The sequence below is a fragment of the Carassius carassius genome, chromosome 44 (genome assembly GCF_963082965.1).
Source record: "Carassius carassius chromosome 44, fCarCar2.1, whole genome shotgun sequence".
In the NCBI taxonomy this organism is placed as follows: domain Eukaryota; kingdom Metazoa; phylum Chordata; class Actinopteri; order Cypriniformes; family Cyprinidae; genus Carassius; species Carassius carassius.
Window position 1 is genome coordinate 10,688,738 of NC_081798.1, and position 121,896 is coordinate 10,810,633.

Sequence of the window (121,896 nt, forward strand, 5' to 3'; positions counted from 1 at the left end):
ATTTCGCATGAAGAGACTAAGAAAAATCGAGTGTGATAAAGATGAAAAAGACTGGAAAGAAAAGGAAAACATGCTGCTGCGTAATTCTGGCGTTAATGTTAAAATCGACGGCGATCGTATTAGTACTAAACATTTTAAAACAAAGAAAGAAATATAATTTCTGTCAAAAGACTGTAACGTGACACAACTTTACCACTGACTAGAAGTGTCTCACTTTACAGTTAAATATATTTTGCATTAGCCTATTTGTGACATTTTAGTATGAATTGGAATGCTATGCATAAAATAAACAAAACTGAAATATGTAAACATTTTGATCTAATGCCCTTGCGTAAAAGTATCACCTTAGATTGAAAAAAATGTGATTATAACACTTGAATTACCATGTTAAAAAAATGAACTAAAATTCAAAACAATTTCCTGACGATGGTGAATAACCTATAAATGAATAAACCTATAAATCACTACTGTTTTGTCATCGAATTATACCATGGCAAAATAACACGTCAAGAAACGTTTCTTATTTTTCAATTTCCACATCACAAGTAAAATTGGAAACGATGTGCGAAGTGCTATGCAATTAAAAGGCCAGTTAAAAGTTGTTGAACTACATAATTTCTATAGCCACATATATTGTATCAGCAATATTTATGATATTTTTACTTTCCTCCAATTTTTGCAGGACATTTTTGCGTACGTTTTTTAAGGGCCCCAGCCTCTTAAGATTAAATTTTAAATAAAACTGAATAGGTATATCTATAAATAACCATGATTAATAAACTAACTGATGAAGGTGATGTGCCATTCTGTGATAAGCTCATATCTTTATTTCGGACGTATTCAGATTTATTTTGGCAAGACTTTCGTTTATTTTCTATAAGTTTAAATTTAATAAAGTCCCTCTAATGTAATTTAATAATGGGCCTAGAACCTATTTCTTTGTTAAGCTGATATACTGTAGACAAAAACGTCGTTGAAACGTATAGGCTATGCAATTAATGGGTCAGTAACAAATGAAGTTCGAGACTATTAAAAACAAATCTTGTAGAAAAAAAAGAAAAAAAAAATGTAGACCTATATGGACAAGACCTACAAAACATTTTAGTTCAGAAATGGAAACATCATTAGCCTATAGAATAAGTGTATCTATTCAAATCACTTTAGTATGAATGGCTTTTTAAAATGTATTTTAGAATGATAAGTTGTCCGTCCAAACAGCATCTCTGACCCGTTTTAAAATGAAACTTTTTCAAATGACCGAAGACGTTTGAAAACTAGTCGCACCACAAGTGAAATGTTTTGACTATTTGTTTTCCCTTTATTTACAAAGGGTGCCCAAGCATGCTGAGGAGGAGGTGTGGCGTTGTGCTAGACCTCCTTAAACTCAGATGTCTATGTTCCTGATTCAGAGCTCAGTTGGTGCCGTAAGAACAGAAACAGGCTGCCCTTACTGGGCGGATCAGACTTCTCACTCCAGCTGCGTGGACGGGACCACACATTTCGGAACTCGCCGACAGAAAAGCAAATTCACTCATGTTTTGAGCGTTTAAAGATCGAGCGTCAATTAGAGACTTCTTGACGTATTTCAAAGGTTCTCCACAACCGTAAGGATGTTTTTTTTTTTTTTAAATGATCGCATCTAAAAATCTGAATGGACGACTCGGTGCTTTACAAGGACATCTGAATCCTCAATGTGACCTCAAGGTTTCTACAGGCTTCCAGGAGGTTCGGAGAACATCTGCTACATTTAAACTATAATAATGCAACATCCTTTGGAGATTGGGGCGCACTACTACCCCCCGGATGCCCATCCAGACCAAAGGTCTCACAGGTACAGGAGTTTCATGATTGAAGAGATTCTTACAGACCATCCGGACCACAAGGTATCAAATCCCACTGGAGACCTTCTTAAATTTGGAGTACATGCCCTTTTGTCCGCCAGACCTTACCACAACCACTTAGGTAAGTACCATGACCTTTCAGTCAGACGATACTTTGAGATCCGGCATGGGCAATCCCTTAACCTTCTCTTAATACAGGGACATTCAAATTGCACAACCTCTCGATTTGCCTACTCACAGGGAAAATATACCACATTGTCTCTGCGGACCAAATAAAAAACAAATCAGATATCTCCGATCGAAATGTATTCAATGCATTGGACCGAGCAAGCTTGCAAAAATTGCAAATGCACGCCATTTCAGGCCCTACTGCATGCATTTCATGCTATTTTATTTATACTCTGGGCCCGTGCATGAAAAAAATAAGTACAATTAAAAAATTCTTTAAAATAAAAAAGTGTTTCATTTACCGTCTTAACAGCAAAATAAAATAATAGTGGTGCAAAAGTAACAAACTGCATTGATACATTTACTGCACTTTTTCAACAGCTTTGAATTTAAGATGAAGAGAATTCAGATGAAACTGCAAAAATCGAGCCGAAAAAACTGTTAATGTGTTAAAAGTTAATGTGACAAACTGAACGTTTGGAAATAAAGATGTTGTAATGAAAAAAGAAATTACCCCGAGGAAAGATTATGCAGCTTTCAGTTAACGCTGAATTATTCCAGTATGAAAAATAAGACTGTCCATTTTTAAACGACACCACCCGTTATGGATGGAAATATGTATGCCAAAAATAATCCAAGACATGTACTTTAAATACTCATTAGTCTATTTTGTTGTTCAAGATTTTTTGTATCTTTCGTAAAACTCCTTATAGATTCCAAATTCAGTTATAGCTAATAGACTGATCATTGTTATATTATTTTATAAGCCTATAGAAATTTGCACATAAAAAATCAGTTTTCACTATGATGATCCATCCGAACTTTTTTTAACTGACATGAAGATGCCACTATCAGCAAGTTGCAGTTCCGACTACATCGTAATGATTAAAGCACACACAATTGTTTTACTTCTAGTCCTGAAAGCAGACCAGACCAGTATCCTGAAGTTTCCAGTGTCTCCTCTGTCCTGCTCGCTCGGGGCGCCGTTGGGCTCTGCGCTTCTGTCCGGCGCCGCGGGTCTGCAGGTGCCCTCTTCATCCCATCATCTCCCGCTGGACCTCCATCTTCGAGGAAAGCTCGACCCTGGAGCTGATGCAGTGAGCAAGACTAAGAAAGGAAGAAGGAGTAGAACTGTGTTTACCGAGCTACAGCTGATGGGCTTGGAAAAGCGATTTGAGAAACAGAAGTATCTCTCAACTCCTGACAGGTAAACACGCTTTTTAATTTCAGTTAGGCTAGTAGCCTTTTTTAAAAAGACTTGTATTATTTTGTTATGAGCATAATTATGGAACCACAGCTTATGCAAAGAACAGATTGATGTTGTCTAAGAAATGGTTTAGTCGACATCTTTCTCTTTTTACAGAATAGACCTAGCAGAGTCTCTAGGCCTGAGTCAGCTTCAAGTCAAAACATGGTATCAAAACAGAAGAATGAAATGGAAAAAAATCGTAAGTTATAGACCTAATTGGCATAAAAATGACGATTCAACTGTCATAGGCCTACCTGTGAAAATCTAAACTGATTTTTATCGTTGTTGTTTCGAAGGTGTTGCAAGGAGGAGGACTAGAGTCTCCGACCAAACCCAAGGGCCGTCCGAAAAAGAACTCCATCCCCAGCAGCGAGCAGCTGTCGGAGCAGGAGAGGACACGAGACGCGGACCGCTTATCCGACGGCGGTGCTTCTTCACTTTCTGATGCAAACCAAGAGGAATAAACGAGAACATCCGTGCGAACATGTTTGTCTCCAGGACGCGAACGGGCCTATAGTTGGCCTCTTTGGATCAATGTGCACCGATGCCTTTATGTTGGCACTTACAGACCTAACCACTCTGATTTTATACTACCTATGTTTTGTCTGTTTGTTTGATTAGCCCAACTTTTGCGGGCCTTGAAAAGTCATAGTGAACTTTTTCCAGGGACCAGAGCGCTGGTTAGTAGGCTAGTGACTGTTTTTTTCTCAGCAATGAAAGCTGTGGTATCATGAACTTTTTATCGGCATATATTGTGCTTTTTTACGCTTATCATTGGTATTTCAAAAATATGAAAAAAAATTAAAATGTCAATTTTTCGAAGACAGTTTTACGTTGTGGCAATGTGACCTTTTTATTCTTGTAAAATATGACACCACAAGACACAAATGACAACAGGAAAGTCATCCACAATAGGTTAACAATAATAATAATAATAATAAAAGGCTTATAATAACAATAATAACCATAAATAATGTGAAATCCCTCGTTGCTGGTTTTCGTTTCATATTGTGTCCGATTCATGCTCCTTATCTCTGAGGCTCATCGAATGCGGGCTGCATGTGTCATTTTATGCGGAACTGAGCGCCATCAAACCGCGCATTAGACTTATTTTGGCGTGTTTACGCAATAAAGGTAAATATGTGGTAACACAATATTTTCGAATTTGAGATTATTTATTTTAACAGAAAGATCCTTTTAATCAAAGACACCGGTTATGATGTCAAGAAGAAGTGTCTGAAGTAAGCGATTTGCAGTTTGATGATTATGTAGGCCTGTTCAATTTGCACCACAGTATTTATTTGCAAAATGCTAAAATGACCTTTTTCTGCTGATCACTTTGGAATTGGGCTATTTAGAAAATACGTCTCTTTTCTCGATTTTCTTTAAGAAGCCTAACATATTTAACGCCCAGGATCCTTGCCTCGTGATGCAAGAAAATACTAGATTTTGAAATAAACAGTAGGCTAACATTTTATAAATAGCCTTATTGTATGAAGAAAAATGACGAATAGTAGGCTAGCTATATTAGACTTACAGTATAAGGCAGTTAATGCATATAAAAAAGTTGTAGACCTACATTCAAATCGTTCTATTAGCCAAACCTTTCATATATCTTCACACGGACTACATTTTTAAATAGGTGAGGCAGCCGCTACTTTGCTTTGCATTTACTAGATGTAAAGTGTTTTGATGATGTGGCCTTGTTAAAGTTACTGTAGCTAAAAAGTAATAATGCACTCTAGTAAAACAAAGTCGCGTATTTTGCAATTTCTGGACAAAATATTGATATCTCCCATCAGCATCATACAAGCATTATGTTGTTATAGGCTGTATAACAACATAATCCGGTTACATTAAATGACATATAATAATATATATAATATCAAATATGTAAACCCTTACGGACTTAGACTAGCGTGCTATAACTTATGTAGCTCTTCTAGCACACACAGGCCTATTTTAATATAATTTTATTGTAACGGAATCACGAACAAGTCATATCTTTTTTATTTATTATTATTATTATTTTGTTTAATATAAATCCAGTTCATCAGATCCATTCTATATTTGGCTATACATACATCAAAATATTGAGCTGGGATATTTGTGGCATTTTCATTAAGTCAGTGTTCAGTTTAATACAAAAATAAGAACACAAATATCGTAGCTGTCAAAGAGCTCATCGGACAACTATCGAAGAGTGAAGGAAATAATTATGAGACATTTTTAATACCAAGTCTCTTTAATGTATAGGACTGATAGTTAAGTCTGGGTGGACGAAATGATACTCTGCCTGGAATACAGACAATATAGTGATTTGGTACAATTAATTTCACATGTTCTTGGTTTCGTTTTACCAATGTGAACTCCAGACAAGGCTATTAATCAAAATCATACATTAATGAAGGATTAATGATGCGCTGCAGTGCTCAATTATCTTGGTAAATCAGTTTCTAATATAGGTTCTCTTGGTCCTGTATAAATTCTGGAGGCTGGAGTTATAATGCTCGGACAGGATCATCATTCAAGAACACACATGAAACGCCGGCACTCATCAATAGCCCATATGTGGTTGCGTACAATAACAGTAAAAGCATTAATTAGGCTGTATTTAGCCGCGTGGCAATGCACCATTCTTCTTCTTCTTTTTTTCTTTTTTTTCTAATTCTGAAAATAAGCAGCCACAAGCCAGCCCAAAGTCTCCATCCTATATATATATTTTAGGGATATTTGAGCTCGTCTATTTGTGACATTATCAAGCTCACACACATTTGCACTTCTTGTTGCGCCTGGAACTTCACCAGTAAATCTAATTACATGTTTTAAAATATTTAAGTGCAAAGTGAATGAACTCCTTTATGTGAAGGCCATGGAAACAAGTGACAAAGTATATTACAGGCCTATATACATTTACAGATAATGTGGTCACGTTCTCTTTTACGACAGATATGAGTATAGCTTATTATTGAGAATCGAGTTTTATATAATTGAGGGGTTTAAAAGTATACTTTCCAATTAAATAAATGAGGCCATTATAAACATTAGATTGTGTGTGTGTGTGTTATAGCACGTTTAAATCTTACGTGACGTGAGTTCGTCAAAACAGCACGTTCGTCACTGTAGCTGTCAGATCCAGATGTGTTGAATTAAGGCCAAAGATTTTGCCTCAAGCGCGGGAACATGAAAATTATTTACGTTACTTTGTCGAGAAGATTAAAGTTACTGAACCTTAATGAGTATAGTTAAAAAAAGACACGGTTTCAAGATTTTAGTTTTAATATTTTTTATATTAAAACTTTAAATAATCTCAACATGAATTAATAAAACAAAAACATAGTTGCAGTTTTAAAACCTCTTTTTAAAAATCTAAATTTTGCATGCAGTAAGCTTATGTGACATTAATAACTCTGATATTCTGAAGAAACACAACATTTATGAAACTAACATGTAAACACACAATTCTTTGAAATAAAATCCTTGCTATAATATTAGTTTAATAATGGCAGTCACCAAGATATATAGGGCTACAAACAAGACCTGCCTTTGGAGAAAGAAGAGGATGGTGATGAGGAAGAGTGGAATGCTCTCATTTGAAATCTCCTTTGTAAAGGAAACATGTTTATCTCTGAACTGTGATAGTTATTGCCATTGATAATTATTGCCATACATATCTTAAGAGAAAATTCAGTTTTAGTTGCAAATAATGGATTACAATTTAGAAAAAAAAAAAAAAAAAAACAAACAAACCTGAGTAACTAATACACTGGACACTTAAAGTGACTTTTCCTTCCTTACATAAAGACCAAATACGAAAATGACATATTTATCACGAAACTGTCAAAATATCATTACATGACAAAGTAGCTTTATAACAAACAAGCTGCCCTGAACTCAACAGTCTACCCCCTGAATATCCTCTTTGCTGTATTAAGGGTAGCCTACTTGCCCAATATACAGGTCTTTCCACACCATATAATAATCAACTATTATTTCCTTTTGGTGTTTTTGACACTAGTTTAACTGGATTACAAGGAAACAAATGCTGGTGACAGAATCATTATAGTGAGATGATTCAAAGGATGCCATGGTCTACTGTTACAGACAGATGTTTACTGCTTTATTTACACATTTGTAGCAGTTAAAGAAACTAAAATGTCATGAAAACACAATTACCGTCACTCTGGTGGTGCGGAGACTTTAGGAGACTTAACCACAGGATGGTCATTTTAGTTTAAGCTTTTGTTCACGGCCCTTAATACTGTTATGTGCACAAAGACAATAGTACAGGTTTTAGGAAATAAACCCTGCACAATCCCATAGAACTCTTCCTTCCTAATGGGACATTTAATGTTATTTGCAGTCTTCCAGTGTCATTAGTGTGGATTTCATCTGAACAGAAGAGATGAGTTTACAATGCAGGTGCTGAAATTTCACTCAGAAGTATTTTGCTCAACAGCTTGTGGAAAATAAATGCACGCATTGTCGTCTGGATTGAAGGGAATCCATTGCGGATGAAGTCATGGGCAGGAATGCCTAATGCACTCAAGTGAACAAACCTCATCCCAGAAACAGACTCTCAGCCTGGACTTGATAAACCCCAGATCTCTTCAATCAAGATCAAGATTTTAAAATGATTGTGTAAAGCTGAAAATATATTTAGCTCCGTTGTGTGATCCACTTAAAAATGCTTAAAAACACAAAATTCCAAACTCTCCATCAGTGTGCATTATCTTCACTAGTGTTTTTGATTTAAACATATCGGCAGGCCCCACAACTCCCTATGTCGCGGTTAAATGGTTTATCCATTTGTCAGTATTCACCCATGTCATAATTAGGTCTTGCTGCAATCATTATGCAGATTAAGAACAGGTGCATATGCACTTCTAGCAACAGCATAAAAGGGCCAGCAGTGATGACCATGGCAACTTTCATTACCCGTAATCATGAGTTGTGAAAGGTTGTGTGTTTACAGACTGCGTGATGCCAACTCCAGACGTTCAGCATACGGCTAAATGCTCCACATGTCTTCTCTTTCCTGTCTGGACCTTGTGAAGGTCGAGCGTTGGACGGCAATGACTTCCGACATAAATTACAATCAGCAGGAAGAGTCAGCTACGAGGAATCTGGTGATTTGGGACTTCCACGTGAGATGCAATTTAATCATTAAGTGGACCCCGTTGTGGTGGCATGTTCGTGCGCTGATGCAAGAAGCAAGCTAGGGTTGGTGGGTGTGGGGTGGAAGACCCCCAGTTTCTGAGATGAGTATTTGTGGAGTCAAAAGGTGCGCACTTAAACAGAACTCAACTTAGGGGCCCACATGTTGAGCGTCTGCCCAGCCACACACAGGAGAATTCTTCACGATTAAAGCTCCTCTGATTAATCTAACTTATGTGCCAAAACTGCACATGCTGCGTATGATCCCAATTACACTGAAACTCGATTCAGCATGGAGCACTTCTACGGTCACCCTGCCTCCCGTCTGTTTTCCCTGGACTATGTTTAACGGCATGCTTTAATGTGACACTGTTCAAATTTTAAGTGATAACATCAAATGTGTGTTTTCACACTTTGAACTACCTTTTCATTTATTTAAACCAAACATTGTTTAACCAAACTGGGCACTCCAAACTGATATGACTTAGTTTTTTTAAAACACACACAAATTATGAATTGTCCAAATAATGAAAGTCAATGGGTCCAAAAAATTCCAAGCTACAAAAAGACATTCAAATAGCACTTTCTGACTACATAAAATCAATCAGACTGATTAAACAGTATATAGCCTGAACCTAGAGAACACTCCTTTGGCAGAAAAACTGTCACAGGACAGAGGTAAACTGGCTCTGTATATTTACTGTCATGCGAATTAAAGGGATAGTTCACCCAAAAATGAATTAATTACTCACCCGAGAGCTTTCTGACCCTCCATAGACAGCAACTCAAATGAAATGTTCCCAGGTCCAGAAACAAAGCAAGGACATTAGTAAAATTGTCCAAGTGACATCATTCAACCGTAATTTTATGACAATATGCTTTTACGCACAAAGAAAACAAAAATAACTATATTATTCAACATTGTTTAAATGTTGTTTCATTTAGAGAAAGCACGTGCATCATGATACTGTCCACAATGGTGGCATGCCAATGCAGACGGGATGAGGAGAAGAATTGTTGAATAAAGTCTTTCTTTTGTTTCCTTTGTGCACAAAAATTATTCTTGTAACTTTATAAAATTACGATTGAACCGCTGATGTCACATGGACTATTTTACCAATGTGCTTGCTAAGTTTCTGGACCTGGGAACATTTCAGTTGTGCTGCGATTTATGCAGGGTCAGAAAGCTCTTGGATTTCATGAAAAATATCTATAATACTTGTGGTCCGATGATGAACAAAGGTCTTACACATTTCCAATAAGGCGCCATGAACCTCACATGCAAATTAACATCAAACCTCACAGGTTCTCACACAAGGTTTGTATCTGCATGCTAAAGGTGGTCATGTCACACTTTTTGTTCCTTTGTCTTACAGTCATGCAAATGCCAATATCAGAAACAAGAAACACAAGCTAATGTGAATTTCAATGCAGTCCATACATCAAGCTCGGTAAACTCTGACCTGTCATATATATATTGTGTTTTACATAAGAAAGTGAGCCATTTGAGTTCAAAATGACATGAGGGTGGGTAAATTATGTCAGAAGTTGTATTCTGAGTAAACTTTTCTTTTAACTAATACGTTTAATGAGTTAACACATTCTCTGGGAATCGATCCCAGGACCTTGGCATTACTAGAGCCATGCTTTACTAGAATGCTAAGGACACTATTGTTGCTTTTGGTTGTTTCCATGGCAAAATGCACTATTCCCACTGGCAGCATGCTAAATTATAAAAGTCCTATTCACCAAAAATACATTGTGAAACATTTGCAAAATGTCTAAATAACTGCCTATTGCTATGGCACATTTATCAAAGCACATACTAAAACACCATTTCAGAAGAATGGCGAGGTGATGACATTTTTACGAGAGAGGAAAATTCAAATATAGAGTGTATATGGTTTAACGGTCTCTATGCCTCATTACTATACATGCACATTATGACCTATTCATTGAGTTGAACGCTCTGAGCTCCTGGGCGGTGATGTTCAGATCTCACTTACTGAGCTCAGTGAGCGAGGTGTGAATAAGGTCTCCACTGTTTCTGTTCTTACATGACCACGCCAGCAAGAGGGCACTCTCTCAGAGCCCAGCTTTAAAATAAACACAATTTGTATGTGTCTCAAAGCTTAACAGCCGTAGTTCATAATTCCTAATGACCGAAATGTGCACGCTACTCACAGTAATGCTCAAAAGCAGGCTTTATTGCATCATTGTACAAACAGTACCAAAACCTGTGTTGTCTTCGCCTCGTCCACTTTCGACTGGTCACATTTTATGCAGTCCTGACCTATTCCGTCCACCACAGCAGTTTCCCTGCTGCAAGTCAACAGAAAATATGTTCTGACATAGCATGAGTGAGGAGGAATCATTCCGGAAAATGAAAAAAGAAGGAGATCTAAAATTCATTCAAGAAAAAGTACTTTATTTCCCAGTCTTAATGAAACTCTATCAAAAGAAATATTTCTCCATGTAAGTGCTGAGACTTTCCTAAAGTGCAGCAAATGACTTCTCAAAGACATCGGACTAATGGGAGAAGGCATTAGAGCACATAAACAAGGCCATCATTCCAGCTGTTCGGCTGCCAATTTGATGTTCCTTTTTTAGCCGTGACCTCCTTCCTCCCATCCCCAACCCGCCCATTTATCCTATGAGCACAGTTTGCAGGAAATGTCAGCCCCCTGTGATTGATCTGAGATGGGCGATTCCCTGGTTTCATGGTAGTATAAAGCAAGACAGCTGTTGGAAGAAATCAAATTCCAGCAGGAGCTGGAAAGACTTATTTTTTTCCATCTTTTTAACGGAGCTATTGGCTCTGACCAGACGAGTAAATAAAAATAAAAAAACACGGCCACAATGTGGCAGGAGGTGAGCGAAACGCTCATTATATAGCAATTATTGTACAAAAAATCTTTCCTCTCAAAATCTAACTTGAAAGTCAATCCTACATTTTAAAGACTTTTGAGAAGACATGACAAGCAGTGAGGATATGTTTTCTCTGGACCCACTCGTCTAGATTTTCTGTACCAAGTTCAAGACGTGCACACAGTATATAGCAGAAGGATCTGACCCAGGGTTCTTTCGCGGGGATCCTATAATGCTGTTGTTTTACAGTCTGGCTTCAGAAGCATCTTGTACTATGGGGCATTTTCAAATAATGTGTCATGTATTCAAAATCAATATACAAATACAGAAAGATAATGACTTCGTAAATACTACAAAAGTGCTAAACAAATTGGGGAAAAAAACAGAGTGTTTCACAACTTGTCACTTTCAAAAACATACAACAATAAAAAGGAAAAACGGTTTATTTGACTGATTTTAATTGAAATTTGATTATATCGGCTGAAATGACTTCCATTGTTGATCTAAGACTAATTAGAATATACATACAAAGTATTTTTTCAGAGCATTTAAATATAGATTTTCTCATTTCTTATTTGGAAACTGATCTGTGATGACTGTAACAATGGATGTTGCCATTGCAATTGCAAGCTGGGCATTACAGAGCTGAGCAATCACACCACTGCTCTATTATATACAAATATTAATCATATAAAATAATTTTTGGACATAATTTTGAGCAGACATGGATAATGGATAATATCTGTGGTTAGTAGTCAACTGTAAAGGTCAGTCAAGTGTATTCACTAAAAGTCTGGGCCACACTGCATCTTATATTTTGTAAGTATGAGCTATATAGGTTTAAATTTAGCTTTTAATTTTGAAAAGAAAAAAAAAGAATCTTAATTTGACCTGATATTAAATAACTATCATTCAAATCTACAATCGTGTAAAGTAGAAAACAGATACAATGGCAGAATACAAAATTTCTTAGCCTAAATTCATTTAACAATTGTAGGCTCACTATATAATATCAAAAATAGATCTTAACATAAATTGTATGTCTATGACTAACTCTCTTTTTTATTAAACTGACAACAGAACTTTCACAACTATAGCAAAGTATGAAGAAACAAAATACCTGTGTGCCATGAGTAAAAAAAAAAAAAAAAAAAAAAAAAGAGCAATCAAAAGTAGTTTCCTCAATTATCAGCTTTTTAATATGTCTGGGGGAAAAAGACATGAAGCTAATGGTTTGATTCAACCATTTTGTTTCCAGTCAGGCATATTAAAAACCCAATGTGCTCTTCTTTCCGGAAGTTGCATAAACCCAGCCAAACAGAAAGGAACTGTTAAGTTCACTCAACCCTTTTTGTATGCAGTATGCATTATATGATCAGTGGATGGACTGGACATCCATGGGAATGTGGTCTGAAGCTAAGTGGAGTGTAACTGCTACAGGCTATATTAAGGGCTTTCAAATCAATCAATCACAGCCATATAATGACAGACGGACTCCGTACAAACACTCGTAACAATACAGTTCCACATAAGAGCCTCCAAACCATGCTGCTCAGCACGCACACCACACTTCTTTTCACTTTCATCAATTTATAGCCTGAATATTAGCTATGATTTATGTCTTTTCCTGCCTTTAAATGTCTGGATCTCATAATATATTACTTAGCTTGCTATGTTCCTGGTTCATCAAACCACATAAACATTTAGCAGTAAGAAATGGTCATTGAGCAAAGTGTTATTTTAGTTTTTAGCATTCTAAATAAAGTAGTCAGGGAGGCCGGGCAGCTGGATGAGAGCATGCTGTGGGGCAATATGTAACTCTGTGGTTGCGGTCGACAGAACGCCAGTCATTAAGAGGCTGAAATAATGCAATATTGTTTCTCCCTATTCTGCAGTTTCTTGTCAGAGATGTTATCGCATGTCTTTGAATGACTTCAGGACTTCCGGTCATTTTCATTTAGTGAATGCTACGTAATCGTAATGGTCTGGAAAATAGTAGCGAGCCGGTCACACTCGGTTGTTCTTTGTCACTGTTTATGCGGTAAGATGACGGATAGTTTAAGTTGGGAATAGAAAGCCTTTAACACTGTAATCACTTCTTTCTTTCTCTGCAGTATGTGTACACAACAATCAGTGGATAAAAATGTGGGTTACAAGTCCATTGTTGTAGACATAAGAAAGAAAAAATATATATATTTTTTTAGCATCCACATGGGCTGCATTTGTACAGAATACAATGGGGACATTGCAACATTGACAATTGAAGTGTACATTGAAGTGTAGTCTTTGAATGTAATTGACACACTAAAAAAATTATATTACATAATATGAGATCAAATAGTGTGAGTAAAGTCGCGAGAGGAGATAGTGTTGCAAAAGCAATTTATTGTTATTTATTTATTTATGCTAAAAATATTCGTATTGTGAAATATTACAATTTAAAAATAACTGCTCACTTTTTTAATGTATTTGTATAACAAGATTTTCAGAAGCCATTCTAATGTCCGCTAATTTGCTGCTCAAGAAACATTCTCCGTTGTCAATATTAAAAACAGCTGTGCTGCTTAATATATATATATATATTTTTTTGTGGAAACTATGATACATTTTTCATAGAATATTTGATTAATAGAGATGCATTTGAAATACAATAATATATGTTCATACTGTCACTTTTTATCAATTTAATGTATTTTTGCTGAATTAAAGTATTAAATTTATTGCTGGTCATACTGTTTTTTTCCTTTTCTTTTTTAGATGATGGATAGTTCAAAATTGAAAGTCTTCTACATTGTAATCAGTCTTTTTCCCCCCATAATGTATACACAGTAATCAGTGGATAAAATAGGTTATTTCATTGTGGTAGATGTGGAAAGAAATAGTCTATTATAAATAATATAATAATAGGCCTATAGAAATACAATATACAGAGCACATTGACAGAATAAACCGAACAAACTGGATTTTACTAGCATCAGAAAGAATGTTAGCCTTAAATATGATTTAAATAATAAAAAGTCTTTTTTTTTATTATTATTACAGCCTGATTAACAAGAAGTAATAGCTGATGCTAAGCATAATGTGGTCAATCCTTCTTATTGAGTCACATTCAGACAGCTGTGAGATCCTGCTAATGTTAGCCAAGCCAACAGCTGACTAATCCTGTGAAATTAAATAACATTCCAATTAATTTATGTAATTTGCAAAGGCGTATTAATGTTTATGGAATTATCAATGCAGCCAAATATTCCAGATTGAAAATGCTAATGGATATTAAAACCCTTCTCTCTCTCTCACACATACACACACCCACACACACATTCAGTTGTGACTGATGAATATTACTCCTTCAAGCAGAATGTAACAACGCCAAGAGGCTGAGCCAATCGATCTGTCGGTTAGAATGATCAAGGCTGTTTATATGATGCTGCAATGGACAAATACAGCCAGTTAGACACAGTTTACACCCATAAACAGCTGTTTTGCATTAGGTACGTGGTTTAGTCAGCCGTTAAGGGCGGCTTAAATGACCCCAATCAGGGAATGACAGAATATTTGCCAAAAAAAAAAGCTTTCAGTTATTGAAACCTCAATTTTAAACTGCTACGTTTTCCGTGAAACTTTACAGTGCACGGCGTGTTTTGCAGGAAGGATGAATGAGAACGATTCCAACGAAAATACCAAACAAGCTTTCAAGTGTGAGCCAAAAATGGAAAAAAAGTTGTAGAGACAGCAAAGGCGATTTTAAAAAAAAAAAACTCATTCAGTGATGGCTAATTGGGTATTAATGTGCCAAAAAAATCTAAACGAAATAACACGGGATTTGCCAAGAAAATCTAAGAGGAACACGTCTCACGATTCAGCACTGAGTGCCGCACTGGAGCTGGCAAGAGATTTATGACATGTTAACGTGGTCGACGACAGGGCAGTCCACGCCAAGGCTTCCCACTGCACATGCATTAAGGAGCTGGGTCCCCTAAACATGCTGATCAAAATATTAACACTAAGAGTAAACATGGGCCCTTTATCTGACACTGATTTACATTTCAAAGACGTTGAATCCAAGAGCGAGCCAGAGGTTCCCTCATTAGCCACAACCTTTACCTCACACTTCTCTGCGATGCACACAGGTGGATGCACAACTCTGGGCGACTCTTGTGTTTATGTTATCTTTTCATAAGCTCTACTTGAAATTTGTCAAACTGCATCATTGTTTAAGTATGTGCCAGTCAAACGCATGCGTGCCAGATGGTTGTCTCTCCCCTAACCTTGCCCTTGGCAGTTTCAGTCATACCGAATTTCAAGAGTGAAGTCAGGTCCATTGACTTGCTTTTTCACACCCTTTTTTCATTTGCTTCTGCCAGTGGAAAGGTGTAACGCCATTCACCGAAGCTGACAGGACGACTAATATAAAATGGACAGATGGAAAAAAGCCCTCTCAAGTAGATGCACATAAGTTATGACTGTTAAAAAAGTATAATTGCTGAATTGTTTAACATAGTATTTTCTCATAGGGGTCAAAGTTATGGAAACTGTTAATGACATACTGCACTGAAACCAAGACGATGGAAAGTCAGAGAAATTTGTCACCATTTCATTAAGAGACATAGAGGACCTACCGCAGATGTGCGTGCTTTCAGAAGGGTTGTGATATGTTCCACAAAACGGTGTTAACATATTGCAGCTATATGTTCTAAAAGTTCTTCATTGGCTTTTACACAAAGAGCATTTAACATCCATGGAACATTTCCATTACACAAAAGTTTCTTCAGATTATTAAAATGTCCTTCACACCAAGAAAAATTGTTCTTTGTAAGAAGTGTTCACTGAAAGATTTTTCAGAATGGTTCTTCCATGGCATCACTATGACAAGCCTTAATTTTTAAGAGTCTAGGAACAAATTTAGAGCATAAAAGTAGGAATGAAATGCAATTGATAAAAAATCAACAACTAAAAAAACACTTTTACTGAAGGCGTTTTACCACATGAGAGTAGGAGTCAAGAATGTGTTAATGTTTTTTAGACAATCAACTGAAGATTAAGCCTGATAGCAATTGCCTTTTCTTTTTCTTTTTTTTTGAGTGGGTCTTTCACCTTGTGCTAGTCAAAAAGTAACAAATGAGGTTTTGGCTGATCCATTTTCTGAGTGGGCTTGCCGTGAACACGGACTGTGGCTGCATGTCATGAGTGAAGGTCCAGATGGTCCTATCAGTGTCTCTGCTTCAAATCTAAACAGGTTGACATTTTGCAGGTGCTGGAAAACACTTGGATCAAGCGCAACTTCCTCCATGGAGACAAAGGTCAAGGCCTCCCAGCACTATGTCTGATCAGTCCCATCATTCTCTGTAAGTTCTCAGAGACTGGCATGATACTGAGGACCCGGTACTTGATAATGTGCAGTTGCAGCTAGAGACTCTGATTGATCGCTGACTTAAAAGAACTTTTGTGTATAATTCAACTCCCACTTCAACATGGCTGGGTATTTTTTTTTCGCCCTAAGAAGGTGGTTCCTACAAAAACATAATCATCAGTACCAAAACAAACCAATAAAAGAAACACTCCATTACATTACATATACAAAAATATATAAATGTGTTTAAATATAAAAAACTAAAATACATATATATATATATGAAGATAAACAGATAATAATAGTATGTTGCCTGTTGATAAGTCTTTTAACCATAAATCATCTTCACATCAAATGGAATCAGAGCATGAATCTTAACGAAACCCAAACACAGAGAGATGACTCCTCTGTGTCCTCCTCAACGTGCCCCACACTGCAGTGACGCAGCCCCTCCTTTCAGAGATACAGAGGTGAAGTAACAGCAATTGCATGCGCTGGAGTGCTGAAAGGCTCAACCTTTGCGCCCTTCTTCTGTCACGCTGAAATTAATAACCGTTGATTTGTATTTAATGCTCAATTTCCTCTCTATTATTACAGTCAGTGTAGCGATGGGCTTGCTTTGAGACAGAGTTCACATGACAGCCTTTCTCTTTCCCTCTCTCTTTTCTTTCACCCACTCTGGCTCTTTTTCTGCAACATGCCAAATGGCTTGCACAAATGTTGCATGCATGTCAAACAACATCTCATTATAGAGTCACTTTTGGGGCTGTTAGTGCGTGCATGGAAAAATGGGCGAGTGTGTTTTGGGTTTAGTGTTCAGACTTTAAAACAGGAATGAAATATGCCCCTTACACTGCTCAAAATGACGTTCAGTTGAGAGAAGTGTGAACATTTTTGATGATATCTTGGGCTTTGTGCCCACGGCGGAATGGAAGTCATATGCATTGTGTCTCAGGCCAACAAAACAAAGACAATCACTACAAGAGTCATTTCAAAAGCTGTCTGAAATACAAAGTGATGTTGTTTTATGGACATATTTTTCTTTGTATGTTCACAGAGTTAATGTTTATTCAAATTGAGTGAAACATCACACCTCAGACTATTAAAGGGCCATTCAAGTTTCGTTCTGCATCATGTACTTTAGTTGGATTTTCATGGTGTCATTTGTCAAACTTCGTACCTTTCAGTAACACATTTGTCAAAATTTATCAAAGTCAAAATAAAAAAAAGATTTCAAACACATGCAGTCGTATTACCCGCGCTAAAGAAAACAGGGGAAAATGACACACTGTTTAATCAGGCATAACGTATTAGAGTGATGTTGACTGTGATACAGCATTACAAAAAATCACAGAGAATTTGGAAAACCCTGTTAGTAATCTTTTAGCCATTATGTAAATTCAAAAGTGTTTATTTTTATTTAGATACATTTAAATAGTCAAGTAGGTAACCACACTTGAATATCAGAGATCATCTTTGATAATTGTCTTGTCTTACTAATGGTTTAACAGATAGCATTCAGAAGACTTTTCACAAGTTCATTCTATTCTCTTTGACCTCTGAGTAATCAGTGACTTAGGCCTTTTAAAAACAAGCAGAGCATGAGAAACCAGTCATGACTTATTTGTATTCACAATTTTAAACCACAGAAGGGTTAAGTCATGAGCTACCATCATTTGCCTTTGTGTAAGGCACTTAACATGAGGTTGCTTCTACAGTAGACTGTCCCTGCAGTGCAAGGCTTCTTTCTACATAAGTTGTACATCAAGGGTAATCTTGAAAACTTACAAAATATTGTTAGCGCTTTCGAGAATGTTGTTCATATAGACCTGTAGTTCTTTAAGTTTGCAGTTTAACACATATACTGTATTTTTCTCCATGTTCTCATTGCAAAAATGTGTCAAATATTTATTTTCTAGTGTGAATTAGCCGACATCATACATGTTTACCATATGGACACCTCTAATAACAAATTAACCTGTAAACTGTAAACTTCAAATTTCTTTACAGCTCCTTTGAAAAGTGCTAGACAAATAAATGTGAAGTGAATTACACCAGTTTTATTGGATATTTAAAATAAATGAGCCACATCATGACTACTTGCTCTTCAAACAACATATTTTCACACTTACTGTAAATCATGCCCTACATTTTAAGCAATTGTAAATAATCTACAAGTCTGAAAAGACATACTTTACGCCTCAGTCATCTTTTTGTAGCACACTGCAAGCACTGGTAAACATTATGAATAGCATGAACTGATGTGGCAAATGATATTAGAGTTGCCATTCAAAGGCCTCTAAAAGCTATATGCCCTCTTCCTCAACTCCTGCCCTGACTTTAACAGCCTAATTAAATCCTCTCAAGTGCATTCCTATTCTTTATTCCCTGTACCTGTTAACACCTGACACATTACGGCAATTCCCAACTGTCACTATTATACTCTCATCTTGTAGCCTTGCTGTTTTAATTACTCCACAAACAAATGCTTTGTTTGTCTTTCATTAACATCAGATCAGTCATCCGGCCATGATTAGCCCGTAAACCGTAGCACTAAAGCATGTTCCATCTTATCCTTTCCTGTTTGAGAAAATTTCTTTGCGGCATTCCAGAGTGACAGGCCCTGAGATGCAGATGGGGACTTTTCATTATTCCTCTTGTCAGGTTCCCCACCTGTGGCAGTCACAACACAGTCTCTATCCTCCCTCCATCTCCCTGACGAAACGCTCCCTTTTGTTTTGACAGATGATCCTCAAAACAGCTGCTGCGAGCGAATGAGTTAACATCAGTGAGGAAGAAAAACAGACAAGCGAAAGCCATCTCATAAAGACTGTTGAAAAACTGAATGGCACAGTTATAGCATAATCCATTAAGAGCTCCAAAATAAAAGGTGATGCAAGCCAGTTTGTCAACGAGTGTCTAAATGGCTTGTGGTGAACAGTGATGTAATTGTAAAAGCTGCAGAGTATGTGTGAGTGATAGACCTGTGCCTTGACTTGTAGTTCTGGAAAAGTGGTTTGCATTGAGAAATGCATAAATCATTGCATACAAAAAAAAAAAACAAAAAAACAATGAAGATATACAGAAAATACTGTGGGGTGGCGGTGGTGTTGGGGGAACTGTTTTTAAACAGTAGTTTGTTAAACTACAAGCTAATGAAATAATGTCATTTACAGTCAAATAGCATTATTATTGGTAACTAAACTATTTTTAGGTAAATAAAGCTAAAAAAAAAATGCAACTAAAATAATTTTAAGATGTGAACTACTAAAACTACTACTAAAATTAAAATAAAAAGAATATAAAGTTATGAAAATAAAATGACAACAGCAAAAACTATATTTACACAGTAAAATTTACATTAAAACTGAAAATAGAAAAAAGCTAGTTCAGAATCTTAATATTTACTATTATTGTATATTAATAATATTAGACACTTAAAGGGATAGTTCACCCAAAAATGAAATGTTTGATGTTTATCTGATTACCCCCAGGGCATCCAAGATGTAGGTGATTTTGTTTCTTCAGTAGAACACAAACTGAGATTTTTAACTCAAACCGTTGCAGTCTGTCAGTCTTATAATGGAACTGGATGGGAATCATGGCTAAACATATAATAAAACTAAATAAAACCATACACAAACAAAACCAAATTAAACCCTGCAGCTTATGACGATACATTGATGTACAAGACACAAAACGATCAGTCTGTGCAAGAAACTGAACAGCATTTATATTGTTTTGTTTTTTTTATACCTCTGACAGACTGCAACGGTTTGTGTTAAAAATGTTGTTTTGTGTTCTACTGAAGAAACAAAGTCACCTAAATCTTGGATGCCTTGGGGGTAAGCAGAAAAAAACGTACTCGGTTACTAAACGTAACCTCGGTTCTCTCTAGAAGAGCGAACGAGTACTGCGTCTTAGCTAAGACGCTACGGGAAAAGTCTCTTTTCACGAAATACTGAAGCAAAAAATTATCCTTAATTTTGTATTTTTGTAAAGCGCATTTGCAGCAGTACACAGCCATAGGCGAGACGGCTCGTTCGCTCATTGGCTTGTTCTGCGGCAACTGCACAGCCTATCGAGCGCGGGCTGATGCAACATCAGACCAATAAGGGCGCTTCGCGCCCTTCTTGCCACTTCCCGCCGAAACGGGTGTGGCCCAACCTATAAAAGGAGCTCGAAAAGGCTGACTCACCTGATTTATTTCATCGCCGAAGCGAACCAGAGTGAATCGTACGCACGGCAGAGAACGCAGTACTCGTTCGCTCTTCTAGAGAGAACCGAGGTTACGTTTAGTAACCGAGTACGTTCTCTTACGAGAGCTCTCTCGTACTGCGTCTTAGCTAAGACGCTACGGGAACCCGATGTAAAACGCCGTGCGCGCAGGGATCACACACCGATAAACCTGAAGCAACGCCCAGGATTTACAGTGCACAGTCACCTGAGGGACTCACAGAGAGTCCGGGACAGAAAAAAGGGGGAAAAACCCTCCGTCCCATATCTAGCAGCATCCGTAGATGCGGCAATATGACATCACACAGCCGAGGCAAGGCCTGACCAATGTGGCAATGCGGGTCTTACGCAATACTGCCCATATAACAGTCGGCAGCGCCTAGCGCTCATGAATTCAGAATTCCCCTCAGGGCCCTGATTCTTCTATACCGACAGCAGCCTTGCTTGCAAGGCGGGAACCTCCAGGTTATAGAACCTGATAAATGTAGACGGCGAGGCCCAACCCGCCGCCATACATATATCCTGCAAGGAGATCCCAGTAGACCACGCCCACGACGAGGCGACGCCTCTTGTGGAGTGTGCTCTGACGCCCAACGGGCACTGAAGGCCCCTGGAAGCGTAAGCTAACGCTATGGCGTCAACTATCCATCTGGATAGAGTCTGTCTCGAAACAGCCATTCCTTTGGAACGTCCACCGAACGAGACAAATAGCTGCTCCGTCTGCCGAGAGGCAGCAGAGCGAGACACATAAGCTCTTAAAACCCTGACAGGGCAAAGAAGACTCGAGTCTCCATCCTCCCCTGACACCGGCAGGGCAGACAGGGCAATAACCTGAGCCCGAAACGGTGTGTTGAGGGATTTCGGCACATAACCGTGCCTAGGTTTGAGTATGACCCTTGAGTCATTGGGCCCAAACTCCAAGCACGACTGGCTCACCGAGAGCGCGTGCAAATCACCCACACGCTTCACAGAAGCGAGAGCCAACAAGAATACTGTCTTGAACGACAGATGCTGAAGGCTAACCGATTGGATAGGCTCAAAAGGGGGACCCTTCAAGGCCTCCAAAACCGCCGCGAGGTCCCACATAGGGACTGACGGATGTCTGGGAGGATTCAGCCTCCTAGCTCCTCTGAGGAACCGGATGACTAAATCGTTCCTTCCTATTGACTGACCGGACGCCGTTTCAGAAAACGCCGCGATGGCCGCCACATAAACTTTGAGCGTGGATGGGGCTCTGCCCTTATCCAACAGCTCCTGTAGGAAGGAGAGGACCTCCGTCACCTCACAACTAAGGGGTGAATAACCTCGAGCTGTGCACCAGCTGGAGAACACCGACCACTTCGAGGCATACAGACGTCGTGTCGACGGAGCTCTAGCCTGAGTGATGGTATTTAGCACTCCCCCTGCGAGATCAGCGGGTAACCGTTGAGTGCCCATACATGGAGGGACCACAACTCCGGTCGAGGGTGCCAAATCGAGCCCCTGGCCTGCGAGAGGAGATCTCTCCTCAACGGTACCGGCCATGGGGCGACATCTGCTAATTGCATCAAATCTGGGAACCATGGATGGTTCTTCCAAAGAGGTGCCACAAGCAGTATTGAACATCTCGTTTCTCTCACCCGTTCTATCACCTGCGGAAGGAGGGAGACGGGAGGGAACGCATAAAGCGGGCAGCACGGCCATTTCCGTGACAGCGCGCTTTCGTTCTTGGAAAAGAATGTGGGGCAGTGAGCGTTTCCGTGGGACGCAAAGAGGTCCACCTCCGCCATGCCAAATCTCTCCCACAACAGCCGAACTGTTTGCGGGTGTAGAGACCATTCTCCCGTAGGGACATTGCCTCTGGACAGCCTGTCTGGACCCAGATTCTGCAGTCCAGGCACATGCACCGCTCTCAGCGAGCGCACGTTGCGTTGAGCCCAAATCAGGAGGCGTTCCGTCAGCCTGTACAGGTTTCGGGACCCGAGACCGCCCTGGCGATTTATGTAGGACACCACGGACATGTTGTCCGAACGGACTACGACGTGGTGATCCTTGATATGGGGACAAAAGCGCGTCAGCGCATTCTCCACTGCCAGCATTTCCAGGCAGTTGATATGATGGAGCTTTTCCCGTTCTGACCATAGGCCAAAGGACGGTCTGCCTTCGAGCAGCGCTCCCCATCCCGAAGTGGAGGCGTCCGTCGACACCATTTTCACACTCGGGGAAGTCCCCAGGCTTACACCTGATCGGTACCAGCCGTTCGCTGTCCAAGGTGCTAGAGCCGCAACACAGCTCTGATCGACCTTGAAATGCAGCCGGCCAGACGCCCACGCTCTGCGCGGCACCCGAGCCTTCAGCCAGAACTGCAGGGGGCGCATGCGGAGCAGGCCCAGCCGCAGAACCGGAGATGCTGAGGCCATGAAACCCAGCATCTTTTGACAGTGTTTGAGCGACACAGTCGCGCCACAGCGGAAAGAACTCGCTGCACGCTGAATGCCCATCGCGCGCTGTGGTGACAGCCGCGCCGTCATGGAACACGAGTTCAGAACTATACCCAGAAACAGGATCGTCTGACTGGGGTTCAGCGAACTCTTCACCCAATTGACACTGAGGCCGAGCTTCTCGAGGTGATCGAGTAAAACGGCTCTGTGGTCCATGAGCTCCGCTCATGACCGGGCCAGAACCAGCCAGTCGTCCAAATAATTCAGCACTCGTGTGCCTCTGAGTCTAAGAGGAGCGAGCGCTGCATCCATGCACCTCGTAAGCGTACGAGGAGCTACGGACAAGCCGAATGGCAGGACTGCAAACTGGTATGCCTGGCCCTCGAAGGCGAATCTCAAATATCGCCTGTGGTTTGACGCTATCTGTATTTGAAAATACGCGTCCTTCAGATCTATTGACATGAACCAGTCCCCTCTTCGAATCTGCGTGAGGAGCTTCCTGGTCGTGAACATTTTGAAACTGTGTTTCATCAATGCCCGTTCAGCTGTCTTAGATCCAGTATGGGCCGGAGACCCCCGTCTCTCTTGGGCACCAGAAAGTATCTGCTGTACAGCCCCCCCTCGCTTTGAGACACAGGCTCTACAGCCCCTTTGCTCAACAGTTTTGATATTTCGGCCCGAAGTATGTGTGCTACTTCTGTTTTGACCGTAGTTTCGACGCGCGCTGAAAAGCACGGTGGGCGTCGAGAAAACTGTAGCGAGTAGCCTCTCTTTATAATGCCTAGCACCCAATCCGAAACCCCTGGAAGCACTGACCATGCATCTGCATGAATGGCTAAGGGCTGGATGCGAAACGCGCTCTGTTGACTGGGCAACGGCGGCGCTCGAGTGTGCTGCGCATCTGAGGCGGGGAGCGCGCTGATCACAGCGGGCAGATCGCTCTTCCTCGACCCCGTTCCGGCGCTTAACCGACTGGAGGGAGGCTGAGCGGGTCCCGTGGGACTCGATATATCTGCGAGTAACCGTGGGCTGCATGTGTGCACTTTTACCACTTTCAACTCGCTGTCTGCCTGTGCAGAATGTACGTGCACGGGTCTCATTTTTACAGAAGCCCCGCGCCGTATGTGACATAGTGTATGTGGGCACTGGGAAGTGGGCACGTTTACTATGCGGCGCGCTCGACCGATCTGTGTCGATCTTATGTGCGCTAGCCCTGTGTGCAGGGCTGTGCTTACATGTGGAGATGGGCACTGGGTAGTGGGCATCGTCACTGCATTTATAGCACCATCGGCCGTGGCCGGACGAGCATGCACGGGTTTCGTTTTTACAGAAACCACATGACGTGTGTGACATAGTAATTGTGGGCACTGAGGGGTGGGCACGTTTACTATGCAGTGTGCGCGACCGACTTGAGTCGACATTATGGGCGCAGGCCCTGTGTGCAGGGCTATGCTTACATGTGGAGATGGGCACTGAGGAGTGGGCATCGTCACTACATTTATAGCACCATCGGCCGTGGCCGGACGAACGTGCACGGGTTTCGTTTTTACAGAAACCACATGACGCGTGTGACATAGTGATTGTGGGCACTGAGGAGTGGGCACGTCTACTATGTAGTGCGCGTGATCGACTTGAGTCGCTTTTATAGGCGCGAGCCCTGTGTGAAGGGCTGTGCTTATATGCGGAGATGGGCACTGAGCAGTGGGCATCGTCACTACATTTATAGCACCATCGGCCGTGGCCGGGACACCAGAAATTACACCTTTTTCGGGAAATATCTGGGTAGCCGTGATAACGGTTTTCGTGTGCAGGCAAGCGGGCAACCGTACAGGCTTGCGCATTGCAAACAACGCTGAAACAGTCACAATCTCTGGAAACTGAAACAGCGGCGCGCTTCGGTGACAGCCCGGCCGCAGCGGAACTCGTACACCGGCGCTTCGATGAAGCAGCCATCGTGTGTAGTGCCGACGCAGCGTCATGCAGCATGCGTAGATGGCTTTCCCAGGATGGCTTCGGGGCTCCCGGCCTCACCGTAATCCTCTGCCGCGGTCCCCGCGGCGCGGGGCGACGGCCAGTAGAGCGAGAACGGGGGTCTCGAGCTGCGTTGCTGAAGCTGTTGTGATAACGGCTTTTGTGTGCAGGCAAGCGGGCAACTGTGCAGGCTTGCGCATTGCAGAAAACGCTGAGACAGTCACAATTCCTGGAACTGAAACAGCGGCGCGCTTGGGTGAGAGCTCGGCCACAGCGGAACTCGTACACCTGCGCTTCGATGAAGCAGCCATCGTTAGTAGTGCCGACGCAGCGTCACACAGGAGGCTTTAGATGGCAACACCGCTTTTGCCGCCGTCCAGCAGAGGGCGGACAAAGGTGCGTCGCTATCGCCTGTTCCACCGGCGGAAGTGAGTGGTAGTTCCTGTTTTTAGCATCATCAGTGTGGAGAATGCTAGTGAGACAGACGAACGAGTTCGTGCTGAATATGGAGCGTTCCAAGCCTTCGCCACCTCTTCGTGAAGCTCAGGAAGAAATGAGGCGGGCTTTGAGAAGTACGCTCATCCGAAAGGGAAATACCATCCAGCCGGGAACGAGAGGGGGGGGCGCTGGTGCAACCACTCGCGGCCGAGACACATCGCGGCCAACACGAGCATTCGCCCCGGCTCCTTCTCGATGTCAGCTCGTCTGCTGGGCTTCTGAGCAGAAGGCGCGAGATCCTCGGAGCTCGCCCAGCCATCACTGCCCGAAGCCAGCAGAGAGCGCGTGTCCTCTTCCCCCGACGCGGCCCTGAGATCGACTTCCTCGGACGACGCGCCGGCAAACAGCGGGCGCTGCCCACCGGGAAGCGATGCAGGGGGGGGCCGGTGAAGCAGGGCGAACCGGCGAGCTCGGTTGAGCTGAAGACGGTTCCGGAATCCGCTGGAAGCGATGCTTTTACGGCGCCTCAGCGCAGCGGAGAATGCAGGCTCAGAGAAAAAGGCCAGGCGAGTCCTCAGAGTCACCATGGCAACAGCTCGCAGTGGGGGCATCCGCCGTCAGCGAGCGAGCGCTGCATGATCTTCACCCAGGCAGGAGACACAGATGACGTACCGGTCTCCCTCGCTGAGTGGGGCTCTGACGAGCCGCAGGAAGGCATCTTAAAAAAGACGCGAGCTCTTTTACGAGTGTGTGTCGCAGGGCGAACACACACACACACATAAAGAACAGCTTGTATATAACAGGATTGAAAGGATATAGGCGCCGGATAGCGCAGCAGGAACGGCAATGGAAGGCGGCGATGCCAGCAGCTTCAGAATGGCTCGTCCTGCTGATGTGCTTTCTCAGACGGCGCTTGCTTCCTCCGTGATCCAGCGATGCGTGAGCTTCGCTGAAGAGATGAAAAATCAGGTGAGTCAGCCTTTTCGAGCTCCTTTTATAGGTTGGGCCACACCCGTTTCGGCGGGAAGTGGCAAGAAGGGCGCGAAGCGCCCTTATTGGTCTGATGTTGCATCAGCCCGCGCTCGATAGGCTGTGCAGTTGCCGCAGAACAAGCCAATGAGCGAACGAGCCGTCTGGCCTATGGCTGTGTACTGCTGCAAATGCGCTTTACAAAAATACAAAATTAAGGATAATTTTTTGCTTCAGTATTTCGTGAAAAGAGACTTTTCCCGTAGCGTCTTAGCTAAGACGCAGTACGAGAGAGCTCTCGTAAGAGAACAGCAAATTTTCATTTTTGGGTGAACTATCCCTTTAAGCTAGCTGACTGAAAAGGTATATATAAGGAGTGGCTATTTAAAAAAAAAAAACTCAAATGATTATTTATTGTTTTTGCAATTAAAATCAAATCAAAGCACTAATTACTGGCACAAAACAATTTGGGAAATGAGGGTTGCACCATTAGACAGCAATAAAAAAAAGAAAAGAAAACAAAAAGAAACTAAAAACTCTGTGATAAACAGTAATTTAACAAAAAGGGGGGAGGGGGACTTGATGAATAACTTGTTTATTTAAATCTTTCCAATCTAGACTTAAATAACTCTCTGAACGAACCAATAAATTTAACTTCCCAAAGCTATATATGAGAGAGAGTAAGTACACATTTTGGGAGAGCATCTTTGATTATTACCTCAGTTTGCTCTGGTTGCAAATCAGTGCATGAAATACAATAACAAATACAGCAATGTAGCATTTATGATACACCACCAGTCATTGGAAAGAGCAGCTTGTTACTAGAAAAGCTATGCTATTTTTAAAAGAACTTAGCTACTCTCAAACTACTGAAAAAAAGGAGCTAGCAGCATTGCTTTTAGTTAGTTACTCGCCGAGGCTGGCGATGTGTGCATTGTGAACTGTATGATGACTTTAATTGCAGGGATGTTGCAATATTACAAGACATCTGGAAAGGGCATTATGCAACAATCTGCTTCCTGCCCAAGAGGACAGGAGCTTTTCTAAATTGAAGCATATACTTGACAGGATATCATGCGGCAAATGACAGTACTTTCCTAAATGATGTGTTCCATTACACAGTGATGGGGCTAAATGCCTCTTGGCAAATGAGAGTGTCGTGTGAGAGTAATTTTAGAAACTGCACTAATAGCTGTTCTTGCCTTTGATAGCTGTTAGGCAAATGCCAATGTCATTCCAAATCCCTCGAGTTTCTAAAATTTGATGATTAGTTTCCTTTTACACAACCCAAGTCATAACCTGCTTGTATCAGATTAAGGTTAAATGGAATAAATATTACAGAGTGCTTTCTGTTAGAGGTGCTCTCTTATAATCTCGGAGTTGTTACATCTTTTATATAAGTAATTACTTATTGACCATTAAAAATATATGTTCTATGTAGTATGAATGTAAAACAGTGTTAGATTCACACCTTGCCGGAAATAATAAGTCAACTGGGGACATTTTGCCTACTGTTTTATGAATACTGTGAATTTAGACATAGTAGTTTGTTCACATAGTGTTTTATATAGTGGAGAAGTATGCCATTTCAGATGTGGTCTAAATGTACTTTAATACATTTATAAAAATAATTGCATGGATAACTTAAAACAGTAGCTTTAGCACAATGCTGCATTCATGTCGCTATGCATGTCATCAGCCTAAATGATTACCACATTGACTACTGCAACATAAACAAAGCATTAATGAGTGCACGCTTAAAAATAATAATAATAAAAAAGTTAAATGTAATGTAGTCCAAAAACATTTCAATCTATTCTCACTCCGTCTTTCAAATCTAAGAATCTCTTAAGTCCTTAAAGCTCTGAAGAGCCACTTCATGTTTGTTTAGTCGCACAGTCACAATGTAGAGATTCGTCGGGGCTCACAGAGAGGGTGGACTGCCGAGCCACGGAGAGCAACAACTGAAGGCCATCAGTCACATGCAAAAGTCCATCTAAGAGGAAGTTACTAAGTGCAAAAAACATGAAAGTAGTACGCCAAACCAAAAGGGACTCTCAAGTCAAACCATGTCAGCAATTGCAGTCTTAATTCATGCAATATTCAAACCATGGGCATGTTTTAGGAGGGTTCTCAGTTGAGATGAGCTTAGCTATCAAAACACGTGTAACCACTCCTTTATTAGGTGAGGTCTCTGGCATAGTGTTGTTTGAGCAGAGTAGTTACGAGGGTACATTGAGCTTTGTTGCTGGAGTGACATGACCTTTTGTTGGCCCTCTCTCACAGAGGATACCATGATTAAGTAATCACCTGTGTACACAACCTTTCCTCACCTTTCCTTCCAGGAACTCTGTCAGAGCTGAAGGGATGACACACAGCCTGCTTTCACACACCCCCTCGGCCTTCTCCATAGGAAGCGGATTAACGCTGCCGACGAATGCTGATGGCAAAAATGTCTTTAGTGCTTTCAGGCAGAGTACAAGACTAATAATTTCACAACTGTGCGTGCAGGAAATGGTGAAGAGTTAAGCTTTTAATGCACCACGGTACATCATTCCAATTAAAATGAATGCCTTATTGTACTTTAGCGCTCCTCTGTATGCCTTGCACACTATTGGTATGCCTTGCACACTATTGGTAATGAAATACAGCCTGCTTTCTGCATGACAAGTATTTAGCTAGTTTGTGTGTGTTTAGAAGGCTAGACAGAAGGAAATATTTACTGACGGTGCCAAAATTCTGTAAAAGTTATTACATTTTACACTTTCAGTCAGAAGTAAACACAGATGGTTCTTTAAAGGTTCTTTACATGTAGTAACAGTTCTATTTAGAACCATAGCATCCTGAAGAAACCTTTTATGCTGAACTGGTTCTTTGTGTTAGAGTTTAGGTTCTTTATTCCCGCCCCTTTTGTTTTTTAAATCTGTAACAAAGCTCCTTATTACTGAGTTTCTGGAGCTCAGTGATCCAACTACACAGACTGTCAACACACTCTCAACAGGTAAAGATTTCTTTCTTTAATTTAAATACAAATTTAACTTTCAAATTGTAACTGGTTTCCGAACAAACATGTTTTCTTCTCGTTTTAGTTTTTTGGTCAGATGTAAGTGTGAGCAGCTCTGTTCAGCAGATACTTCTCTCCTCTTCTACACAAAGTAACAGAGACATTGAATTTATAATACATATTGTTAGAATTGTTTTTATTTATTTAACACTAGCTCTATCTATTCTATTTATTTTATATCTACTTTTTATTTATTTATTATAAAAAATTAATTAATAAAAAAACCTTGCTATGTGTACTGCGTCAGACTAACCGAGACTTCTCACAACACGTATATATTGTTGCTCTTTTTTATTTTGATTGCTTCTATTACCCCATTTGTAAGTCGCTTTGGATAAAAGTGTCTGCTAAATTATTTAATGTAATGTAATTATTACTTGGGTTAACGCAAAAAAATATTAAAGCTATCCCGTGACTTTATATCTATTGTTTCTTTTAACATTGTGTACGGCTGAAGGATTGTGAATCTATTCAACTGGAATTTAGTCTTCAAACCTATTTTTGGTTTTTATTTTTTATTATGCATTTATTCATGTTCAATGTCAACTGTCAACTGTTGTTAAGAGCACTGACATTTTTGCTTAGGTTTATGAATATACATAACATTGTGAAGAGCTCACATACTAATTTTAGCCTTCATAAACATAATTGTTTTTACATAAACCATTGAAAGGAGGCACATTGTAACTCTAAACTCAATTGTGTATTTCAGATGCTGTCACATCCTGCAACCTCATCATCTGCAGAGAGAAACTGCCGAGTTCAAAATACACATAATGATGGACTTGAAAATACTGTATTTCACTGGAACTTGATCTTCATTTGTTTCATTTTCTGTTTCTATCTTTGTTTTACTTCTTTAAATATTTATTTACAGTCAGTGTCAGTTGTATTCTGCTAATAACAGTTGTTAGATCACTGTCATATTTCCAACAATTTCACATGTCATTAAAATAAAATAAAAATGCTTAATTGACATGCTGTTGTTGTTGTTTTTATGGAAACCTAAGTATACGCTATAAGATATTATAAAACCAGGCAGATAAAGGGGTAAAAAAACAATAGTAACAAATCATTTATTTAAATAGTATTAATATACTAATATTAATGAAAATAAACTGTCTTAAAAAAGGTTATTTATAGCACCTTTAAGGTATATATAGCACTTTCAAAGCATGGTTCTTTATGGAACCCTAAAAGGGATCTTGTTTAGCACCAGAAAGGGTTCTACTATTGTTACAAGCTGAAGAACCCTTTTCTGGTACTGTTTAGAACCATTTTTCTTAACACATACTTTTTATCATTACTATTTCCCACAGTTTAGAATAAAGTCAACAAAATTATTAAATATCACAAAATAAAATTATGGGAAATATGTACTCAACCAAACCAAGCAAAAAAAAAAAAATCTTAAATTTTAGCAACTTTGAAGTCGCCAATCTGAACAACCTTAATGTTTATTCCTGAACACTTGTTGGATGTTTTTCTTTCACTTTCTAGGTCAGTTTATTTACCTGTATCTCTATATTTGAATGTGTTTGAAAGTCTCTTGTGAAAATATTACTACAATTCAAAATACCCCTTTTTTCATTTGAATATATTTTAAAATGTAAGTTATTCCTGTAATGGCAATGGTGAATTTTTAGCAGTCATTACTTTACTCTGTCACATGATCCTTCAGTAATCTAATATCCTGATTTTCTGCTCAAAAAATAAACTTATTTTTGTTATTTGAAAACAGCTGTGCTGTTCAATATTTTTTGTGAAAACATTTAGGCTATACATTTATTTAGGGATTTTTTTTATTATTAATATTAAAAGTTCAAAAGAACATAATTTATTTGAGGGAAAAAAAGAAAGAAATTATTTGATATTTTAACATTATACTTTCAGTTTTGATCAATTTAATGCACCTTTGATAAAAAGAGAGAGAGAGAGAGAGAGAGAAAGAAAGTATGAATAAAAATAACTCTTCACAGCCCCGAACTTTTGAATAGCAGAGTGCATATTCAGTATATACAGAAATCATTTAAAACATTTAAGCCTGAAACATAATTTCTGTCAAGTGTGTCCAATTGTTTGACTGTTAATGTACATATACTGTAGGTATGTCATTTAATTATTATTTGTTTATTTTTTTGGTGACTACAAAAATCTTGTGAACAAAATTCACAGAACGTACTGAACATTGCATTAGAAAAAGGGATACTTTCCTTTGGGAAAAATGGTACTGAGGACATATTTTCCACTTATTAGGTAATTTACTGTGCCCAGCTTATTTTTTTTACTCTGTGTCCGTTTGGCAGTAAAAACAGTCATAAGGCCAACAGCAAATGACGTGTCCTTGTCGAGGTTACACACATTATTTGAACTGCGGTGTCTAGGGAGGTCATTACAGTCATGCTCATTTAATTGTGGGCTCTGTATGTCACTTTTTGCACACTGTAAATCCAACATTACCAGCTTTCTCAAACTCGCTCTGTTACATCAAATTTAAAACCATTTAAGTCAGTTTTTCAATATGCCACGTGCAATTAGAATATTCGACAGATCCAACTGTGTGATTGGCTTCGTCTACCATACGTTTTTATGAACTTTTTTTTGTACCAAAATTTAGGCCTAATAAAAGTCCAGCTGTAACTCCCGTGTATTGGACCGTGACTCTTTTCATTTCAACAAGCGTTGTGATGGATGCTAGTTTAAATTTCTTTAACGCTGGAAATGAGCTTTCGTTCTTGTTGCATCAGTCGCAAAGTCACTATTGTGTCGTCTCTGGCCCAAAAGAAAACATTATCACAATGCGCTTGCTGGTTCACCTTTACTGCACCTCTACCTCGCCACCTCCCAACGAGCTGCCAAACTAATACAAAGAGTGCAGCGGTTTGACAGGTCTGCCTCTGTAGCCTGATACGGCACAGGCTTGTCCGAGCTCTCCCAATTGATTCAGTGGCACGCTCCTTGTTTAAAAATGAGCATGATGCTGGGGGGGTAAGAAGACTTTTAGTTCATTCATTAATCACAGAAGTAAACAGCCCATCCAGTGACACCTGGTGAGGTTAATGCTCGGGACCCTGGAGTAATCACCACCTCCCCCACGCACCGACTCACAGAGCCACTCACATGAAAGCTTGTGATTATAGAGGAAATGGGAATTAGCAGAAACATTTCGGAAAGGCGGTCTCCAGTCCGTTTGGTAGCGAGGGATGGATCGGCGGGAAAAACAGAGAGGCTGTGGGCTGATTGGAGAGTTCCCTTGAGAGGAGAGGCAGGGGGCCAAAGGTCGAGCCTACACCAAATTAGTAGTGTCTTTTATTCGAAACCAAAATAAAGCAGGAGCAGAAGTAAGCGATTTCCCCCCTCCAATGCTGGAGTGCTTTCTGGGCTCTTTCTTGAAAATTACCAAGAGGCCACATCGCAATTAGTGGTTTGTTTCTTTTAGACTGAAATATGGCCATAATTCATAGCTTTCAAATCATTTCATTGGAAAGATGTATTGGCTTGCTGGGCTGAAGAAGTAATTGTAACACATGATATGGCAATTTGTTACCCAGGCAGCAAGTACACAAGGTATTTGCATAGCGTCGCATAAAATGTGGGAGAGCATATAATTTGTTTCCAGTATGGTGTGTAACAAAAAACGGCCTGCAAAAGTTATTACACCCCTTTCATTAAAGAAGTATGAGGCACTAAACTTTGCTATACAGCTCGGCTTGTAATGGCTCCAGTTAGTGTCTCAAGTGTCAAAATATGCTTGGACTTACAGTACATTTCCAGGTTTTTCCTGTACCTAACCAAACGTGACCACCGGCCAACTGAAAGCCAAGGTTGCCCGATATTTTGCTAGAATATACAAACACGATCTGCTGTTTAGAGCCTGTTTGGGACATCGACCATGAAAAATTACGCTCACGTGTGAGTGATTAATGTTGAAATACACAGCGTGCCAGGGCTTTGTTTAACTGAGATTTTAAGGGCTAATCCTTTTGACATGAATCATTAAGTTCTCGATGCAATAAATACAGTGTCCACGTAACATTCAAAAAGTGTGTTTCGATTCACAACAGCCTTGCCATTTGCCATTGAGAATCAAGAGCATCCGCTTTTCCAAAGCTTGAATAAGGATTCCCTCCAATGTTGCCTGTTCTTCATTATGGGTTGTAGTGTAACATAGGAATAAAATATAGAGCATGTTTCCATCTCTATTACTTATTAATTTTCACTTTGAGAGCAATCAATCCATTAATTAACAATTTCAAATTTGATTGCAAATGAAGAGGTGTAACCAAAGACTTGTTTCCGGGCAGCTCATATGATGCCATTATACTCTACAGCAACAGTCACTAATCATTCTAGTTCACTAAAGCCTAAAACCCAGACTTGGAGTGGAGGAAACTCACCAAATAAATTAATATGTCAACATTAAATACTGATTTAAGCTGAATTTTTACCTGTATAATCTTCATTAAGAAAAACAAACCTTCTATTAATGAGACGAACATTACAACATTACAGTCATTTTTATGCTGAAATCCTCTGATGTGATCTTCACTTCAATTAATAACTATAATAAAAGCTGCGTCTGTATCAAAGATGTTTTTTGTTTGTTTGTTTTGATGATGATGATTTTTTTTATGATAGCTTTTAAAAAAGACCTACTGTGAGCTACAAGGTTGTTAATCAATGGTATATGGTTTTGTTGACACTAGCATCAGTCTATTTGTTTTGAAATAAATTTATTTAATTCAGCAGAATTTCTGGTGAAAAACTACATTACCCATGATTCTGAAAAAAGAAAAAATCCAGCAATCAAAGAATCAAAACAAGCAAATTAAAACCAAATGTCACCTTAATTAACAACCACCCTCTCATTTACTAGTCTTCCAACTACATATAAATGTATATTGCAATAAACAAACTATATTGGTCATATAAATAAAGTCAGTAGATTTATATAATTCATAATGCTTCATGGGAATGCAGTACATTCCCTCAATAAAGCTGTATAAAGTACACAATCTTGTACTTTTGCGTTTTTGCCCAATTTCAATTTTTGTTTTCTGTAAATCAAAATGTATAATGTTGTAATTCACTTTGTAGTGGATTGGTATGGTTTACGGCTTATAACTCATTAAAGAAAACACTTTAAAACTAAAAACTAAAAAGTAAAAAATGGGAAGGAACTGTTGCACTCCGTTAGGACATGTTAGGCCGCTGGATGGCATTAATCAATCAGGATCCAAAGAGCCCTGTAAGCAATGAAATCATGTCTTTGAAAGATTTGGCAGCGTTGCCTAAACTGCACATCTGCCTGGCTGCATCCTGAGCAGTGATAAATAGCAAACTTCACTTAACGTACACAACAGAAATTCACTGAGAGTTTTTATGTGAAAGTTTACAAGTGCTCGGCAATAAATGAACCCGCAGGAGCTCAGCAATACAGCGGTGGAATGAGGGCTGCTCACTCATCTAACACAGTCATTTTGGTATGGCTGGATCTGGCCTAGTCAATGAAGACTACACATTCATAAGAGTTGCATTACAGGAATTACATTACCGGCATGTCATAGAAACCAATTTACACTTTAAACCTGCGCTGTGTCTGGCAGCTGTAAGATGTTTGAAGAAGGAATGTTGTGCCAAGAGCTCCTGGCAAAAATGACTGTACTCCGGAATCATTTTAAAATATTTAACAGTACAGAAAATCCAGGCTGTAAATAAACCTGAGGGTTGGTGTGAATGAATACAGCTCAATTAAGACAAAAAGAAAACATTTAAAGTGGTAACACATAACACATTACGTATCATGACAACGGGCAGCAATTCTTTACAGCATTCATTAATCTAGGTGAATATGAAAATGTTGTTGATTCGGGTTTCTTCATAATACATAAAAATAATACATAAAAAATTATTAGTGTACGGATAAATTAACATTCTGCTAGTTTGTTTAAATAGTTTTCTGTCTAAATAATTCATTTCAAACCTAGAAAAACAGAAATTACGAAAAAAACTAGGGCTAGGCTGACATAATTCTTCAGGAATAATCTAATGATTTTTGTCATCTTTTTTTAAAAAGCTGAAACCAAATTAAATATCATGCTTAAGATTTGCTGATATGTGTAGATTTGAGTCGTATGACCTGTGGGAGATATTTCATACTAGCTGAGCCTCGATGCTAATTAAATTCCACAACACCAAGACTGCAAATGACTCTTGTTAAACGTCCCATCTGGATTTAATTTATAGATAAATTTGCCATTGGGTCTCTCTCAGCGAATGTTTCTCAAAGACTGTCCTCTGAACTGTCAAAACTTGTAATTAGAGAAGCTCATATGTCTTTTAAAAGACAGATGAAGCTACTCGGTGAGCCTGTTTATCGCCCACAGTATTAACAGTTTTAATCAAAAGTGAATCACTGTGATAATTATGCCTTAAATAAAATGAATTATAGTACTTAGTGATACTATGAGAATGGAAATAATCTCTTATGGGTGTTGAAAGGAAATAATACGAAAAATCTTGTGAAGCACTGCTGTAGAGGAACTGAATTTACTGACAGAACCACAACAGCAAGTACAATGTCACTCACACTTGCTTTATCCACCCTCAAGAACAAGAAACAGCTCTAAAAAGGTGTTGAGATGAGGAATCGCAGGTACCACGATAAGTTATGTGCTAAAAAACAAAGCCAAATATATTGCAGGCCAATCATTTTCTACAGCACTGTTAATCCAAATTCATTGTCATTGTTTATTCCATTCCTTAACATGGAACAGATTTCATAACAGGTGATTTATTTCATCTAAAAAGCATGCTAAAGCTGTTTTTCACTTTCTCGATGAGAATGCTGTTAAGGTATATTTGCTATATTCACATGGGGAAAATATCTGAATCGATGAGAATGTAATTTTGCTTGACTCTTTGTCCTTTTGTGACTCTGAAGGCCGTAACCTCTCCTTGTCCTCCAGTATTTCTCTCTATTCGAGAAAATCACTGATGGCATCGCTACTCACAGATGAGGTTAAAACATTTAGCCAGCTATCTGCCTGGCTCATTGAAGAAAGCATACTAACCTTGTACGCTGAATTAGCAAAGGGTTTCTGCATCGATAATCATCAATCTTCCATGGCAGCGGGTGCCTTCGGTACAGGTCAGAGGCTGCCATGTGCAATCAAGAATGAGCTGGAAGTCTTTGGGGTGCTTGGAGAGACTCTTACCAATCCCAGATGAGAGCTTTACTTTGCCTCGAATTAGCCTGTGAGTGTGTTTCCAGCGCACGGCACGCACCTGCAGGGATAAAGGATAGACCGCAAGTGCGTTTCAAAGCTTTATTAGGAAACAGAGCAGAACTCGTTGATCAGAAAGCAACTATTTTACACAAAGCCTTTTTCAAACACATTTTCTCAACACCATGAAGGTGACACGATGCTTAATCACCAGCACCACTGACACGTTCTTGTCTAAACTCAGAGTTAAAGATAAAGTACAAGCCATTGAGCTTCAAAAGGCTGTACAGTGAGGTAATTATTTAGAAAGTATACAATGTAAGTAATGAGGCAGTTAAAAAGGTAAAAAAAAGAAAAAAAAAAACATTGCACCTCACCTTTTGAAAATCAAAGCTGCTTTTCGTACCATACCTTAAATGGTCTAAAAATGCCATGGAAAGGTTGTAGAAACTTCAGTCATGGTAAATTAAGCATTCTGACAATCACAAAAGACTTCATGTCTGACTTTAAACATCTGCATGCTCCTCAGCTCAAGTTTTCTCATGTGTGTGAAAATATAAATAAGTTAGAACATGTTAGATGTTAAGGAAAAGTGAACCAAGAAAATAAACTAAATATGTTGTTGTCATACCTTCGGCACAGCAGATAATATGTCGTTGTCTAGGCCTAATTGGTTATTTTTTTATGTTATCAGTGTAGTCTGTCAGTAAGCCTTGATTAGATTTTGTTTTGTCAGTTAAATATGTTCCAGACCACAGTGTGTTAATCTGATATAGTAGTTGCATTTTCCGCTTAACTTTTAATTTTTTTTTTTAATATAAAAATAATATATATATTTTTTTTTTTTATAAAACCAATATAATTTTTACATTTTAATAATACTATCATAAATTATGTTTAATCACGTTACTACTATTTCACCTAGCTCATACTTTTTAAGGAAATTTACAGAAAATTAAAAAAAAAGAAAAAATTCACAAGCCTTTCTGCCAGCTGTCTTTGTTTTCTTGTGTTTTATCACCCTCTTTTTGAGTAATTTACCTGCAGAACTGAACAGTTTTGAAAGTTCTGTGTCTACAAGTCAAGAGCAACAGAAATAGATCTGTGACCCCCTAACCTCAATAACATTGTACAATAAAGTCATTTTGGTAGGAAATATGTAGCTGAAATGCAATTAGATCCTTATTCATCATCTCCAGAGTAGGTTTATCTAAGGGGAGGACAGGGCTTTTGAAACTGCACTCTTGCTGTGGAAATGTCTTCCAAGGGCTGACACCGTGCAGTCAAATAAAGAAAGATGGTGCTTGTGTGGAGCAAATGGCCCATGACCAAACTTAAACACCAACTGTGGCATAAAACGAGCTGATAAATGTATCATAAATCTCTCCGACAGAAGACCCAGTGATTTTTCATTCATATTTCACACTTTTCTTCAATCTCGAACACCAAATAGCTGGTTGTTAGCCGACCTGTGCGCCAATTAAAGCAGTTATTGAACATGTTTACTAAAGCCTTTGTGTGCAGCGGCTCCTTCAGAAAGAGTAATTACTCCAGTTCAAGTGTGATCTGGAAAGCATTTGATTAACAAGCTCTATCCCATCCACTGGAATGAGAGTTACCTTCTGATGCCATGTTCTCCTCGTCGTTCAAAAGCTTTTCTATGGGCTAACCCAAAGGGAATGAAATGCAAACATGCAATTAGAGGGGCAGCGAAGGAATGAGCAACGGCGAATAAAACAACCCACATTAAAAAAAGAAAAAAGAAATGATTGTTGTACGCAGCAATGCCAGAGGTTATGGTTTTCCCAGGCAATACATCATGCTATTTTGATAAACAGTTGACACTGATTTTCAGGGGAAGGGTTTTTGTTGTGGTTTCATACAAGGTTTTATCAGGACTACTATGGACTGTGCTGAATTAATCAACTAGATCAGAGCGCTGGCGATGCCAACAAAAAGGAAAACGCTTCATTATCAAGTGAGGTTGCGCTTCTCATAAAAGTCCAATCACATTCACAGAAACTTCAACTGAGTCACAGCATACAGACTTGCCAAGTCGGACTTTCTCAGTGGGTGGTCCTTCCTTTGCTTGATGTGGAAACTGAATTAGCACAAAGCCAGCTTTGCCCTCGATCTGGAAACATTTTCTACCTTCCAGAACGCGCTTAATATAGAGACGTAATAAAACACCTTCGGCCTCTGGCGTGTTGTTTTACCAAATAACATCTAACTGGCCATTACTCCCCATTAAGGCTAATGGTTAGACTAATTATGATAATTCCATAAAAGGTGCTGTGTTTAGCCCAAACTGTGGACGAACATTAACTTAATGACTACGGCTGACCTCTCTCGAATGCTGCTGGAGTGCATGTCTCTGATAGGCTATTAGTCACTAGCATTTTGCATTATTCTGTTTATGTAAAACCCCCCTAAGAGCTATACAGTCATAATCATCTAGAGGGTTATCAGATTGTTGCCAATATCTGTTTCAAAATACAAATGAGGTGGATTTGCCCTCTGAGCTGCAGATCTAGTGATTTCGAGTGATGCTTGAAGAAAAAAAGAAAGGAATATTTACCATGTGTCAACTTGTGTCGTTGTAAATGGCAGACTAAATAGGTGTTAGATAAGACGTTCCAACTTACCTCTTTCACTGGAGATTACGGCGGAAATCCCCTCCACACCCTCAGAGTGGAATCAATACTGGAATGTCAAACACTAAGACGGCCTAGTCATGGATACCTTCATGTGAAAATGACTTGTCTTCCCAATGAGACAACCGTCGGATTCTGCAGGGTATGTTTTGTCTTATTGCCCAGGCAATGGACACACCACAGCTCATGAAAGAATGCATTAGGGCTGCTTAAATATTTTTCTTTGCCACTTTCCCTCCAAATTCTTTGAGATCCTTTCAGCAATCAAGAAGATTTCTGTAAAAATGCTGTCATTCTGCTTCGGCTAAACGCTGGAGTCGTGGCACTCTGCGGTATTCTGTTTTCATAAGAGCCGCAATATCGGCTGTTAAAAGTCAGGGCATAATATTAATTGTATATACGAGCCGCTGGCAGGCATGCATTGCTGCTGATTAACACTGTGTCTGGAACCAAAGCTGTTGTCCCAGGTGCGCTGTGTTTAGAAAGGGACTGTGTCCAAAATGAAATACTTTGCAGAGGAAGTCCATAACAGCCCGTGCACTGGCAAGCCAGACCACATTTAACCACTTTTGGTGTGCTTCCGCTTCCTCAATTGCATTGTTAAAAGAAGATTTTTGGGAGAACGAGCAAGGCCAAAAGAAGATTAAGCCAGATATTCAACTAGGGGTTTTCCTGCCCTGATATAATCGTATTGTACAGCCCAAAACACTCAGAATGGCTTTATGAATATATAAGAATTATAAACGAGTTAGTTTCAGTCTTCTAATCTGATATGTTCAGTTAGTACAACAACCCCAGGATGATTCACTGTTTGTATCACTTCGATTGCATCTAGACCTGACTATATGAGCAGTGCAGTGTGATTTGGTTGTTATCTCTCATTGCTTTCAGCTGCATGTAAAGAATAGGAAATTTAAGGGAAAAAAATTATCACACTATTTTTTCCCAGATTTGTTCTTGTTTTAAGCATTAACAAGTTAAAAATACAGTGGGAAAAAATTACGTTCAGTAAGATCAAATATACAGTAGTTGTTTTAAAACAAATCTTAATATCTTTTATTTAGATTTCTAACCAGACAAAGGGCCTGCAATGCTTAATGCTTTGGTTTCCTTTGGAACCATTTTCATTTTAAGAAAAAAATGAAATGTCTAAAATGCAAGGTAATCAATGTTAACTCATTTGAATGTTGTTTAAAGTCAATTTTTCATGCCTAATCATGTTGTTTTTCTGAGTATTCAGTACCTCAGCACACTTGCTTGTGTGAAATTGCTTCTTTAATATACATCTCAGCTTGGCCCCTTGGTTAATTCAAGGATACATAAAACTTTTAACATAGCTGGCGACCAACCAGGAACTCTAACATAATAAGCATTATTGCTAATGACTGTCTAAGACTTGGGGGCCGCGCCACTGCTCGGTTGCACCATGTGCTGCCTCTGCCTTCAGCAGAGCTGCCAAGATCATGGTAAATGGTGTTGATTAGAACAACGCTGGTACTCTGAGCCAAAGCAGCTGCTTTGATTCTGACTGATTGCTGGACGTAGGGAATTATATGAAGTATTCACTTGTCAGGGATTGTTTGTCTGACTACATATGTACTAAATTATTACTTTTTTTTAAGTTCACATCATATCCTTACAGATGTCTAAAGTAATTTTGGCTGTCCAAGTCCAACGTGTGGGAGTCCCGATGTTGCTCACTTTCTTGATAAGCACTATACTTCGCTGACAACCATAAAGCTAGACCATTCGACAGCTGTCTGGTTGGTTTGGGAAATATATATATATATATATATATATATATATATATATATATATATATATATATAAATATATATATATATATATTTATCTATAAATAAATACATAATTTTAAATGATTTCTTAATATGATATTAAATCTGTATTCAACCTCAGAATGATCTAAAAGTAAAAGGCAGTGCTAATGTCTTGTGGTGGCTGTGCTTTAAAATTAAATTGTTTTAATCTTAATTCAAGTAATGAAGGGTTTTGAAAGTCTGACAGTAATCAGTGTTGAGTACTTTTGTTCTCCCTGCCTGGTTTAAATGTTTCAAAATGATTAACAGTTGAAAACATTCATTAGAAATAAAGAAAAGTAATCAAAAACTAATTAAAAAGTAATCAAATGTAATCAGTTACATTACTTTAATAAAGTCATTGAAATAGTTATACTACGTAATCTGTAATCTATTACATATCCAAAGTAACCTTCCCAACAACACTATATATATATTTACACACACACACACACACAGGGGCGTCATGCATTCATGATTTTTGAGGGGGCACATTTGGGGGGGGGGGGGGTTGGAGTATAAGTCATTCTACGAAAGCACTGTATAACTGATATAGGCTTATTTTTTTTATTATTTTTTTTTTTCCTTTTTATTCAAAACAATTCCAAACATGCTTAATATATCAGGAAATATCTCGTTTCTCAAATATGTGTAGGTAAACGCGTTTTGCACCTTTATAGATTGTTATTTGATCAATATATGGAAATGTAGTGTAATCTATTAACTACACATAAAAACCTGACTTTTTAAGTGCCATATCATGCCATAAAATATTTTTAATACGACAGAATTTGCATCTAATGTAAATTTTAATAACAATATTGTAAGATACTTATTTTAACACTTTCATTTTACATAGAGTAAAGAACATTTACATTATCAAAAAACATTTTCATTCAGTCTAGCCAGAGTTCAGGCACTCTCAAAAACTCCCATTAAAATCACTGAAGCACTTTACATTATGAAACGAATATCTTACTTACATTCGTACGCACATCTGCACTTTTTGTTGTTTCTGATGAGAGAATTCGCTAAATAATTTAGTCAGCGAGCAAGTGAACAAAACACCGCGTTTCAGTGATGACTCTTCTGGACGTCTCTCATTGGCCATTGCATCCATAAGCGCAACAGAATAGTTTCTGATTGGTTATCATGAAGCGTTGTACGAACGCGTCTGTCTCTGGCTCAGCGCTAGCCAGCGAACGCAGATTTGAATTTAGCAGCTGATGCTGTGCACTGAATGATCTTACCGATGTGATTGTATCAAATATATAAAAAATATTATTCTGCAATTTTTTTTTTTTCGTTTGGAAGCTGCATTTAAAATCCACTTGGCTCAGAAATCTGAGGGGGCACGTGCCCCCTCACTTTGAATGGGCACGACGCCTCTGCACACACACACACACACACACACACACAGTATTAACCCAATTACTTTTCTCTCGGATGGAAAAGGAGTACAATATTTGGACATGTGGCACTGAAAAGTCCAACTTGGATTCCAACCGTGAGAAGGTTTTGTTTTAATTTTCCTCTATTTTTTTTTTTTGTTCAATTTTTATATTCTCGTTCATTTTCTCACATTGGTGGCATCTCATATTTAACCTCTCCTCACAGTCCTAGGTTTAAATTAAAGTTTGAACTGGTTTGAGGGCACAGGACCGTGACAACCACAACTTGCGGTTAATGAATCTACATGCTTATATCTGACTTCATTAGTCCTTAAAGAGGGCATCTGCAGCTCTTTCCAATCAAATGGACTGTATATTTAGTGTCAGGTTGCTTGATGAAGTGGCTTGTAGCTCTGGCTGTCAGTCTAGGAATTGTAACACATTATTACTTCAGCAGTACCAGCACATAGAATAATTAATGTCCATACATGCTCCCGTTTCCTCCTGTCTCCTGGCCCCACGCTCCACTGCTGAAACATGAATGGCTCTCTAAGGGGTCACAGAGCGTGTTTTTACAAACTACCCTTCCTCTCTTGGTACAGTTTCATTTACATATCTACATATCTGCAGAGATGGACACCACCAACACTAAGAATGTCCATTTATATAAGAGGTCTTGATGAGCCAGTAACAATTACATTTGAACATAAAGTTTATACAAGAGAAAACTGAGCAAAGTGTAATTACATGTGTATGCACACACAAGAGTACAATAATCAGGTTATTTAACAGGAATATAAAGTCTACTTTTTATTTACATGCCCAGACCATTTTGAAATTAAGCCAAACCTCTTTAAAATAATTGCAGTCGTTACTGTGTCATAAAAACGTATAACTTAATAACAAATTAAGCTAATTACACAGAGGCCACTGTTACACTCAAAATGCCTAAGCAGAAACAGAAAAATGCTCTAAAATAAAACTGTAAACAGGTGAAAATGTATAATATAAATTCACATTTTATGTACATATTGTTAATCAATACAAAACATCCTCAAACACTAGGCATGTGATATCAGATCATTAAAGGTGAGCCTAGTGTCATCCAACAATATTAATCTTTCAGTATTTGTAAAAAATATTTATTTAAAGTAAAATGCAATTAATTGATTAAAATCTACCCTCATCCAAACTTTAATATTCACAATCCTGGCAAATAGACTCTGGATTGCTCTAAGTGCCTTTTGAATAGATTAAGTAATTGATTACAATAAAACTTAAAAATGACAGAAGAACAATTCTACTGCTCACAACAGTGTATATATATATATATATATATATATATATATATATATATATATATATATATATATATATATATATATATATATATATATATATATATATATATATATATACACACACAACCCGAATTCCGGAAAAGTTGGGACGTTTTTTAAATTTTAATAAAATGAAAACTAAAAGACTTTCAAATCACATGAGCCAATATTTTATTCACAATAGAACATAGATAACATAGCAAATGTTTAAACTGAGAAAGTTTACAATTTTATGCACAAAATGAGCTCATTTCAATTTTGATTTCTGCTACAGGTCTCAAAATAGTTGGGACGGGGCATGTTTACCATGGTGTAGCATCTCCTTTTCTTTTCAAAACAGTTTGAAGACGTCTGGGCATTGAGGCTATGAGTTGCTGGAGTTTTGCTGTTGGAATTTGGTCCCATTCTTGCCGTCTTTGACGTATTTTTCGTTTAATGATGCGCCAAATGTTCTCTATAGGTGAAAGATCTGGACTGCAGGCAGGCCAGGTTAGCACCCGGACTCTTCTACGATGAAGCCATGCTGTTGTTATAGCTGCAGTATGTGGTTTTGCATTGTCCTGCTGAAATAAACATGGCCTTCCCTGAAATAGACGTTGTTTGGAGGGAAGCATATGTTGCTCTAAAACCTTTATATACCTTTCAGCATTCACAGAGCCTTCCAAAACATGCAAGCTGCCCATACCGTATGCACTTATGCACCCCCATACCATCAGAGATGCTGGCTTTTGAACTGAAAGCAGATAACATGCTGGAAGGTCTCCCTCCTCTTTAGCCCGGAGGACACGGCGTCCGTGATTTCCAACAAGAATGTCAAATTTGGACTCATCTGACCATAAAACACTATTCCACTTTGAAATAGTCCATTTTAAATGAGCCTTGGCCCACAGGACACGACGGCGCTTCTGGACCATGTTCACATATGGCTTCCTTTTTGCATGATAGAGCTTTAGTTGGCATCTGCTGATGGCACGGCGGATTGTGTTTACCGACAGTGGTTTCTGAAAGTATTCCTGGGCCCATTTAGTAATGTCATTGACACAGTCATGCCGATGAGTGATGCAGTGTCGGCTGAGAGCCCGAAGACCACGGGCATCCAATAAAGGTCTCCGGCCTTGTCCCTTACGCACAGAGATTTCTCCAGTTTCTCTGAATCTTTTGATGATGTTATGCACTGTAGATGATGAGATTTGCAAAGCCTTTGCAATTTGACGTTGAGGAACATTGTTTTTAAAGTTTTCCACAATTTTTTTACGCAGTCTTTCACAGATTGGAGAGCCTCTGCCCATCTTTACTTCTGAGAGACTCTGCTTCTCTAAGACAAAGCTTTTATAGCTAATCATGTTACAGACCTGATATCAATTAACTTAATTAATCACTAGATGTTCTCCCAGCTGAATCTTTTCAAAACTGCTTGCTTTATTAGCCATTTGTTGCCCCTGTGCCAACTTTTTTGAGACCTGTAGCAGGCATTAAATTTTAAATGAGCTAATTAAGTGGATAAAAGTGTAAAATCTCTCAGTTTAAACATTTGCTACGTTATCTATGTTCTATTGTGGATAAAATCTTGGCTCATGTGATTTGAAATTCCTTTAGTTTTCATTTTATTAAAATTTAAAAAACGTCCCAACTTTTCCGGAATTCGGGTTGTATATATGCACATTTAAATTGTCATGTATCGACACTGAAAATGTAATTTTGGGAGGAGGTAGAGGATTGAATTTAGTTAAATATACATTTAATAGATTTAGCTTAATCTCGTTTACATGATGTGCTACAATATGTTGTATAGAAAGTCTGTAGGCTACAGTAAAAAAGTTATTGTATCCTGTTATGACTTAAAATTACAAGAAACTATGTTCAGTACATGTTCTAGATGAGTTCCATGTATCATTGTCAACAAATGTGATTTCCCTGCAAAGAGCAAAGTGAAGCTTTTCCTGAAGGGTCAGAGTAGGCTGAGGTTTTAAGAAACAGGGTGCCGTGTGCGGTAACCTGAGCATAGATGTGTATTGCATGCGTGTGTGGGTGTACGCTGAGGGGGAAGGAGCACATCTGAGAGCAATCCTCTCATGTGACAAAATGCAGACATAACAGTCTGCATCGACACTTGTTACCAGCACATAAACACTTGCCTTAGAGAGATTGGGTCGAGAGAGGGCCTGCAGCAGCTGAATGGGGCTAGAGCAGATCTGCTATTTATCAACCCCTAATTAACTGTTAATTTGCCAACCTTTAGGTTCAAGCATGTGACCAATTTATCACACCCAACAAACAGACTCTCCAACTCTCCCAAGGGGTGGTCGACAAGACCCTAGATCCAAGTCTATTAGGTCTTCCTATATATAACGAAAGATGAAAAATGCAGAGAGTTGCTGAATTGCTGAAAGCCACCACCACTGCCAATAAATAAATAACTTAAAATAAAAAATAATAGATTTGATACAAACTTAAGCACAGAGTATTGTGTATATTAAATGTGCACTGTCCAAAAATAAATAAATAAATAAATAAATAAAGATACTTCATACACCTATATACACTACTGTATATACCAAGTCTTCTAATAAAGATAAATTTAAGCTGTTATGATAATCAATTACATTTAATATAATATTTCTTTCAAACAAAACCTGCCTCTACAATGTAAAAAAACAACAACAAAAAAGTGATTTAACAAGAGGTTAAACAGTTTTCCCACTTTTACAAAAAAAAGTGCTTCACAATGCCATCGAAGAACCTTTTTGTCTAAATGGTTCCATATATAACCTTTAGCATCTGAAGAACCTTTCTCTTTCTGTTTCATAAAAGGTTATTTGTGGCGACAGAAGGTTCTTCAGATTATAAAAATGTAAGAAAGAGATGGTTCTTTAAAGAACCTTTGACTGAAAGGTGCTTTGTGGAACCAAAAAATGGTTCTTCTATGGCATCGCTTAACCTTTTGAAGCATCTTTATTTTTAAGAGTGTAGCAACAACGAGACACCTTTCTGATTTTAGAGACACAAACAAAACAAATCCATTCTCTAGATGTGAATGCAGGTTAGGCACAAGGGTGAGTAAATAATAACAGCATTATATTTGTGGCTGAACATTAAAATGGCATCTGATTGTTTACAAGCGAGATGACTGACAGCAAAATATTTACGCTATTATTGGGCTATAGAACACATTCACCATTGTGCCTATTAAAATATTACTATATCACATTACGGTTAGTGTAATTATCATAAAAATGCTAATTTGAAGATACAAAAGATCTTCATCTATTCCATTTGCAGCAGTACATGCTGCCAACTTTTAGATTCAATTTGTCACACCCAACAAATGCGCTCTCTGCCTTTCCATGGGGACAGTGGAGGTGACTAAAGAAGTGTTAAAGAAGACATCACAGACAGTACACAAGCATATGGAGTTCTTTATAACACACTGGTGACAGCAGCTGTCAATGGAAAGGTGGAAGTGCACACAAAAAACATCTTTGTTGAGAGATGTGTTATTCTATCCTTGAGTTTAGTGGGTCGTGTCTATTGAGGCAGACATCACTAACACCTAACAGACAAATCACGCTATTAGCGTGTTGCATCGAGTGGAATTACTGTTGAAAAACACTGATGGGAATTAATCTGGGACGAGCCATGAATGAAATGAAACTGAGTTTTCATCAAGCAGTGTTTGTGCACATAAACCATTCTGGCAAGGCTAATGAAGGAGAACACGTTCTGGGACAGCTCAAATGTGATGTGAAGACAAAAGAAAGTTTGTTTAGACTGTATGTTCCAGCACATGTTACAGATCTAATCAAATAACTGTAAGACATCTCCCCAATTCCACTTGACATTACTGTTTTTTTATGATTCTTTTAATTCATTTTATTTAAAGCACTTTAAATTACCATTGTGTATGAGATGTGATATATAAATAAACTTGGCTTGCCTTTATCTATGTATCTACCTACACACACAGACACATACTCGCATTAATAAACGTGCATTTCAAATATCTTTATTATTCATGATAATTCAACATAATTTTGTAATCTGAATTATAGTCATTGTTACTTTATCATGATATCCCTTTCCTGTTTAAACAAGTGTAACAGATGTATTTCACTGGCTGATTAATGGTTATTAAAGCCTATTCAGCCTGATTGAACCAAATTTAATCAAAGTTTTGGTTAGAATATTTGATTTTAGAGACTTCAATAATTATTATCGTATTAAATAATAATGTAATGTATTTTAAGTGTGTATATTTTTTTGCACTATTACATTTTGATTTTTTTGCATTTATTTATTTTTTTAGAAACACACCCAAACAGCATCTTGCAAAAATGGTTCAACCTGTACATTTCTACAGGTTAATCATGTCAACAACAACAAAAAAACGACCATAAAATGTGATTTAGTGTTTGCCTGCAGTTGTTGGCAGTACTGGAGGAGGGTGTGACTACAGATAAAGAAACAATAAATGCACAGTCCCACAGCAATTAGGATCACTCAAGCATCCAGCTAGAAGCTCAAGGCCAAATTGGGTAGTTCTGCTGCAATTGCACTTCCTAGAGCAATCATCATAGCCACTTTTGAGAAAGGACAGACTGTTTACAAACAGTCAAGGCTTAGTTTGTGGGGTACATCGGTATTCCGCATTCACACACACACACACACACACACTCAGTCTTATCAGAGGATGTCAGATTGTTGGGTTTGGCTATTTAAGTCAAGTAATGACATGTCAGAAGCTGATGCGTGCTTCCAGAATAAAAATGGGACTCATGTTATTAAGCCAGTGACAACTGTCCTCTGTGTAAGTGAATTTGACTGCAGTCGTCCTAAACAGCAATTAACAGAAAACATGTAAACACAAATATACTACTGGCCACTCGTTCTCGGTGTGGCTCGCATACGGTGGGATTAAAGGCGAATATTTAAGGTTGATGAAATACTGCTGCAGTGTGTTCTCCGGGCAGCTGCGTTTTCCCCAGGCTGCTCTCGGTCAGTCTAATGCGCTCTGATGGTCCCACCAGAGTATTTCCTTACACACTCGCCTGGCCGGCCAGCTCTTGATCAGAAGCAGAGCTCGGGGTGGTCAGTCATGTACCCCCCAGCCCGGCGCACGTGCGTCCGTGTGTGGGGCTCCGCGCGTGAGAGCTTAGTGTAATGACATCCCGCTGAGAAGAAACCTGCGGCTGAAGCGGATCACCGCGTGCAATCAAGCGCTCGAGACCGTGTCATTGCTCTGCTCAGACTGTTTGGAAATGACATTTTTTACAGTTCTTCCCAACTTAGGCTGAGCCAGAGTTGTTGCTCGCTCACAACAGAGCGCAGTTAGTGGCGCTGTAATATTACGCAGTTTAAGTTACAACTAGTTGCTGTAGCTATTTGATGAGGAATTATTTACTGTTAATTAACAAATGCTGTTGGCGTTTTATGTGGCGTATGTGTTGAATGCAAGGCACCACAAAAAGGAGTGAACATCTTTATTTTCTGTGAACCCCAGTTGAGGTCATGTCAGTTGAAAATATGGCGGATGCAGCATCATAATTCATTTAATTTAACTAGCTAAGTGAAATGTAGAAAAACATTGCACAACTATGATTGAACCAAGGACGATCCACCTTATTTTTTCGTAAGAGTGGTAAATTTTAGTAAATTTTATGGCTTCCGGTGTCATTGCTTCCTGCTATTTTTAGCATATCAACCGTTGTGCCACTTGATAATGCAAACTGGTGTGTCATACCATATTTTTTTAATGTAGCCTATAATTATGAACACACAGGTTTGTAGTGCAAAGTTAATTCACTTTGTTGTTCTTGTTATTTCCCTACAGCGTCTAAGGAACCGGAAGTCTCACACATTCAAAGAAAACAGCTTACTTCCGTGTTGAAAAATAAGGTGGAAAATTATGACAAAAGCAAAAACACACCCATTAAAAAAAATTATTAAAAAAAAAGTTCGTCAACTTAAGTTGCACTAAGTAATAACTTAAATATTTACATTCAATTGAAAATACAAAGCAACTTTACAGAAAATTACGTATCTACAATATTTAGTAGAAGCTTATAAGTGGTGACTGTCAGTTTGTGCACGTATGACAGGATTTTTTTTTAGAAAAATTAATACAATACGTAGTCAGCCAGACAATGAGCATTATTAACAGCAATTATTATATGATGCAGTCACACTTGTAGCAATATTTGTTAGTACTGTTTGTTGATTCAGGGTTAGCATCATCTGGGGTCCTCTGAGGGTCAGCATCATCTCTTCTCAGGTGTTTATTTTATAAATATTATATATATATATATATATATATATATATATATATATATATATATATATATATTCTCTAAAATTTACCCTGTATAGTTAAAGCTAACAAACATGGTCTAAATGCCACAAAAAGGAAACTTTGCTGAAACCTGAGCCTGTATGATGATTTTTCATTTGAATGAGTTGAAACATAAGCTAGACCTTATCAGAGATATCTAGTGTTTTGTCACAAATACACAATTTAAACTCAAATAGTTTGACACATCATTGGGATTTCAAAAAGACCAACAGGCCTACTGTCACGACAAAAGCTAGAACTCAAATGGTTTGTGCCAGATGCAGGAAAAACACTATTCAATCAAAGCACTTTAAATTGAATGATTCTGGTTTCCTCTACAGTCTGGAACACACGCTTTGAAACCAAAGAAAAACAGAACATAAACATGCTTCCCAGGTAGAAAAACATGGCACTAAGTTTTCTCTCTTTGTCTTCCTGACACCGCACCCACTCGCACACACAAACATGTACACATGCACACTAAAGCTTGTGTGCTCTGCGAGGTGTTGTGTTATGAGCCAGAACACTGGGCTGTGTGAGCGTAACATGGTTCTGGGTACTAGTCTGGACAATGTGCAGGCTCTAGACTGGTCGCTATTATCACAGCTGCAAGTTGCCAGGGAAATTTGTATGCAATTCACCTGAATTAGAATCACTCAGGAGGCTTGCAGCACTAGTTCCCCTCAGAACCCAGCCTAATGGTTTGTTTATTTTAAAGGTTTTGCTTCTAGCAAATCATTCCTTATCTGTCATTGCCTTATTGTCCCACTGGGTCACCCAAAGGAAGAGAGCAAAAGAGGTCGGGTGTGAGATGGAGAGATAGGCAGATACCTGTTGCTTCACTTTAAGTAAGCTTCACTTTGATCAATACTTTCTTGGTTACAAAAATATATAAACTCATAAAGGCGTTTCTAAAGAATGTATTGAGATTTTCCTTCTTATAAATCTTTTGTAGTGAACTCAAACAGGCTTTATGACAAATAGAATACAATAAAGGTAAATGTCCATTAACAAAACTATGATCCCTGCCTAAGATATTTCATTTTGAAACGATTTACATTTCCCTCATAATGAGACATCTGATATTTCCAGTGTCATGGCATTTCCATAAACAATGCAATACAGTTAAACAATGTGGGTATTTACATAAGACACAATGATTTAGTGATTACAGTGGGCTACAAAATAGTATATTTTGAAAGTGACTAGTCTATATAACAGCATAGCAAATGGTCCCTGACATCATAATTGTCGGGCGTAATGGCCTCTGCAGATGTCTGTCAACTCATTCTCTGGTGTAAAATGGTAAGGAATTTGAGTGGAGTGGCTGTTTTGTTCTCTGCCGATGTTTCTAAGAGGCATGACCACGCTAAAAGAGCAGAAAGTCCACTCTGAATCTGCCTGTCACGGCCGACTACTTCTGTGTCCTATCTGCTACCACTTACTCAAACATGTAACAAATTTGCTTTTAATTGCAGGGATTCTGCTCTGCTTGTAAATACTTTTGCTGTGACAGTTCATTTATTCTGTGTGATTGCTGCCATCTATTTATAGTTTTAATTCAGGGGGAATGCATTGCATATGAATTCCTTGTGTCATCTATGCCCTGCTCAAAGACAAAAACGCATGAATTATTATTGCCTGGTGGGAAATGTTTATTTATTCATAGACCCCAAAATTGTGCTTCATCCACGCTTGGCAAAACAGATGGCATTTCCTACTCCACGTATTTAACAATGAAATGGTGGAGTGTATTTAATGTGAATTATTCCATATCCCAGACTCTCTTCCAGAACTCCTAATTATGCATTCTGTTTGGGTTTTATTAAATAAAGCACCCCCTTAAAAAAAAAAAAAAATATATATATATATATATATATATATATATATATATATATTTTTTTTTTTTTTTTTTTTGAGTATTTTAAATTAGACATAAAAGTATAATTTCAGCAACACATTAGAAACAATAAAAACATTCAAATATATAAAATAGAAATAACAAAAATTAAAATAAATAAATTGAACACACACAGCTGATTAAATAGGCCTACTATATTTAATCAACTAGGCTACATCAACTATCCTATATATTTAATGCATTCGCATTGCCTTTTACATTTTAGCTGCTTCATAAATTGTTTGATAAAGTATTGCTGGAAAATTCTGAATATTAATAGTAGCCTAATTTCTACTGTGACAAATCGCCCCCAATAATACAAGTGTCCGTTAAAGCAGATATCATGTTTTTTTAGACGGTGGAAATGTTCAATAGCTTTTTGCAGTCAAGATTCTAAAGAACGTATCTGTACATAAACTATTAAAAAATAAACCTACCTTTATATTCATTGGAGTAAAAAGGGACAGTCCCCGTGTCCCCATAATGTTAACAGTTGTTTGTGAGAGCGCATTGGCCGCCACAGAATTGCCGTAACAGTATCTTATTTTCTGGGCACTAGAGGGCAGATGTTCCGCGGTGTTCCTACAGGTGTTGTTGTCATTCAGTGTTTGTCCACCGCAGACGGTAATTAGCTTAGCGGCTCAGCCCTTCACGCTCAGCGCGATAGCATCAATTGGTGACGATGCGCCCTTATCCATTTTCCCGCCATCAGCTGTCACGGTCCATTTCCGCTGCACAAACGCCCGCGGATGTTTTCCTGATTAAAGCGGCAGATAGAGCGCGTGTGGGTGGGATGAGCCGAGTCAAGTGCAGCCTGTCACTAAGGATGCGGGGTAAGCGTTGAAATGATATTTACACTGCAAAACAGAATGGATTTGTATCCAGTTTAATAGAGCCGAATACTTTACTGAAATAAATACATAAATAAATAATGCTGACGACATCATATTGAAGTATTAGAAAGTGATTTCGCCTCAGGGTGATGTATTAAATTAAGACACATTGATGTGTTTACGTGTTTTCTTACGTTTTATGTTTCAGATTTTCAAAACTTTTAATAATTCTATATTTGTCTTATTAAATAGTCGTTTAGATATGTGTTACTTAGCCTACATAAACTATGTAAATGATTGTAAAAGAATGCTGTTGTTACACTCTAACGTTACCTCATTACAAAATTCGGTTGTAACAGAAACACTTGTGCATGTGGTAATCAAATGTATTTGTTCATTTAGTCCATCCTCCATTACCTCAACTAGTTTTATTATTTTTCAGTATAGTATACATGGCACACATTATTAAAAAAAAAAAAAAAAATCTAATGCAGCTAAAAATAAATGCAAAAATACATACAACATAGCTACTCTTATAAATTGTTATTAGATGAGATATCCTTTTAAACAAGATAACCTTCTCATACAGCCATTTAACATCCGTAAACATGACCAGATCATAATTCACATACAAATTTTATTTAGATTTTATTCAAATTTAGATGTCATATCCCCATATCAGCTTAATTTACCAAGTGTTTATCTAAACATGGTTGAATTACAGTGTACTGGACTGGTGACATATTATTCTCACCACAGAATCAGCCATTTAAAAGCACCTTTTTTAATATATATATATAAATAAATAATATATATATATATATATATATATATATATATATATATATATATATATATATATATATATATATATATATATACATACATATATATACATATATACATACATATATATACATATATATATATATATATATATACATATATATATATATATATACGTATACATATATATATATATACATATATATATATATATATATATATATATACATACATATATATATACATATATATACATATATATATATGTATATACATATATGCCACTGCTGCACATCGTCACGAAAGCTTATCTTTTTCACGTGTTTTTAAGCCTTACCGCTTGTCGATTTAAACATTAAAGCATCCAAACACAAGACACGGAAAAGCTGAACAGAGTAGCTTGTTACTCGCGCGCTGTGTTCGGTGCGCACGAGAGAGATCGAGAGCCGCGTATCACGGACAGCGACACTGAACCGAGCTCTCTTCTGCGAAGTTCTCCTCGAAGTCCCTCCTGCACCTGAACGAACAAAAACAAATCGCAGTTTGAACAAACAAAAAGATGTAAAAGAGCCCAATTTAGTACCACGGTGTTCTGGTGTTCAGGCTCACGCAGAGAAAGGCGTCTCAAAACACTTGAACATCGATTTTTTTTATTTTTGCTCGTGCCGACAAATACATACAAAATATGTCAAAATATCCACCTTGGAAATGCTCGAAAAAACTGTCAGTTATTTCTTAAGTGAAAGTAAACAGTTGAGGAAAAAAATGGGATGTGTATTATATTGGATGCGTTCATCGTCTCTTAAAGTGACTGCGCCTAATTTAGCTACTGGCTGCTGTAATGTTAATGCAAGAAAATGAAAATGAAAATCACTCACTGCTCTTGACTGAATTACTTTGTAGTTTTAACAGTCAAACCAAAAATTATCCAGACACCAGATATAATTTTTGATATATATATAGCAAAACTGTAATAATGTGAGAAATGTTGAAAGTGTCTGAATACCGTATTTTCCGGACTACAAGTCGCACTTTTTTTCATAGTTTGGCTGGTGCTGCGACTTATAGTCAGGTGCGACTTATTTATCAAAATTAATTTGACATGAACCAGGAGAAATGAACCAAGAGAAAACATTACCGTCTACAGCCGCGAGAGGGCGCTCTATGCTGCTCAGTGCTCCTGTAGTCTACACTGAAGACATCTCAGCGCGCCCTCTCGCGGCTGTAGACGGTAATGTTTTCTCTTGGTTCTAAATAAATGCGACTTATAGTCCAGTGCAACTTATATATGTTTTTTTCCTCATCATGACGTATTTTTGGACTGATGCGACTTATACTCAGGTGCGACTTATAGTCCGGAAAATACGGTAAATGTATGTTTGATTGTATATTTCATTTTTACATTGAAGACTATCCAGTGCTATTTTACATTTAATTATTTGGTTTCTGTACCTTGACACCTACAAATTTGAAAAAAACATTGTGTAAATAGCACAAATAAATAAAAATAAACGAACATACAAATTAAACAATTTCAAACAGGGCCCACAGGTACAACCTTCACCGGGGCCCCGCTGACCCCAGCTACGGCCCTGCTCACGCCTGTTTCACACATACTCCGTCTGCAGTGCCAATGCAGTCCGTGTGCGTTACGTATGTGGTGCAGCACGGACTCGATGTGCTTTCACACAGGAAGCATTTGCAGTTCGCTACTCGGTACGTAAACGATCGCTGCACTGCTGCAGACGCAACACTCCCGAAACGCAACTGGAATATGTTAACATGGGTGCGTAAAAAAATATGCAATGCATACACACTGCAGACGGAGTATGTGTGAAACAGGCCTAAGGTTGTTTGCACCTTGTGCAATGTGGAATTAGTTTACAGCTTTTTCAAGCACTTTGTGATGCATTTTGGAAACAGGAGATGAGCCCCTTTTCTAATGCAACACCTGGCTTGATAAACCCCTTCTCAAAGACTTACTGTTTGTCAATTTTATTTGGGTAACACACATATTCTGAATGCCTTCGGCAGGATTCGAATGAGCCATTTAATTTCAAGATCATAGTGAGATTAATCTAGATTAAAAAATTAATCTATGCCCACCACTAATATATATATATATATATATATATATATATATATATATATATATATATATATATATATATATATATATATAAAACAATTTACTTATCATCATATTTAAATGTTTGTGCAATATATATATATATATATATATATATATATTGCACAAACATTTAAATATGATGATAAGTAAATTGTTCTATCAAATCTAATCAAGCAGTTCAAATACATTTTAAGTCTCTCTGGATATTGCCTCTATTGAATGTAAAATCTGTAACGAATAAGATGTGTAATGTTGGCTTTGTGTTACTTTGTGAAAGCACTCGAACCAGACACAAGATGCTAAACCAGCTGCTGTTTCCGCTAAATCTCAATTTTGTTTAAAGAAAAAACTCCGCAATTATTTACACTTCAGAAAGCCAAAGGTCAGGCAAGAGAGTTTGGAAAATGAACACCTTGCATGTGCTGCGTGCGTGCTCAAAGGTGGAGAATGTGACATGAGTGATTTTTTCCATACACCCTTTTGGTTGTTAATTGAGATCTGACCTGGGCAAGGGTTCACTATTAGCTGCAAAATCAGATATGCAACACACACAGACCTTGGTTGTTCAGATTAGCAACATTTCTGTTTTATATTAATAACTTTTGAGGCTTTTTTGTTGTTGTTGTTGTTGTCATCCAGCATTAGTGCAATTGCAGTAAAATACCACTGATAAATAAAAATCAGATCTCTCAGAATCAAATTCCTCTAAAACAGATGCCTGTCTTCTTGTAAGAACTTCAAAACTCATCTGAAACAGAACGCCTGTCAGAGCTCTGATAATTATTTAGATATGCTGCATACTTGTGGTAAGCAGGCTGAAATGCTCCCTTTTAAACACTTCACTTTAAACTGACCAAAATTGAGCAAAGAATAATCCCTGTCAGTTGTAGTGGTCTGCCTCACATCAGCTTGGAAAAGCTTTAATATGACCGTGCCACATTTATTCCTGTAACGTAAACGAACTCGATTCATTCTCCCATAGCCTGAAAGTGCAACTTCACCAAATTTAACTGAGGCATTACAGCCGGCGGGCATGAGACCACATAATTTCTCCCTAAAATGCCCCACACTTCCGCTCTGTGTTATCATTATGCCTCTCAATGAGACACGTGAAAGCCTCGGCCGTTCTGAGGCCAGAGCGCTGAACTCTGGAGCTGTTTGCACTGATTGGGCTTTTTTCAAATGAGGCCATGGTCTATATCAGGCCTGTTTGATGACTTAAACAAGCCTCTTAATATTCGAAGGAAATGCTGGGGGTCACAGAGCTCACAGCCGTTTGACCTTCAGGGTTCAGAGGGCAGAGAACCAAGGGGTGGCACATGGCAGAAAGAGTACCCTAATGATTTCAGATATCTGTTACACACTCAGCAGAAAGCCAATCTCCTCTTATTAACTGTCTGCCCTGAGAGAGTTGAGTCTCTGTCCACTAAATAATAAACCAACTTTGTGGAGAGCGGGGCCAATTTAAAAAAAGTGCATCTGAATCGGCATCACCTAAATAACGGATAATGAAAGACTGTAGACCACCATTGGTGTGTGGTACTATGAAGATTCATATTCGTTCTCTTTTAAGACCTATAGTTGGTATACAGTAGGTGGTGGAGGGAATGTCAAATATTATGGAAGATTATAGGACACGTTTGTTTATTTGCCTTGCGCTCAAAGCACTCTTGCACTTCAGAGTTAAGGAGGGTGCTCAGCCTTTGTGGCTTCTGACAGTGAGGGCTGTCATAGAAGCTCTCTGTTCAGCTGGATTATGTGAGCATTTGCTAAAGTTTGTCTTAAAGCAGGCCATCTTACTTGGCAATGCATGGAGTGGTGCTCAGTTTCATCTAAAAAATTTTGTTCACATGAGTAGAAAACCGTGTCCTTGGAAAACACTTTCAAAAGCAATTTCCGTCTTTATACTACTGCATGTAAACAGAGTAATTGTATTTGGGGAAACTCCCAGCACCAGCTGAACGCAATCCTTGCACATTTTTTTTTTTTTTTGCGGGGGCAGAATGGGATTACAGTTTTAATTTCATGTATGATTATGATGTAGATAAGCAGAATATGCGTTTTATTACATCTTGGGACAGACTGTGAAGTATCATCATTGCGTCGAAAATATAAATATGATGCTATGGACTTTTTTGATAAGTGAAAATGTACGATCCACTTAATACTAGCTCTTTAAATTAACTCAAGGGTCAAACCGTTGTTATTTGGGGATGCTGACTCTACTCTTAAGTTACAGCCCAAGTGTTTCCTTATGGTCATTGGGGTTGCTTACATAGAAAATGGCTGGTTTCATATGTATGGTAAAAGACCAGATGTTTGTATTTGCAAGCCTCAACCCTAAATTTGTTGCATCTGGCGCTGGGCTTCTCTGTTTATGCCGAACTGAAAGGTTGCGATTATAGATGTTTATTCACGTCACAAGGATTTGATCACACTACAGTGTGAAACACTTCACAACCGCTCATGTGAATGGGGGTCACAGAGAGTTTAAAGACCTGATGGGAAAAGCTTATTGGCTAATGGAGGCGTAGATATGCCCATTCATAAAGTTCTGGCACAAAGTCTGCAACATTTTCCATTTTCTTTTCAAGTATCTTTTGCAGGTGGAATATTCCACTCTGTGTGACCCACTTATTTAATCAGTTCTGGTACCCACACTTATGAGCTCATAGCTAGTCCAACAGCTTTAAAACATCTCAGTATGTCAGCTCATTTAGTTTTGTGTCATCAGTGGTTATTGTACAGCAAGGGTCTTTAACCTTTTTCAAGCCAAAGTTTCTTAGTCACTTGTTGGATACAGAGACAGAGCAAGGAATACCTTTATGTATTTCATAAAAGTTGCAGTTGAATCGTGACCTAAAAAAACACACATATAATCACACACACACACACACACACACACATATGTAGTTCAAAAGGTTTTTTTTTTTTTTTAATGCTAACATGGTCATGAAGGTAGCATTATTAAACGGCAACATTGTGAAACATATTGCAATTTAATATAAATATTTAAAAATATAACTTATTCCTGAGATGGCACAGCTGAAAGGAAACATGGTGTTAGCTTTCACTGTTATGCTGATGATACTCAGCTCTATATTTCTTCGCAGCCCGGTGAAACACACCAATTTGAAAAACTAATGGATTGCATAGTCGATATAAAAAACTGGATGACGAGTAATTTCTTAGTGCTAAATTCTGAAAAAACAGAGGTGTTAATTATAGGACCTAAAAACTCTGCTTGTAATAACCTAGAACACTGTCTAAGACTTGATGGTTGCTCTGTCAATTCTTCGTCATCAGTTAGGAACCTAGGTGTGCTACTTGATCGCAATCTTTCCTTAGAAAGCCACGTTTCTAGCATTTGTAAAACTGCATTTTTCCATCTCAAAAATATATCTAAATTACGGCCTATGCTCTCGATGTCAAATGCAGAAATGTTAATCCATGCATTTATGACCTCAAGGTTAGATTATTGTAATGCTTTATTGGGTGGTTGTTCTGCACGCTTAGTAAACAAACTACAGCTAGTCCAAAATGCAGCAGCAAGAGTTCTTACTAGAACCAGGAAGTATGACCATATTAGCCCGGTCCTGTCAACACTGCACTGGCTCCCTTTCAAGCATCGCATAGATTTTAAAATATTGCTTATTACTTATAAAGCCCTGAATGGTTTAGCACCTCAGTATTTGAATGAGCTCCTTTTACATTATAATCCTCTATGTCCGCTACGTTCTCAAAACTCAGGCAATTTGATAATACCTAGAATATCAAAATCAACTGCAGGCGGCAGATCCTTTTCCTATTTGGCGCCCAAACTCTGGAATAACCTACCTAACATTGTTCGGGAGGCAGACACACTCTTGCAGTTTAAATCTAGATTAAAGACCCATCTCTTTAACGTGGCATACACATAACATACTAATATGCTTTTATTATCCAAATCCGTTAAAGGATTTTTAGGCTGCATTAATTAGGTAAACCGGAACCGGAAACACTTCCCATAACAACCTATGTACTTGCTACATCATTAGAAGAATGGCATCTACGCTACTATTTGTCTGTTTCTCTCTTGTTCCGAGGTCACCGTGGCCACCAGATCCAGTCTGTGTCCAGATCAGAGGGTCACTGCAGTCACCCGGATCCAGTACGTATCCAGACCAGATGCTGGATCAGCACCTAGAAAGGACCTCTACATCCCTGAAAGACAGTGGAGACCAGGACAACTAGAGCCCCAGATACAGATCCCCTGTAAAGACCTTGTCTCAGAGGAGCACCAGGACAAGACCACAGGAAACAGATGATTCTTCTGCACAATCTGACTTTGCTGCAGCCTGGAATTGAACTACTGGTTTCGTCTGGTCAGAGGAGAACTGGCCCCCCAACTGAGCCTGGTTTCTCCCAAGGTTTTTTTCTCCATTCTGTCACCGATGGAGTTTCGGTTCCTTGCCGCTGTCGCCTCTGGCTTGCTTAGTTGGGGACACTTCATCTACAGCGATATCGTTGACTTGATTGCAAATAAATGCACAGACACTATTTAACTGAACAGAGATGACATAACTGAATCCAATGATAAACTGCCTTTAACTATCATTTTTGCATTATTGACACTGTTTTCCTAATGAATGTTGTTCAGTTGCTTTGACGCAATGGATTTTGTTTAAAGCGCTATATAAATAAATAAAATAAAGGTGACAATTTACACATTTTTTGTATCACATAATCCTTAGAAATCATTCTAATATGCTGATTTTTTGCTCGAAGGGATATAACTATTCACTCAATATGATTTATGATACTGTTTTATGATACAATTTTCTCACATTTTCTTTCAACAAAATCACATTTAAGACAAATTCTAAATAAAAATGTGTTCTTTTATTATAGCTCAGACAAAGTGCTGCACATTTCTGTGTGAAATTGAAATATATGTCACATAACTAAACTTAATTAAAATTTTAAAACAAACCCCAAATTATAAATAAAAAATCACTTCATATAAACAAACTAAGGCCATACCTGTGCTGTTTCCATTTAAAATTAGAGGCAACTACTGCATTTTAATCACAATCCAAAAAAAAGATCCTGCGCACATGCAGCATGAGCAGTTTTCAATCTAAATTAGATTGTATAATTTTGAAATTCAAAGCAAAAATAGAATGGTTTGACTTTAGTTTTGTGAAACTATACTAAATGAAACATCTCTACACAAAACAAACACCAGACAAGCTGAATGAGAATGCAAATTCACTTCCTGACAGCAGGTGGCACTTATGGAGCAGCATCAATATACTGTTTCCTCGGTTGCCACTGTAATTAAAGCAGCATCTCCCTTATGAACTCAACGTTAATATGCATTGTACAGAGGCTAAATGAAAAGAAAATACCATTTAAGATTTTCTGAAGACATCCAGATTTGTTAAACTACCTAGTGTGTGTCCAAATGTCTCGCCCTGCTTCAGATGTATTGTAAACATTGGCGTCGTCAATATTGCTTATCAGTTTGAGCCCGAATGAGATGCAGAGGAAATTAGTAAAGAGGATCGCACAGAACCTGTGAAAGCTCGGCTCTTAATTGTATGATTTTGTTTTATGTTGTCTCATACTTTTAGATATGCTGTTATTTGTAAATGCCACTGCTTATGTTAACTTTTAATATACGGTTTTATCCTGATTAAAGCTTTAATACAGCATGGCAACCGCAGGCGCGTCCATGTTTAACACTTTTCATAGCTATGTGAAAAATATCTGTCTGTATATACACAAAGTGTATAATTGTAACAATTTATTGGAGCTGATGCTCAGATTTGATCTTAGAGTGTGTGTACGCTTTAATCCATGGCAACGCTCATATTTGTAAAAACCGGCTTTGATGTGGAAAAGTGCTTAGTGTCACCTCAGGGTCTGAGCAGACATATTAAAATCTTCCTTAACATTATAAATGTCTTTCCTGTCACTTTTGATCAATTTAATGCATCCTTGCTGAATGTAAGTATTAATCTCTTTTTTTTTAATTAATGAATGGTAAGACATTCACATAGAACAAAAAGTCCCTAAAGGATTTCTTCAGGGGCATCAATGGGATCTTGCTCCCCTCTGTACAATCTTCTTGAACCATGAGGAATGTAACTGAGGCTGAAGACCACCAATAATCCACAGCAGTGCCTGCATCACTGTTAGGCCACACAAAGACATGAATTACTCAAACATTCCAATGCAATTAAAGCATCTTCTGCATGGCACGTTTCACTGAACCACTGGGGGCTTGTTAATAAGACTGCAGGGCTTTTACTGAAATCATAGTGAGAGGCAGGCGGCTGGTCACATCTGTGACCACTACGCCGCATATGATCGCCATGAGATAAGCTCAAATATGACACTCAGCAGATTCCACCTGGAATCCCCTGATACTACAATTATGAAACCACTTGCCCTCCTTAAAGGCACTTATAATTAATTCCTAACAGACTCAGAAATGATTTCAAGTCCAGTGACAGTGCTCTAAAACAGGTACAGAAAGGGAAAATGCTATATAAAATAATAGGACAAAAAGACTGACTCCTAAGGGTTAAGAGTTTTGTACCTAAATAAGCACAGAGCATCATATAAATAGCATCAAATAATAATATATCAAATTGACATCAAATAATTATTTGATTACCTGTACTGTTTCATCAGAATCATTACAATATTAACTGACAAAGTAATAGATTTAAATTCTTTCTTTCTTAAATTGGTTTCTTCTTCTCAATGCAGTCAACATGCCTGTTCGAGTTATTTCTCTGGGATTTTTTTGGCGAGGGGAACGTCCTGCATTACTTAAGCCATCTGCTGTCCACAAGCTGAACAATAACACACTCTGAGGACATCGGACAGATGTCTCTGAGGATGAAGAATACATTTTAAATGTAAGTATTGTCTTCTTCAAATTTGCAAATCTAACAGGACTTTGCATAGATTCTGTAATCTTTGCAAAGTTTCACAATTTGATGAAAAAAAAAAAAAAACATAAAAAACAACTAAAAAAATGAACAAGTATGTTCGTCCAAACTTTTGACTGTCACTGTTTTAAGATTTATTGAAATACATTGTAAATAAATCACTGCTTATTTATTAATCGGTTTAAACAGTATTGATATCAACAGTATAAAGATATTTGACCACAGAACCCATGAATGAAAATGTAAGGGTTCGCTGTTAATGTTCTATTTTATATAAATTCAGTTATTTTTTTCATATTATATTAAATTAAAGAGCGTAACCACCCGTCTTCTTCCAAATCAGTCATACTAAATCTTTCTGAAATGGCACTGCTTTTTCTGATGTTAACTAACTGCTAAAACAATGTTTGCTAAACACTGCTGTGCACAGACAAACAAACTGGTGGCAGGAACAAGTTAGGCCTGATATACGGGCCTCTTCTGCAATTCCTCTGAGATAAACATCATTAATACGCTACAAAGTACTTAGGGGGGACATGGGTGCTACTTTGCTGGGGGGTTTGGTTTACCGTGAAGCAATGAGCTGTGGCGTTTTTCTGCGCTGCGTGTGATATGTGGCAGATGTCGATGACAAAAATGCATTCTCATGTTGAGAGTGGAACCCTGCCACGTACTCCAGCAATAACAAATACCTACTCAAATATGGTTTTATCCTAAATTATTTGAAATGTATGTCACGCCGTTAAGATTTATGTGGGTTCATGTGTAACGTTGAAGACCAAAGGAAAGAAATAAAGGAAAAAGTAAACATAAAAAATTTGAAATTGGTTGATGCCACATTTTTACAGTAATTGTTTGCTTATGGACAATTGTTTTTGAACTAGGCTAACATTTTTCTGTATTTCCTCTCCAAATGAGATCCAAAAAGACCCATCAATGACAAACCTGTCTTTTGTTTATACAGCAATTATCGTACTGCACATTCTGGAGCATAAACTCACAGAAATTACATTTATTTTGATCTGTAAAAATCCTAACTGATGTCAGAAGTCGAGCAGATGTACCTGCAAACCCTTTCTGAAACGGACAGATTTTCCGGGACGTCTATCTCCACCTGGTGGCTCTCTGCATGTTCAATCCTTGTAAATCAGGGCAAGACGAGAACTGTTGAAAACGTGAACAATTGGAAGCCACTAGGAAATTAAAAAAAAAAAAAAAACAGATAGACAATTTACAAAAAGAGCAAAAGACATCATGAGTGCAATATTATTCTACACACGTCCTCTTACATATGCACTGTGTTTCAAATAAATATATTAGAACTACACGACAGAGTCCGGCAACACGAATGGAGTATTAACAGTGTTGACCTTGGCTTGCTTCATGTTAATGATTTGGCCGGAGCCACGGCTGGACTCGCTGGTGTTTTGGCTTTAGCTGTGTATTAATGAACAAGTGAACACAAAAAGTGCAGCTTAGCTCCCAGTGGACAATGTGGTTCTAAATGGGGGGACTGTGTGCGAGTCGAGGGTTTCTCCAGGGCATCAGACCTGAATGGTACAGTAGCATGAGCCCATTTAAAAGTAATTACCACAGCATGTTCCAGAGAACATGTGGAGCCTTGCCATTCCATATGAATGGTGGAAGAACATGTTACCAAAACAGACTTTCGCGTGCCGTTATGGAATGGGAACAGACTTAAATACATAATGAGCGACTCGTCGCATTTAGAAAAACAAATTTTGCATGGGACAATGAAGCCTTATAAAAATGGTTACAAATAAACAGCAAGAAAGAAAGACATTTGTGGAAACACATGACATAGATATATGATCATTTAAAACGCAGTCGGGAAAACAAGTCAAAAAATACAGAGTGCACTACTAACAAATGTATCATTCACTGCCATGAAACAGTGGATGCATTAAATTGTTTGAACATATAAAAATAAACCACAACAAAGCAACACACATTTTGTACAAATTAAAAACCTGAAATAGTTCAAATGACAAAGATTCTGAGTTTCGAATCGGAAAGGTGGATACAAGATTTACATCGGTAACTAAAACACCGCCATGTATGAGCACAGTAAACCTGGTTAAGAATGTACATACTCTATTACCAAAATAAAACTCATGGCATGATGAAAATAGCTGCTTGATAATAATAACAATAGCAATGTGACATTTTGTTTTGATGAGCAGTTGCACTTGATTTGATAAAAACAATAAAGACAGTTTTGCTAAGATGAAAAAAGGAACTATTGCTGTAATGATAAAAGTGTTAATGATAAAAGTGTCCTAATGGGCTCACAAACTGATAAAAATGTAAAACAAAACCTCTTAAGAATTATACAAGTATAAAAGGCTACAAACATTAATAAATTACATCACTGACACAGAAAACACTTCACAAGGTGCTAGTAAAATAACTTTAAAATCCATCAGGGGTATTTTAGCTCAAATGTCAGGCTGGTCGTAGAAGCTTTGTTGATTTTTTTTTTCTTCTCCCCCATAATAAATGAATCATAATACACATGGTTTTCTGCATGTAAGGCCATATGAGAATAAATGTTACACTGTTTATTTTGTTCTCCAGGCAACACCTTTTGTCTTATGTAACAGAATGAAATGAAAACAAAACCATGGTTAGAAAAAAATTCAGCTATTGTGTATCTAACAAAAAATTTGTTTATAATGACTATTTCTATATCTTTTTTTATATATTTGTCTGTAATTAGCAAAAACTAGTAAAAATGTATAATGAAGTATTAAGGAAAAAAGGATACAAAAAGTAGTCATTTAAAAAGCTATATACAGGCTACATTCTACATACATGTGAAGCAATATAAATGCATATTTTATTCTGGGGTAATTGGTGCTGCCTGTGAAACAAACAGAAGAGAAAGTATCCCCATGTAGTGAAATGTCATGGATGAGGCTTATCATCAGAGCTAGAGATCTCATTCATGTAGTGTTACGTTGTTTTTGGCGAGTGTTCTGTAACTGTAATAAGAGCTACGTTGTCAAAAAAAAAATTCCAGTATGACATAAATCCTGACTGTAGTATCCAATGTCTAAAAACAACAGAAATACATAAATAACATTTTAAAAGACGTGCTAACAATTTATTTTATTCCATGGGATACGCTGATTTGCCTAACCAACGGGGGAAAATAAGGTTTCAAAAATATGGTTTGTTATCGATATGCATGTTTAACAAAAACACAAAAACATATTTTTTTCCTATATTTGTAGAAAAAAAGCTGTCGTTTTATAATAGCTGTGAAGATATACAGTGTTACTAAAAATATGAGTTCATATTTGTGCTTCACTGAAGTTCTGTAAGTGCCTCAGGGATTTAAACTACCTATGACATGTACAATTATATTAAGTCAATAAATATTATCTGCGATAGTGCTTAGCAAACAGAAAAGTACTTTTTCAGTTGTCCTGTGTAGGTAATGCGTATAAAAATGCTTTTTTGCTTAACGATTAAAGAAAGTAAATTCCAAATGGGGGATATTAAAATCAGCCACCATTTACTGAGAAAATGTCATGTCTTCAGTAATACTTGTTAAAAAATAAAAAAGATGATAAGCCACATCCAAAAAGCAAAAATTAATTTCTTGTTTGTCAACCTTCCACCACAACCCTTTCCCCTCATCAAAACAATGCATGCAACTGGAATACATGCAAGGGATACTTTCTTTATCTTGGAATGACTGCTATGTACTGTATCTTATAATATATTAGCAACCCCTGATAAACTGATAGCCGTAGTAAAACAAGACCAATTCTTCTTACAAAATATTAATAGCAGGTATTCTGTACATTTTTAATATCCGAAAGTTATAAAGTAAAAGAAGAGGCAAAAACCTATCTGAGCTATGTTCTCCTTAGAAATTGAAAACTTGTGGGATCCTGTTCACATTCCTGTCCGTTTTAGTCCTTATGCTCTCATCCCGGCTTGTCGAGGGAGGGAGGGATCAGTCCACGGGTCCATAAACATCAGGAGAAAGTCTGAGTCATCCACTGTCCGTGTTACAGCAGAAGCTTGCCGTTACGATGAATCTTTAAGATTTTTCCAAGTCTCTGTTTGGCCGTTGCCATTCCTTTCTTTAGCCGCTTGGCTGTGGGCGAGACGAAGCAAAATGGTTAGCATATGCAACAACAACTTTGCCACTCTGTGATCACGGCAATACATTATAAAGCCACAGCTGTGTCAATAAATTAATAAAGATCCCAAAATTGCCAGTGCAGCATAAACAAACCTTTAAACATGAATCAATACTCATCACAGAAGATCTTATTTATGTTTTGACCAAAATCACCTTTGGCGTCAGTCGAGTTCCCACGTTCAACTTTTGCCGGCGGGACAGATGAGGTGTTCTGAGATGACAATGATGATGAAGGCCGTCTCTGGCTGAGGAAGACTCCGGGGGCCATGGGTTGCGAGCTGCCGGCGGTCTTGCTCGTTCCAGTGCTGTACTCATGGTCGCCCAGGTTGGTCTCAGAGTCCGGGGTGGGTTCTGGAGAGCTGCTGTCCTGAGAGAGTTTGTGAGGCTCCTCTACAGCCACGGGCTTCTTTTTGGTGCTCTTTTTCTTCTTCTTGATCTTCTGCTCCTCCTGTAGCAAGAACTAGTTAATAGGGCCATTTAGCAAAATCAGTCTTATAGATGTTTCCATTAAAAAAATGGAAGCTATTAGAAAGGATTCAGAACTTCTTGGTATTCATCTCTTTTACTGTAATGACACTCGAGCTGCATGAACTCCACAAGTGTGTGTAAAACCTGAATATCATGTTCTTCACAAGCTTGTCATGTGCTTTAAGACACAAAGGAGTTAACATGGTCAATTCCACAAATTTGTGACCATAAACAGTGCAAGATGTTAAATATCTCTTCATTGTACATCAAAATTATACAAACTATATGTCCAGGATAAAATGTTCATGTGGTCTCAGGCATTTGAACTGTAAATGAATGGCATGGTGCAATGCAATGATTCCAAATGCAACAACCACAAAATTTTAAATAAATTAATTGTTTTACACAGTATTTACTAGGGCTATACGATTGGGGGAAAAATGCCAATGCAATTTCTCTAGCAGATTTAATTACCGTAGATTAGGTTTGCTGTGCTTGTTGTAAGGCTGCAGAATTAGGCCCAAATTTTGGGGCTATCAACATTAGTACAAAATAATATTAATAAAATTATATGAATATTAATATGATTTTATTTTGATTATTATATTACTATTATTACTAACTAAAATACAAAAGAATACTATTCTAATATTTCACTGTGATATAAAAAATTAGCATTTCAGAAAAAATATAATTTTATTTAACAGTACAACTGTAAAATTGCAATGCTAATCCTAGCTATCTTTGTTCATTTTCAAATTTGAATCCAATTCACTTTGAAACACAGCACATGTTTATGTAATTAATTAAATCTTTTTTTTTTTTTTAGCGATTTTAGTTTTAGCTATATTAATTGTGCATTCCTAGAATTTACTTTATTTAAAAATAGAAACATAATAAAATGCATTAACCTGATGAGACAATTTAGCTGCCGCAGCTGCCAATCCTGTCTCTATGGACGCCACACGTGCCCCCTCCCGAGCAGGTCTTTCCTGTCGTGGTACAGTGGGCCCAACTCGTGCTGCAACAATATGAATATAATCCCATGTGATTCAATTCACATTATAGTCACCTGAAACTGTAAACTTTGCACTACCTGTTGGACTGTATGGAGTGTCATCTGTATTTTTCCTTTTTTTCGATCTCGATTTGAAAATGGGACTGTCCTCTTCAGATTCCAGAGATGGATAAACTGGAAAAACAAAAAACAACAAAAACTTTCCTTTTCATTTAATGCCATATCAGAATCTAAGGCTAAACATTCATGGCAATTAATATAGAGTAATAAGAGTTATACATTTAAAATAATCATAATAACAACAATACTTCAATAGTTTAGCAATATTATATTTTTAAGCAAACAAAAATAAATAAATGAAAATGCATGGTAATTCTAACCGCTAATTCTAAAGATGCCACCATTTTCATTCCTTTTGGAACGTCTTCTCTTTTTTTTTAAATGCTATATGTATGGTTTAAAGTCGCTAGAGAAAGCAATGTGAATGTGTACTGTTGAAGCACATTAGTTTTAAACATATAGCTTTGCACGAGAAAGCACCCTGTGTTTGCACTCCATAAACTACAGTGCTAAGTATTTTCTCATTGGACAGGATGTTAGCGTGACACAGATGTACGGCAGCTGTTCCTTGCCCTGCCTCTGCCTGCATGCACCTAGCTTCTTTGAACTCAACTACTCAGGAACACGCAATTTCCAACAATTAAATTATCAAGACAAAGAAAAAAAAATGTTTACAGAAAGGAGGAATGCCTGTGTGTTTGATAAAACTCTCTCTTAGTGTGAGTCCGAACGGGAATGTGCGTGCTAGTAATGACTAATTAGGGTATCAGATCAAAAAGCATTTAAAACAACAGTTTAAAACTCATGCTAATGGATTATTAACAGGCTACTAATGGTCTTGCTGTTCTTGGAATGGGTTCACAAAAGCTATAAAAGAGACCACTCAGAAGGGGGGATTGAAAAGTTCTAGCTGAGAGTAAACACGCCTGTCACTTTGCCGTAAATGAGAACCCTTAAGTCAAAATCAAACTCTAATCAGAACACTGATAGAGCAGATTTACAGTTTGGCTTTGCTCTAAGGGCACCTGGGCAATTCCAAGTCATCATGAAACATCCTTGACAAATTGTCTCAGAGGAACTAATTGGTCTTGATAATAGTGCAAACAAGCTATCCAAGAAGAAGGTATGAGAGAATTTCAATCTGTTCTCCAAATGGGTTCTTAAAGGGATAGTTCAGCCAAAAACCAAAATGTGATCATTTACTCACACTCATGCCATTCCAAACCTTCCAACTTAATTGTATGGACAAAAAAAACACTTTTTCGAGATATCTTTTGGGTTCCTCAGAAGAAAAAGTCAACTTAGTGTGAACTGTCGCTGTAAGCACAGTAAAATAATAAGTTTGAAGAACTTACCGTAATCAGAATCCTTAAAGCAAGCTTCCAGGTGGTCCTGGTCATCATCGAACATATCCAAACTGTCCACGCTGCTGCTCTTTTGCGTTTTCTTGGGCAAGCGTTTGGCCGGTCGCTTGCTGTTACCCCCTGCTCCGGCCACGCTGCTCTGTTTCTTGCTGGCTGTGCTGCTGTGCGAGTTGTTCTTTGCTTGGCTATTGCTCCAGGACGTTTGCAGACAAGAGTCTGATGACTGCAGGTTAGCCATGGACAACATGCCCTGGATGGCCTCCTGTGTGCTGGGGGATGCAGGTGGCTGACTGTAAGTCCATCAATGAGAAATACACAACACACACGTACATTACTCTGAGTGTCAGTGGCAATGAGAAGCGATTCGAAATTTTAGGTAGTGAGTTGGGTGATTGAAAGCAATGAGGTTGGAGATGCACACTTAAAGGTGAAGTGTGTAATTTCTGCACCACTAATGAGTCAGACAGATTTCCCAGACAAATTGTCCCAAACAATTAATCGTTCAAAGTCCACTCATGTTATTCTGCTTGTTTAAGATGTTTTTTCTTTCGACATGTCATCTTAAGGGTTTTTCCCATTATTTAAATTTTAGTATAACATTATAATACCATTTATATTTGTACTTTTTTATAATTTAAAGAAGAAACAAATCCGATTTATAGTTGACATTTGAGGCTTAATATTATAGAAAAGCACTAAAGGTTTTTTGTGTTTTCAGTTTTCAGCTCGTTTATTTTCATATAAAAATATGGCATGTAGTTGCATCAAGCAACGGTATAAACATCATTTAATGTAAATTGTGATAATCGCAATTAATAATCGCAATTACAATTTCAAGGGAATAATCGACAATTATGATTTTTGTCATAATCGAGCAGCCCTAAATATTATACATTATTATAGTATAATATTTTAATACTGAAAACATTACACGCATCACCTTTAAAACACCATAAAAATGTTTGATGTAATTTCCACTGCAGCTGAGGTATGGTTTTGTTGTCTGGACTCAAATCCAAAGTAACCATTTCGTTGCTAATTACATTTAATGGGTGGGCCTGGTAAACTAACATGAAAACCCAAGTTAAGATTCAACACAGGGTATGCCTGCATTATCTATAATGTCTCCACACCCATTTATACTAAACCGTCATTCAACCAAAACTGAAAGCACAAGCCAGAATTGACTTGTTCTCTTACAATCACAACCGCTTAATCTGCACATCTCACTCTAGCTTGTCTAATTTACCTGTCACTAAACGTTCATTTCCTGTTAATCATCATATAAATCTCTTCATATACCATAGATCTTTTGGTGTCAGAAGAAGATTCTGCCATGTGAACGGAGTAGACTATTGTGTCCACATCTGCTTCTGAGCTTGAGGTAAACAGCAGAAAATACAGGTTTAGCCTGTGCAGATTACCACCTATTAAGTGATTAACCAGTGAAGTGGAACAATGAGTCAAAAGCTCGTTTAATGTGGTCACAACTGACTGGAGGCATTTCCTCCCCACAATCCTGCAGTCATATGTCAGGTTTAAAAGCACAAAAAAATTATTTGAGAAATTAACATATTTTAGCCATGTTTTCGTTCTCATTTTGTGTTGAGCTGATTTGCAGCTTTCAGCGCAGTGCAAATAGACCATCAAAAATGTGCCCAAAACAGCAAACAGTAAAACGAAGAGGAATGGCCTGAAGCTTTTGCTGTATTTGACAAATTAATAGTGCAGAGGGATTAAACAAATAATGCCAGCACATGTAAACCGCTTATAAAGAACCATTACTTTCACCATGGTTCGACAGATGAAGAAATGTCTGTGCTCGATGTGTTTACAGTCAGTGTGAAGTGCAAGAACTAACAGTTAAGCAGAAATATGACGTGTTTCAGTTCTTTAAGGGTCAGGAACATGCTTCATCATAAATTGTATGTTCCCTTTAGCCCTCTGCCAAAGACAAAACATATCCATACTCGGTCACATTAACTAAGGATGTGCAAAACTGACCAATCAATGGATTGTCTAAACAACTAGTCGCTTAAGGAAGCCTTGTATAATTACACTAGTTTAGGGTCATGTACATCAGATACTAGTCAAGATTTTTCACACAAGACACATTCTTGTGTTCAAAAACAGTTGGGTGGAGCAAAACAGCATGGAACAGAATGCCATGTATTTTTAAACTGTTTTAACTTGAAACAAACACAGTTGGGTGCAGCGCAAGTGCCAAAGATGTCTGTCTACATGTGTATATGCATTTAAAACGTAAAAAAAAAAAAGCTTTAATGCGAAATTGACAGAAGGTCAATCAATAAATATATGGGCTAGATTTTTAGAACACTTTTTTGCACAAAATCTATACAATCACTGAAGGCTACGGATTATGAAATGTAATATTAAAGGCAATGCTGTACTATGTAGAGGAAATTAATTTCTCAGAAACTGCTGACCATTCTGATAGCGTCAGCATGCCAAAGTATGCCAAGCTAAAATTCACAGAAGTGACACTCTTTAAAGTTCTGCTGCTAAAAATACCAAAGCAAATCTAAAATAACAATAAATAAGTAAATAAACTATTAAGATCCTTTCACGCACATATGGAAAACAGTCATGTGTGTACCTGTTGTTGCTGTAGTCAATGCCGCCCACTTGTTTGCTGGCCTGCAGGAGATCCAGAATCCCAGCTGAACTGCCTCCTTTATTCTTAGAGACCTTGGAGTTACGACCTTTGACCTCTGTCTTGGCCTCTGTGTCTATTTGGAGAGATTCCTCATCTGATGAATCTGGACTCTGTAATAACAAAAAGTATAAAACACACTCCATTTCACATAAGCTGTTAAATGTTTTGCCTTAGCAAAATACTAATATACCCTGACCTAAGTACACATATTCGCATAGGCATTATCAAAAGTAGACATGATTTTTCTTAGGTTTGTGTTTTTTTTTATTGCTATATGCTGTAAGCCCTAAAACTGTTTGCCTCTGGGCCTCTGTCATGATTAACTTTCTCACTCTCATTTGATTCAGTCCACAGCTATTTCCTTCATCAGTTTTGAGGTGATATTTGGCTCAGTCTTGCAGCTTGCTCTCTTTGATTTGTGCCGTATGTTGGTTTAAGTCAGCACATAATGGGTGAATTATTACAAGCCGAGAACATCGGCGCTACGATGTTTTAAATGCATCCAGAAGGAATTAATCAGCTACTTCACGAAATAAAGATTGGAGATTTAGATTTTGTCCTAATTTCTTCCTGTTTACTGTCAATCAGCCTTTTAATGTTATTACCACTGTCTGATTAAAGAGAAATATGATTGATGTTCTGTTAGATAACACTGGACCAGCTATCTAAATAAAGTTTATGCTCACCTTCATGTCCGACTGTTGTAGCTTTGGCTTTTTCGCTGGCTGAATGGGCTCTTTGATGTTTGATAAAACTGTAAATAACATCAGATGTTCAGCATTATTCTCACATAGCATGAGATGAAAGTTAAAAAACAAGTGTATGTCTTATCGGCAGGCCAACATCGAATCAGTCTCTCACAAATTTCTACATATGCATCAGTCAAGTAGCAAAATTAACAGTGTCACTTACAAGCAAAAACTGTCATTAAATGAAATGCATAGGACAGAAACTGCAACTTCAACTTGAAATTTACCATCTTTTTTTTACTACATGTGGTAACTTTAAATAATTGTTGCGTCTGTATATCTATTAATGCAAGAAAAAGAAATGTAAAAAACAAAAACAAATAATTCACTGTTATTGGGACAAAATATTAATTCTTTATTACTATATTACTTATAATTACTTTATTATCTGAAAGTATAATAAAGAAGATTTAATAAACAAACACAAATGGGGCGGAGCAAGGGCCCAAAATCAAATCTGCCAATGACGAGTGAATTAAGTAAAATTTTACTTGTCATGAATACTTCTTAATTCACTCGTCATTGGCATAAGAAGTATTCATGACAAGTAAAATTTTACTTAATTCACTCGTCATTGGCAGATTTGATTTTGGGAACTTGCTCCGCCCCATTTGTGTTTGTTTATTAAATCTTCTTTATTATACTTTCAGTACCGATAAGCCAATAAGACTATAGTACTGTTTAACACTCATTTCTGTAGACTTTCGCCTAAATCAGTGTAAAAAAATGTAACAGAAGGCTGCAGATTCCATCTGGGCCTGATTATAAAGTCAATAATAATTTTTGCTCTTAAATGATGTTTTATTTAATCAGAAAATCACCCTGGCCCAGATCGCATATTATAAAACCTTACAGGAAAAGTCTCTCTTGACTGCGTTCTTTTTCCTCCTGATTGGGAATTCGTCAATCTTAAGCTCCCCCTCATCAGAGACATACTCATACTCGTCTCTCACAGGCTTGGGTTTTTCTTCCTTTATGTTCTGTATTGAGCCAAAAACACTTGAATTGGTCTGGGTCTTGAGCATCTTTGATCTGAGAAAGCCAGATGATGGAAAAGAACATTAGTTGGATTGTCAGAAGAGACAATCTGGTGCTCAAAATAAGGGCTGTCAACTGAATTCAAATATTTCTAAATTATAAGTATAACGAAATCATTTGTATTAAAATTAATAACTGTATGAAATGTCAGAATTAAGTTCAATACAACTGCACTTACCCCAACAACTTCTTATTCGACAATGAAAATGCAAATTTATTGTCTTTATGGCTCAGTAGACTTTTGTCAAATTTGTGCTCTTCTTCCATTTTCAATAACGAATCGGGTTTGCTATTCTGAAAGACGAAAAGAAACACCAAACGACAATGAGTGCTTTGAAACTCTTCCCGTCCCACACATTACACAGGTCTTCGACGTCAGCCATGTCCACTGTGATCAGACGTCAAAGACTGAAGCCATTGCGGCTGATGACCTTGAAGACTCTCTAGCAGAGACTCCTCTCCATCTGCAAATGTTTGGCAAGTGGCGAAGGAGCACTCTGATCAGGAGACTTGGAGCAACTACAAACATTCCTGGGCTGTCTGGCATTGAATTTTCCTCCTTGAACGAAAGCCCTATAATGCCTTCCGTTCACCAGAATTAAGCTTTTCCTACAAAAGCCGTCCCATGTTATCCGACAATAATGACACAACACACTCATTTTTAGAGTAGAAAGGAAGGCATATGTAAATACTTAGCTGGCATTTCAGGGATATGACATAGCATTATAGCATTAGGTTAACTCTGAGCCTGGGTAAAGAGTTCTGCTGATTTGATGAGCCGAGAACAGAGAAAGTGACTGAGCCACAGAGTTATTTCTGCTGATTGCTTTGATCTGAAACGTGTAAATCACTTCTGGATGATCCCCAAAGCCCTATGTGCTACTTTTCAGCTTGTCAGGGTTTGATATCATTTGCATGGATTTTCAAAGCTTTGCTTTCTTATCTACGTTGCAGTGGAGGAAATCATTACGCTTGTGTTACACCACAACACAGATGTATTCATTACAGTTGTTTCCTTATATTGTAAACCTAACAAACTTACCTTATATTTCCATTTGGCCTCCGTCTTGTTCTTATTATGCTCTCGAATCATCTTAAACTTATCAACGTCGTTCGGTTTACTCATCTCCCTCTCCATAATACTCATCCCCGTCTTTACCAGCTGTGTAATGTGAGAGACAAAAAAAGTTGGACATTATAAATGGATTAAAGTTTATACCGAGAGTTCTAAAGCAGGGGGATATATTCACAATGATTCTGCTAGTGCAGCATCATTATATATTATTCATGTTCAGTTTATTTCAGTAAACTAATTCAAAACTGTTACTGGAAGTTAGACATTTCTAACGTTACTAAAGATTTATACTTAAAATAAAAAACCTCTTGCTTTTGAAGTTCCTATTCATTGAAGAATCCTAAAAAAGATATCAGTTTTGAAAATGGATAATAATAAGATGTTTCTTGAGCATCAAATGAGCATATTAGAATGATTATTAAAGGATCATTTGACTTTGAAGACTGGAGTAATAAAACTATAAATATAATGTAAAATATAAAACCGTTATTAAATGTTTTTTTTACTGTGATCAAATAATGCAAATGAACGGTAGTTTTTTTTTAAAACAACATTTTTACTGCATTTTACTTATTGTAAGTATTAAGTATTTTGTGAAAATGCACCCTTTCAAGTAATTTCATATACATTAATATATATTGAATATCATAAGGCTGAAAAAACTTTACTTTTTTGGGCTGGTCCATCTTGTTCAGGATGTCCTTTGCATGAGATTCAAGAGCTGCCAGACTGGAGGGCTTTTTCTCAGGTAAAATACTTTCTTTCGCTTTCTTCGCTTTCTTTTTGCCACCTTCTTTAACTTTGGGTTCTTTTGGTGGTTTGGGTGCCTTGGGCATTTTGGGTGGCTTTGTAGCTTTCTTCCTGGCTGGCTTATCTCTCGGAGGGGTGGAGATGTGAGCAGGGGATATGAGCTCTTCTGGTTCTGATGGAGCAGACGGGGGTTCCTCTGCTGGGGGCTTCGAGTTGCTGGGTTCATTCTTAATGGCTTTTGTTGCGTTCTGAGTCAAAGACATAGTGGAGAAGTTGTCAACCATTACTGATTCTGACAAAAGTTGATTCAACACGTACAAAAAATTCTCCATAAGATCATATCTGAATAAATGAGAGTAAAGACAAGTCTCCAACAACTTTGCAACATCTCACCTCTGAAATCCGAATTTCTTTGGCAAGGTCTTTAATGAGCTGCGCTGGCTTCATGTTTTCTGGAAGCTCGTCCTCATGTTCTAAAAGAGCCTTTGGAAAAAGACAAAAGCAAGAGTCACGGTCAAGTTACATTATTTAAATCAGCAAAACTAGTACAGCAAAACTAGCAAGATGTACCTGTTTTTTAGTCCACGATCTGAATGCTCCGTTGACAACTTTGGCACCATGTACCAGGTAAGGAGGGGGCTGTTTGTTTGCCTTATGTAAACCTGCAAAATGATCAGGAAATTTTGCATCAGAGTCCCATTATTCCCATCTGGATCTAAACAATCATCTGGTTGCGTATAAGTGACATAGAAAGGGCCGTTTTCTAAATAGGCAAATTGGTGAAAGGTCCAACTTTCCTTAAATCATTAGCAGCAATGCATAAGACTGTGGTCGCCCTGTCAGAAACGCTCAGAGCATGAAACTCACTGAGTTGTGGGGAAACATTACACCAGAAATAAAAATGGACTACATTTTCAACCGAACCCATTACTGTTCAATAACAAAGGCCATTCATATATCAAACTGATTACTTCAATCCAGAGCGGCCCAAAAACAGTCGTATGCTTTTTCGGAGCACCGGCTCTCAACATTGATTACATTGGACTGGATACACAGCCACTACAGGAAATATATTCCACACTGCATTTAAATTAATAACATAAAGTGAAAGCTGAAACAGTGAAATGAGAAGAGAAGCAATAGAGCTGGCGGTGGCCCAGTCGGCCTGCTGGGCCAGGGGCCAAGGGCTTTCTTTTCTCTCTACCTGAGAGTTGAACCCTTGAAAAGATGACCTTGATAGCTGAGTCCCCCCTCTGAACATCAGATAGCTTGGAGACCAACTGCGGTCTTTTTTGCAATGTGCGCTCTACAGCAATCTGGCAAATTTAAGTAACGTGACGGGGTAAAATGGTGGAAATATAAACACGCAGTCCAAGGCCAGATGAGGGGAGTTTAAACACCAGGTTGTAATGGAGCAAGTGATTCTGCCTTTTGAAGCTAATCATCTGTGAACTCCACGATGCACCGATTTAATGACTGCAATAATATGCCGCTATCCAGATCCTCGTCATCTGCTCAGCAGACCCCTTCGAGGATCACGCACAAAGCGAAGGGGAAGGAAGCCATTTGAGTCTACCTTACGACATTAGATATTTTTATTTCCAGTCCCAAAGTTCACTATTATGGATAAATCTTCTGCTGTGCAGGATGGAAAGGCAATTTTTGAAAGCAGAACCTTTGAAGCCACTTCAGGGGAGCTTTGCTGTGAATGATTTAAGTTTGCAATAATGTAAATGGTTGCCGTAAAGTTGACACGTTGCACTTTTATACTATTAGTTTGGTGAAACTACAAAACAAACTAAAAAATATATATTTATTTTTTAATCTTAAATCAATTGCTCACCTTTAAACCTCTCCAGGTAGTATTTCCCCACATACCAACATGCTGTCTCCAAGTTTGGAAATGGAGTGAGGCTGGCAACTTTGAGTCTTTTTTCCACCTCATATGCCCTGAGTGGAGAAGCAAAGAGGATTACTGAAAAGTGTGCCTCGAGAGGAAATCTTGGTCTCACACATGTGAAAAATGCTCTTCAGAAGGCAAAAGCATGTGCTCTTGACTTCCTCTCTTTTTTTTTCCCATTGCTACACAGGCTTGGAAGTGCCAAGAATAGAACAGGGAATGTTTAATGCTTGAGCACTTCAAATGGATCAGTGTTCACCAGTTGTCATTGCATGACAAACTGCATGGAATAACTTTAAAATGGCAAACATTAGGCCTTTGTAATTCCACATAATAATCACAGTACACATCCACCCCACCATACTTAATATATTTACAGTTCTATATATGTATGCATAGTTTAAACAACAACCTGAAACTGAGATATACTGCTAATCTAACAATGCATCAAATGCAACAGTTCTCTTAATTTGATGCATTGAGCAGATCACTGACCTCATTTGCATCTCCACACTCAGACTGTGGACAAAATGCCCAGAGAAGGCTAAGCAGTCTACAGGAGTCAGTATTGCATTAATCCAACCTGCCATTATATAAAAAAACAACAACAAGGCAATGTTGTTATCTAAGAACTTCATGAATTCATTTAAAAGTAAAAATTATTAAAAATGATCTCACCTGATGGAATGAAAAGAGTTTGCCCTTGTTTCAGTGTGCACTTGTAACACTTGTCCACTTGGTCAGCAAAAAACATCTCGCTGTGGTTGGAGGAGGACCTCCAGCGCTCGTACAGAGAAAGGTTGGCAGAAGTGGGCTTGATCAGAAAGAAGATTTTCTCTCCCTTTACAACACACAGATGAAATACAATGTTCAACATCCACTATGCAACAGTATTCAATGGCTGAATGCAGCACTTCCTTAAGTAAAATCATGGTAAGCATTACGAATAAAAAAAAAAAGTTTCATTATTAAATACAAATTTGAAATACTTTTCATTTTAGCAATAACACTGAGATATAACATGCAGGAGTCACCTTCAGTACATGATACCACACAGAGGCGCCTCCACACTCAATGTGGAAGTCTGTGTAGCTGTCTTTCACACATATGAGACAATATTTGGACACTTTGGGCTTCCCCAACAATGCATCGTCAGGCCAGTAATTTTCCACCCAGGATAACTTCCGAACTATTTGCGGACTCTCAACAATATTGGCCATTCTAGAGACATGAAAGGAAGAATAGTAAATATTCCTGTTACCAAACCAAATTAATGACACACAATAATATACTGACATCCAGACTGTGTATTGTACTTAATAACTGCTGTAAAATGCGAACATTAAAATTTTTTCATTGTTACTTAGAAGAAAAAAAAAACTACTGTTACTGTAAAGTACTGTTAAAGTACTGTTTAACGGAGAAAGTAAAAAAGGCTAAATGCCTTTTAATTTACTAATATTAATGTTAATAATGTATTTGCTGTATCAAATTTGCTGCCAAAATTTGAAATTTGACAGCCATTTGTATAAAGTAAATGTATCTTCACAACCCTATCTGACTTTGTATAGGACTGCTTACCTTGTGTCTGAAAACTCAAGGTTGATCACATTTAATACTTTCTTTCTGTTTGTGCTGTAGTAATAATCAACAAATTCTTTTAACTTCATCTGGCTTTGTGTCTGTTTGGTTACATCGACAACATCCACAAGAACATCAGGTCCTTTGAACGAGAAACGTTCAAATCAGTTAGAACATAAACATATTGCACATACAGATATACTTCCATACTGATCATCAGAACATTGGTTTTATAATACCTCATAAAACACTTACCGACATAGTTTTCCACATCACTGATGTAGAACGTGGGCGCAGGCATAGCCATCCCCAGCCCATCTTTCTTCTGGATGAGTATTGGCTCATTGAATCCATTCTCCTCAAGGTAGTCCAACGTCATCTGACTTCCAGACAGCTTGACCACCACATCTTCTGAACTGCAGTGGAAAACAAACGTCAGCATGTTACCTACAGTCACCTATACAGTTTCTCCAGTACATCATACTGGAATTTTCATCAGTTCGCCTGTCTGGTGGAAAAGTTCAGAGCCTGAGCAAAGCTGATCATGGAGCGCCATCTGCTGGACACTAAATCAACTGAAGGACTTGGATTTTATCAGGAGCACTGGCCCTTTAAATTCTTCACTGGCATGATCTTCACAAAGGTGTACTGTACCTGGGGAATGTCCTGCTACGCAGCTCTTTTATGAACACCTGACTGCCGTTTTGAACCGGTCTGACGTCTCCACTTTGTCCCGTGTCATGCTTATTCCAGCTCTTTTTCTTTTTCACTGTTAAAATTGTAAACAGATGAAACCAGCAAAATCTAAATCAGACACCATGAACACAAGTCTTACTTAATGAAGCAAAAATAATAATAAAACCATCTGCAAGCTGCAGTAGCAAAAGCATAAATGTACGAGTGTGTACAGAAGATAAGAACATTTTAAACATCAACATAATGGTTTGGTTTGTAACCAAATCTTATTTTAAAGTGAATTATTTTCATCAATCTAAATTCAGTGGGAGGTTTTAATGGGCTAAGTCTGCTTTAGTTATAAATAAATTTGAACAATTATCTAAAGCTTGTCTTCATTTATTAAAGTGTTGGATTCATACAATAAATTAAGACCCTCATCTTTTGTTTGTACAAAAATATAAATCTGAAAATGATGATTAATTAAAATATAAATTAAATTGCATCCAAACAAAGAAAGAGAGAAAAAATACAATAAACCAGTAACATTACAGAACATTATTTATTATAACCATTTTATATTTTTATATACATTTTAAAATGTAATTTACTCCTGCAATAGCAAAGCTGAATATTTAGCATCATTACTCCATTCAGAAATCATTCTAATATACTGAATATTGTACATTTGTACTGCTTAATATTATATATTTCACCAGCTAAAAAATGGTTATTTGGTATAAAAGTCAGTTATTTCTATCTTTTGCTGTTGTGTGTCAATAGGAAATATCATTCATTAATTTTGCCATTAATTGCCATTAATTCTGTAAGAAACAGAACAAACTGAGACAGACTAAATCCATGAGAACTGTGGCAACGTCTCCAGGATGCTTCAAGAGACCTATATATGAATAATAAATTATATATAAACACTGAATTCACTTGAACTGAATAGCAACCCTTTTGCCTTTTACAGAGCTGTTTATAGCTGAACTGAACATTTCATAATTGATGAATCAACACTGAGCTGAATGATAACCCCATTGTTGAATTAAAAATCCAATTGAATTAATTTCGCTTTGTCTCATTTGACTGTTACTGTCTTGTTTATTACTGTAAAGCTGCTTTGAAACAATCCGTATTGCATAAAGCACTATATAAATAAAGGTGACCTGACTTGAGTAACACCTTATTCATTCACAGTAGAAATGAAAGATACTTGCAGGTGGATTTGCCGTGGGTCTTTTCACAGTTAGGACAGTGATAGATGTCAATATCTGGTGCTTCATCTTCATCCACTCCCACACAGCTGTAACAGAACAAACAGCATATCAGCACTCAGTTACGGCATATAAAATCTAGTTAATCGTGGTTCCAGCCATGGATTCTGATGAAATATTCCCAATGGGAATGTTAACAGATGGCTTTCTCCAAACATTATGGACAAGTCTCTCGCACATCTACCCACTGCTGTTTACCAGCCCATGGCTGCCCCTTAGAGAGCCCCTAGTGGTCTGCTTTGTTTAGCAGACTCAGGCCACATGTCCTGAGGTTTTGGAGGTCCAGGGAACAGTCCTGGTCCATAATCCAGTCCTGCAAAGTGGGGATAGTGAGTTTCCGATGATGCACAGTGTTCACAATAATAATGTATTACATGTATATAGCGCTTTTCTGGGTACTCTACTCAAAGCACTTTACATGGAAGGGAGGAATCTCCTCAAACACCACCAGTGTGCAGCATTCACCTGGATGTGACAGGAGCCATAGTGCACCAGAATGACCATCACACACCAGTTTATTGGTGGAGAGGAGATGAAGCCAATCAGTAGATAAATATGGGGATTGTTAGGAGGCTATGTTAGTCAGAAAACAATTGTTACACCCCTTACTCTTTTTCGAAGGACATCCTGGGATTTTTAATGACCACAGATAGTCAGGAGCTCGGTTTAATGTCACATATGAAGGACGGTGCTTTTTACAGTATAGTGTCCCATCACTATACTGGGAAATTGGGACCACACAGACTGCAGAGTGAGCACCTCCTGCTGGCCTCATTACCACCTCTTCCAGCAGCAACTTAGTATTCCAATCAAGGTACTGACCAGGCTCACCCCTGCTTAGCTTCAGTGGGCAACCAGTCTTTGGCTACAGGGTGATATATTCTGCTGGTATACGCCAAATATGGCATTTAGTCTGATGGCCAACAAGCTCAACTTTCTTCCAGCTGGCTTCAGAGTCTACCACATGCCTTCTGGCAAAACTTCAACTGAGATGTCATGTGACATTTTTAACAGTGGCTTTCTCTTCGCAAATGTCCTATTAAGCTGCTAAAGCACCCAAGCAACAGTGGTTGTATCAGTCACTTCAGAGTTGTCAGTGGTCACTTAGTGGCCCTTGACTTCACACAAGTGATCTTCGTTTAACTTTGTTGTGTCTTGAAAATCCAACCGAGTGCACTAACATGTCATATAAGAGGGACAGTCCACCCAACACTGAAAATTCTGTCACCATTTACTCACCCTCACGTTGTCCCAAACCTATTCTCTCTCATGTGTAACTCTAAAGAAGATATTGTGAAGAACTAAAACGTTGTGATCTTTTTCTCTCATTTTCATATTTGTAATTGTTTCACATCTGTTTTATGTTGACATTACAAGTCTGATCAGTAGCAACAAAACATTTCAATGGTGTAAATGAATCAAACATGAAAAACCTCCAAGAAGCTCAAAACTTTTTATAGGCACTGTATGCATTTTTGTCACCCCATCTGCAGAGCAAATGTTCTCCCTATAATAATAATAATAATATAAACCCTATAACGCATTCCTGCCATTAGGAGGAGCTGTTCACGGGTCATGAGTAAATACTGAATTGGGAGTGTCCATTATGGCTCTCCTCCAGTGTGGTATAATTACTACGTGCAGTCGTATGAATATCACACACGCTGTCCACTCAGATGGTGGGTGGTGTCAGCACCCTTGAAAAATAGCAAAAGTAAAAGAAGCCAAATCTCTACAACAAAGAGTGTATGTGGGTGTGAAGGGTCAAACCACCCACTCGTGCATCAGGATTAGCAGTGAAATACACTCAAAGGTCTTTCCTCAGCTAATCCTTATCATGAGCATATGGGTGCTGCCATTAAGAGACCAATCCCTTTTTGAATTTAAGGAGCGGTTTACCCCAAATTTAATATTGTTCAGTTATTTATTCACCATTATGTAATTCCAGCCCCTTAAAAAAATCTAATTTTGTATTCCCCATTAAAACAAATATTTAATGTACATATGTAACATGTTTTTGATAGTAGTCTCAATGTTTGTACAATACAGTAAAAAGCATAATATTTTGAAATACTTTATACTTTAATATAGTTTAAAAAAGGCATACTCCTGTGATGGCAAAATGTGATTTGATGGTGAAGCTGAATTTGCCATTTTTACTGATAAAGAACACAAAAGTAGAATTTTTGAAGAATGTTCATGCAACAATAATTTATAACAACCACAGTGGTCAAGATCCAAAAAGCAATGAAAACATTAGAAAATAATATGTATGTGCTATATTACTTGTGAAGTAAACTGTGAAGGTTCTTCAAAAAATCTCTACTGGAAAAAGGTTTTAACAACAGAAAGGTGAGTCAATGAAAGGAGAGTCAATAATGAGAGAATATTCATTTTTGTGCACAACGGTTCTTTTAAGACTGAACAGACAAACGCATTCTCTCTGTCAAATTACATTCAATACAACATGTCTCTTTGTGCAACCACCTGCAATGGATTCGCAGCAGAGCGAGCACATGATTGTGATGCTCATTTACAGGGCCATTTTGTATGTTAAGTGTCAACAGTCCAAAGAGAAAGTCTCAAAACCACTTTCAGGAAATAATAGCGTCTAAGAAAGCATCTTCTCAAAAGCAGCAACGACACCTTCAGTACCTCAATGCAGTTCTTGTACTCCGTTTCATGCCTGAATGACAAGAAAGTAACATAATCAAGAGTTTAATGATAACAACTAGATATCTAGAGTCACATCAGTCAAAAGTCAAGAATATTCAGAGAAAAAAAAATTATTGAAAGGCCATTCAACAAACTAAATCAGGCATGAGGCCGTCCCTTGAAGAACATGTGACTGGATTTTCACTCTGAGACAATGTAAATACGCACTGTCATGACAGACAAAAAAAACTATAAGAACATACCCAATACAAGAAAAAACACCTGTTATTATAGTTTTGGTTGTTCGCAGTACAGGAGATTTGATCAGTAAGTAGAACAACAACAACAAAGCATTAAAGAATGTACCATTATTATATTATATTATATTATAGCAACTCTAAATAATTCTCCATGTGAGGTTGTCCTCAAGGCAGGTGCAATTAGCGTTTTATTATAATATATTTAATAAAGTTGCACAATATGCCAAAGCTGCTCTGTTACAGACTAGCTATTATTGTTAATGGGACAAATTTCATTTAGGATCTGATGCGCCACTTGTAGCTGGCATCCTGCCCTGTGAAAGACGGGAATGATGTCATTTATTACCACCTGATGATTCGAGAGCATACACCCACAACCACAAACACCAGCATGTGTTTCAGTGTGTGTGTGTGTGTGTTTCAGACGGCAGTGTTAAAAAGCGTCTTCATTTCTGTTCGCCTGCCAGTAAGCTTGTAGAAATCATTATATCAACATGTTTATCCTTGATGGAAATTTATGCTGATCATAGAGGAACCTTTTGGAACTGATTAAACATTTATGAAACATATAAATACTAGGGCTGTTATAGGATTAATTGAGGCAACAACAGGAAAATGTAATATTGTGGAAGTGGAACTACTTATTAATATCTTAGGTGATGATGCTCATTTGTCATCTGATCAGTTTTAAAAAAAAAAGTTGTTTCTAAAAGTTTTTTTCAAGCCTGGAAAACACAACTTTAACAAGTTCCAGTTTTTCTGTAATTCTGAGAACTGTGATCCTAAGTTACCTACAGAGGTTCTTCCTACAACTGGCCAGCTGGAAGTCACTTTGAATGAAAGAACTGACAATTCGAAAATATTAACCAGGCCAAATAAATAAAATAAAAACAGAACAGCTTATCTGTTGAATTCTGTGCAATGCGTTTACAAGTCAAGTGTGTTTAATGGATCTGAGTGTACACTCCTATCATCATCAAATTAACTAAAATATTTTATAAACTAACACACAAATGGTGGGGGAAGTGTTTGATTGTGAATGACAGGCTTTCCAGTACTATGAAATCTGCTGAGCTTTTTCTGCATTTCTGTTTGTGTATCTGTGTCAAGTGTTTTGTTAACTGTGCGCTTTCCCACACTTGAAAAAGATAGGTCTCACTATTTGAAGAATTAAACTGGATTCCACTCAAATGATTAGGGCTTGTGAATTTCTTTCATCCATTTATTGGCTTATAGCATTAAGCTATGTAGGTGGAAAACCTTTAAAGATATAAAGATCTATATATCTATGAATGCTGCAATCGAAACCTTTCACGGTTCAGCGAAGCAGTCAGATCTGTCAAATTAAACTTAAATATTCATACATTTTTTTTAGAAGTGTGACCAGTTTAAATTCAAGATGGCACAAAGTTAATTCTTATAAATATCACTATATTTTCCATATAGACTCTATTATAAAGCACATTAAGTTAGCTAAATAACTAAATGCTATAGATAACATGATACATTTTAAAGCAGTGTGATTATTTTAAAGCTGGTACGTGTACACACTTTTAAGCCATACTTAGCCATAACTGGTTTCTCTCCTGATCTGAGGCATACCCTCTTCATAAAGGTCACAGAGGTTTAAAATCACTGTGAGCGGTAAAGCTCAGACACTCCAACAGAAACATCCAAATCTGTGTCGATTCAAACTATTTCTATACATTCGAATATGCAGTTAGCAGCATATTCGGCCTGGAACGTCTGAAGAGTAACAATAACTCGGCTCAATAAAGGGTTAAAATTAAACGCGCGTAAAAGTATCAGTCAGTGAACTGGAACGCTTGTTCTTTGTTTACATTGAAGAAACATCATTTGAAGCCTTTTCTCGCTTCAGTTTCGCTCTCGCTCAGCAAACAAACCAATCAGCGGGGGAAATTTAAGATGAATTCAGAAAAATGAACAGACTCCAGATTGACTCCCGTTATTGGATCGAGCTAAACTCGTTTGCTCCGATACATGCTGCTGTCAGTGATGCTTCCCAGCAATACACGGGAAATAAATCTGAACTTACTGGTTTTGATTATGATGAATGGTTAGATGTCATACGTGTTAAAAATGTACAGAGCAGCTCTGAATCTGCAATGTCTGGCTCATATGCAGTCTATTATTCTTCCAGCAGACACCAGAAATGACAGTTTTTATACAGTTCCAAGCCGCCTAAAGCACTGATGTAGGAGCAGATCTGGACGAATAGGGCGCATAAAAAAGGAAGGTAAAATGTGTAAAAGAAAAGCCATTCGTGTTCGCAGAAACCCACGGCTCACTACTACGACAACGTCGATCCAGTCTGAGACGCGACCAAAGCGTGTGATGCACGCAGATCGAGCCCACATCGCGGAAAATACATCGAAATGGCTTTACGATTAAGAAAATCTTTTGTACCGTTCACAAAAATGTGTCAACCGAGCCAGCTAAATATAACTCCGCCTTCTTCTTCAAGCGGCCCTCGCTCTTCAGAGCAATACAAAATGTGCGCACGCGAGCAAAACGCGTCCATCCAAATCCACACTTAAATAGTTGAACGAAATATTGCTGTTACCTGCCGTGAAACCAGTCTTTGCAGGCGTCGCATTCGATCATAAACTGGGTTACGTCGTAAGGTAATCTGCAGATGCAATAGACGGGTACAGTCGCCATGTTAGATCAATTCACAACAACAGCCGGAGAGATGGATGGGGGCAGCAGGAACCTCCCGTAACACAAACTACAGCGATATGAAGAGCCGCGGAGCTGCTCCTGCGTCCATTCGAACGTTCCCCCGATCCGACGTTACAATGTTACGATGTTAAAATGTTTCCCGCGCTGCATTGACGTGTGCATGCCCCCTGGTGACTATACAAGCGACGAGACTTTCATAAAGCCCAAGAAAATGCATCCTTTCATTGTAATATTGTTACGTCAGTCTACAAGACGGGCAAAATCGCCTCGGTCATGCTGGTCCAGATGAATGGAGTTCATTAAACGCTGCGGCTGCTTCTCAGGGTTTCCCGGGACGATAGAAAGACAAAAATCCACCGCCAGGGATCTCCAGCCAACCGCCGAACCAGCTGCAGCAGAGTCTATGACACGCGTTAATAATGTCTCACGCAGTTATGGCACAGAAGTGAAAGGATTATAAGAACAGAGGGTTAGTTCAAGTTTTGATAAGCTGCTCATTTAAATTTCTGCTACATATTATTATTAATGACTAGTTATTAAACACGCATAAACTTAAAAAAAATAACGCATGCACACATACATCAATTATATATTATTTTTTTAATATATAAAAGTTTAAGTCAAAAGTTTAAACACACCTTGCTACTGTTTTTACATTTAAATTATTTTACCAAAATAAGAGGGAGCATACAAAATGCATGATATTGTTTGTATAGTAGCCTACTGACCCGAATAAGATGATTCACATTTAAGACATTTAAATAGTCCACAAGAGAAAATAAGTTGAATTTTTAAAAATGGCCTCAAATTCAAAAGGTTTTCTCCCCCCGGCTCTTAATGCATTGTTTTTCCTTCTGGAGCATCAGTGAGTATTTGAAACACCTTGATTTTGCAAGGTGTATGTAAAATTTTGACTTCAACTGTGTGTGTGTGTGTGTGTGTGTGTGTTTGTGTATGTACATATATATATAGTTAGGTGAATATTCAAATCAAATTTGGTCAGCTGTGTTCACACAGTTAAGTTACAAATTTGACCTATTGGTGGTGCTCGATGGTCTAGATGGGATAGAGATTTGGTGTAGTGTTCATACTTCCACCTCTCAGTGCGCTAATGTCAACTTCTTATGGTTCTCAAGGCTTCCACAAAGTCAAACTCAGGAAAAAAGGAAGAGAGTTAAATTTGGCATTTGGTTTGCATAATACAAAAAAGGCCAGTTATTATATATATTTTTTTGATTATAAAAATATTTACAATTTTATATTTATACAGGGTTTTCTTGCAAGGCTAAGTCTTGATATTTTTTAAGACTCTTTAAGACCAAGCAAAGACAATGTAACACATCAATATGATCTGTAAATGTAAATGTCCTGTATTAGCAGTTCCTCAAAGTTTGAAAATACAACTTCCTACAAAATGTAATCATACTGAGAAAAAAAAGATGTCCCTCCTCAATATTTTTGTTTTCTAGTGGAAATGTCTAAAGATTCTTAAATCAAGATACATACACAAGTCTTGTTTTATGAGAAATTGATCAAAAAGTGAGTTTATAATTACAACACAAACAAATGTCTGCCAGTGGGCTCAGATAAATCAACTCAATTCAAAGGGAAAACAAGTTTCCATACCCCATTGATAGATGTTGTTCTTGTTTTAAGCATTAGCTCACATAATTGTATTCAGTTTCTCAAAACCAAGACATCAGTTGTTCAATTTGCATCTGAAGTAAATGTATCTTTATTTAAGGACACTAATATATCTGTACAGGGGGAAAAAACTAAAACAAAACAACTTTTTTTTCATGCAGAAAAGTAGTGCACTGGCTTGATGAGTTTAAGCTTTAATTTATGGAAGGGTAAATTAAGACTCAAGACCATATTGAAACCTGCAGAAACCCTGTTATCGAACATTGTTGTTTTCATGGAGCTTTAACTAAACATCATGACTTGACAGATTATTCTCCAGCAGGGGGCCGAAAACATCCCCATGCTGTTGCAAAGCTGAAATACTGTGATAGCATGGAAAAAGGCATGTGCAACCTGTAGTAAAAACTTAGGAAAGTTTGAGATGACAAGCCATCAACCCTTAAAAACACACATATACAAAACTAATTATTCTAAAAGAATAAAGACTTTTATTAAGCATTGTAAGTTGCATTCAATTTCCTTCAAATACATCACACCACAAACTATCAACGGTTACTCAAACCCAACAGTAGTTCATTCTTTTACAAGCCTTAAGTTAGGAAGAAACTCTGATCAACTTACATCAAGGTAACCTACTTAGACTTGCGGCGAGGACTGAGGGGAATACACCATATTTCTGATCACTAATGTGCAATGGAAAGCATCAGGATTAGATGGAGAAGTAATGATTTTCATTTAGAAGTATGTTTATAAATTCTGAAAACATTAAAGTAAACATCAAAATGAGTACAAGTGTACTTGCTTAGCCTAAATTCTCAAATGGGAGGGTTGAACGTTTCGCAAAACTTGTTCAGAGCTAAGAAAGGGGTGGGGGCAGGGTTAAGATCGAAGCCATTTTTTAACTTTTTTTTTTCAGAGATGGTTTGCTAGTATGAATGCAGAAAACAGCAACAGAGAACAATAATGTATGCACTGATGAGTACACCAGGATTAACAAGTTAACAAGTGGCTAGACAATGTTGGAGTAAATACAACAGAGGTCAATAAATCACAGAAATAATAAATTTAAGGTTAGCGCAAATCAGTTAATGGCTAACCATTAACACCTTTTATAGGACTATTACTGATTATCAGCTCTTAAAAATTGTGCAGATGGGCACAGTATTTGTAATGAAGGAAAAAACAGGACAACATGCATTATAACTATATACCATTATGTTATTTTTCTTTTGCTTTTTCTGTTAATCGTGAGCCATGCAGAAAGTTTAGCTGAGACAGTTGTACTAATGTGCTACGTTTGATTCAACAAACCACTGGTGGCATTTTCTGACACGGAAAGAGACATTGGTGTTTTTCAAGCGTTTTCATTTGTCTAACCATTTTTTGACATTACCTATAATCGCTAATGTATGACATATTGAAATGATCAGAACTTAAGATGCAGCAGTAATACTAGTTACTCAATGTCAAAACAACCACACGTTTAAAACACAAGTAAACTCACAGTGATGATACGTGAGAAATGCATTCTTGGTTTAGTTTTTTTCAAATCGTGAGTTTTACGTTTTCAATCAATAAAAAAAGCATTTACTGTGACAATACAAACTCAATTACAATGGCAAATATATATATATGGTACTAGAATCTCAACTTGCTAAAACTTAAAGATTGGCAAATGAAAATCGTTTTTTCGGTTTCTGCATTTCATTGAGAAAGTAAAATAATTTCATGTAACCAGTTTTGAAAAACGTAATATCGTTGATGCGGAAGCACACCGTCTTTTATCATTAAACTGGTACGACTCTCTATATGACTTGTATATCTATGTTTTACCGAGAGGTTTCCTCATTGTTACTTTGTGGTTTAAACTCGCTGATGTCAAAGAGGGATTTCAAAAATTCGTAAGTCCTCATTTATCGCTTTCGGAGAGGAAAGAATGTACGCCAACTGTAGGTCTTCCATCCTTCCAGATATTCCTTAACACGTAACCGTCCATCAACCTTCACCCTCTCTATAAAAATAGGTTTACTCTTCTGTTTTTAAGACAGCAGTGCCCAGAGCTTCATCTCTGCAGCCCTCACCATTTTCATTTAGTGCATTTAAATGAAGATTAGTATTGCACATTTTAGATTCGTTGCTAAAGGCACTTTCAGGTTGGTTTGTAGCCCTGCTTTCCCCTTCGTTCCCATTGAGCTGGTCTGCCTCCTTACCCTCCACCAAGCCGTTCTCTGCTGCTGTGGACCCTTCTAAGGGCAGGTGCGGTGTCCCCAACTTCGGCTTCTTTCTGTCTATTATCACTTCATTGGTTGAGGCAACATATGCAGGCTTGCTCTGTTAAAATTAATTTTGCAACATTTTTTACTGTCAGTATCCATCAGTCTGATCCAAAATTATGCCATCACTGATTTTTGAAGAATAACCATACACTGCATTTTAATAATGTAAACATCAGGACATGTGACCCCTGGAACTGATAAACTATGATTCAAAAGTTTGTGGTCAGATTTTTTTAATGGTTTTGAAAAGTCTCTTATGCTCACCAAGGCTGCATTTATTTGATTAAAAATACAGTAATACTATGAAACAATTTAAAATAAGCAATTTCTATTTTAGTATCTTTTAAAACTATTTATTTCTGTGATGGCATAAACTGAATTTTTTAGCAGCAATTACTCCAAACTTTTGAACCAGCATATGTATTCTTCTTATTTTAAAATGTAGGAAAACAATAAGATTCACCTGGTATGTTCCCTGACTATTGAACCCTCTAGTGTGGTATTTGGTTCCTCGACCAAAGGTCCTTATAACAGGAGTAGAAATCACACCTCTTGGACGACTGTTCAGAGAAAAGCATTCAATTTATATTATCAAAAAAAAAGTGAGTGAGCAAGTAAGTCCATTTAGAATACAGTAGGGCTAAGAGAAGCATTACTAAGAGTATATATATAACATGTCAAAGCAAGAATTTATCTATAAAAACTAAGAACGTACTAAAAATGTAATGCTTACCCTCTGGTTGGTCCACCAACTGACACTAACTGTATGGGAAACGAGGCTCTTCCTCTTCCACGACGAGTACCAGACCATTGACCCACCACTGTGCCTGCAATCTCAAGCTTACCACCCTGTGAGGGGATGGCTTGAAGCCCTATTTGAGAAGAATTAAATGAACAACATAACTTTAATAACTCTTAAGAAACCCCATCATTAAAAGACCAATCAAACAGGTTTAGCTGCTTCAGCTAATCACATTTAAGAGAGGAATGTATTTTGAGCCAGACCATTGCAAAGAATAGGGGTGTGCGATATTGACAAAAAAATAATATCTCACTTTTTACTAGGATTTTATCGATAACGATATTAAGGCAATATTTTGCTAAGTGTGTTATTGTCATAGTATTTTAAAGACTACCATTAAAAGCTGACTTATAACGTTTTTGATATTCTTCATATTCTGTGTGGTGTTAAGTTCAACTTCACATTGATAGAAATCTTTTCCAATAAGTTTTAATTGATTTTTTAATTTTATGGGCATATTTACCTTTATAAAGCCTTTTTTTTTCTAAAAGTTTATTATCTTTTGAAACAAATTCTTACATTTAATTAGTGAATAATAAAATAAAATAAAAAAAAGACATTTGGGCTGTTACCAAGCAAATGAAATCAGTATCAACAAAATTAACCCTCACACAAAATCTAATCTGAAGTGGCACTTAGATGTTTTTACAAACTGTTTAATGCAGGACATTTAATGTTTTAACCTTCAGTCACTGAAAAGATCCTTTAAATGTGAAATTAAAACTGCCAGTAGGTGGCAGCAAGCCACTGTTAATAAGTAAGTCATTGTGATTGCACCGAAATGGATGATTCATCCAGGAACGAAAGGCCTTCATGTTGCTCCGAGACAAAACAGTGTTGTGGCTGTATTTGGAATTATTTTTGTTGACAGAATAGCGCGAAAACAGGCAAAATGGCGTCTAAAACTTAAGTCTCTTAATTAACTTCCTGTTTATTGAATTGTTGTAAAAAAAATCTAATTTTTCTAATCATGGTAATTTTTGGAGAGAAAAAAAACGACACTCTTCATATGAAATTTATTAACTATATAAAGGGGTATAAATATATAGATTTTCTGCCCCCATATCTTGAATTTGTGATACATTTCTAAATGTATTTTAATAGACTGAATCATGCAGTGAAAGAACACACTCAAAATGCGCACTAGTCTTAACTTCATGTAATGAGTGAAATACACTTTTTGGGTGTTTAAAAATACCCTTATTATGGGTTATGAAAGGTCATATTTTGGTTTTGGGAGTCTCCAACAACAAGTTGACATGCACACAAGCTAAAAAACACTTTCATTGTCTTATAATATGCATTTATTTTTACTTTACTCCCAGACAATTCGCTAAACGATAAATTTTTCCACCCACTCTTTTACGTGACGCTAATCTACAGTGGTTGGTCCGATTGGACTCATTTTAATTTCATCTTGCCTGTAATGCCTGATAAAGCAGCGTTTGTGAGCGCAGTGCTGCTGTTATGTACAGCCGTTACCACGGAAACAGCTATTTTACCACTCCAAAAGTGGCACCTAGTGGCAAAGAATGAATTTACCTTTTTTATTTAGACCAATGCGAGAAGACCAACAAGGGGTGGGTGGGCAATATACTAATGTTTCATGTTGACATCAACATGAAACGGCTAGGGATTCGTTTTAAAAACGACTCGCTTCAATGACTCCAAGTTGACTCTTTCTTTTGAGAGACAACTTTATACACGGTCTATTTTCAGATTTAAAACTTTGCAGGAGCTGTGTTACACACTGCGTGAAAGGTAATTTTCAAAAATCCATATTGGGGCACTTAAATGGTTTTTGCAAAATACTTAATAATGTCAAATCGCACATCGTTAAAATAACAATTACAATATTAATCGCAGATGATATATATTGCACACCCCTAGCAAAGAATGGATTGATCAAGTTCACAAAACCACTCAGTAATTGTTTCTCACTATTACATCCTAGTAGTAAACATGGTATAAACATGTTACTTCTAAAAAAAAGCATTATTATTGTTTAAACATTTTCAAAACTAAACTACGAAATAATCAACAAAAATACTAACAAAAAGCTGCTTACATTTGCCAATTAATCCAACAATCATTCTTACCAGGCATGCCCCTGCCTCTGCCATGCAGTGGGGGCAGAGGAGGTGGAGGGTAGAAGGTGCTGTTGGGGGGGTAGAAAGGCATTGCGTGTGGTGGTGGATGGGGGAATGCGATCGGCTGGGGTGGTCGAGAGAAGTTCAGACCCTCCAGGATACTCTGACGCATCTTCTCCACCTTGGCAACTAGTTCAGTCTGGGGAACACAAGGAGATACATGTAAATTTTATCTCTGTTAGATTGCAAACCCAGATTTGTAAGTACAATTTCTGTCGTATATATAAAGCTATCAACAAACTCAACGCTGTGGATTATTGTTTAACAGTTGAGTAAATATTACAAGTATATATACTGGGCAAAGCAATAAATTACAATGAGTTACAGCACCATAAACGAAAGTGCACTGAAGACCGAAGGCTCAACAAGTAGCATTTCACCTCCAAATACATATTTGTTAAACATTTAAAAGCAGAACATGTATATTTGTTATTTGCTAAAATAATTAAATATTAATTGTAGATTTAATTTGGATTCTGTTTTTGCAAAAATAAAATATGTGAGAGCACCTCTTGCCAAGGTCTTTTAATATACAATATGCCTATTATAGCTGTATTTTTATTTACAAAGTAGTATAAATGTATTTTATAAATACACTACAGTCCAAAAGTTTGGGGATGGTAAGACTGAATTTTTTTTCAAGAAATCTCTTATTCTTACTATGGCTGCATTTATTTGATCAGAGAAACAGTAAAAGCGAATATTGTGAAATTTTATTACAATGTAGAATACCTGTTTTCTATTTTAATATATTTTAAAACATATATTTTTCCTGTAATGCTGAATTTTCATTGTTAATACTCCAGTCTTCAAAGATATATACACACACACACACACACACACACACACAGTATAATACATTATACATTTTATAAATTAAATCTTTACTGTCACTTTTGATTAATTTAATGTGTCCTTGCTGAATAAAAGTATTAATTTCTTGACCTTAAACCTTTGAACAGTAGTAATAGTAGTAGTAATATGATTTGGCAAAAACTAAATTTACAGAGTTTGCTTTTACCGTTTAAAAAGAAACTAAATGCATGAAAATGTTACAATTAAAAAATATATATATAATTTTCATATATATCATTCCTTCAGCCACCCAAGGTTGTTTATTTGTTGCCTTAGGTATCAGTATCAATAATTAAGTACCAAAGTCTGCTAGTGCACCGAAGCCAAAATTGGTCTCAATCTCAAAAAAAAGGACCAGAGGCTGGTAGTGTACTGAAGCCATAATTGGTTTCAATCCATCCCCATCACACAGTTCTATCATCAATCTTTTCTGCTGTAGTACTTCAATCTGGTGTGTCAGTTTGAGGTCAGTGTTAAATCATTCTGTAATGACTTTGAGACTCTTATGCACGTAAATAAACGCAGTGGTGCTGTGCTGATTGTACCTGACCATCACAGAGGTCAATGAGTGGGGCTTTGTTCCTGCTGGCCCGGATGAGTTTACTCTGTAGCAGTTTGCCATCAAAATACATCCACGGACAGCAGTGTTCCCAGGGAATGGGCTGCCCACACACGTCATTGGCAAACAGCGCCATATCCATGCCGCTCATAAAAAGAGCAGCCAGCTGAACGCCGCGTGGATCCAGGTTATCAATCTGGCGGCGACAGATGCAGTGACAGTCAAACAAAGCTCTTAAGGTTAAATAAGCAGCTACATGTTAAACAACCCAGCAGATAACGACCCCTCCCCCCTGAGCCAAAGCACAAAGCAAGCATGAACAAATCTATCCATACATGTAGACTAATGCACGAACAAATCCAGCCAATTCAGCCATTGAGAGCAACCTGCAATGGCAGCAGCGAAGCAAAAAGCGCATACAGACTGACAGAACTGACAAACATGGACAGCCACGAAAGAGCACAGCCTGCTGTGTGGATGGTCTACATGTTTTTATGAGCTCACAGCCACACTGACTGAAATGCACAGAAAAAAAGCAGCTCAGCTAAGTAAGCCATCTACACAAAAAGACTACATTCCTAGCACTCAGGTTGCTCAAATGCCAAGTCTTTTCCCGCAAAGCCAATCAGATGAAAACATGCTTTTACAAAGCATTAAGGCCAATCAGCCTGGCAGGAGTTCTTACAAAGTAAGAGTAAGTAAGTATCCAGAAAAATACCTAAAACCCCACTTTTTGAAACATGAGGCTTATTGCTTTAAATACGTAAATACACAAAGATATCTTTATCAGACTATTAAATAAACTGGAAAGAAATGTGGGCCATTCACACCAAATCTGAATGCGAAACACCATACACAAGATTTAAAACTAATATTTTAACTATTAACTCCTTAACAGAATATTTATTTAATAATTTTAATTTCATATTTTAAATGGCTAAAAATATTTTTCAGTTTGGATACCAAAAAATTAATTCAGGTATCCAAACTTATATAGAAATTCTGATTATAGTAAACTGTAATTTTGTTACTGTTATCATACTGGCCAAATAGCTTTGCATACTAATAACTGTTTGCAGATATTAAAAAATTTGTTTCATGTTCATTTGACAAAATTTTTATTTTTATTTTTAATTACAGAGAATGACAAATCTGTCAGCATATTCTGATCGAGTAATTTTGCGCACAACTTTTTGTAAGTAATTTTGTTCATGATATTTAGTCACATATGCCTTGATGTGAATGGGAATGTGGGTTTGTGGGTATTTTCTGGACACTCCTCCTCATGCATCATTCTCCACATAAATCACCTTCAGATCCTGCAGCTGGTCAGGCTCATAAAGTTTAGGAGAAAGTGCTTGAGCTAGGAAAGCGTCAAGTTCGTTACGACGCAAAATTCTTACTCCTGGCCATTGTAACATAAACCTGAAGTAAAACACAAAGGAGTGAAAAAACAAGAGCTGAAGAGCTGATACTGAAGGCCCTTTCTGCAATGGATTAAACCATCTGTAATTCTAGGAAAGCATTTAACAATGTTCCACAATGTTTTTTATGTCTTACATAATTGTTTCGATTCTCACCGTAGCACGCAACACAGCACTATAAGAGGTGTGGGGACATTGGCAGGGTTCAGCATAGCTGGAGTGTCCGACCTCATGCAGGCCAAGAAAGCCCTCATCCTCCGGTTCTTGTCCTCCACCGCCTTGCCCAGCCAGAGTTTCTTAAGGTTTGGGCAGGTCCACTCCCGGAAGGGAAGAGCTTCCACCAGTTCAGGGGTGTGTGGAGATTTGCCTTTGTAAGCAGCCCATTCTTTGATTATCACTGTTGGATCTACAAAGACAGATCAAAAAAGCTTAACTGGGGAATTTGCCAAAGACATTAAAAATAATCATTAAAATATTGAGGGTAAATCGGCAAAAGTTGATATTATAATACAAATATTTTTTTGGAAATCTTCAGGTTGGTGAATCATGGGTAGTCAAGTTTTTTTTCCACTGTGAATTTGGCAATTAATCTTTTTTTTGCCTAGTTGTGTAGTAATAGTATATGCTTCTTAACTCCCAAGCTCACAGAAGATCTGCCTTGAAAGGTTCAACTAAAATTTCTTTCATGAAAAAAAATGAATGAAATGTTTAATTCTGAATAAAAGTGTTTAGCTCTTCTACTTTCATATCTTGTATTCTGATTTCCAAAACAAATATCATTATTCTAATATCAGAAAACAAAAAAGAATGTCAACATTAACAGCTAATATTAGTTTTTGAATGATGCTAATTATTGAAATTAATTTGCCCAGCTACAGCCTAGAATGACAAGCTAATGTCAACACTCAAGTGCACTCTCTGAATGATTAAATCAGCCATCTACAGGCCCCAAGAGAGAATTTAGGCATTAAGAGCAGGGTTGGGAGTTGAGAACCAACTCCAAGTATGTCAAAACAACATAAAAAATCCAGAAATATGCAGGAATCAAATAAAATTACCATTTAACAGCTGCTTTAGACCTCCTGTGCTTGCAAAATTCAGAACAGTCTATATATTATGATTATACAAGCTAGTCTTTTTTACTAATTTAATGCAGATTTATCCCAGGTGTGAGGAACTATTTTTCTACTTATTATTATTATTCTTTTTTAACACCAAATATACATCAAAGGCCATTTTCATGCCAAAAATTAATAATAATGATAATAAAATAATAAAAATAATATATTTTTTTCGATATTTAATGCATTTTGCTCAATTCTAAAATTATTAAAATTTAACTTTAACGTTTCAATAACAACTACATGAAATCGTTTATTTTAATAGTGGACAAATAAAAAATTTGGGCAACCTAATATTGAAATTTCTGAATAATACCATTAGGGAAGATGCAAAATCCTGTGATGCTGCTTCATGCAGATAGATTGATTCTGAAATAATTTCAAAAGGTTGGCTTTTTTGTAAATTTGGTAAAGGTCTGGCTCATGAATATTAATTACATTAAACAGATGGTCTCTCCGTGAAGGTTATGTAACAAAATAGCGATTCATAAATTGGCCAAATTGCCAATAGCTTACCAAATTGCATTGGTACTTCGAAAACACAAAAACTGGTAGTTCCATTTTATCAAAAACACAGAGAACTGTTACAGGTTTCCTTATTAGTGATACTTAATATCATTGGATTGTTCAAATTTAGCTGGGTAGCTCGGTTACTCACAGTCGGGGAGGTGATTTCTCCTCATGGCGAGTCTCTCTGCCTTCTTTTTGGCCTCGGCCAGGCTGAAGAGCACCCCGTAAACATATTGACGTACTGGCCGGTACAGCAGCACCGCAGAGGGCAGTTCTTTGTTAGCTTCATCCTCTATGGTGACAGATAACTTTATCTCACCCTGCAAAAAATACACATCAAACATTGTCAACCATAACAGTTTAAGAAGGATTAGTTTCAAAGTTACAGCTGAGTTGCTAGTAACTAAAATCTGACCTTGGTAAGAACATGGTAAATATATGGGTACATGAGGCCCTTTTTGTGTCTGTGCTCAGCGACTCGTAGCACTTCTGGTGCCACCACTGGTAAAGGGGGAGTGGTAATATCCATGTGATTTCTTGTTGGCATAGAAAGGAGGGATGGAATTTGGGCCTTGACCCCTATGTGGCCTTTCCCCTCTGGACCTTGGTTTACAGGGGAGGTCACAGAAAGATCAGACTGAAAGAGAAATGAAAGAATTCAAATAGATATAACATTATTGTATCAAGCTTGTTTATATTTTAAGTTATATTTTAACCAGCATATAAGATTTTAACACATAGAGCTAAAAAGGCGACCCACTTTATTTTGGTCCCCATGGTCTCCTTCTGGGATGTTGTCCATCTGGTTTCTCTGTTTGTCCCATCCCTTGCGGTCACTTACGTGGCTACATTTCAGAAATAAATGGATGCACCAATATTAAAATTCAGCCAGATACCAATAAACCATATTTTTATATTTTGCCCAATAACAGATTACAGGGGTTGTAGCAAAAAAAAGGAGGGGGGGGTGAGTTGGGGGGTGAGTACCATGTGAAATGAAAATAGGGGAAACATATAGCATATACTTTTTTCTATTGGTAAAACATTCAATATATTCAAAATACCAACCTTTAGTCATTTCTGTCGCCATTTTTCGGGGGTGGGTGGGGGGGGGGTCTATAATATACTAATATTATTATGTATTTAAATCTGTATGTATTTAAGGCTGCATTTATTTGATCAAAAATACACTAAAACTGTAACACTGAAAACAGTAACACTGTTAAATATTATTACAATTGAAAATAATATTTTACACTTTTTAATCCTGTGATGACAAAGCTGGATTTTCAGTAGTCATTACTTCAATCTGCAGAAATCATTTTAATAAGCTGATTCTGTGTTCAAGAAATGGTATTGATACACAATATTGATTGTGTATCAATATTGAAAACAATCATGCTGCTCAGTATTTTTGTAAAAAACATGATAGGATTCTCAGGATTGTTTGATGAATAGAAAGTTCAAAAGAACAAATTATTTTAAACAAATCTTTAGTCAAGTAAACAAGACTTCACTTCATCAATTTAATGTTAATGTTTATTCATACATTTGAATTATTGTACGTTCCTAAATAACATGAAAAAAAGCATCAGAGTTTAATGTCTGCAGAGATTGGTTAGGCAAACTTGTATAAATGTATTTATGACCTTGTAGAACATCTCAGTCAGTAAAGCAAACAACATTTTCTGCAGAAAAACCAGTGGCAGTAAGCATCAAAACAATAACTGTACCCACAAAACTGTCTGTAGGTTAAATTTATGACTAGAAGAAGCTTTTTTTTTTTTAAAAGTCAGCATATCCCACATACATTCCCTTGTTCTTGGTTACTCACTTGGCAGTGGAGCCTGTGTTTTCTTCATTCTCTGAGGACGAGGATGTGGACGAGGTGATGAAGAAGGCTGGGTCTGTGTGGTTGGAGTTGATGGGGGACAACCTCTCGTAGAGCGGCGTATGCTGCTTCCCGTCATTAGGAATGTCGCTGTAGCTGTTCTGTTCTAGGAGCCCTTTAGCTGACGGGTCCGCCTCATGGACAGGTTCGGCCAACGGAGGGCCGGAATAACCATGCTGGACCTGAGAGAATGAAGAGAAACACGTATGTGTCAGTCTGATGGGTAAGCGTGAGTTATTCAGGATGGACCATAATGGTGAAATGGTACTCACCCCAGGTTTGCCTGGAATGTTAAGCATCTGCAGTGCTGCTGGCAATCCCATCTGATTTGGTCTGACTGTGGGCATACAAATGTAGAAAAGAATCTGGTTCAATCACTGGAGCAAAAACTGAAAAAAAAATGTAGAGAAACTTGGAAAGAAAAACAACCATTCCCAGAAAAGACATATTTTTGAATGCTGAAAAAGCCCTAACTGAGATTCTAGTTATACCGCATTTCCACCCACCGTGGAAACTGACCTTGATGCATTCAGAATATGTGTAGGCACAGAGACGCAGTGAGAAACAGCCCACATCCATACCATTCGAACAACTCCAGAATATTTAAATCACGCAAAATGTCAGTCTGTCTGAATTTGATTGAAGACTATTATAGTTCTACAAACCAACAAATATAATTTTTCAAACATGCTCTCACTGATTGGAAGATGCCGAATATAATTCTTCTCTAACCTTATAATGTTCAACTGACACCCTTTCAGTGAACCTGTTGAAAGTTTTCAGGCGAGCTAAAGAGAGATCTTCCAGACTGGCAGCTTTCTGTGCGAGAGTTCTTTCTAAAGAAGCCCATTTGCATGCACAGGGCACAGAGGCCATTCCAAGTGCACACAAGGTCTGAGGAAAGTGGGAAAATTTCTCACATTACTGTGAGGGCTGAAACAGAAAGACGGTTTAAAAAGAGACAGAGCGTGCCTCTAAAACCTGGCTTCAAACACAGACAGGAAAATACAGCACCAGGCGAGCATTAGTACACTTGTCCTGCTCCAAGAATTTAACCAGAACCAACCAACAGGAACAGATGTCGTTCTGTTAGAGAGGGAAAATCAAAAACATTGAAAATCTTACCTAAATAAGGGGGAAAGTGAGGGGGCTTGCTGGCGGTGGCGTAATACTCCACTGCTTTTTTGAAACGGACAACTTTGTCATCAGTTCGAGACTAGAATGCAAAGCCACAGAATTAGCACATATTGTCCACAATTCTTGGTAGTTGACAGTTCCCCCAAAAATGAACATTTTGTCATTCATTATAGTCTAAATGTAGAGGACTTTAAATTGTTATCATGGGCACTTCAAAATACCAGGAATAATTATTTATAATAAATTATTCAGAATTTTGAATGCACTTTAAGAATACTTTTCCCATCAACTAGTCACAATACACAACACCGCTGTATGCTGCCTCAAGACGCGTGTGTACTCTGATGTAAACAAGCACGGAGAAGCACATGGCAGAACACGTGAGAGATGCTCTGGATGAAAGCACATTCACTCTAAACATAATGCAGCAGTTATCCCGGAAACAAAACAGCTGTCGGTTTCAGAAAGTGTTTAAATGATTGAAATAGCCATTCAGATTTTTTTCCCTAGATATTGTTTGCTGAGAATCGGAAAGGCTGTGATTTTAATCTCTCTCTCTCCCAAGGCTGTGATTTTAATCTCTCTCTCTGCCTATATATATATATATATATATATATAGGGAGAGAGAGAGATTAAAATCACAGCCTTTCACAGCCTTTCCGATTTGATAATCACACTAAGCCATATCGTGATTTTGTTTTTATCCCGATTAATTATGCAGCCCTACACGGGTTGAGTAAATGATGACAGATTTTTAAATTTTGGGGTGATGTATCCGGTTAAACGTGCAACAATGGTGTTCTTACCTGGGAGTGCTTAAATATGTCTTTAGCGATAGCTTCCAGGTCATGGACATCTTGTAGGTTGCGGACATAGTCTGCCACGGCTCTTATGACAACATCACATGGAGGAAGAACGAGTTGGTGGGCACGGACCTGCGTTAGAGAAAACAACCCATCACACCCCCAGCAAAGGCTCCTTCTGCTTAAAATGTGATGGGCATCATAGGAGTACATATCTGACTGGGTACAGTCCGACAAATTTCCAAAAACGCATTAGGTTTATCTGCTTAATTGACAATCCATATCATAAACTGCCACTTAAGAGGCTTTTTATAAAAGTAATTGCCAACTATAAACACAAACCCAGACATATGCTAAAATAATCTGAGAGTGATGGCAACAAAAAGTAAAGCAGCACGCATAGAACTGTGAGTCAGGTGTTAAATCGAGTGTATATCCCACTCTACTCTCGCTCACAGTGAGACCTGTGTCAAGAAACACAAACACTAATAGAAGATAACAGAAGCTCGACTCTTTCCTTTATAATCGCAGTGCTAAACTGTTTAGGCGAAATTCAAAGTCCGAGTATTTAAAACCAAAAGGGTACACGTTGAGGACAATGCTGATGTGATTTTGCATGGTCCTGATTAGTTATTTGCCAGACCCCATTTCAATCTGGTTGTCAAGGAAACTGGTCACAGCGCCTGGTAACTGCGGGTCTTATTTTTGCACCATTTAAACATGTCCTAGTCAATGTAGAAAACCTTGAAATATTTGAATTATTATACACAACACATTTATCCAAAATGTTTCTTAAACTGCTAATTGGCTATTCAGTGCTAGGTATTACATAAACAGGTAAATGGCTTTATCTTTTTTTGTATGGCTTTACCTTCAAGGATGCTAAAGGGTGCTCAGGGCCAAGTAAACTCCAGTGAAAGGCAGCCAAGTCTTCATCAGGCAGTATGTGATTCCCTATAAAAATAGAATTGAGTTATTTAAGCGTGTATTGCAGAAGTACTAACTTGTAAACGTCATTATTGCAGCTGGAAAACATTCATCAGACCTGAAATTTTGTGATTTGTGACACTATTGACAACATTTGAGCCATTCTTCTACTGCATTAGTAAATAAAGAGAGTCAAAAAAGTTGGAATTTCATTAGAATGAATTACAATTACCTTAAAAAAAAAAACACGAATTAATTTAGTCAACATAAATCCATTCACAAATGGCTTGCAAAGCATTTACTTGCCTTATCTTACACGCATACAGTTTGGGGTCAGTTAGATTCAGTAATGCACCAAGGCTGCATTTATTTGATCCAAAAAAATACATACATAATTCAACAGTTAAAATTGTAACGTTGTGAAATATTACATTTTAAAATAACAGTATTTCATTTACTCCTGTAATGGCAAAGCTGAATTTTCAGCAGAAATTACTCCAGTTGTCAGTGTCACATGATCCTTCAGAAATCGGTCTAATAAGCTTGCTGCTCAAGAAACATTCCCTATTATTATTCATGTTAAAAACAATCGCATTGCTTAGTATTTTTGTGGGAAAACCATTTTTTTTTTTTTTTTTTTGTAACTATATGTACATAACACTTTTAATCAATGTAGAACAACCTTACTGAATAAAACTATTAATTTTTCCTCAAACTTTGTGTAGAATAAAGGCAAACTATTTTGTCTTCAGAAAAAACGTGCACAGCTGAATCATTGACAATATGACTAAAAACATGCATTAGGCAAATAGGGCCAATGTAGATGTCCTTTTGACTGGACCACTGACAGGCAATCCTACAAACCAACCTAAAAGTGAAGCAAAAATGACAAAACGATTTGGATTGAGATTAAGTTGCTTGGCTACTTCGTGCATCAGGTATTGGCTGGTGGTGAGGCTTTTTCCATTGCGGCTGAGTTTGAGAGCATGGGCACTGAAGTAGTACGGGATGTTGCAAAGGGCGTAATCAGAATCATAGGCAACCAGGGCATGGAACCCATTTTCTCGAAATAAGGCAATCACTTCCAGGTGATGATCCTCGATGGTCTGGACAACCTGAGTAAGGAAGCAAATTACAGGAAGGCTCGTTAGAAAAACTAATTTACATTCATGAGATTGACTATACTGCAGGCTTTCACAGATTTCCACGAAAGGATGGGTTTTTTAATTGTATCATATCTGTCAAATGCTTTAATCGATCAGCACAATTTGAATGAATCAATGAAGAGTTGATTCTTCTTAAAACTATACATTGAGCAAGAGGATGTTCACTGGGGTTTAACTGATAGGAAACAAGGCTTGATACGTAAACCAATTTTTTTTTTTAAATCAATCATATTTCATTCAGTTTCATTTCATATTCTGCCCCACATTTCATAGATTCTCAATTGATCCAATGTTTATGAGTACAGGAGATAAGTAGAAAAAATCATAGTAGTATAAATATCAGTAATTCATACATACACTTAGACACTTATGCTGAAAGTCCTCTGAAAAATAAATGCGAATAAAAGCACTCATGGGCAAGAATCTCAAAAGTCATGTGTTTCTCTGGTCAAAACAGGGCCAATAAACTTAGTCACAGCCTGTATGGCTGCTAAACCTCAGCAGAAGTGATGCAGGGAGCATGCAGCCAATCACAGAGCAGTGCTTACTATTCTTGTGTCACAAGAGTGTGACATATCAGCCAATCACAGCAGAGCAGAGGAGGCGCTTCCTTTTGCCAGCACAACCTACTACTACATGGCTTCGTTTCAGCATTCATACATAAATGCATGTTTTTATTCTATTCTGAGAGGTTTGTATTTGGTTGTTGCGGTATAAGGTTATTGAGTAGACAGACATTGCCTTTAATTATTGTTGAATAATATATATATATATTTTTATTGTTATTTATACACTTTACTGCATTGCTTGATTTTGAAATGTTGTCTTTTTGTATTTATTTACTTGTGCTTACTTTTAATCAGTTGACTTTATTGATTCTTCTGTAATATCGTTGTAAAATAAAGGTGTAAAAATGTTAAGTATTGTAGATTTGCATGCACTGACAGACACAGTTTTGGATTTGCTTTTAAACTCATTTCTAAAACACCAACTCATAGACTAATGTGACAGTTTCATCCTGTACTGCTGACATCTCGATGTTCCCCAAATGCCTGTGGAAATGAGATCTGATCAGATACCAGCAGCATGTCATACAGATTTGTGCATTTATGATCCAATAAGTTGGATCCCTGCTTAAGAAAAGCATCTTAAACCAGCCTGAGCTGACTTGCTGGTCTGTATGTTGGTTGTAAAGAGGTACTGGGCACTTTCAGTCACTCAGTCAGGGAAAAACAAACCAGCTGCTACTGGTTGCTAAAACAAAAAACAAACCAGCTGCATAATACCAGTGTATTATGATTTAAGACCTACACTGGTTTACATATGTATAATGCAGTTTCACTAACAGCCAAGTTTGGTCTACTGGCTGGTTTCAGATGGGTTTGGGGAACTTTTCAGCTTGGTCAGGCTGTGAGACCAGCTTAGACCAGCTGCTGATCTTGGTTTAACCATGTCTGTTTCTAATAATAATGCCAAATCAAACCCAGGTTAGGTCTTGATTAAAATCTGAAGAAAACAGTTTCACAGACAGCTTAGTTTGATTAGCTAGTCTGGTCTAACTAACTACTGGTTTCAGATGGCTTTGGGGAACTTTTTGCTTGATCAGGCTGTGAGACCAGCTTAAACCCACTAAGACCAGCAAACCACCTTAAGTTGTTTTGTTTGTCTAGATACACAACAAGAAAGCAGTCTAGTCCACCTGCTAGCAAATAACCTCCTGTCTTGTAAAACGAGCACTTAACATAATCTGGGTCTGGTTCTGCTAAGCTAATGGCTGCTTATGTCAAAAACACAGCGAGCATCTGTCGCTACTCACCCCGATGTGGAACCTGAGGAGCGCCAGGCGGATGCAGTGGGCCATACACACCGGGGGCAGGAACCAGACCTTGGGTGGCGGGGTACCCTTGTTCTGGACGTGGCTGACGATCTGCTGGGCGGTCTGTCTCTCGTTCACCTGTCGCTTGACCCACTCGTGGAGACGGCCTTTCTCCAGGGCGCCATTGAAGCACACTAGCAGCTCGATGTTGCCGTTGAAACAGGCTTTGGCGAGGGCGGCGAGGTACCCGAGCATGTGATTCCACTGGCCCCCGCTCACCCAGTCGGTGTAGAATCCGCCGTAGAGCCGGTGCAGGCAGTTCTCGGCGTCCACTAGCAGCCGGAGCGGAGTTTGAGGGGGTCTCTGTCGGCCGCCGCCGACCATACTCCCGCGGGCGAGTTTCTGGAGCTCCACCGGCACCACGGCATTGGGGCAGTGCTTCTCTATGTATTCCTGGAAACCCTGCACACCCATGACTGTTGTTGGTTAATATGATATCTACTGTTATTTCGGGTTGAGTAAGAAAGTAAAATTGTCAGAAGAAAATGAAGACAGAGAGAGAGTTGCAAGCAGTCAGCCTCTCCCGAATGCTGAAAACCGGACTGAAGAATATTGCGGCGGATGTGGAAGTTGATCAAATCGACATTCAGTCAAATCGGAGATGTATCTGTAGTTTTTGGTGAGTTGTTTTTTTTTGGTTCATGGCTGCTAGCCGCCATGTGCACCCTTATGGAGCCATGTCTGTGGTCTGGATGAGTCTGGTGTGTAGGGGAAAGAGAGGAGAGCAGAGACGCAGGGCACGTACAGTCACACCGAGGAGGAGTCTGGAGTTCAGTGGGCGCGGTTCGCTGGGAGAACTGTTGCATGTTATGATACTCTCTCTCACTATTATAAAATGTCTCGTAACTGTTTAAATATATATATTTCTCAAAACCATTTTAAAGTTAGGAGTAAAACTAGAATTGGCAACTTCTATATTCTTCCGTTTAAGTACAGGACATTTTAGTCATGTGTAACTGTGAAATTTCTAAATAACCATTAACTTTCTTTTAACTTTCTAAGTAAGGATCAATTGTTATAAGTTAATTATTCAAAAATTAACAGCTTTTTAAATACTTGGGGTCCATCTGTTGGTTTATGGTCTGGTTGGGTACAGCACTAAACTAAATGGTTTCTAAGTTTCAGTCCATAGAGGGCGCCAGTTGTTAATTATATTTGACTTTAGAAGCCAGACATTTTTGCACATTCATCTATACAGTGGAAATCCGTAGTAATCAAAACATTATGTTCTTATTTTGTCTTTTGTGTTCCACAAAAGACAGACAGTTATACAGGTTTGTGAACTATCCCATTAACCAATAAACTACCACATAAGACATGAACAGTCAAAAAAATTGATAATTAACATTTTATTTGTGTCTAGAAGAAATATTTTTTACAGAAATAATTATTTGTAAAAAAAAAAAAAAAAAAAAAAAACAGTGTGTGAATGTTGAAAACTAGAACACTGACAAATTATACAAAAAAAAAAAAAATCCATTAATTGTATTGAGGGAATATTAACATTTTGCTCAAACACTGACTTTTCAAAAACATAATATAGTCATCTACATACATTTTGTCTATATATTATGACCAAAAATCTTCATACAGTGTTGAGCATTATAAAAGTGCAATTTTTCATTTAAAGTCTGAGGTTTGGCAGAATGACAACATTACAAAGAATACGACTAATAGATGCCAAGATCACGTTTAAGACTGTTGCTGTATTGCTGCTTTTAAAAAGAGCAGTTTATCCAAAAATGTACATTCTATGACAGAATTTCCATTTTTGGGTGAACTGTCACTTTAACATCTGCACAACAACTAGCACATTTTCTGCTTTGTCTTCATGTGTTTACATGCACAGTGTCACAGTGATTGCTTAATAACCCCACAACGACGTACAGTAATTCCATGCAAACACTTCAAAAAATGTTCTTTTAACGGGTTATATACATATTTTAACTGTGACAGCCAAACCTGATTGCAAGATAATTTTAATATCTATATGTAAACACCTTTAACTGGTATTTGAACAAAAGCTTTTATTCTTGCATCAGCATACTGTTGTAATTGAGGTTATAATTAAAAGTTTTTCCAGTGTTACATTTAACACTGCCTCCTCATCCAGACTAACAGGTTGAACAAAAAAGGAGCTTGTATTAAGGGTGGCTAGTTTAGACTCATACAAATCACACAAATTGAGATATTTCACAGATACCATGTTGTCTTCACCACACCACCTCCACACAATAAACTGGGCAAACAGATGGCAAACTTCTGCTCAGATGTCCAGTGACATTCTGAAGTTTTGTGCCCTTTGAGCCAGCTCTTTGGCAATGTCCTGCACCTCCTGGAGAGCTAGTTTGTCGGGGAAGTTCAAAGCTGCCTTCTTGGTCACTATGGCCAGTTGCTTGAGATGGGCACACAGCTGATTGCTCATAGACAACATATCCCTGCTGGCCTCTTGATTTTTAGCTTCATTACACAGAGTGTTCACGAGTCTTTGGCCCACCATGATGACCAGCTTGCTGTGGGAGATGAACGTTTCAGGGGGCTGTCCATCATTCAGGCTACTTATAAACACACTGATGGCCTTCTGAATAGCTCCAAAATACAGCCGGCAGTGGTCAGAGATGGAGGTCGGGAGTGGACTGCAGGGGTTAATGGACTGTGGTTTGGAAACCTTTTGAAGACACAATGAGTAATAACATGATAAGAGAGTCGAAATCAATGAGTTAATGCAATACGTTGAGCTGTATTGGGAGGGTCCCAAGTTTTTACCTGTTTCTTTAAGGTATCACCATTCTTCTTTGATTTAAAACTGCTTTTTGCTGGCTTTGGTTGTTGGTCGTACTCTGTCTTTGTCTGTTGAAAAGTAATAGTACTGGTTATAATTTTAAGGTAAACAGTATTATTGTTCATGTCTTGTATAATTTACTCAACATCACACAACCAGTCAAAAGGTTGGTGTTTTTCAAATGGTAATCATAAGAAATGTTTAGATGTTCATTTGTTAACAATGTTAATGTTAATTTGGGTTAAAATCCTTAATTGTCTGATGAAGAGGTTGCATGATAGAAACCTATGTGATAGTCTCTTATTAAATTTTTATATTTGTGGAGCACAGGTGTGCAGACTTTTTTCTAAATTCATCCACATTTAATATCAACCATTTATCAGTAATAGCTCATAACATGAAAAGAATTATGGTGTGATTTGCCTACCTGAAGTTGTACATAGTCACTTTCATCTATGCCCGAGTCTACCATTGGTTCACTTTTGCTGTGACTTTTTCTTTCAGATGGGCCTATATTCTCCACTACTTCTGGTTCCTTAGCCGGGACTCTGAATAGAAGCTTTCCATTTGCATTGAGGATGGATACCAGCCTCTTCACATCCTCTGGTATGGTTCGAGCCACCATAACAAAGCGCTCCAGGTGGTCAGGCGTCTGTGACTGGCTGTCATCCTGAGCTAGCTTATCTAGCAGCCAGCCCAGATCTCGCAGAGTCCTTGTAGCCTGCTGAAGGATCAAGCCTGAGTCTTCAACAATGGAGAGCTGCTTCAGAAGCCTGGTCCGCAGGTTGAAGTCTGTCAGCCGCTGTGCATTACCTTTGACATCCAAGGCGAAGTTCAGAAAGCAGGTGACAGAGTCAGTCACGTTTTCAATGGCCATGTGGATCTGATGGAGGTGCTGACTGAGATGCTCTTTGGTTCTCCAATGGCTGCTGACGAAGAGCATAAGCTTTGGCACAGATTGGCACACTGCTTCTTGCAGCTCAAGCAACCTGTTGCTGGCTTCCTCCTGTGAAAGTGTGACCTCACGCAAGGGCTCAGGTTCAGGAGAACTCAGCATGAAAGAGTCGCATGAGCTCCTGGAAGAACTGGAAGCTGTGGAGGAGGTGGACACTGTTGAGCTCCTCTGGTGGTCTTTGTTGTCCTCATCATCCCTTCTTATCGTCTCTTCCACTGGCTGCCTGGACGTTGTTCTGCCCCTCAAGGGGCAACGGTCAAACATGGGTCCAGGTTTAGCACTATACTCAAGAGATTCATGGGACTTTTGCTTTCTGAGTAACACTACAGGGCTCTCTGTTTGTTTAAGGCAAGGTGGGACATTATAGATGTATGAATTTGTTGCATTCCCAGTATCTGTACAAGACTGCACCACTGCTTTGCTCGGTTTAGGGATGTCATAGAGGGGCTGGATAGGGCTGTGCCTGTTTTCAGGCAAGCTGTGATTTGGCAAAGTGTCATAAAGCAGCATGTTTGAATTCATAGTTTTGGGTGGCATGGTGACATAGTTAGGCTCACAAGGTTCACATCCTTGTTTTTGGGGGAAAACAGGCACGTCATATATCCATTCAGACTTGCAGGGTTTCGGCATGGTACTATAACCACATTTTATAATACCTTCACTGATAGGGGGTGCTGGGATGTCATAATTGAGGTCTTGGGAAGTCATTGGGGGTAATGCATTGACCTAAAAACGAAGCAAATAAATAGCATATTTCACTTAGAAATAGTTCACAAATTGATTCGATTCAGCTTCTGTACTGAATCGGAGTTCCATGAGTGAAGACCGTTATGATGTGTTTGTATGAGTTGCTGTACAGACGTTACCATGCTTACTTTTGTCTTGGTTGCAGTCATACATCTCGCACTTTGCAGCACTTCATATCTATTATGAAAGTCTGTGTTTGACATCACTGTAGATGGCTTTAAAAGACAAGTTACACAATTTATAATGGTTAGTTTGATCAATATCAATTGCAGATTATTTCACAATCTTTTCAGTCTTTTAACTGAATAATCAAAGATGACTAGTGCAAGAGTTTTTAAACTTTTCAGTGCCAAGGACTCCCAAAAATAATGTTTTCATGTACAAAGACTCAGAGAATTTAATGTTATTTCGTAACATACTGTATATTATTTTAATAATGTTATGTTTCCAAATGTTATGAGTTTTAGTATTGCCACTGTACTAATGTGAAAGACAAAACAAATAATTTTATTAAAAAAAAAATATATTTTTTTTCCAGACAAATTCTGCACACATTTTTCTGCGTATTAATATTAGATGCATAAACCTGAGGATATTTTCAGTTTTCACAATAAATATTATTTATTTAATAATTTTCTATATTATAAAATGATATCTGGATTTGTTTTTTATTTATACAGTATTTTTAAACTGACTAAACAATGTCTGTCAATAAAATAAATAGTGCATAAGTAAAAATATATTCTATAATCATTGATAAATTCTACATTGTGTGTCTTCATTTTAGCTCTTTGTTTTCCTCTCAATTTTTCTGCAAGCCCTCTTGCTGACCTCTAGGTGTCCCATGATATCAGTTGTAAACCCCTGGGCTACTGAACAACTCAAAAACAAACAAACAAAAACTCAAGAGCATTTAAAGTGAACAAGGCAGGTTTTCTTACCAGGCTTGGGACATCATATATTTCTGTACCACCTCTGACTGTTAAAGCCTGAAAAGATAAAAAGTGTAAGTATAGATGCTATACTAAACAAGCAAAAATTTGAATACTCTAGTCTAGATGACAACATGGCCCACTTCTTAAAGCGACACAGGACCATTTCTAGTGCTGTAAACTTTACTGTGTGCCTTTCCCATTATCCCAGTTTTCTAACTGAAGCCATGCCACACGTAAGCTGCTAAGGTAAACATTTCTCCCTGAAGCAGGAGGGGAAATGGGCAAAATGTGAACCCAACTACTTCACCTATTACACAGCACAGACACTTCCCTCTCTCTCCCTCCATATATCTTCTGGTTGTAGTTAGTGGTGTGTCTGAATTATGTCTTTACTACTCTTTTACAAGCTCATAAAGCCCATGTGCTTCATACCTGTCCCCACAGAGAGAGGCTCCTGGTCCCCCATCTGTGAATCATCCACACATTCAGTTCTCCCTTTTATATTTTAGAATGACTGGCTATTGACATTTCATGGAATATTTAGTGAATCACATGTAAAGGTCCAATAACTTTAGCGTCCACTCCAATGGACTGTTAATATGTCGCCTGCCACTTTAAATGCTTGAGCTCAAAGTCAAATGTATTCTGATTGGCTGTCAATGTTTTAAAAAAATCAAAAAATGACAAATCTAATCCGATTCCAGATTCTGAAAGTTCTGTTTATATGAACATTAAACATTGCAATCCAATTCACATATATTTTAAATGTATGTAAGCATATGTAGTACAGGACTGTACATTATATGGAAGGTATGTTTTAAATCTGACAGGTATTTTTGAAACCTGAATCTGAATAGTCAGATTATGAATAATCAGAATTTTTTTTCCTGTTGATCAGATGAATTGAGGTCTGCACCACCTGTTTGAATCCAATTGAAATGAATTAGGATCAAGCTTAGTTTGCTTTATTTAGGTGTTTATATGAAGGAATCTCAGTCTGACAGAGCCATCAATTTGATTCTCAACAGATTATCTGGGTGCATAAAAACATAGTTACTGATGGAAAATGTGCTGTTGCACCAGCGAGAGACTTACGTCATGAGATCTGGTTCCTTCTAGATCCTCTTGTGAAGAGGCAGCTTGAGGGGGCACTTTATGTATTGTACTCATTTCTTCATAGATCGGAATCACTACTGGCCTGGTGGCTTTTGGAATCTGATAGATGTTCTGATGGCAGAGGTTGCTCTCTGTACCCAAGTTCATACAAAGTTTCTCAGCTTCTGCTGGGGAAAGTGGAGCCAGGCGGTTCGCTGGTGCCAGGCCCTGACGTCCATGAAGAGCACACTTCCACCAGCCAAGGATCCCCGCCACGTTCTTCTCCAGCACCACGATGATGTCACCCTTGCGAAAGGGCAGTTCATCCTCGGTTTCGGCTGTGTTGTCATAAAGAGCTCTGGCAAACAGCGTCTGAAGAAAACAGAAGACCGAAGATGTGAGAGAAGGGTCTCTAAAGACAGCTACTGGTTAGAAGAAGACACGTAATGACAATGACACACAAGGACCACCATGGATGGCAGTGGTGTCTTGGAATTGGATTTGAACAAACAATGGCCTTGTGTGACATGGATAATGGGCCTTTGCCTAACTAAACACAACTTCGTATACTTGCTGAAAGAATCCCCGTGACCTTGTTTCTTAGATGTCCTATGAGACTTTGTTCAGATATTATTATCTTTTAAAAAAACATTGTACCGACCCCAAAATGTGTCCGTGTGTTTGTGTATAAATAAAACGTGAATGACCAAAAGATTTCCGCAACCTTGTATGAATGCATTCATTTTTGAAATATTTGCATTCGTTTTTTTAATACTGAATACTATAACTGAGAATGTGGATGTCCAAAGACAGGTGAATGGATGTTTGGTTTTCACTTCCTGCAACAGTATTCTTTAGAAAATTCTGGTCTAGAATGTTTAACAGTGGGAAACATTGTGAACAATGAATCCATTCAAATAATTTTGAGCAGAACTCTGTTTGTCTGTGAATTCAACAGTAGTTCCGGAGTTTGATACTCAGGTGCTTATTGTCTGTACAGTTATTTATAAACAGGCCCTCAGACACACACAAACACCTGCACCTGAAAATCATACAGTAAACAAGAGATTTGACGTGAGAGCCTCTCACTCAGCACACGTTACCACACACACATGCACACATGCTTCTACTATGTGCACACGTCCCTTTAAACCCATCCCATGTGCTCACAAATTCCTCAGCAGCAACAGTGCAGATGATTCAAATTAAACTGCAATGGAGTATAATAGAAGAATACCTTTCACGAACATGAACTGTTCATCAGCCACTTAGCCTTGATCCCAGTTAAATAAATAATACATACAAACAACATAAAACAAAGCAAAAACAATAAAACTGTCAAAATTTATAATCAGTTTTTCATTTTGCATTAAATGTCAAGCCATACAGATCTGATTTTACAATATTGTCCGAATACACTCAATCTGTCCTCATATTTTTAAACTACAGTATGTGACATTCACTATGCTGCGTGCAAAAACCTTTCTTTTTTGGCCACAATATATGCATGAATGTTTTGTTAAAGTTGGTTGCTTCAATTAATAGTTCAGTAAAACGTATTATTTGATTTGTCTTAATCATCTCTAAGTCACCTAACCCTTACCATGTATATATAATTTATACATATTTAATACATAATATATGTATATTATTTTATATTCTACACACATATATCATTGCAGCACTATATTTTAAGGACCGATTCTGACTATTAACTAGATCCTTATTAGCATGTGTATTACTAGCATACTGGCTTTTTATTAGTACTTATTAAACAAATATTTATGTCATATACTGAACTACCTTACCAATTATTAATAGGTAGCAAATTACTTTATGGAGGGAAAACTCTGAATTAATAGTGAATATGTTCCCTATTCCAAGGTATAACTATTTATATATACTATGTGTGTGTATATATATAATTAGAATAGAGAAAACATTCAGTATTAATTAAAATTTATATATATATATATAGAGAGAGAGAGAGAGAGAGAGAGAGAGAGAGAGAGAGAGAAAGAGAGAGAGAGAAAGAGAGAGAGAGAAATATATAGCCAAATATTGTTCTATTCTAACAAACTATAAATTGATGGAAAGCTTACTTATTCAACTTAATACACACACACGTGTTTGTTTTTGTGAAAAGTGGGGACATCCCATATGCGTAATGGTTTTTATACTGTACAAACTTTATATTCTATGGCCCTACACCAACCCTACACCTAACCCTAACACTCAAAGGAAACTTTGTGCATTTTTACTTTCTCAAAAAAACTCATTCTGTATGGTTTTGAAAAATGGGGACATGGGTTATGTTCTCATAAGTCACCCTCTCCTTGTAATACCTGTGTCATACCCATGTCATTATACAGAGTTGTGTCCTGATATGTCACAAAAACATGTACACACATACATACAGGCCTCTCTCTCTCTCTCTCTCTCTCTCATATATATATATATATATATATATAGGGAACAATTAATTTTATTTTATTATATACTTTTGAGTGCAATATTACAAACAATATACAAACAGTATTTTATAAAATTATTAGATTTTACATTTTTCTTAATACATTTGATCCAATCCTTTTAATTCACACATAAAAAATAATTAAAGATTTTCATTTACCAGAATATTCTTAAAAAAAAAGAGGTGGGTTTTGACTGACTCACAACTCACCTAACGCTTAAATATAAATTCTAAATTGAAGAGCTGTCTGCAAAGATGATCACCACCTCTTCCATGTAATTTACATGTGTGTGCGATGTGTGTATTCATACCCCCCCCCCCATATCCTCTCCCCCAACACAGCCTTCCTTCCTCAAAGCTCCACTCCCCGCTGATAAGAGACGGGTGCAAGCACTACCTTAAATGGCTCATGGACGGATCTTCTGTCACAAAGCCTCTATTCAGCCCACAGAGCATCAGTTCCGCTCGCAAGCACTCCACTCTATTGCAACGCAGGCTTTGGTTAATGCACGCTGACCACAATAAACCACAGACCCCCCTACACTAACCCACACAGACCAAAACACAACAGAGCCAGTCCCAGCATGCTTTGTGTGTACATGATAACCTTGAGTGTGCTGCAAACGAGAGCACCAAACCCAAGTTGCACCAACTTACTTTAATAGTAGACATGGCATTGCATACAAAAGAATAAGATATGTATCTCTTGTGGTTATTTCAGTTGTTTGTTTTGCTAACTACAACACAAAAACAGCAGAGTTTTCGGAACGTACGATAATACAATAGGCCTAATTCGCTTAGAAAAGAATCACTGGATTCATGCTGAAAAGAGTACTTGTAATACATTGATTGAAATGTATTTACTTACTTGGTAATTGAATATGCTTAAAAAAACAAGATGTATATTTTTACAGTGTACAGGTAAAACAATTTTTGGTTGGTAGGTCAAAACTCTGTTTGAGACATATATCAACATTGGCTCAACCAATGGCGTGAGCTTGGGGCGGGGTTATACGTTTGCCCCAGCCAATGAAAGAAGGTAGACATTTCAAAAAAAGCATTATTTTTGCAATTCTGTTTTGTGATCCTGGTAGCACAGGAATTAGGGTGTTTTCACACTTATTAACATATTTCTGCCAAAAAAAATGGTTGGAACATTGTACACACTGTTCACAACAGATTAACACTCTAACCAGCTCAAATACTGTTTGCTGAAATTATGTGACTGTAGTGAATTTGCCCCTGGTCTGTACCACCGCACACGTGTCTTTAAAGGGAAGATTGCTGAGTGTGTACATTTCTAAGTTTGCGTTTGGAGTATGCGTGTGTGTACAGTGAGAAAGGAGGTCAAATTCAGCTGGGATTCCAGCACACGCCTGCTTGTGCAGATCAGACTGGGACAGCTGGCCTCGGCTCTCAAGAAGCAGCTGTCTCTCTCCTTCACGTCTCTCTCTCTGCACATACAGGATGAAAACTGTGATACGCCATACTGTGTTTTCACATAATGATCATTTCCAGCTTTTTTATTGCATGATTCACTAGAATACCTTTGGAGCAATATTTCCTTTAATGAAAAATATATATTTTGGTAACACTTATCAGACTTCTTTCAAAAATATTATTATTTTTTTTTTTAATAAAATTAAGATTTATTTCTTCAGAGAACTACATATATTCCTATGAACAAGTGTAGTCAGAAATGATCCATACATGTAAGTGTATGGATCATTTCTGGTAAGAAGCTTTTATGGTAAGAATGTGTTCACACTTTGAGTGTGAGAAAGAGCTTCCCATTCTGTTTAACCCCCAACCTATAGGTGAAAGTGCAAAACCCCAGTGTCAGCACTCCTCAGCAGAGGATTCTACGTACAAGGCAAAAAGGCCTGCTATGCAGAGAATGACAAAAACATTCTCAGATATTTTCATCATTAGCACTTTCTAATGCTATATTAATGAGCCCACAAAAGAAAACCATTTTTGTCCAGACAATGAAAGTCAATGGGGTCCAAAACAACCTTGGCCCTCATTGACTTCCACCATATGGACAAAACCACACAGAAACTGCACTTTTTCCACATTTTGTACTCTAAAGAAAGTAAGTAAACTATCCCTTTAATTGGAAAACTGTGCACATATTTGAGATGGTAGAGAAGCTGTTGATTAGACAAAGTGGTCCATATTTCCAAAGGAATAATATTTTTGGAGTGATAGGATTGCTTTGACATAAATATTTATGGCGTGCTCACAGGGTCACTGGCTCAGGCAATGAGCATCTCTCTTCACAGGGCCAGGAAGCTGCCTTGTTAAGGTGATATATTAGACCGTCACACACTGAGTGAATGCATGAGTATGCACCGATGTAGGCCGTCTGATATATGCTTCATGCAAATAGTGTACCCAAGAAAAATTTAACTTGCTTTCCAAGCTCATCTCATAGTTAAAAGCCTTTTATGAAGTGACAACTTTATCCCACTCTCTCCCATGCATCAGAGAGTAGTTAACAAGAACCAACTTAACTATTTGTTCTTGGCCAAAATACAGACAATATAGCAGGTATAGATGATTAAAAAAAAAAAAAACTTTTAGCAATCAGGTCTGGTTCACTTTGCAGCTTACTGAATTTAAGAACTGACAGCAAGGGACTTTTTGACCAATATGCAAAACACGTTTTTAATGTAATGTGATAGACTGGAGTCATTTCTGTGATTTTTTAATCAGCTGGCTGAACTCTCGTTCTGATGGCACCCATTCAGGACCCAGTGGTGAGCAAGCGTTATAATGCTGAATTTCTCCAAATGGATTCAGATAAAGAAACAAATCTGCACATCTTGGATGGCCTGAGGGTGAGTACATTTTCACTTTTAGGTGAACTTAAAAGTGTTCACCATAACTTGAACCAATATGCTAATTTATACCCATTAAATGTGAAAAAAGGTCAACAACCACTAACACCCAGCCGTTATATATAAACTGTTCAACTTAAACTTCTTTGGTATTTCCTGTGTCACAGCAACGATGATATCAAACACAGATCTCTTGTTTCCCAGAGATGAATTCATGGGACCCATCGATTCTTATGGCTCTGTTTGTTTCTTTCTTTCATTTTTCCAACCACTAACACCCAGCCGTTATATATAAACTGTTCAACTTAAACTTCTTTGGTATTTCCTGTGTCACAGCAACGATGATATCAAACACAGATCTCTTGTTTCCCAGAGATGAATTCATGGGACCCATCGATTCTTATGGCTCTGTTTGTTTCTTTCTTTCATTTTTCCAGGGAGGATACAGGAGATAATCATGACTGACTGATTTTTAGATATGCTATACGAGTAAATGCAATCATCCCATCACTAGCTACAAGTTCCCCTTTTAGAAATTTGAGTGTTTTGAAATGATACCAGGAAATATAAAGCATCTACGCAATACAACGATTGAATGTAAAGTCAAGCAGCAGATTATGCTAGATGATTATGATATATTGCAAAAAAAGGCTGAGGGTTTTTTAGGCCCAATGAGTGGAGTGTTTTGCAGACTATTTCCTGACCCTTCATGTTTTTCTGCTTTTATGCATACACTGTCACCACATTTTGACATCTTCCTATAGCAGAGGCTTTGTAGATTTTTTCCCCCTGATTCATCGAATACGTTTAAGTTGTTAGCTTAGATACATTTAGTTACAAATGTGAACATGCATTATCAGAAGCTTCTATATTTAACATGTAATAAATACAGCGAGATTTAAGGTTTAAATGTTACCTTATAACATGTTAGCTTTCAGTTTTTTTGATCAATGACTTTTGATTCGAAGGAAATAGAAAATAGAAGTTCTCTAAAGATAAGTCTACTCCCTATGTCTTGGAAATGTGGGTGAGAGGAAGCAGGCCGGTCTGTGGGTGTGATTTTGTCACTAATTTCTGTCACGGTACACCGCAGGTGATTAAAATACTTGATACAAAGAAGGTCCCGGAAATTGCCAAAAGGTCAAATGTCAAAGAAACCTGTAAGTCGCAAAGATTAAATAAACTTTCAGAGTCAGTAAGGTTTTTCATTTTGGTAAATCCAGCGAGGATCCATTATTATTTTAGAGCGGCAGTAAAGAATCCTGAATCCTAAAGTGACCAATTATGTTACCATTAGGTCACTACAGAGTATTGAGGCTTATATTTCACCTTTTGTTGATCTACAGGTGTACAAACCACTCCAATATGTGAAAGCAGATTAGGAGTAAGTACAGCAGATCACTCATTTAGACATAAACTTTCCTGCATTCTAACCTAAAATAAATTCAATGTACAGACCAATCTAGTCAACTGAACCCAGCTGGATATAAAAACAGACAAAATATATCCAACTTGATACTCTAAATAAACATATACATGTTTTATCACATGTGTAACCTTAAACCACAGCCAAGATTTTGGTTGTGACAAAGTTCAGCAGTTCAATGTTAAGCTCTTCACTAACAGCATCAGATAACCATAGAAATATTTACTCGAATGGAGATGCGACTTCAATAGTAAAAGTGCTAATATCCATCTATACTAGTTAAAGTTTCTTGTAACATCTCCAACCCAACTCGACCCTGGTTTCAAAAGCATGTTAAAGACAGCAATATAGTGCCATTCTCTTTCTCTCTCTCCGGGTTAACGGTATCACATTACAAAGCACCTGCAAATGTAAGAGTCTATAAGAGGCTAAGGCAGTGAGGGTAAGGGTTAGAGCTGACACCACATCTGAATGGTAAGCAAAAATAAAAAATACTATTGTTTAAGAAAGACGGTTCCTTTTTGAAACACTGACAGCTGGCTAGTATGGTTCTTCTGAGAAATCTTTTCATGTTACAAGTTCATTCAGGGTCTGAAGATGCACCTAAAGAAGTGATGTGTCATTTCTGAAGATGTTTAGTTAATTTAGAAGTGAAGAATACCCACCTCCATCGCTGAGATATGAATCCTATGATCAATCAGTTTATAAATCCCATTCAAAAGTCCATGTAGAATTGACAGACACAGTAAAGCATCTGGGCTTCTGTTTGCTATATTTCTATGTTCTCTGTTCCTCTGTCACACACACACATTGCCTGAATAAACCCAGAGTCCACAAGCTTCACAAGAAGGGGTGGGGAGTGCAGCATTCACTCATGACATGTGTCTTGCTCTCATGCACGTCAGCCAATCAGAATCCCCTTTAACAACTGCTGACGCACCTCCTCCAACTTCTATGAAACTGTTAGAGAATATCTGTGCATCTGATTTGAAAAAGCAGAAGTTAGTCAGCCTGAATGTAAGTTCTTTTCCAAAAGAAAGACGCTGTCTTTTCAGTATCATTTACTTCCACTGTTTGTTTTACAAAACATTTTCACCTGCTCACTCAAGCTGATTTACTGTTTCAACTGGACAGATTCTTCAGTGGTCAAACTTTGTTGTCTGGACAACAGATAGAGCCCCTGTAAAGGGCTGGTGGGGGTGGGACACCAATGATATACAACAGGGGTTCTCAACTTGTGGGTCGCGACCCAAAAATGGGTCACAGCTCTGTTCCGATTAGGTTGTGGAAAGCACTGAATAAAACATGTAAGAAGCAAATAATACAATTTTATATTAGTAATTTTTGATGTCAAAGCACTCCATCACACTCTACACCATTATGAAGCCAATTCATTCACCTGATACTTAAAAACAACACAAAGAAAAATAAAAAAGAGCTACTTTTAAAAAGGGTTTACTTTTTTTTTTTGCAGTTTATATAAGCAAAAAATATGTAGCATAATATATAAAATACTTAATGTCTGTAAAATCTGTCTTTCTAGCTATAATTGTAATGCTATAATTTCCAGTTGTGGTCTGGTAGAAGCTGTGGATACTCTGGACAAACATTACAACTCTGTAATGACTTGTTACACCTATTGCGTGTGTAAACATTTCTTTTGTGAAGCCGGTGAGCTCATTTTCCCTTCCCTAAATCCAAACGAATAAATACGGATCTGTGGCACAGTAAACAGGCTAGCCACACTTACTGTGAATGTGGCTTTGCACCAGCACTATTAAGAGCCTGACCAGAACAAGCAAAGGAGGATCTTGAAACCGTATGAGGAATTACCCTTCTGCATCTAATATTTAGACAAACTTAAAGGCAATTGAGCCTTGAAAAAGCTAACTGCTAATAGCAATTCTTTCCTCAGAGCGAAACCACCTATTTTTAGATGTTAGAAAATCATGTTTACCTTGACATTTTACATTACTGATGAAACTCCA

General features: G+C 37.8%; 4 protein-coding genes and 2 long non-coding RNA genes across 12 annotated transcripts; 2 read left to right on the forward strand and 4 right to left on the reverse strand.

Moving 5' to 3' along the window:
- The first annotated feature begins 1,430 nt into the window (after positions 1–1,430).
- barx1 (BARX homeobox 1) lies at positions 1,431–4,184 on the forward strand. Its single transcript, XM_059537588.1, has 4 exons — positions 1,431–1,962; positions 2,925–3,216; positions 3,373–3,457; positions 3,555–4,184. Exons 1-4 carry the CDS (start codon positions 1,761–1,763, stop codon positions 3,720–3,722), a joined length of 747 nt encoding a protein of 248 aa, XP_059393571.1. The 5' UTR covers positions 1,431–1,760; the 3' UTR covers positions 3,723–4,184.
- A 12,050-nt stretch (positions 4,185–16,234) lies between these two features.
- Positions 16,235–40,410, reverse strand: LOC132126516 (uncharacterized). 2 transcript variants are annotated; one of them, XR_009427406.1, is made up of 3 exons: positions 39,603–40,410; positions 36,805–37,018; positions 16,235–16,793 (listed from the first exon to the last, which is right to left on the reverse strand). It is a non-coding gene; the product is annotated as an uncharacterized LOC132126516 (long non-coding RNA). The 2 variants fall into 2 exon arrangements; XR_009427407.1 differs by lacking the exon at positions 16,235–16,793 and adding an exon at positions 28,430–29,107.
- A 12,513-nt stretch (positions 40,411–52,923) lies between these two features.
- LOC132126768 (uncharacterized) lies at positions 52,924–72,971 on the forward strand. Of its 2 annotated transcripts, XR_009427450.1 has the most exons (4): positions 52,924–53,217; positions 62,894–63,045; positions 71,476–71,552; positions 72,874–72,971. It is a non-coding gene; the product is annotated as an uncharacterized LOC132126768 (long non-coding RNA). The 2 variants fall into 2 exon arrangements; XR_009427451.1 differs by lacking the exon at positions 71,476–71,552 and having other exon boundaries at positions 52,928–53,217.
- phf2 (PHD finger protein 2) lies at positions 64,963–87,914 on the reverse strand. 2 transcript variants are annotated; one of them, XM_059538246.1, is made up of 22 exons: positions 87,393–87,914; positions 81,839–81,922; positions 80,593–80,709; positions 80,194–80,354; positions 79,939–80,080; positions 79,392–79,578; positions 79,036–79,198; positions 78,853–78,940; positions 78,301–78,407; positions 77,028–77,119; positions 76,851–76,940; positions 76,376–76,705; positions 75,675–75,794; positions 74,811–74,926; positions 74,448–74,626; positions 73,532–73,599; positions 72,786–72,955; positions 70,160–70,437; positions 68,823–68,918; positions 68,638–68,747; positions 67,412–67,706; positions 64,963–67,210 (listed from the first exon to the last, which is right to left on the reverse strand). In XM_059538246.1, exons 1-22 carry the CDS (start codon positions 87,488–87,490, stop codon positions 67,122–67,124), a joined length of 3,180 nt encoding a protein of 1,059 aa, XP_059394229.1. In that variant the 5' UTR covers positions 87,491–87,914; the 3' UTR covers positions 64,963–67,121. The 2 variants fall into 2 exon arrangements, with proteins under 2 accessions (XP_059394229.1, XP_059394228.1); XM_059538245.1 differs by having other exon boundaries at positions 70,160–70,458.
- Positions 87,915–89,620: 1,706 nt separating this feature from the next.
- LOC132126694 (constitutive coactivator of PPAR-gamma-like protein 1) lies at positions 89,621–107,420 on the reverse strand. Of its 4 annotated transcripts, XM_059538140.1 has the most exons (17): positions 106,593–107,412; positions 104,479–104,725; positions 103,555–103,637; positions 102,687–102,815; positions 101,869–101,959; positions 101,016–101,080; positions 100,687–100,925; positions 99,613–99,700; positions 99,268–99,489; positions 99,001–99,172; positions 97,378–97,627; positions 97,108–97,222; positions 95,784–95,993; positions 94,333–94,522; positions 92,165–92,303; positions 91,895–91,991; positions 89,621–91,486 (listed from the first exon to the last, which is right to left on the reverse strand). In XM_059538140.1, the coding sequence occupies exons 1-17, from the start codon at positions 107,064–107,066 to the stop codon at positions 91,181–91,183; spliced, it is 3,117 nt and encodes a 1,038-aa protein (XP_059394123.1). In that variant the 5' UTR covers positions 107,067–107,412; the 3' UTR covers positions 89,621–91,180. The 4 variants fall into 4 exon arrangements, with proteins under 4 accessions (XP_059394123.1, XP_059394122.1, XP_059394125.1 ...); XM_059538139.1 differs by having other exon boundaries at positions 99,613–99,697; positions 100,687–101,080; positions 106,593–107,414; XM_059538142.1 differs by lacking the exons at positions 89,621–91,486; positions 91,895–91,991; positions 92,165–92,303; positions 95,784–95,993; positions 97,108–97,222 and having other exon boundaries at positions 94,379–94,522; positions 106,593–107,420.
- A 578-nt stretch (positions 107,421–107,998) lies between these two features.
- On the reverse strand, positions 107,999–120,718 carry LOC132126695 (cas scaffolding protein family member 4-like). The gene is made up of 7 exons (XM_059538143.1): positions 120,574–120,718; positions 113,167–113,538; positions 112,078–112,125; positions 111,265–111,351; positions 109,862–111,115; positions 109,419–109,502; positions 107,999–109,320 (listed from the first exon to the last, which is right to left on the reverse strand). The coding sequence occupies exons 1-7, from the start codon at positions 120,577–120,579 to the stop codon at positions 108,919–108,921; spliced, it is 2,253 nt and encodes a 750-aa protein (XP_059394126.1). The 5' UTR covers positions 120,580–120,718; the 3' UTR covers positions 107,999–108,918.
- Positions 120,719–121,896: the final 1,178 nt, after the last annotated feature.

What these genes read in the sequence shown, in the direction of transcription:
- barx1 (XM_059537588.1), top strand. Translation starts at nt 1,761, where the DNA reads ATGCAACATCCTTTGGAGATTGGGGCGCACTACTACCCCCCGGATGCC. An exon ending in TATCTCTCAACTCCTGACAG is followed by an intron (nt 3,217 to 3,372) that starts GTAAACACGCTT and finishes CTCTTTTTACAG; the next exon opens with AATAGACCTAGCAGAGTCTC. An exon ending in GAATGAAATGGAAAAAAATC is followed by an intron (nt 3,458 to 3,554) that starts GTAAGTTATAGA and finishes GTTGTTTCGAAG; the next exon opens with GTGTTGCAAGGAGGAGGACT.
- phf2 (XM_059538245.1), bottom strand. Translation starts at nt 87,490, where the DNA reads ATGGCGACTGTACCCGTCTATTGCATCTGCAGATTACCTTACGACGTA. An exon ending in ATTGACTACAGCAACAACAG is followed by an intron (nt 70,459 to 72,785) that starts GTACACACATGA and finishes ATGGACTTACAG; the next exon opens with TCAGCCACCTGCATCCCCCA. An exon ending in CACTCCATACAGTCCAACAG is followed by an intron (nt 68,748 to 68,822) that starts GTAGTGCAAAGT and finishes ATATTGTTGCAG; the next exon opens with CACGAGTTGGGCCCACTGTA.
- LOC132126695 (XM_059538143.1), bottom strand. An exon ending in TGACTGCAACCAAGACAAAA is followed by an intron (nt 111,116 to 111,264) that starts GTAAGCATGGTA and finishes CTTCGTTTTTAG; the next exon opens with GTCAATGCATTACCCCCAAT. An exon ending in GTGATACCTTAAAGAAACAG is followed by an intron (nt 109,321 to 109,418) that starts GTAAAAACTTGG and finishes TGTCTTCAAAAG; the next exon opens with GTTTCCAAACCACAGTCCAT.
- LOC132126694 (XM_059538139.1), bottom strand. Translation starts at nt 107,066, where the DNA reads ATGGGTGTGCAGGGTTTCCAGGAATACATAGAGAAGCACTGCCCCAAT. An exon ending in TCCTCAGGTTCCACATCGGG is followed by an intron (nt 104,726 to 106,592) that starts GTGAGTAGCGAC and finishes TTCCTTACTCAG; the next exon opens with GTTGTCCAGACCATCGAGGA. An exon ending in ACATATTTAAGCACTCCCAG is followed by an intron (nt 101,960 to 102,686) that starts GTAAGAACACCA and finishes TTTGCATTCTAG; the next exon opens with TCTCGAACTGATGACAAAGT.